At 40.0% G+C, this 144,179-nt stretch overlaps 1 protein-coding gene across 1 annotated transcript; it reads left to right on the top strand.

The window, feature by feature from the left end:
• Positions 1-33,054: 33,054 nt before the first annotated feature.
• On the top strand, positions 33,055-136,806 carry LOC130707013 (uncharacterized protein C1orf21-like). Its single transcript, XM_057539645.1, has 3 exons — positions 33,055-33,263; positions 52,798-52,892; positions 136,708-136,806. Exons 1-3 carry the CDS (start codon positions 33,170-33,172, stop codon positions 136,786-136,788), a joined length of 270 nt encoding a protein of 89 aa, XP_057395628.1. The 5' UTR covers positions 33,055-33,169; the 3' UTR covers positions 136,789-136,806.
• The last annotated feature ends 7,373 nt before the right edge of the window (positions 136,807-144,179 follow it).

Here is a 144,179-nt window from a genome sequence, read left to right as displayed (position 1 = left end):
GCCTTTCTTGTCCCTAAATTGCCTGTCTTTGGTGATAAGGATGTCTTGTACCCTCCTGGTAGAGGGAGGGTAGCTTTGACATGGGAGATTTATTTCCTGCTTTCAGGAGAACAGAGGAGGGTCAGAGTGTCCTTGCACTGACTGTTTCTTAAGTGACTTTAATTCAAAATAATCAATATGCCAAAGCAGCATATTATGGGGTGGCATATTCCGCTCCCCTTCACTGCTGATGTCCATGGTAGCATGTGGTACAGAGGGGACTTGAATTGTGCAGAAGCACGAGATAGGAGGGTTCTGGTGTGATGTTTTTCTTTTTCCCTTTCATCCTTTAACTGACCTAGCCTGTTTTTAAAAAAATTTATTTTATTGAAGTATAGTTGATTTACAATGTTGTGTTTAATTTCTGCTGTACAGCAAGGTGATTCAGTTACAGATATATGTATTTTCTTTTTCATATTCCTTTCCATTATGGTTTATCACAGGATACTGAATATAGTTCCCTGTGCCGTACAATAGGAGGACCTTGTTGTTTATCCATTCTATATATCAGTTGTTTGCATCTGATAATCACAAACTCCCAATCCATCCCTTCCCCAACCCCCGCCTTTCTTGGCAACCACAAGTCTGTTCTCTATGTCTGTGAGTCTGTTTCTAAGATAAGTTCATTTGTGTCGTATTTTAGATTCTACATATAAGTGATATCCTGTGGTATTTGTCTTTCTCTTTCTGACTTACTTCACTTAGTATGATAATCTCTAGATCCATCCATGTTGCTGCAAATAGCATAATTTCATTCTTTTCTATGGCTGAGTAGTAGTCCATTGTGTGTGTGTATATCATTTAGGTTGTGTCCATGTCTTGGCTATTGTGAATAGTGCTGCTATGAACATAGAGGTGCATGTGTATTTCTGAATTATAGTTTTGTCTGGATATATGCCCAGAAGTGGGATTGCTGGATCATATAGCACTTTTTTTTTTCTTAACAGTTATCCACATAGATTAATTTATTATCATTAATGGACTTCATTCATTTATCATTTCCATGCTGGGGTCTGTGCTGTGCACACAAAGATAAATCAGGCGTCATCACTACCTTCGGGAATTCACACTCTCTTGCCAGGAGTTGAGGTAGGTTGGTAGGACGTAGGGAACCCAACACATACATAGTTATAGACCAAGGTAATGGGACAGCAGCCAAAGCAGGTACGAGGCTCTCTGTTGGCCCTGGCTGGAGTGATCACAGAATCCTTCCATAAGGACAGGTGTTACACATCTGTGCATCCATTTGATTATACAGATATTCACTGAGCACGTCTCTGTGTCAGACACTGCCAAGTGCTGGGAGGGGATCTAAAGATGAATAAGAGTTGGTCCCTGCCTTCAGGATCTCACACCTGAGCAGATGTGAGTGGGAGCTGAGGAAGGGTGGGTGCACATAACTCATCAATGTCTTTACATGAGGCGGAGTGTGAGGGGTGGTGAGAGCAGTATGGCCGGGTGCTGTAGGGGTGACCGCAAGGAATAGGGATTCTGCTCGGGCAATGGATATGATGGCCTCTAAGTCGATGTTTGGAGGCTTGAGTAGAATTTTCATGTGGGAGATGGGGAAGGGCTTTCTGGGTTGAGGGAACAGCCTGGGCAAAGACATGGAGGCCAGAAACTTCACAGCACATTGAGGACTACTGGTGAGGACCAGCCTTGGTCATGAGCCCATTGGTCACCTGCCCATTTATGACAGCCAGTGCATGCCTGCAGCATGGACATGGGGTGGGGTCGGGACAGCCATAGAGTGAGAGAAGAGGCTAAGGAACTTGGCAGGAACTAAACCGTGGGGGCCTTGAATGCCATGCCAATCTCTTGGGCTCTGTTCTGTAAACACTGTTTTTTTTTGTTTTTTTGTTTTTCACACACACACACTGTATTTTATTTTTACAAGAGATAAATAAACTGTCACCAAGCATTGTACATGGATGACCACAGCAAAAGCAACAATGATTGCAGTTACCAAACATGAAACACACTCATATTATGTCATAATATTGACATTCAGTCCAGTAATCCTCCACTGTAACAGCTCCTTTACTTTGCAGTGAAAATTGATTTGTATATGTTTTGCCTCTGAGTCCTTGTGGGTTTTTTTTTTTTTTATTCAAACAGAAAGTCACAAAAATTATAATCATCCTCATCAGTTCACTCAGTCCCATGTAATTAACTTTTTTTTCATTTTGATCCTTTGTTAGCACTTTTATGAATTCATCAGTTTTCCATTAGAGTTCTGAAAATGCTTATTCATTCAGTTCAGCAGTACAGTCAGTTACCAGAAACCTGTACTTCTCAGAGTCGTTTCCATGAATTACTTGAAGATGAAACCCTTTTATAGGAACATTTTTGCAAAAGCATCAGAGTACACCCAGAACTATCTGTAAATGACAAAAGACTTAAAAATGACCATGGTTAAAGATTTGATGAAAGTTCATAATAATGCAATTGACAAGGAAATTTAGTTATTTCTGAGATATACATTTTAAAGTAATAACTAGAATTATGACTTATAACATTATACCAGAACAGATAAGATTTTTAGAAATTTCATGTAATGTCTGAAACATTTATATTAACATATTTCCATACAAATAACCCAAAGAAAGTTTAGTATTAGTTGTTTTTTTTGTTTGTTTGTTTTTTTATACTGCAGGTTCTTATTAGTCATCAATTTTATACACATCAGTGTATACATGTCAATCCCAATCACCCAATTCAGCACACCACCATCCCCACCCCACCACGGTTTTCCCCCCTTGGTGTCCATATGTTTGTTCTCTACATCTGTGTCTCAACTTCTGCCCTGCAAACAGGTTCATCTGTACCATTTTTCTAGGTTCCACATACATGCGTTAATATACGATATTTGTTTTTCTCTTTCTGACTTACTTCACTCTGTATGACAGTCTCTAGATACCTCCACGTCTCCACAAATGACTCAATTTCGTTCCTTTTTATGGCTGAGTAATATTCCATTGTATATATGTACCACTTCTTCTTTATCCATTCGTCTGTCGATGGGCATTTAGGTTTCTTCCATGACCTGGCTCTTGTAAATAGTGCTGCAATGAACATTGTGGTGCATGTGTCTTTTTGAATTATGGTTTTCTCTGGGTATATGCCCAGGAGTGGGATTGCTGGGTCATATGGTAGTTCTATTTTTAGATTTTAAAGGAACCTCCATACTGTTCTCCATAGTGGCTATATGAATTTACATTCCCACCGACAGTGCAAGAGGGTTCCCTTTTCTCCACACCCTCTCCAGCATTTCTTGTTTGTAGATTTTCTGATGATGCCCATTCTAACTGGTGTGAGGTGATACCTCATTGTAGTTTTGATTTGCATTTCTCTAATAATTAGCAATGTTGAGCAGCTTTTCATGTGCTTCTTGGCCATCTGTATGTCTTCTTTGGAGAAATGTCTATTTAGGTCTTCTGCTCATTTTTGGATTGGGTTGTTTGTTTCTTTAATATTGAGCTGCATAAGCTGTTTATATATTTTGGAGAGTAATCCTTTGTCCATTGATTTGTTTGCGAACATTTTCTCCCATTCTGAGGGTTGTCTTTTCGTCTTGTTTATGGTTTCCTTTGTTGTGAAATAGCTTTGAAGTGTCATTAGGTCCCATTTGTTTATTTGTGTTTTTATTTCCATTACTCTAGGAGGTGGATCAAAAAATATCTTGCTGTGATTTATGTCAAAGAGTGTTCTTCCTATGTTTTCCTCGAAGAGTTTTACAGTGTCTGGTCTTACATTTAGGTCTCAAACCCATTTTGAGTTTATTTTTGTGTATGGTGTTAGGGAGTGTTCTAATTTCATTCTTTTACATGTAGCTGTCCAGTTTTCCTAGCACCACTTATTGAAGAGACTGTCTTTTCTCCATTGTATATCTTTGCCTCCTTTGTCATAGATTAGTTGACCATAGGTGCATGGGTTTATCTCTGGGCTTTCTATCTTCTTCCATTGGATCTATGTTTCTGTTTTTATGCCAGTAGCATATTGTCTTCATTACTGTAGCTTTGTCGTATAGTCTGAAGTCAGGGAGTCTGATTCCTCCAGCTCCGTTTTTTTCCCTCAAGACTGCTTTGGCTATTCGGGGTCTTTTGTGTCTCCATACAAATGTTAAGATGATTTGTTCTAGTTCCGTAAAAATTGCCATTGGTAATTTGATAGGGATTGCATTAAATCTGTCTATTGCCTTGGGTAGTATAGTCATTTTCACAATATTGATTCTTCCAATCCAAGAACATGGTATATCTCTCCATCTGTTGGTATCATCTTTAATTTCTTTCATCAGTGTCTTATAGTTTTCTGCATACAGGTCTTTTGTCTCCCTAGGTAGGTTTATTCCTAGGTATTTTATTCTTTTTGTTGCAGTGGTAAAGGGGAGTGTTTCCATAATTTCTCTTTCAGATTTTTCATCATTAGTGTATAGGAATGCAAGAGATTTCTGTGCATTAATTTTGTATCCTGCAACTTTATCAAATTCATTGATTAGCACTAGTAGTTTTCTGGTGGCATCTTTAGGATTCTCGATGTATAGTATCATGTCATCTTCAAACAGTGACAGTTTTACTTCTTCTTTTCCAATTTGTATTCCTTTTATTTCTTTTTCTTCTCTGATTGCTGTGGCTAGGACTTCCAAAACTATGTTGAATAATAGTGGTGACAGTGATCATCCTTGTCTCATTCCTGATCTTAGAGGAAATGCTTTCAGGTTTTCACTGTTGAAAATGATGTTTGCTGTGGGTTTGTCGTATATGGCCTTTATTATGTTGAGGTAGGTTCCCTCTATGACCACTTTCTAGAGAGTTTTTATCATAACTGGGTGTTGAATTTTGTCAAAAGCTTTTTCTGCATCTATTGAGATGATCATATGGTTTTTATTCTTCAATTTGTTAATATGGTGTATCACATTGATTGATTTGTGTGTATTGAAGAATCCTTGCATCCCTGGGATAAATCCCACCTGATCGTGGTGTATGATCCTTTTAATGTGTTGTTGGATTCTGTTTGCTAATATTTTGTTGAGGATTTTTGCATCAATATTCATCATGATATTGGTCTGTAATTTTCTTTTTTTGTAGTATCTTTGTCTGGTTTTGGTATCAGGGTGATGGTAGCCTCATAGAATGAGTTTGGGAGTGTTCCTTCCTCTGCAATTTTTTGGAAGAGTTTGAGAAGATGGGTGTTAGCTCTTCTCTAAATGTTTGATAGAATTCACCTGTGAAGCCATCTGGTCCTGGACTTTTATTTGTTGGAAGATTTTTAATCACAGTTTCAATTTCATTACTTGTGATTGGTCTGTTCATATTTTCTATTTCTTCCTGGTTCAGTCTTGGCAGGTTGTGCATTTCTAAGAATTTGTCCAGTTCTTCCAGGTTGTCTATTTTATTGGCATAGAGTTGCTTGTAGTAATCTCTCATGATCCTTTGTATTTCTGCAGTGTCAGTTGTTACTTCTCCTTTTCCATTTCTAATTCTATTGATTTGAGTCTTCTCCCTTTTTTTCTTGATGAGACTGGCTAATGGTTTATCAATTTTGTTTATCTTCTCAAAGAACCAGCTTTTAGTTGTATTGATCTTTGCTCTCGTTTCCTTCATTTCTTTTTCATTTATTTCTGCTCTGATCTTTATGATTTCTTTCCTTCTGCTAACTTTGGGGTTTTTTTGTTCTTCTTTCTCTAATTGCTTTGGGTATAAGGTTAGGTTGTTTATTAGAGATGTTTCTTGTTTCTTAAGGTAGGATTGTATTGCTATAAACTTCCCTCTTAGAACTGCTTTTGCTGCATCCCATAGGTTTTGGGTCATCGTGTTTTCATTGTCATTTGTTTCTAGGTATTTTTTGATTTCCTCTTTGATTTCTTCAGTGATCTCTTGGTTATTAAGTAGTGTATTGTTTAGCCTCCATTTGTTTGTATTGTTTACAGATCTTTTCCTGTAATTGATATCTAGTCTCATAGCATTGTGGCCAGAAAAGATACTTGATATGATTGCAATTTTCTTAAATTTATCAAGGCTTGATTTGTGAACCAAGATATGATCTATCCTGGAGAATGTTCCATGAGCACTTGAGAAAAATGTGTATTCTGCTGTTTTTGGATGGAATGTCCTATAAATATCTATTAAGTTCATCTTGTTTAATGTACCATTTAAAGCTTGTGTTTCCTTATTTATTTTCATTTTGGATGATCTGTCCATTGGTGAAAGTGGGGTGTTAAAGTCCCCTACTATGATTGTGTTACTGTCGATTTCTCCTTTTATGGCTGTTAGTATTTGCCTTATGTATTGAGGTGCTCCTATGTTGGGTGCATAAATATTTACAATTGTTATATCTTCTTCTTGGATCGATCCCTTGATCATTATGTAGTGTCCTTCTTTGTCTCTTGTAATAGTCTTTATTTTAAAGTCTATTTTGTCTGATATGAGAATTGCTACTCCACCTTTCTTTTGATTTCCATTTGCATGGAATATCTTTTTCCATCCCCTCACTTTCAGTCTGTATGTGTCCCTAGGTCTGAAGTGGGTCTCTTGTAGACAGCGTATATACGGGTCTTGTTTTTGTATCCATTCAGCCAGTCGGTGTCTTTTGGTGGGAGCATTTAATCCATTTACATTTAAGGTAATTATCGATATGTATGTTCCTATTGCCATTTTCTTAATTGTTTTGGGTTTGTTATTGTAGGTGTTTTCCTTCTCTTGTGTTTCTTGCCTAGAGAAGTTCCTTTAGCATTTGTCGTAAAGCTGGTTTGGCGGTGCTGAACTCTCTCAGCTTTTGCTTGTCTGTAAAGGTTTTAATTTCTCCATCAAATCTAAATGAGATCCTTGCTGGATAGAGTAATCTTGGTTGTAGGTTTTTCTCTTTCATCACTTTAAATATGTCCTGCCACTCCCTTCTGGCTTGCAGAGTTTCTGCTGAAAGATCAGCTGTTAACCTTATGGGGATTCCCTTGTGTGTTTTTTGTTGTTTTTCTCTTGTCGTCTTAATATGTTTTCTTTGTATTTAATTTTTGATAGTTTGATTAATATGTGTCTGGCGTGTTTCTCCTCGGATTTATCCTGTATGGGACTCTCTGCACTTCCTGGACTTGATTCACTATTTTCTTTCCCATATTAAGGAAGTTTTCAACTATAATCTCTTCAAATATTTTCTCAGTCCCTTTCTTTTTCTCTTCTTCTTTTGGGACCCCTATAATTCGAATGTTGGTGCATTTAATGTTGTCCCAGAGGTCTCTGAGACTGTCCTCAGTTCTTTTCATTCTTTTTTCTTTATTCTGCTCTGCAGTAGTTATTTCCACTATTTTATCTTCCAGATCACTTATCCGTTCTTCTGCCTCAGTTATTCTGCTATTGATCCCTTCTAGGGTATTTTTAATTCCATTTATTATGTGTTCATCATTGCTTGTTTCCTCTTTAGTTCTTCTAGGTCCTTGTTAAATGTTTCTTGCATTTTCTCTATTCTATTTCCAAGATTTTGGATCATCTTTACTATCATTATTCTGAATTCTTTTTCAGGTAGATTGCCTATTTCCTCTTCATTTTTTAGGTCTGGTGGGTTTTTACCTTGCTCCTTCATCTGCTGTGTGTTTTTCTGTCTTCTCATTTTGCTTATCTTACTGTGTTTGGGGTCTCCTTTTCGCAGGGTGCAGGTTCGTAGTTCCCATTGTTTTTGGTGTCTTTCCCCAGTGGCTAAGGTTGGTTCAGTGGGTTGTGTAGGCTTCCTGGTGGAGAGGACTAGTGCTTGTGTTCTGGTGGATGAGGCTGGATCTTGTCTTTCTGGTGGGCAGGTCCACGTCTGGTGGTGTGTTTTGGGGTGTCTGTGGCCTTATGATTTTAGGCTGCCCCTCTGCTAATGAATGGGGCTGTGTTCCTGTCTTGCTAGTTGTTTGGCATAGGGTGTCCAGCACTGTAGCTTGCTGGTCGTTGAGTGAAGCTGGGTCTTCGTGTTGAGATGGAGATCTCTGGGAGCCTTTCGCTGCTTGATATTACATGGAGCTGGGAGGTCCCTTATGGACCAGTGTCCTCAAGTTGGCTCTCCCACCTCAGAGGCACAGCACTGACTCCTGGCTGGAGCACCAAGAGCCTTTCATCCACACGGCTCAGAATAAAAGTGAGGGGAAAAAAAGGACAGACAGAACCCTAGGACAAATGGTGAAAGCAAAGCTATACAGACAAAATCTCACACAGAAGCATACACATACACACTCACAAAAACAGGAAAAGGGGAAAACATAATCTATCTTGCTCCCAAAGTCCACCTCCTCAATTTGGGATGATTTGTTGTCTATTCAGGTATTCCACAGATTCAGGGTACATCAAGTTGATTGTGGAGATTTAATCCTCTGCTCCTGAGGCTGCTGGGAGTAATTTCTATTTCTCTTCTTTGTTCCCACACCTCCTGGGGTTCAGCTTTGGATTGGCCACCTCTACGTGTAGGTCGCCTGAGGGCGTCTGTTCTTTGCTCAGACAGGACGGGGTTAAAGGAACAGCTGATTCAGGGTCTCTGGCTCACTCAGGCCGGGGGGAGGGAGGGGTACGGAAGAGGGGCGAGCCTGCAGCGGCAGAGGCCGGCATGACGTTGCACCAGGCTGACGCGCGCCGTGCATTCTCCCGGGGAAGTTGTCCCTCGGTCGCAGGACCCTGGCAGTGGTGAGCTGCACAGGCTCCTGGCAGGGGAGCTGTGGATAGTGACCTGTGTTTGCTCACAGGGTTCTTGGTGGCTGCAGCAGCAGCCTTAGCATCTCATGCCCATTTCTGGGGTCCGCGCTGATAGCCGCGGCTCGCACCCGTCTCTGGAGTTCGTTTAGGTGGTGCTCTGAATCCCCTCTCCTCGCGCACCAGGAAACAAAGAGGGAAGAAAAAGTCTCTTGCCTCTTCGGCAGGTCCAGACTTTTTCCTGGACTCCCTCCCAGCTAGCTGTGGCACACTAGCCCCCTTCAGGTTGTGTTCACGCCACCAACCCCAGTCCTCTCCCTGCAATCCGAGCGAAGCCCAAGGCTCAGCTCCCAGCTCCCGCCCGCCCCGGCGGGTGAGCAGACAAGCCTCTTGGGCTGGTGAGTGCTGTTCGGCACCGATCCTACATGCAGGAATCTCTGCTTTGCCCTCCGCACCCCTGTTGCTGCACTCTCCTCCGAGGTCCGAAGCTTCCCCCTCCACCACCGACAGTCTTCGCCCGCGAAGGGGCTTCCTAGTGTGTGGAAACCTTTCCTCCTTCACAGCTCCCTCCCGCTGGTGCAGGTCCCGTACCTATTCTTTTGTCTCTTTTTTCTTTTTTTCTTTTGCCCTACCCAGGTACATGGGGAGTTTCTTGCCTTTTGGGAGGTCTGAGGTCTTCTGCCAGCGTTCAGTAGGTGTTCTATAGGAGCAGTTCCACGTGTAGATGTATTTCTGATGTATCTGTGGTGAGGAAGGTGATCTCCACGTCTTACTCTTCCGCCATCTTCTCCTCCACCTCTTGTTATTGTTATTGAGCTGTATGAGCTGTTTGTACATTTTGGAAATTAATCCCTTTTTGGTTGCATCATTTGAAAAATTTTTCCCATTCTGTAGGTTGTCTTTTCATTTTGTTTGTGGTTTCCTTTGCTGTACAAAAGCTTGTAATTTTGATTAGATCCCATTTGTTTACTTTTGCTTTTATTGCCTTGGGAGGCTGACTTAAGAATTAATTGGTACAATTTATGTCAGTTTATGTTTTGCCTATGTTCTCTTCTAGTTTTATGGTGTCATGTCTTTAAGTCTTTAAGCCGTTTTGAGTTTATTTTGTGTATGGTGTGAGGGTGTATTCTAACTTCATTGATTTACATGCAGCTGTCCAACTTTCCTAACACCACTTGCTAGTGATGGACTGTCTTTTCTCAACTGTATACTCTTGCCTTCTTTGTTGAATATTAATTGACCATAGGTGAGTGGTTTATTTCTGGGCTGTCTATTCTATTCCATTGATCCTTGTCTGTTTTTGTGCCAATACCATGCTGTTTTGATTACTGTAGCTTTGTAGTATTGTCTGAAGTCTGGGAAGGTTATGCCTCCAGCTTTGTTCTTTTTCCTCAGGATTTCTTTGCCAATTCTGGGTCTTTTATGATTTCATCTAAATTTTAGGACTATTTGTTCTAGTTCTGTGAAAAATGTCAAGGGTAATTTTATAGGGATTGCATTAAATGTGTAGATTGCTTTGGGTAGTATGGCCATTTTAACAATATTAATACTTCCAATCCAAGAGCATGAGATATCTTTCCATATCTTTGAATCATATTCAGTTTCCTTTATTAATATTCTATAGTTCTCAGCATATGTCTTTCATCTCCTTTGACCTAGACCATTTTTATTTTTAAGATCATAATGTTCATTTTGGAAATTTATCCAAACACAGATAGTTATAAATAAAGAAACAGGAATTGCCTATAATCCAGAGATAACCATTATTAATATTTTGGTTATTTAAAGTAGAATTCTTTGCTATGCTGATATCCATCACTATCCTCTCACCGTAAGTTCTTTTTCTTCATGAGCGCATTATCATATTTATTTACTACTTTATTTTCTATCTTCTTTACTATGTTTAGCCCACTGCTGCAAACCCCAGGCCCTATAATAATGACTGGCACATGGGAGGTGCTCAGTAAGTTTCTGTTGAATAAATGAGTCTCTTTTTATATATAGAACAGAGCTGAGGTCATACTTTACATACAGTTCTAAATTTTTATTCATTTAGCATTATATTTCATCATGCCACTGACTAGTTTAAAACCCTTCAGTGAAGGGTTTAAAACCCTTTCTCATTACCCTTAGAACAAAGCCTAAAATCCTTACTATATCCTGCAAGATGTTGGTCTTTGGAAAGACACACAATCCTTATCTTTGGAGCTACAGCATCTCAAATCCTCAGAATCCACATGGCCCAGCTCCAGGCTTTCCTCCCCATTTTCTCCCTTCCAGCCATGCTGGGCTCCTTATAATTTCCATCAACACACCATACCCTCTCTTGTCTTGGGGCATATTCGTTTTCTAGTGCTGCTGTAACAAAATTACACTGGGTGGCTTAACAACAGACATTATTTTCTCACAATTCTGGAGGCTAGAAGTCCGAGACCAAGGTGTCGGTAGGGTTCATTTCTTCCAAGGCCTTTCTTCTTGGCTTATAGATGGCTGTTTTCTTCATGTCTTCACATGGTCTTTCCTCATGCATATCTGTGTCCCAATCTCCCCATCTTATGAGGACACCAGACACTCTAATTACCTCATTTAACCTTAATTACCTACTTAAAGATCCTGTGTACAAATACAGTCACAGACTGACGTGTTTGGGATTAGAACTTCAACATAAGATTTTGGGGTACACGATTCAACCCATAACACAAGGCTTTGAACTAGTTGTTCCTTCTGTCTCTCCTCTTATTTGAGATCTCAGCTTAAATTTCACTTTTCAGACAACTTTTCCATGACAGCAACCAGGCTAGGTCCCCACTTTATATGCTCGCATAGTATCAGTATCATCCCCTTTTAAAACCCTCATCACGTTTGTAATTACTTGTTCCATGTCTGCCTTTTGGATTTGACTGTAAAATACATGAGAACAAGACTTGGAACTGTGTTGAACATCACACCTTCTTCCCAGAGCTTAGTTCAGTGCATGGTGAATAGGAAGGGCAATAAATCTTTGCTCAATTAATCCAAACTGAAGAGCATGCTCTTAGATATTAAAAACTTTTTATAAACATTGTTTTAATGAATGCACATTATTTTTATTGATGGGCCCTACTGTTCTTAATATTTACCCCATAGACATCTATATTATATCCAAATTTTTTCTCTTATTCACAATATTAGGATGGCAATCTGTATCTGTCCCTCTATTTCCTTAGATTCCTAGTAATAGATAAACTGAGTTAAAAGGAAATAAACCATTTTAAGGCTTTAATGTATACTGCTGAATTGATTTCTAAAAAGATTGAAAAAACTTAATACTTCTGTTAGCAGTAAAAATAAAAATAAGCACAAACTGATGAAAAGTATATGGAAAAGAGCTTGTTATATAAAATTTGGGTGAATATTTTATTGCCCAGTTTCTTGGAAAGGAATGTAAATCTGTGTTTTGTAGGTTTGGGGGAGAATTAGATTTCTGGATCTTGAATGAGGCACTCCTGTGTATGTATGGTGTCCGATATTTATTTTCACTACTCCCAGGGATGGAGATAATTTAACAACGCTCCCTTCAGGGTTAGAATACACATATGGGAGGGAGTAGTAAGGCGAGGGTGGGTGGGAATTCCTTCACCTTTGTGTTCAAGTCTAGCAGTCTGATTCTTCTATTTTTCAGTACCTCTAGTTTGAGTCTGGGGGTTCCCACTCTCCAATTATCAAAGTAGAAAAAGTGGATGATTGTCCTAGAATATGTGTAGGGAAATTTCCCTCAAAATAAATGCAAATAAAGTCATGTGGATTCAGTAGGTAGAGAAGTTGGTGGAAGTTGAGGTCATGCTCATCTGCATCTATTTTCTCAATGATATATATGTGGTGAGGTCATCACGTGAGTGACGGTAGGAGCATAGGATATTTGAAAGAAAGGTGGTGTGAAACTGTAGTCTCAGAGTGGGAAAATAAATTAGCTAGAGAAATGTGGTTGGAATTGCGGGAAGTACTGAATCTCATTTGAGATTTGTGTTCATGATTTAAAGTCAGGCCAGTCAGCACTGGTGGTGTGATTTCATCCAGTTCCAACAGCTACTTAAGTTTAGGTGAAAATCAGTGAGTAGTTAGGTTTAATAAGATTTAAAGTTTTGCCAAGTTTGTTCAAAAGAGGAAGAGACATTAATGGTGGGTAAATTGGTAAGTGAGGTCATGGGGAGGGGTGATGGATTCTGAGAAACGGGAAGAATCAGTGGATTGGAGGTCCTGAAGAACTATCCAAGTGAGTGGCCAAGACTGAGTTGAAAGTAATGATTAGAGACTGAGATCACAGGGCTTTAAAAATATTTACATATTTTATTAAATATTAATATTAATGTAATAAGACAATTGGGGCTGGAATTCTCGTAGCTTAAGACCTCAGGTAAGAAAGGACTAATGAACGGATTAGTCCTTCTGAAGGTAGCAGCTGTCTGGGACTGCCTTGAGAACTTCATCTACTCTACAGATGGAGGAAGCTGGACGGGAGAGTGGGGAAAGGGAGTTTAGGACAAGCTAGCTGGCAGTGTTTGTCAGATTGCCTCTCGACCCAAGGTCAGTGGCTTTTCCCAGAAACTGGGAAAAGATAAAGTAGGGGGTTCCTGTGTAGGATGTGCCTCCAGTTGCTGCAGAACTCCAGCACCAGCGTGGCGGTGGTGATGGTGGTGGGAGGGTAGCAGCCAGTCCCTTGGTGTTAAGTTCTTCTTCCTCTATTTAATGACTTTGGTTCTCTCCCTTAACCTGTGAGGAAGGTTTTCAATCTTTTCATTTTAAGAAACCCCATCCTACTATTACATCCAAAGTATTTTTTCAATATTACCTGCTGCTGCTATTTCTTAAGACAGTACCACTTCTTAGACAGCTGAGACTGAAACAAGGATAGAAATGCGCTCTAACACCATAGGACTTCTAAAGTTAGTTCTTTCTCCCACTATCATCTGGGATGATGAGTGCATTCTTATGGATTAAGAGAATCCCCAGGGTTCTATCAATCAATCAGTGGCCTCCCATTGACTACTTCACTGTAAAGCATGGATGGAAACTATAGACCTCCAGGCTTATTAGGGTAAGTTAAGAGCAAGGCTTTGAGAAGTATAAGCCTTCCTAGCAGGTAGATGCTGACACTAGTTTCAACCCTTAAATTACTTAGCTTCTCTTAGTAGATAGACCTCTTAAAGCTTGCTTTACCCAGAAAAGAGAAGCAACCTCCCCTTTGAAATCTTCCAAGAGATACTCCTGGATCCTTTAACTCTTCCTGAAATAGCGGTGCTTTGTCCTAGAGGAATGGAGGCATGCTGAGACTGGAATTAATGCCCAGAGAACCTGAGAATGGATGCTAACATTTCTAAACTTCAATCCCAGGTGGGGAGAAAGTGGTCAGGTGGGAAGGTAGGTAGTGGCTGAGCAAAAGGTGAGCAGAAACTGAAATGGGGGTGGAAGGAGGGGTGAGAAGGACTGAGAAAGGAAGGGAGAAGATGGCATACCGGAAGGAGCATAGGCTCTGGAAATAAACCAGGGCTCCCTTTCCATTGCCCAGGCACAAAATGTTGGACTTCGCGTAAGATGCTTAGAACTTGTTCAACTCTCAGTTTGCTGATCTTTAAAGAAAACAATTAATTATCAATAAATAATAGTGATTGATTATTATCAGATCTTTCAAGACATCTGTGTTCAGAAACCCTGGAACAGTACAGATGAAAAGCATAGTATCACAGTACCTGAAAGTGGCTGCTAAATGAAATGATCTCACTGGAATTAACAGGAAAGGTCAGTATTACTCTTGATGACAATATTAAAAGGACAAATGATTGATTGATTTTATTAAATATTAGTAAACTCAAAACAGAAACACGTTACCAGTATTGACACTGTGAATTACTAACTCCACTCTGAGGGTCCTAGTTGAGTTGTGGAACTGTTCAACATATGTCTGTGTGTCTATACTCTAAGCTGTTCCCCAAATTTACTCTCCTAGGGTAAAATGAAAATCAAAGGGAAGACAGTGGTGAAAAAAATTTAAAGATATCAAAGTATAAAGATATGCAAAGTGATGCTAAAAATTAAAACTAGACCAGCATATTTACATATTTTATTAATCTTTACAATCAGTCATTATAATCAAATACACAATTATATACAAGGATTATATACATTTTGCCCAGACTTTTACATCACAGTACATAGTTTCCCTTAGAAATATTGTATACATTTATCACCAAACAATAAAATCCAACAACAGTAGTGTTACAGCACCTGTTAGTACAGACATCTTTTTCATAAATTACATCATAAGAAAATATACGGCTGTAAATTGGGCTTTTAAAAATGTCTTTTATAAAATCTGAACATACAATATTTCATTCACAGAATGTTTTTTTTTTTCTATGTTCTGACTGAAGCCTTGTGCATAAAACGACCGGTTGGAATATTTATTAAATGCCCCCACCCCCGCCTCTACAATTATAAGCACTATTTGAATTACTGACGCTGAGCTTTCTTCATGATGAATTTGGCATGGAGTTTGGTGAGAGAACAAATGCTGGTTTTACTGTTATAAGGGCTGTGAGATGATGGTAATTTAAATTAATAAAATCTCAAGAGAGCATATTAGAGAAGTTAAAATCACAGAGTGCACAATTTTGTATTTTACCCTCTAACACTGTGAAGAAAAAGGGAAAAGTATAATGTTAAAAAAAAATTGTTCTGAAACAATTGTATTCTTGTTGGAAGCCTATTAAAAGTTAAAAAGAAAAAAGAAAACCTACCCAACAAAATATCCCATCCCAAACATATCTGGTAAATTACAATTCTTTCACATCTAAAACTTTATGGGAAAAGCACTGCAAATTAGGGTATATCATTTTAATGGACCTTCCTAAGCAGAAAAAACTATAACTATTTTTAGTAGGTAAACAAGTGAAGTTTTAAAACTTGAAAATACCTGAATTAAATACTTTCTCTAATATCTAACTTTTAACTTTCAGATAAAATCCTTACTTGATTCCGGGTTTGTAAACATTGTATAAATCCTTCTTAGTCAATCAATTTTATGGCTGTGGTGATCACTTCAGCTCTATCTCTATGCAGTCAACATCTAACTGAGGTAGACCAGATGTTTCTAAAATTCAGGGTTACATAGAATCCCCTGAATCTTTAGGAAGTAAATAAAATGCTATAAAGATTTTAAAACAAAACATTTTAAAAAAATGCCTAATGATGTTGAAATTTTTTAATGAAATAAAAAACAACTTTGTGGCAGTATGTCAATTAAGAATGGAGAGTCAATGACAATGTTGGAGTTTTGAAGCTGAACACTATACCTTCTTTTCCTAGCTAGGGAAAAATCACGTATAATTCCTTCTGGGTATTAAGTATAATTTGTTAAATTTTTTTCCTTTTGTTTCTTTTTTTTTTTTAAGGATTCATTTTTCTAAACAAGCCAGCAATTTGCTTCTAAACCACAATGAATGGCAACAACTCCCCCTAATGGCCAAAGAAAGGGTAAGTGGCAGTAAGCTGGCTTTTCCTTGTATGCCACAAGATCTCTGCTGGAAATAAAATGATGTTGCTTTGATAACTTAGACAATTTAGATTTAGACAACAATGGCTCTGAGATACAAAAAGAAAATCAAATCAATGTATATAAGGCTTCTGTAATCCAAGTCTTAAAGGAACATCTGCTCCTTTTCTCCAAGCCCCAGTCCTATAAATCAAGGCAAGTCAAGTAATTAAGCTTCAGCTATTTTGGCAGCTTTGCAACTAAGATGAACAAAGCACTATGTCTATCCTTCTGTATACTATATGTATTATAGTTCTATCTTCTTACACCAAATTTCACATGCAGAGAGACTAAAAAATATCCATTTTGGTGTCAGGTTTAATTAAGGGCCAATAAAGGTCTTGTATACTACTCTTTTTTCCCCCCTCAAAGTGAATTCTCTATTAGATTTATTACTCACTGACCCAATTAAGTTTAGCTGGAATTTTTGAAAGCAGCTATTTATCCCCTTCTAAAATAACAGTTTACCTGGGATCTAAGACATACTGTACATGAATATACATAACTACAATACAGCACTGCTGTTCTTTAACAGCTCCATATACACTTTAAGTTCATCAGTACCTCAAACACTGTGTTTTAAGAAAAAGGGTTGTTATATAATGTCATGGTACAGAAAAAAGAAATTAAGTCTCAAATATTCCTTTAGAACTGAGTCAGGTAAGTTTAAAAAAATAAATAAAATGAGTAAAGCCATGATTTCAATTACAGGGCTGTCTACAGATATCAACAACAAAGTTTTTAAAACTTAAATGTGGCCAGCAGCAGACTGCCACACACACACACACACACACACACACACTCACTCACTCACACAAAGGAAAAAAATTCTCAGTAAGCTATATGGCTATATGTTAGTTGCTACTGTGTTTTTTACACAGGTTACCATAGACTAATTTTCAAGTCCATATCAGAAGGAATATTTGTTTAAAAAAAAAGCAAACTTAAAAACCATGATTCAACAGAAAATGTGACAGACTCCTTAGGTGCAACTTTAGAAACTAGTTTCAAAGGAGGAAAAATAGTAGTTACTCCAGAATTTTTAGATCACTACCACAGTTTTATCATGGCTCCCTAAGATAGAAAAATGGAACAAAATGTATTCAGCTATTGGCAACATAGGCCTTGTGGCTCAAAATGCATTCTAAACATGGGATGGAGTAAGGCTGATGGCTAGAGGTAATCACCTCCAACGAAATGAACTGGAAAAGATTTATAATTTACCCTACAAAGATATAACTTTAAGTTCCATTTCAGAGTAGTCACAGCTTTCCTTACGGAAGGCCCAATGGCAAGTTCATATTGCAACATTATAGTTTCTCCCTTGCTCCATTTTTCAAAAGTATTAAGTAACCAATTTCCACGATATATGACCTTTTTACCTGGTCCCAATGATTAGTCTTTATGCAGAGAACTCACTGAGAAAGTACACTGGCTTCACCTTTGGTTTAAATGAAAAGGATGGATACTGTTAAAGAGGGGGAAAAAAAAATCAAGTCATCTTGATCATGTTACACAATGAAGCAAGTGAAAATGATGAGCAAAGACTGTTTTCACCATGAATGTATTTGCTTCATAACCACTTGGGTCACTTTTGAGTGTTTCTGTGAAGGCAGCATAACCAGAATGCCCAAAATACTCCTATGTGTTTTCCCCAAAGGGCCTCTAACCCCAAAACCAAGAAAACCGAGAGCTTCCTTCATTTAGAAAGCTGTACAAATTCGTATTGCCCACCTCACAGTTAACTGAATTTGTTTCTTATCTACCATCTAGAGAGTGCAGAAATCTGGTTCCTAGAAATGCCCAATAATCTTTTCCTGGCCTGAGATGCAGCAGGGTGGTGCAATGCTATCACCTGAGGGGGAAACTGTGAGTTTGCATTTTTGATGGGACAGTTATAAACAAGGTCAGTTCTAACACAGCATGTTCCAGATTCCTATGCTAACTAACTCTCCCAGTCAGAACGTGGTTGTTCATCACCATACTTAGAGCCTCCCATGAGAGAGCCTGCTTAGTATCAGGGTATCTATTATCCACAGTTTACCTTTTCTTTTGAAATACCTACCACCAGGTAGACTTTAGTGAGTCAGAGCTCATCCTTCTCCATCATTTCAAATGCTTCTATATCTTCATTCCAGTCTGCTAATATGGAGTCTATAGGTTGGACCTTTTTACCCCAGCTAACATTAGGATTGGAATCCTCCTCAGTTTCTGATTGTTCTTGAAGTTGGTTATCTAAATCTGTACATTCACCATCAAGACTTGTAGTCTCATGGTTTTCCGTGGGATTAGAATTCTGTTCAGAAGGAGAAATGCTTGCAGCATTGTCCGTATCTGCTGGAGACAAAGATTCTGGGTGAGAGTTTAGAGAACTTTCCTCAGGAGACTCCTGATCAACCAAATCAACCTCCTGAGAACTTGATGCAATCTGTTCAGCACTCTGATTCTGAGAATCATTTTCAGAGGATGGTTGTTCTTCATTTTCCATCTCAGGATCTGTATATGAAAGAAACAAACTTCATGCTACTTTCCCCACAAAACATGTACTATCACATTCTCAAAACCATACTGGTTTTGGTAATAAAACAAAAAAATAAAAGTTAAAGAAAATCATGTCAATGCAGAATGACTCTAATAACTAAAAAGACTGCCTTCAATGGGTATTAGTAAATGCCAAGAAATATACTAAACAATACTACTATTAAAATGCATATAAATTTGTATTATGTCTCAGATTTATTAAATATCTAAATTCAGGAAAGCCTGCACATGAGAACATATTAAATAGAATACATTTTATTTATTTAAATTAATTATTTATTTTAAAAATCTTTATTGGAGTATAATTGCTTTACGATGTTGTATTAGTTTCTGCTGTATAACAAAGTGAATCAGCTACACGTATACATATATCCCCATATCCCCTCCCTCTTGCATCTCCCTCCCACCCTCCTTATCCCACCCCTCCAGGTGGTCACAAAGCACCGAGCTGATCTCCCTGTGCTATGCAGCTGCTTCCCACTAGCTATCTGTTTTACATTTGGTAGTGTATATATGTCAATGCTACTCTCTCACTTTGTCTCAGCTTACACTTCCCCCTCCCTGTGTCCTCAAGTCCATTCTCTACAACTGCGTCTTTATAAATAGAATACATTTTAAACAGCACATGCCATTGCTGTACTTTAAGATAATATTCTTTGAAAAGTGAAATTCCCACTCAGTAAACCATGAAAATGCAGATAATACAAAACTTTGAATGATTCATGGATATCAATGTGATTGATCAAATACAATATTTTCATAAACACAAAACCAGATTATTTATAAAACTTCTATTTCATTATTGGAGATCTATGAATTCTAAGATATAATCATAAAATCCACTGGAAGGATGAAAAGCAGTTTAAACTTCTTGTAATGAATATATAATAAAACCACTAGAGGCATTTTATTTAGGGTTCCTACAAGAAAGTGCTTAAATATTAGCACCGACACCCACATGCTGCATTCTCCTCAGACTCTGCAGTCAGTTGGTAAAGATCTCCCGAGCGTCCACTGTGTGGCAGGCACTGTGTAAGGTGCTAGGGATAAAATGAGGTGAAAACAAACACCTGACCTGCCCTTCTGAATCTTATAGTCCAGCTGGGGAAAACAACGTTTAGGAATAATCACACAATAGAAAACCCCATGACACAAGTCATGGTGTTAGGAAAGAGTAAGGAGATTTGAGGGCTTCCTTCAGAAAGTGATACTTAACTGTGATATAAAAGATAATCAGAGTTAATTAGTCAAAGAAGAAAGGGAAGATGGACTTACTATAAAACCAGAAAATCTGAAGGAAAATACAGGCATACAGGGAGGTAGAGGAGGGTGTGTAGACATATACCCTGATTAGGTAGGATTACCTGACTAGGGAAGTTTAAGATAGTTCTTAGGTGGGGTTTGTCAGGGGGAAGGAGGGCAAGGAGGAGGAGTCCCCACACATTCTCTCAGCTGTGGAAAGGGTACATTTTAATTTGACATCAAGGCAAACTATGGTGGGGCCCAAAGAAGAGAAAGCAGTGTCGGGTTGCTTAGAGCTCATTTATGCTAGGCTACGCTAAGTTTGAGGGTGAAGGGAAAGAAGAACGTTCAACTTCGTTTCTAGATTGCATTAATCTAGTTTAGAAGAATAGGAAAAAGTGTAAAGCTATTTCTTCTAGTAATAAAGATTGTGATTTTGGCAAAAAATCACTCTAGGGTTAGATGTTATATAATATTATTTTGGAAATCTAGCTAATAAAATAGAATAAGAAAACAGAATAGTATAGGCTCCAATCAAGATGGCAGCGGCGAAGAACGTGGAACTCACCTCCTCCCACAAATACATCAAAAATACATCTACAAATGGAACAATTCTCACAGAACACCTACTGAACACTGGCAGAAGACCTCAAACACCTGAAAGGACAAGAAAGAGCTCTACGTAACCAGGTAGGACGAAGGGGGGAAAAAAAGAGGAAGTGGGACGGGACCTATGCCCCTGGGAGCGAGCTGAAAAGAGGAAAGGTTCCTGCACCCTGGGAAGCCCCCTCAGATCGGCTGGGACAGAAAGGCAGCTTCAGAGGTGCAGAGGAGAGTGCAACAACCAGTTTGTGGCAGGCAGGAGAGAGACCCGCACAGACCGTCGTACCGCTACCCTGCGCGCCCCAGCCCGAGCCGTGAGTCCGCTGGTACAGGCAGGGGCCGAGTACTGACACTGAGTTTAGAGGACAGACCTAGGGAGAGGGCTGCTGTTGGCTGTGCAGAGAGAGCCTGAAGGGGCTGGAGTGTGGTATGGCTACAGCCGGGGGTGTCTGCGGAAGCCCAGGCCTGCCACAGAACTGACGAGCCATTGTTAAGTGGGGCACAAAGGGCAGGGTGCCATGGCCGCCAGCCCCCGCCTGCACGGACCCCGGGACACCGCACACCAGCCACCGCCTCAGGGGCTCCAGACTCAGCAGATTCCGGCAACCCAGCTGCCGCCTCGGGCTCCCACCTGGGCAGGCTCAGGGGTCCCAGCCACCGCCTAGGCTGGCACCTGCACCAACCACCATCTCGGCAGGCCCCAGGAGCAGACGCCAGTGAACTGCCCATGCACAGAAGCAGGCCTGAAACCACAGCTGAGCCCCAGGGGCCGCGTGACTTAGGAAGCAGGGCTGCAATCTCTCCCTGCAGCTGTGTGAGCTGTGTATTTACACCTCCACTGCCGGCTTTGTAAACTCAGCATCTGCAGGACATCCGAGTAGACAACAGGTGCTCCCATGCTGGGATGGGTCTGGCCTTAGCAGCTGTGGGCTTTGCAGGCACGTGCACATGGGGGCTGGGCTGGGCCTGGCTTTGAGCTGCCTCCATAGCTCCCACAGCAGGTCCAGGTGTGCAACTACTACGGTCCTGGGACCCGGCTTTAGCAGATCTGTGCTGGTGGCCTTGTGAAAACAACACCTGAGGGACACCAGGGCTGATTGCCAGCATTCCCAAGGTTGAGACGGGGCTCAGGGCAGTATACTTTGTGAGCCCATACAATGGGTGACAGGTGACACAACAGAGCACACTCACTGGTGAACAGCTCTGGTAGAGGAATACTCAGTGGCTCCTCTCCCTGTAGGAACGCTCCAATCCCACCTACCTCAGACTGCAGCTCAGAAACGGATCTGGGGGCTTCTACTCCAACAGCTAGGGAACAGACCCAGCCCCTGACAGGGCAGTAACAACCACAGAGCAAAAGAGGAGGCCCCAGTCAATATCCAGTGCAGGCCCTGGTCACCACAACACCAGTCACACCTCCTATCAAGGGGATAATGGCCAGGATACACTGAGGAAAGAGGCAACAGGCATCCACACTAAAAACAGCCCTCACACCAAAAAATATTAAACCCACAGAGGCTATACAGGGATAGCCTCTCCCTACATAAAAACAGCCCTCCAAGACCACATAGATAATTGTTTCTCCTAAACTCATAGAGCAAGAGAAGTATAAGTAAAATGAAGAAGCAGAGGAACCACTCCCAATTAAAAGATCAAGAGAATTCCCCTGAAAGAACAAACAATGAAACAGGCCTCTTCAGTCTAATAGACATTGAGTTCAAAAAGGAGATAATGAAAATACTGAAGGAGTTAAGAAGGACTATTGATAGAAATGCAGATTACTATTACTAGAAACTATAAAAAGGAACCAAGAAAAATTAGAGAACTCATTCACTGAGACAAAAGCTGAGCTAAAGGCAATGAATAGCAGAAAAAATAATGCAGAAGAATGAATAAGTGATCTGGAAGAGAGAATAATGGAAATCAGCCAGTCAGAACAACAGAAAGCCACATGAAAAAAAAAAAATGGAAGCAATATAAGAATAAATAAAGCATGCCAATGTACACTTAGTAGGGATCCCAGAAGAGAGAGAAAACAGGATTGAAGATGTCTTTGAAGAAATTGTGGCTGAAAACTTCCCAAACCTAAAGAAGGGAACAGATATCCAGGTACAGGAAGCACAGAGGGTCCCAAACAAGATAAACCCAAACAGACCTACACCAAGACATATTATAATAAAAATGGCAAAAGTTAAAGAGAGGATTCTAAAGGCAGCAAGAGAAAAACAGAGTTAATTACAAGGGAACCCCCCATTAGGCTATATCAGTTGATTTCTCTACAGAAACATTGCAGGTCAGAAGGGAGTGGCAAGATACATTCAAAGTCCTAAAAGGGAAAAATGTGAAATGTAGGATACTCTGTCCAGCAAGATTATCAAATTTAAAATCAGAGAGAGAAAGAATTTCCCGGACAAGCAAAAACTAAAGGAATACAGCAATATTAAACCTATCCTAAAGGAAACATTGAAAGGTCTTCTCTAAATAGAAAAAAGGTTAGAATCTTTAGGAAAAAAATCATAAATGGAAAGTAAATCATTTAAATAAGCCAGTACACAGATTTTTTAAAATCATAATTAAAAAAATTTCTGTGAAAGCAAATATAACCACAATGAACAGCAAAAGGATGAACGTGAAGATGTAAAAGAGGACGTCAAAATCATAAAATGTGGGGGAGGAGAGTAAGAAAATGTAGATTTTTTTTTTTTTTCTAGAATGTGTTTGAGCCTACATGACTACCAGTCTAAAGCAAGCAGATATAGGAAGGGGAAATATACTTGAAAAACAGGGTAACTACAAATCAAAAACATACAACAGATTCACAAAAACCAAAACCAGATTTTATGAATCTATCACATACAATAGATTCATAAAACAAAAGAAAATCATCAGACCACAAAAGGAAAAACCGAAAGAAAAAGAAAGGGACAAAGAAGAAATATAAAATCAACAGGAAAACAAGGTTTAAAATGGTAATAAATACATATCTATCAATAATTACCTTAAATGTCAATGGACCAAATGCTCCAATCAAAAGAGACAGAGTGGCAGGTTAGATTAAAAAAAACAACGGCCTAAAATATGCTGCCTACAAGAGACCCACTTTAGAGCAAAGGACACACATAGATTGAAAATGAGGAGATGGAAAAAGATATTTCATGCAAACGGAAATGACAAGAAAGCAGGGGTCGCAATACTCTTTATCAGACAAAATAGACTTTAAAACAAAGGTTATAAAGAAAGATGAAGAAGGACACTATATAATGATAAAATGATCAATACAAGGAGAGGATATTACACTCATCAACACATATGCACCCAAAATAGCACCCAAATACATAAAATAAACACTAACAGACATAAAGGGAGAAACTGATGGGAATACAATAATAGTAGGAAACTTTAGCACCCCACTCACATCAATGAACAGATCTTTGAGACAGAAAATCAATAAGGCAACAGAGATCCTAAATAATACAATAGAACAGTTAGACTTAATTGATATTTTCAGGACATTACACCCCAAAAAAGCAGAATACACATTCTTTTCAAGTGCACATGGAACATTCTCTAAGATTGACCACATACTAGGCCACAAAACAAGCCTCAGAAAATTTAAGAGTATAAAAATTATTTCAAGTATCTTTACTGACCACAACAGCATGAAACTAGAAAACAATCACAAGAAAAGAAATGAGAAAAAACAATTACATGGAGACTAAACCACATGCTACTAAAAAACCAATGCGACAATGATGAAATAAAAAAAAAATTAAAAAATAAATTGATGCATTTCCCCAGTGGTCCAGTGGTAAAGAATCTGCCTTCCAATGCAGGGGATGTGGGTTCAACTCCTGGTCAGGGAACTAAGATCCCAAATGCCGTGGGGCAACTAAGCTGGGTGCCACAACTACTGAGCCCACGGGCCTCAACTAGAGAGGCTGTGTGCCGCAACTACAGAGCCCACACACTCTGGAGCCTGAGTGTCATAACTACAGAGAGAAAACCCACATGCCACAACTAGAGAGAAGACCGCGTGCCACAACTAGAGAGAAGCCCGTTTGCTGAAATGAAGATCCCACGTGCCTCAACTAAGACCTGACACAGCCAAAAATAAAAAATAAAATAAATACTTTGAGGTAAATGACAATGAAAACACAACCATACAAATAACATAGGATGTAGCAAAAGAAGCTCTTAGAGGGAAGTTCATAGTGATACAGGCCTTCTTTAAGAAACAAGAAAAGTCTCAAATAAACAACCTAACCCACCACCTAAAAGAATTAGAAAAAGAACAAACAAAACCTAAAGTCAACAGAAGGAAGGAGATAAGAAAGATCAGAGAGGAAATAAATAGAGATTAGAAAAAACAATAAAAAAATAATCAGGGAGGAATCAAGATGGCAGAGGAGTAGGACGTGGAGCTTACCTTCTGCCACAAATACATCAAAAACACATCTACAAGTGGAACGATTCACACAGAACATCTACTGAATGCTGGCAGAACTCAGACTTCCGAAAGGGCAAGAAAACCTCCACGTAAACAGGTGGGATGAAAGAAAAAAGAAAAACAAAAAGAGAGAAAGGAATCACGATGGGACTTGTGCCCCAGGGAGGGAGCTGTGAAGAAGGAAACCTTTCCCCACCCTGGGAAGGCCCCTCACCAGAGGGGAGATCAGCCTGGACAGAGGGGGTGCTTCGGAGACTCAGAGGAGAGTGCAGCAACCAGTTTGCAGAAGGCAAAACGGACAGAGACGTGCACAGATGGTTGGTACCACCACCCTACGTTCCCCAGCCTGAGATGCTCATCTGCTGGTATGGACAGGGGCTGGATGCTGAAGCTCTGGCTTTGGAGGTCAGACCCAGGGAGAGGACCAAGGGTTGGCTGCAGGAAGACAGCCTGAAGAGGATGGAGTGTGGCAGCTGAGGATGCATTTGGAAGAGGTCTGGGCCTGACAGAGAGGCAAGGCACCATTGTTGGGGGGCACACGAGAGGTATGGGACTGCCATAGGAGCTTCTTTCCGTGCGTGTGGGCTCTCAGGCAACAGGACGCCACCTACACGAGCTCCAGGTGCAAGCACGAGCCGCTGCCGCCATTGTGGGCTCCAGAGATGGGCATGGGCCATCGCCACAGCTAAAGAACCGGTGAGCAGGCACCAAGTGCTGCCCCAGCTGTCCCGGGAGTGTGCCAGCCACCTCCACCATTGGGAAACCTGCAAGCAGGCGCCATTCACTTTCCCTCCTGCCCCGGGACGTCGCCACTACTGGGAGACACAGCAGTGGGTGTGAAGCACTGACCCTGCTGTCCCAGGAGTGCACGGGCAGCTGCTGACACTAGGCGACCCAGGAGCAGGCGCCAGTTGCTGCCCCTGCTGTTCCAGGGGTGCGTGGGCCGCTGCGGCAGTTAGGGGACCCACGAGCAGACTGCAAGCACTTGCCCCCGCTGTTCTGGGCACTCACAGCCCACTGCCACTGCTGGGAGTCCCGCAGGTGGGCATGAATTGCTGCCCCCGCCATACAGGGAATGCACACAGGCCACCGCACCTAAACATCCCATATTCAGGGGATAACGGCCAGCACATGCTTAGGAAAGAAGCAGCAAGCATCCAAACTAAAAGCACCCCTTGATTCCGGACATGATGGTGGAGTAGAAGGACTTGAGCTCACCTCTTCTCATGAAAACACTAAAACCAAAACTAACTGCTCAACAACCATCAGCAAAAGACTGGAACCTACCAAAAAAGGTACATCCAAAGACAAAGAAGAAGCTACAATGAGATGGTAGGAGGAGCTTTTGCAATATAATCAAATCTCATAGTCACCAGGTGGGCAACCCACAAAACTGGAAAATCATTATATGGCAGAGGTACTCCCGCAGCAGTAAGTTCTGAGCCCCTCATCAGGCTCCCCAGCCTGGGGGGCTGGCATTGGGAGGTGGAGCCCCCAGAGCATTTGGCTTCAAAGCCCGGCAGGACTTGAGTGCAGGAGCTCCATAGGACTGGAGGAAACAGAGATTCCACTCTTGAGGGTGTACACAAGATTTCACGTGCACTAGGACCCAGCATAAACTGGTGACTCCATAGGAGCCAGGGCTAGACCTACATGAGGATCTTGGAGGGTCTACTGGGGAGGTGGGGGTTGGATGTGGCTCACTGTGGGGGCAAGGACACTGGTGGTGGAGGCTCCAGGGAATATTGATCGGCTGAGCTCTCCTGGAGGTCGCCATTTTGGTACTGAGACATGGCCCCACCCAACAACCTGCAGGCTCCAGTGGTGGAACGCCTAGGCCAAACAACCAGCAGGGGTGGAACACAGCTCCACCTATCAGCAGACAGGCTGCCTGAAATTGTACTGAGCTCACAGCCACCTCTACACACACCCCTTGACACGGCCCTGCCCACCAGAGGGACAAGACCCAGCTCCACCAACCAGTGGAGAGCCCAGTCCCTCCCACCAGGAAGCCTGCACAAGCCACTGGACCAACCTCACCCACCAGGGGACAGACACCAGAAGCAAGAGGAACTACAGTCCTGCAGCCTGTGGAAAGGAGACCACAAACACAGTAAGCTAGACAAAATGAGACCGCAGAGAAATATGTTTTAGACAGAGGAACAAGATAAAAACCCAGAAGAACAACTAAGTGAATTAGAGATAGTCAATCTACCTGAAAAAGAATACAGAGTAATGACAGTAAAGGTGGTCCAAGATCTCAGAAAAAGAATGGAAGCACAGACCAAGAAGATACAAGAAATGTTTAACAAAGACATAGAAGACTTAAAGAATAGAGATGAATAATACAATAACTGAAATGAAAAAATACACTAGAAGGAAACAATAGCAGAATAAATGAGGCAGAAGAACGAGTAAGTGTGCTGGAAGACACAGCAGTGGAAATCACTGCCGTGGAACAGAATAAAGAAAAAAGAATGAAAAGAAGTGACAACAGTCTAAGGGACCTCTGGGACAACATTAAACACACCAGCATTTGCATTATAGGGGTCCCAGAAGGAGAAGAGAGAGAGAAAGGACCTGACAAAATATTTGAAGAGATAATAGCTGAAAACTTCCTTAACATGAGAAAGGAAACATTCACTCAACTCCAGGAAGTGCAGAGAGTCATATAAAGTGATGAAAGCAAAGAACCTACAACCAAGAATACTCTACCCATCAAGGCTCTCGTTCAGATTTGATGGAGAAATCAAAAGCTTTACAGACAAGCAAAAGCTAAGAGAATTCATCACCAACAAACCAGCTCTACAACAAATCCTAAAGGAAGTTCTCTAAAAGCAGCAAGGGAAAAATAACAAATAACACCCAAGGGAATCCCCATAAGGTTAACAGCTGATCTTTCAGCAGAAACTCTTCAAGCCAGAAGGGAGTGGCAGAACATATTTAAAGTGATGAAAGGGAAGAACCTACAACCAAGATTACTCTACCCAGCAAGGATCTCGTTCAGATTCGAGGGAGAAATTAAAAGCTTTACAGACAAGCAAAAGCTAAGAGAATTCAGCACCACCAAACCAACTTTACAACAAATGCTAGAGGAACTTCTCTAGGCAGGAAACACAAGAGAAGGAAAAGACCTACAATAAGAAACCCAAAACAATTAAGAAAATGGTAATAGGAACATATATATCGATAATTACCTTAAATGTAAATGGATTAAATGGTCCAACCAAAAGATATAGATTGGCTGAATGGATACAAAAACAAGACCCATATATATGCTGTCTACAAGAGACCCACTTCAGATGTAGGGACACATGCAGACTGAGAATGAGGGGATGGAAAAAGATATTCCATGCAAATGGAAATCAAAAGAAAGCTGGAGTAGCAACTCTCATATCAGACAAAATAGACTTTAAAATAAAGACTATTACAAGAGACAAAGAAGGACACTACATAACGATCAAGGGATCAATCCAAGAAGAAGATATAACAATTGTAAATATTTATGCACCCAACATAGGAGCACCTCAGTACATAAGGCAAATGCTAACAGCCATAAAAGGGGAAATCGACAGTAACAAAATCATAATAGGGGACTTTAACACCCCACTTTCACTATGGACATCATCCAAAATGAAAGTAAATAAGGAAACACAAGCTTTAAATGATACATTAAACAAGATGGACTTAATTGATATTTATAGGACATTCCATCCCAAAACAACAGAACACACTTTCTTCTCAAGTGCTCATGGAACACTCTCCAAGATAGATCATATCTTGGGTCACAAATCAAGCCTTGGTAAACTCAAGAAAACTGAAATTGTATCAAGTATCTTTTCCAACCACAACGCTATGAGATCAGAAATGAATTACAGGGAAAACAAACGTAAAAAATACAAACACATGGAGGCTAAACAATACACTACTTAATAACCAAGAGATCACTGAAGAAATCAAAGAGGAAATCAGAAAATACCTAGAAATAAATGACAATGAAAACACGACGATCCAAAACCTATGGGATGCAGCAAAAGCAGTTCTAAGAGGGAAGAATATAGCAATACAATCCTACCTTAAACAAAAAACATCTCAAATAGACAACCTAACCTTATACCCAAAGCAATTAGAGAAAGAAGAACAAAAAAACCCCAAAGTTAGCAGAAGGAAAGAAATCATAAAGATCAGATCAGAAATAAATGAAAAAGAAATGAAGGAAACAATAGCAAAGATCAGTAAAACTATAAGCTGGTTCTTTGAGAAGATAAACAAAATTGATAAACCATTAGCCAGACTCATCAAGAAAAAAAGGGAGAAAACTCAAATCAATAGAATTAGAAATGAAAAAGGAGAAGTAACAACTGACGCTGCAGAAATACAAAGGATCACGACAGATTACTACAAGCAACTATATGCCAATAAAATGGATAACCTGGAAGAACTGGACAAATTCTTAGAAAAGCACAACCTTCTAAGACTGAACCAGGAAGAAACAGAAAATATAAATAGACCAATGTGATTGGTCTGAACTGAACTATGATTCAATTTCAACTGAAATTGAAACTGTGATTAAAAACCTTCCAACAAACAAAAGCCCAGGACCAGATGGCTTCACAGGCGAATTCTATCAAACATTTAGAGAAGAGCTAACACCTCTCCTTCTCAAACTCTTCCAAAATATAGCAGAGGGAGGAACACTCCCAAAATCATTCTACGAGACCACCATCACCGTGATACCAAAACCAGACAAAGATGTCACAAAGAAAGAAAAGTACAGGCCAATATCACTGATGAACGAACACAGATGCAAAAATCCTCAACAAAATACTAGCAAACAGAATCCATCAGCACATTAAAAGGATCATACACCATGATCAAGTGGGGTTATCCCAGGAATGCAACAATTCTTCAATATATGCAAATCAATCAATGTGATACACCATATTAACAAACTGAAGAATAAAACCCATATGATCATCTCAAAAGATGCAGAAAAAGCTTTCAACAAAATTCAACACCCATTTATGATAAAAACCCTCCAGAAACTAGGCATAGGGGGGACTTACCTCAACATAATAAAGGCCATATATGACAAACCCACAGCCAACATCATCCTCAATGGTGAAAAACTGAAACCATTCCCACTAAGATCAGGAACAAGACAAGGATGTCCACTCTCACCACTAGTGTTCAACATAGTTTTGGAAGTCCTAGCCATGGCAACCAGAGAAGAAAAAGAAATAAAAGGAATCCAAATTGGAAAAGAAGAAGTAAAACTGTCACTGTTTGCAGATGACATGATACTATACACAGAGAATCCTAAAGATGCTAACAGAAAACTACTAGAGCTAATCAATGAATTTGGTAAAGTAGCAGGAGACAAAATTAATGCACAGAAATCTCTTGCATTCCTATACACTAATGATGAATAATCTAAAAGTGAAATTAAGGAAACACTCCCATTTACCACTGCAACAAAAAGAATAAAATACCTAGGAATAAACCTACCTAAGGAGACAAAAGACCTGTATGCAGAAAACTATAAGACACTGATGAAAGAAATGAAAGATGATACCAACAGATGGAGAGATATACCATGTTCTTGGATTGGAAGAATCAACACTGTGAAAATGACTACACTACCCAAAGCAATCTACAGAGTCAATGCAATCCTTATCAAACTACCACTGGCATTTTTCACAGAACTAGAACAAAAAATTTCACAATTTGTATGGAAACACAAAAGACCCCGAATAGCCAAAGCAATCTTGAGAAAGAAAAACGGAGCTGGAGGAATCAGTCTCCCCGACTTCAGAGTATACTACAAAACTACAGTAATCAAGACAGTATGGTACTGGCACAAAAACAGAAATATAGATCAATGGAACAGGATAGAAAGCCCAGAGATAAACCCACACACATATGCTCACCTTATTTTTGATACAGGAGGCAAGAATATAAAATGGAGAAAAGACAGCCTCTTCAATAAGGGATGCTGGGAAAACTGGTCAGCTACATGTAAAGGAATGAAATTAGAACACTCCCTAACAGCATACACAAAAATAAACTCAAAATGGATTAAAGACCTAAATGTAAGGCCAGAGACGATCATACTCTTAGAGGAAAACATACACAGAACACTCTATGACATAAATCACAGCAATATCCTTTTTGACCCAGCTCCTAGAGAAATAGAAATAAAAACAAAAATAAACAAATGGGACCTAATGAAACAAAATCTTTTGCACAACAAAGGAAACCATAAACAAGACGGAAAGATGACCCTCAGAATGGGAGAAAATATTTGCGAACAAAGCAACTGACAAAGGATTAATCTCCAAAATATACAAGCAGCTCATGCAGCTCAATATCAAAAAAACAAACAACCCAATCCAGAAATGGGCAGAAGACCTAAATAGACATTTCTCCAAATTAGACATACAGATTGCCAACAAACAGATGAAAAGATGCTCAACATCACTAATCATTAGAGAAATGCAAAGCAAGACTACAATGAGGTATCACCTCACACCGGTCAGAATGGCCATCATCAAAAAATCTACAAACGGTAAATGCTGGAGAGGGTGTGGAGAAAAGGGAACCCTCCTGCACTGTTGGTGGGAATGTAAATGGATGCAGCCACTCTGGAGAACAGTATGGAGGTTCCTTAAAAAACTAAAAATAGAACTACCATATGACCCAGCAATCCCACTACTGGGCATATACCCTGAGAAAACCATAATTCAAAAAGATACATGGGGCTTCCCTGGTGGCACAGTGGTTAAGAATCCGCCTGCCAATGCAGGGGACATAGGTTCGAGCCCTGGTCCGGGAAGATCCCACATGCCGTGGAGCAACCAAGCCCATGCACCATAACTACTTAGCCTGTGCTCTAGAGACCGCGAGCCACAACTACTGAGCCCGCGTGCCACAACAACTGAAGCCTGCATGCCTAGAACCCGTGCTCTGCAACAAGAGAAGCCACCACGATGAGAAGTCCGTAAACCGCAACAAAGAGTAGCTCCTGCTCGGTGCAACTAGGGAAAGCCTGTGCACAGCAATGAAGACCCAATGCAGCCAAAAGTAAAATAAATTTATATAAAACAAACAAACAAGTAAAAAAAAAAAAAATTACATGTACCACAATCTTCATTGCAACACTATTTACAATAGCCAGGACATGGAAGCAACCTAAGTGCCCATCGACAGATGAATGGATAAAGAAGATGTGGCACATACATACAATGGAATATTACTCAGCCATAAAAATGAACGAGATTGAGTTATTTGTAATGAGGTGGATGAACCTAGAGTCTGTCATACAGAGTGAAGTAAGTCAGAAAGAGAAAAACAAATACCGTATGCTAACACACATATATGGAATCTAAAAAAAACTGTACTAGTGAACTTAGGGGCAGGACAGGAATAAAGATGCAGACATAGAGAATGGACTTGAGGACACGGGGAGTGGGAAGGTTAAGCTGGGACGAAGTGAGAGAGTGGCATGACATATATACACTACCAAATGTAAAATTGATAGCTAGTGGGAAGCAGCCGCATAGCATAGGGAGATCAACTCGGTGCTTTGTGACCACCTGGAGAGGTGGGATAGGGAGGGTGGGAGGGAGGCTCAAGATGAAGGGGATATGGGGATATGTGTATATATATAGCTGATTCATTTTGTCATACAGCAGAAACTAACACAACATTGTAAAGCAATTATATTCCAATAAAGATTAAAAAAAAAAAAAAGTCCAGCCATGTGTTGTGCAGGGCACAGGCCTTCTGACCTTGCTTTTCAGGCAGGGGTCAGATGAGAATGACCGGTGCTGCATTTCCTTCTTCAGCGCCTGGTCGCACCCCAGTCCAGTGGGGTCGGGCGGGAATCACCACGGAGACTGAGACACTGGCTTCGTGTCCCACATTCTGATCTAGCGCTCTCTTCTTGCAGGTGTGCACATTTTGACCGACTCAGCAAGAAGGTGGATTTTCCTTGTGTCTAAAGAGAAAAAAATGTCCCCGTGTCTGTAGAGATGCTTTGCAGTTCAGCCCGGCTGAAGCTGACCGAATGAGACTATGGGCTGTGCCTCTGCGAAGCATGTTGCCACTGTTCAAAATGAAGAGGAAGCCCAGAAAGGGAAGAACTACCAGAATGGAGACGTGTTTGGTGGTAAGTGCCATTGAATTTCATCCTTGGCCCCTCCATCCAGGCCTTTCACGTGAACAATTGCAGTGTTCCTGTGTTCTGTTTGCTGAGGGGCGGGGCGGGGTGCAGGGGTGATGGGGGTGTGTGGGTAGAGGGCTGATGAGAGATGATAAAAATCAAGGCAGATCTTTTACATTGGACAGTTTTCATCATAATTTATACCTAGAAGACTTTGAGGAGGATCATGGAGGTTTTATGCAGAGCTCACATTTAAATCAAGCTTTGAAGAACTAGTAGGACATAAACAGGTGCATGGGACAGTGGCCGCAGGGTGTCCCGGTCCAGAACTGTAGGACTGAACACATGGAGGTCCAAAAACGGGCAAGGATTTATAATGGAGGGAATGACGTGTTTTTTGGAGTTTATTATAAGTTTATAAGGAATTACTCTTTCTGTGAATTAGAAATTCTCGGTTTCAAAAACACAATTACAGTGAACTTAGAAATCGTCTTTTAACCATCCTGTGATGATTCATAGTGACTTGAGAATATCTAGTGCAGAGGTCACAAACTGCCAACCCATGGCCACATCTGGTTTACAAATATATTTTCTTTGGCCCCCAGAGAATTTTAAAATAAAAAAGCAAGGCGACCTTTAAAAATCAGGATGTTTCACACAAAACCCCAAATTTCTTGAGAAGGTCTGACAACACTGATTTTCCATTTCCTGAGGCAACAGTTGCTGGAATGGGGTAGCAGTTGCCGGTTCAGTCAGAGTATGGCCTCCGGTAAACGGTTGAGCCCTCCCCGTGAACGCACATCAGGCCCAGTTCACTCACTGACGTTCCATGCCTGGCCACTTACAGCCTTTTGAGTTTGCCTAATCTTGAGTTTGTCCTTTGGAAGATCAATGATTACCCTGATGCAGGGTGGCTATGGGTTTGTACAAAATTCCAGTTAGTCCAGGCAGATGAAGCTGTTTTTGCTAATTATTTTAACAATAATACCCAAGACTTGACATTTTCATGGTACTTTTATTCATAAAAGCACCTCTACATCTCTTATTCGATAAAGAACCTCATTGTAATGATGTTTACATGTAAACAACTCAAGTTGCACTATTCAGTCTCTGTCAAGGAATTCCACTGCGTTTCAACCTCTAGCTTTTGATCCGTTGCAATGGTTGTTTCAGTCCCCTGGGGAAGAATTGGGAACAATGTGGAAGGGGTAATGCTCTGTTACAAGTGGGCTCATGTATATGGAGGGAGGAAGATTTCATTTTAGTTTGTTTTAAGGAGATGTATTTGTTGCCTGGAACAAATTTGCTTCTAGTGGTCACTACCGATAGAAACAAGAACTGTGGAGAAGAGTGACATATGAGCGTCTTAATAAAGTAGAATCCAGCTCTTTGAAACCACACCTTCTGGGAAGACAGCTAATGGGAACTAGAGTCATTACTGTTACTCTCAAACACTTAACTTTTAAGAGGAAATAATCTAGTATCAGGAATTTGTTTAAATTAAACTTCTATGTGAGGTTCTGTGTCATTGTCATTTTTGTAATTAGAGCTACCACTTACGGAGCCTTCACCATATGTCAGGCACCGAGAAGCATTTACATTCATTTTCATGTTGAATTTTCACAACAATCCTGTGAAATCTCTGCCATCTTAATTTTACAGATTTGGAAGCTGGGGCACAGTGTGACTAACTGGTCCAAAGTTACTCAGCTACTAAGTGATAGAATCAGATGTCTCAGACTCCAAAGTCCACATTTCTTTCTCAATGTCATTTCCTGCTGCCTCCCATCCGTCACTCATTCTTTAATGCGAGAAAGTATTGACTGGCCGGTACACGATGTGTCAGACCCTTTGCTAAATGCCATGGAGGATACAGAGATTAACCTTGCTTTCTAGGACTTCGTAAGAGGATGAAGAAGTGTTATGAGGCAGAATAAGCCAAATACCAGAAAAGGAAAAGACATACACATCATGATAAGAGTTAGAGGGTTGAGAGACTGCCTTAAAAGGTGGGATCAGAGCAGATTTCTTATAGAGGTGACAGCTGACCCTGGCCCTAAAGCACTGGAGAATCTAAACCTGTCGGATGAAGGGTGTAGGAAGGAACTAGATGAGGAAAGGCTAGACGTGATGTGACCCATATTCAAGAATTACAAGTAATCCAGTTCGAATGGAATATAAAATATACGTGAGAGGGAATTGGGTACGAAACTAAGTTAGGGTTAAATTATGGAGAATGTGGAATACCAAATTACAATCTGTAGAAAGGTAACCTTAGATTTGTAAGAGCAAAAATTCAGTGATATTCAGTATATTGTATTAATATTTTGCTTGGCAATGAGGCCATCTAACCATTCATTTGCTAATATGGTTACAACTTTTATAGCTAGGAAGACTTTCTGTTGTTCTAAAGTACCATGTGTAGTTTGCAAATGTTAGCATCTAATAAAGGAGGCTTGTATTAGTTAACTATTGCTGGGTAGTAGACAGCCTCAAGATCTTAGTGGCATTCAGCAATAATCATGTCTTTCTTGATCACGAGTTGCTTGGTCAGCTGGAGTGGCTCTGCTCCATGTCCCTCTCAGCTTCCTCCTGGGACCAGTGAGCCAAGGGGGAGGGTATGCTCTTCTTTTGCAAAAGGGTAAAAGTACAAGTGATACACATGATGCCTCTTAAGCTTAGGCTTAGACCTGGCACCCACACTGTCACTTGCACCCACGCTTTACTAGCCGAATCAAGTCACGTGAACAGGCTCAAAGACAAGGGGCAGAGAAGTCCATCTGACCACAGCACATTCATGGCAAGGGTATGGATGTAGAGAAGGGTCAAGAATCGGGGCTAATAATTCAGTCTGCCCCATGCCTGGGCAGTCATTGCTGTCTGTGTGGCTCTGTGTCATAAAGTGCGCTCAAGGCCTCTGCCAGCTTCTCTTCACCCTCCTGGTACTCACACTGAAGTTTCATTCACTCCAGCATTCGTCATCTTGTTACTCTTTCTTACATCAGCATTTGCAGGTTTGTGGCACTGTGTTACGTAAAGCAGGAATACAGGGAGGGAGAGAGCTTCATGTACCAGTCAAGGGAGAGAGTTCTCCTAGCCCTACAGGGTTCTGGGAGTAGAATTGTCAGAATCCATTGTGAACATCAGTACCAGTATGCTAGATGTTACTGAATGCTAGAGTTTGAATATGACAAGAGAAGGTCCTGTCTGTTTCTCCACTTGAATTAGTTTGCAAGCAGAAGTCTACAGAATCCCAATAGAATCACAGATGGTCACAGATGAATGGTAGATCTGGCTCACTTTTAGCCATTTGATATCTTTTGTCACCCATTGTTTCAGTGATCTATTATCACATAGCAAAGGACTCCAAACTTAGCAGCACTGATTTATGATTTTTCCCAATTCTGTGGGGTGTCTAGGGTTCATCTGCTGGGTTTTTTTTTTTTTTTTTTTTTTTTTTTTTGCCTGGGCTCAGCCATGCAGCTGCATTCAGCTGGGAGCTCAGCTGGGCTCGACTGACCATGATGGCTTCAGACCTCTCTTTCCATCTGGGTAGTCAAATTTTCATGTGACAGCTAGCTTCCAAGAGAGGAAGTAGAAGCTTCCAGGCCTCTTAAGACCTGGGTTTGAAAGTACAAGAATGTTGTTTGTGCCGTGTTCTGTTGAGCAAAGCAAGTCACAAGACCAACCCAGAGTCAGGGGAGCACAAAGGCTCTCCGTCTGTTGAGTGTGTGCCTATAGGGAGGGGAAGACCTGTTGGGAGCTGTCCTTGGAGATGGGTTACCACACCCATTGACAGAGGCAATGAGAACTCATGACTGGATTGTATTCCAACCTGGACAGTTGTATGCTGCTTTCTAAATCACGCCTCTCTTTTCCACCGAATAAAATGGCCTCATTCACTTTTTAAAAGCTTAATGCTTGAAAGATGTTATTACCCCATGTTGCTGAAGAGTTGACCAAGTCTGTGAAAGGTGGCATATTCGGGGACAGCTCTGAAGTATATGTCTCTGAGTGTGTGTACACACACACATTCGATCCTTTTCCTAAAAGTGTTAATTTAATTTCATAGCTTCTAAGGACGTGCTGGGGAGCGTTGATAAGCAGTGTGTTTTTACAAATAGTAGTTTCCATTTATATGAAGCATTTTGGTCTCTGTGATATTTTGGTTATTTAGGAGATGGTACCGAAAGCTCAGCTTCCCTGTACACCGGTGCTGAATTGAATCTCAGAGACATATTTTTGGGTGAAGTAGAAAAGGATAGCTTTATTACTTTGCCAGGCAAAGGGGGACACAGTGGGCTCCTGCCTCGAAAAACTATGTGTCCCCACTTGGAGAGGATAGTGAGAAGTTTTATTGGAATGGTTCATGATGGGCATGATGAGCTTGTGGACATTCTTCTGACGGGTTGGTGGTGAGGTAAGTAGGAGTCAACATCATCAACCTTCAGGTTCCAACTGGTCTGGGGTCTACATGCTTGTGGGTAGCGTACCGTCATTAACTTCTCCCACCTGGAAGGGGTTTCAGTATCTGCAAAACAGCTCAAAGATATTGTTGTCTGTATCCCTTGATGGGGAACCAGGACCTTGCCCCAAGGCTGCACTGTTGTTTCTCTTGACTGTTTGTTTCTCCCTGGTCTCGCATCCCCTCCCTTCCCTAATTAACAACTGCTTGAGTCTGCCCACTGGGACTCAGGGAAGGTCATGGAGGCTGAATGAAGGCTCCTTCCTGTAATCAAAGAAATGGGGGACACAGAAGGGCTTTGTGCCCAGGAGCCCCAGCCCAGGGCCCTGCTCGGTATCAGAGACCTACCACTCCAAATGTGTGGGACAGAATTGCTATAGAATATTCCACCACTGAGGATTAACTGACAGATGGGCATCTTGACTCCTAGATTTCATAGACTTCAGGAGATCATTGACAAGGAACTTTATCACTGACGTTCACCTATAGACTTTCTTTCACTTTAAGTATAGAAGCATAAAAAGTTTCAGCTCTAAAGTTGTGTCTCATTTCTGTGGCCCTTTCAGAAGTAAAAGCCGGGCCAGAAAGCTCCATCTCCAGATTGGAATTTTCTTTCCCTCAGTGGTTAGGGCAGATGTGAAAAGTGATCAGCAGATCTGCTGAGGTCATTCAGAGGACAACTGAGCAGATTGCCAAGACCAGCTTGCATAAAGTAAGTGACCAACAGGCTCAAGTTATCAGGAACTAGTAAGGCAAGTTCGAAGAAAAGCCGGGTGCTCACTGGATTTCTTTCAACCATCATTCACTTAGACTATTAAAGTAGGTGCACAGAACAGATTCAGGCCTTATTAGGGAAATTTTCATATCAAACCTGAGATCATTATCTCTTCTGCAGCCCATCCCCAAGGGGGGAAACTCTTCAGTTATATTGACTTTCCTATTTGCGTGAAGGTCACCATCATTCTTCCAGTAATGTAGGCTTTAATCTTGCAAAGGCTTTAAACTTGAGGCCTTTGTCTCTTCCAGTTCCCAGACCTGTGAATCTCACTCTCTCCTCGCATCACTTTTCCTACCACCAGCATAGTTTAGGTTGTTATAGTGCATAACCCAGAATCACGCAGTGTCCTCTGAACTGATGCTCCATTAGCCCTCTTTGTTGTTTGTTTGCTTCTTTGCTTTTGTTTTCAACTCTCCTTTTTTTTGCACCCTTGCAGAGGGTAGCAAGTTTTTCTAAAGTACTCCTCTGTCCGTGTTAATCCTCCTGCACTCAGTTCTTAGACAGTCAAATCCTAAATCCTTAGTGAACATTCAAGACCTCTGACGATGGCTCTTACCCTCTTACCCACCTTGGCAGCCTTGTTTCATACTCTGTCCCTCATGTTTCCCTGTTCTTCAGCCAGAGGGACAGCTCACCCTGTGACCACTTTGCACGCCTGTGTCCTCCAGGTCCAATACACCGTGACCTCTGCTTGGCATGGGCCCTTTCTCCTGCTTTCATCTCTTTAAATCCTGCTCTTTTCCCAAACTTGCATAAAGCTTTCCTAATACCTTCAGAAAGAATCTCTTTCCTGCCATCCCAGAGTACATTTTTACATACTTATGTATTTGGTTTATTTGCTTATATGTTTAATCTCATTATTTGTGTGTGTGTGTGTTCTCTGTCTTATGAGCTGCAAAAAGGCCCTGGAGGAAGGGACTGTTTGACCTTGAGAGGACGCAGGCTTCCAGGAGCCAGGGCCTGACCATGCCAGCTCCCCTATGATGAGGTGGCCTTGACTGACTAAGGACCAAGACGGTCCTCTTTTTTTTTTTTTTTTTTTTTTAAATTTCCCTCCATCTTTTTTTTTTTTAGAACATTTATTTTTTAATTTTATTTGTTTATTTATTTTTGGCTGTGTTGGGTCTTCATTTCTGTGTGAGGGCTTTCTCTAGTTGTGGCGAGCGGGGTCCACACTTCATCACGGTGCGCAGGCCTCTCACTATCGTGGCCTCTCTTGTTGCGGAGCACAGGCTCCAGATGCGCAGGCTCAGTAGTTGTGGCTCACGGGCCTAGTTGCTCCACGGCATGTGGGATCTTCCCAGACCAGGGCTCGAACCCGTGTCCCCTGCATTGGCAGACAGGTTCTCAACCACTGCGCCACCAGGGAAGCCCCAAGATGGTCCTCTTGTTTGTACGTGTTCCCTTAAGTGGAAGTGCTTAGATTATTAGAGTAAATTCTTCTGGAATGATGGTGTATAAAAGAGGAGCGGTAAAGCAAGAATTTGGCTGCTTTCTTTCACTTGGGCTCTATATTGCTGTGTGGCTTCAGTTCTGATCTGGTCCTTGGCTACATAAATGGAGAACATGTAACGGGTGTGTGTGGGTGTGTGTGTGTGTGTGTGTGTGTGTGAGAGATGGTGTTATGCCAATCTGTTACCCATCTAAAAGTACTATAGGAAAAAACAAATACTATAGGGACCAACTTCACCGGTTATGGTGAAGATTAAATGAGAAAATAGATTTATACAGAAATTCAAAGCAGTTGGAAGCAAAGTAATAATTCACTGTTTCTTCCTGTAATAATTTCTGGTTGTGCAAAGTGAAGAATTAATTAAAGATGAATTAATCTGTGTTTGTGAGATAGTAGCAGAGAGTATAATGCTTAACTCTGTGCCATCCAGTACAGTAGCCACTGGCCACGTGTGACTATTAAGCACGTGAAATAAGGCTAATCCTAATTGAGATGTGCTGTAAGTGTGAATTACACACGCCATTTTGAGGACTTACTATGATAAAAAAGTATAAAATAGCTCACTAATTTTCTATTGATTACATGTTGAAAGGATAATATTTTGGATATATTGAGTTAAATAAAGTATATTATCAAAATTAATTTCCCTGGTTTCTTTTTACTTATTTAATGTCGCTGCTGGAAATGTTTCAAGTACTTACATAACTCACATTACATTTCTATTGGATAGTGCTAGTTTAAGTCACTAGAAGGTAGTGTTGGTGTTAACAGTTTCCTTCCCTTTCAAGTTTCAGTTTTGGAGTTTACTTATTATTGACTCGAAGGGGAAGGGGGTTCGGCTGAGGCAGCAGCCCTCATTTTCTGCTTTGGCTCTCCAGGTGGGAGGTGCACGCAGGTGGAGAGCACAGGACAACGAGTGAGACAGAGATTGGGAGCCAGCCTGGCAGAGGAGGTAGAGCAGACTCTAACTTGCTCACCTCTCAATGCTAATTAGTGGAAGTCTTTAGCTGCCTCCCCTGTAGCTTTCCTGCTGGCCTCCAGAAGCTTCTTTTGACTTCTGAAGTTATTTCCCAAAGGTCAGAGAGGACATCTTCCCCTCCCCCCCTTTTTTTTTTTTTCAGTGAGTTGGTAAAGAACCTTAAAAGAGAAGTGTTTGATGGGTGTGTGATAGAGCTGGGTCACAGTCATAAAAGTTGAAAAATATTGAAGTCAAGATGAGTGAGGAACCTGGCCCTGGGTTTAGTCTTTGAAGATTCTACAAGGTCTTGAGCTGAGCCTCAGAAAGGTCTTAAAGGCTTTTAGTGCACGTGGGGCTAATGAAATGATAGAAGTCAGCCCACCTTGGCCCTGAGTTTCCATCTCACACTTCCGAAGGGAAAGTGCTTAGGCCAGTGTTTGACTCAGAAGGTCTCACAGTATCTTAGTTTCATTTTCTGCTTTTAGATCGTTCCTGGGCCATTCTGATAGGTGCTTATCACTTTGACAGGAAAGAGGAGACAGGCCCAAACCGTGAGCACATAAGGCAGTGATTGTGAGTTCCCTCCTACCAGCTGGGTTTCTTCCAGCTTCCCCCCTTCCTGTGTTGTCTTTGACAAAGAACCTCATCAGTGCCTGGGTTTCCTTGTCTACAGTATAGAGATAATAATGGTATCCACCACTCAGAGTTGTGTGGAGGATCAAACCACGGAAAGCACTTAGAAAGATGCCAGGTGTAATTAGCAGTTGAGCATGAGTTGTAAATAGGAGTAGACTGGCCCAGCCTCTTCACTTTGGCCCCTTGCCCACCTCAAAACAGACCGCACTGGAATGCCACGTGATGCAGAATTTAATCTAGCTGAGGTAGAGTCAGTCTGAATTTCTGTTTGGAAAAATTTTCTATGACAGAAAGTCTCGAAATGCGCTATACTTTCTATATTTAAAGAAAAAAAAAATCCAAGTGCTGTTTTTCCTTCCCTTGCCAACGGTACCATGAGCCTGTTCTTTTAATTTTATATACAGAGGTAAGCCGAAAAGTAGGACCATCTGTCACTTATTGCTACAAGGCAGCCTGACTGCAAGATGAGGGACCCTCCGAGTTCTCAGATGCCATCGACGGGGATGTGCTGGCAGGGCCCTCGGTGGTGTCACTTCAGTTTTATGTCTTGAGGGTTTCCTTCAATTGCTCCCTTGCCCCTCTAGGTGCCTGGTCTTCTCTGTAGCTGCCTGGAACCCTTCCTCAGGCAGAAAATGAGACTGAATTTTGGCCCTGGAGAAGGCAGCAGAGATGCTGCTGGGTGCCTCCCGGTGTCCTGGTACCATCCAGCGGAAGGCACAGAGGACTGGAGCTGTGGGCAAGGCTTGTTCTCTGCTGGGGGAAGTTCTAAAAAAGTGACTCAGCCGCAAGAGAGAGGGTGGGAGGGTTTCTGTACCCATAGCACTTCTCCTCAGGGTTATTTTCTCATGAATGACGTCAAAGAATTCAGAAATTCAAAACAATGTCCTCTTCCTGGAATCCTGGCTGATGTGGCAGAGAGGACCTGTTTTGCCATCAGCACCTGCCAGGTAGCCCTTACCTAGCAGCACCTACCTGGTAGCAACCACCTGCAGTGCACACCTGGCCACACCTGTCTGGTGCTTAGACCTCATTTAGGCCCCAGCTCTCTACAGAGAAGCGCAGTACCTACCTTCTGCACCTGGAGCCTTAAATGTGGCTGTTTCCTTTGCCCCTGAATTGTTAGTTGGCGTCAGAAGCACAGACTCACACTTTACAGTTTATAAGGCCTTTTCACGAGCAGTTACAATCCCCACTTGATACAAAAGGAAACTGAAGAGCCCCACCAGTTCACTTAACTAAAAAAGTGGGACTGTGCCTAGAATTAAGGATGCAGACTCTTGACGAAGGGTGATTCCACTCTCCGGAATAAGATATCTGTCTTTGTCATTAAATCCGAACCCACTGCCAAGGCAGGGGACACGGGTTCGTGCCCTGGTCCGGGAAGATCCCCCATGCCGCAGAGCAGCTCAGCCCGTGCAGCACAACTACTGAGCTTGAGCTCTAGAGCCCATGAGCCACAACTACTGAAGCCCGCACGCCTAGACAACTAGAGAAAGCCCACGCACAGCAACAAAGACCCAACGCAGCCAAAAATAATTAAAAAACAAAACAAAACAAAACAAAAAATCCAAACCCACTTTTGCTAGGAGTGTTTACGAAGCAGTTGTTAACTGGCTGCCCGAGTTCAGCCTCAGCCTTTTTTTTTTTTTTTTTTACATGAGGATGTTGCAAGACTCTAATGTGGTAGTTAGGGCTATTTTCAGTGGACCTGAAGTTCACTCTCATGGTAAATGCACAGGCCTGGAATCTGCCTAATTGGTTTCAAAGCCTGCCTCGGCTACTCACTAACATGTAGTCTTGACAAATTACTGAGGCTCTCCTTGCCTCAGTTTCCCCATCTGTATAGTATGGAGAATGCAGTACTAGTACTTACTGCCTTCAGAGGACTTCAATGTATCAATGAATGGAAAGCCCTTAGATTAGGACCTGCCACATGATATGCACTGAGTGAAGCCCATTTATTTATTTATTTATTCATTCATTTATTCATTCATTTATTTTTAGCATTTTATAAATTAATATCTGGATGCATTGGGTCTTCGTTGCTACGTGCAGGCTTTCTCTAGTTGCGGTGAGCGGGGGCTACTCTTCGTTGCAGTGCGCAGGCTTCTCATGGTGGTGGCTTCTCTTCTTGTGGAGCATGGGCTCTAGGCAGGCGGGCTTCAGTAGTTGTGGCATTGCAGGCTCAGTAGTTGTGGCTCACGGGCTCTAGAGCACAGGCTCAGTAGTCGTGGCACATGGGCTTAGTTGCTCCGCGGTATGTGGGATCTTCCCAGGCCAGGGCTCGAACCTTAGTCCCCTGAATTGGCAGGCGGATTCTTTTTTTTTTTTTAATGTATTTATTTTGTATTTATTTTATTTTTGTCTGTGTTGGGTCTTCGTTGCTGCAAGCGGGCTTTCTCTGGTTGCGGCGAGCGGGGGCTACTCTTCCTTGCCGTGCTTGGGCTTCTCATTGCGGTGGTTTCTCTTGTTGCAGAGCATAGGCTTTAGGCATGTGGGCTTGAGAAGTTGTGGCACACGGGCTTAGTTGCTCCGTGGCATGTGGGATCTTCCCGGACCAGGGCTCGAACCCGTGTCCCCTGCATTGGCAGGCAGATTCTTAACCACTGCGCCACCAGGGAAGCCCCAAGCCCATTTATTATTGTCATCATCATCTGGCCCTAGTTTCCCGTGACTCTGCTGGGGGAAAAGCATAACCAGTCTACTGCAGATGTGGCATCCTCCAAACTCTAAAAGTTTATTGATTGTCTACATAACACTTAGCTCTTTATTTTGTATTTTAGAATATTTGTGTCCCTATGATTTGTTCTTTGTTTGGACCTAGACCAGCTTATGTTCTGTGTAAAATGTGTGTATGTGTCTTTAAATCAAAAGACTAAAGTATATGATTTAAGAGTGGTGAATATAATATTATGCCTTATCACTATAAAAGTTTGGTTTGAAAAATAGTACCAACATAGAAGTTAGCAAACATATTTTCATTTATCAAACATTAATTTGTGTGTGTGTTGTGTTTTTGTATATGGTGTGATCCAGCATTTTCCTAGTCTTGGGTTTATCATGTACAGTGAGGATGTTTATGGAAGGAAGGACACTTCTTTGTGAAGCACTGTGGAGAGGCCAAGAGGCAACAGACACAGATTGTAATGGTATAAATGCATTCATAGCTAACTGAAGTAAAAAGATGCACAAATTAGATACTATTTCAATTCATGTTTTATTCTTTATTCATATTCAACTCTATTTTATTCTTTAAAATAGGAATCATTTTATAGAACTTATATGAAGTTATAGTCATAAGTATAATATTAAAAATTGAATTTCTAATTCATCCCTTCATACTAGAGTTTTCCAGATGAATCTAAAGGTTGAATTGTAAAATATGAAACCATAAAAGTACTATAAAAAAATGGATGTTTTTGGCCGAACCGCGCCCCCTGCCCCAATGTCGCCGAGCTGGGAAGGGCGGACGGGGTCTCCGGGCGGGCCTGACCCACGCCGAGGCCTGGGCGAGATGGGAGGGCCCGGGCCCGGCGCTGCTCGCGACCCTCCCCGCCCCCCGCCCCCAGGGCGCGCGCCCCCTCCCGTACCTCGCCCGTAGCCCAGCCGCTGGCGCAGCGCGCGGCCCTGGCGCACCAGGCTCAGGTGCACGTACGTGAGCCACGCGGCGCAGGGAGACGCCAGAGACCTCGCGCGCTCTCCACGCTCACCCCAAGGAAAGCCCGTGTGCACGCGGAGGTGGCAGCCGCCTGCAGCCAGGAAGAGGGTCTCACCAGAAGCCGGCCACACTGGCTCCCTGATCTCGGACTTCCAGCCTCCAGGGCTGCGAGGAAACAAATGTTTGTTTACGAACGCGCTCTCGGAACGGGATTCTTTCGTGTGGAGCAGACTTACTGTGTGGGTGTGAAGGATGAAGACAATAGAGGTAAAAGGCCCTTTTCATCACACCATGTCCAGGGTACATACTATCAACGAAACTTATGACTGTTGACGCTGGCTGTGATCACCGGGCCGAGGCATGCTTGTCCGGCTTCTCTGCTGTAAAATTACTCCCCCTCCCCCTTCCATCCTGTGCCTTTGGGGAGGAGGTCCCCATGCACAGCCTGCATTTAAGGGTGGGGGGAGTCTGGCTCTCCTCACTGTGGGGTGGAGTGTTCACAGAATTTATTTGGAATTCTCAGCATGGGAGATTTGCCTCTTCTCCTCCATTTATTAATTTGTTCAATCACTTATGTCAGTGTGATCACATGGATACGTATTTTATGCTTTGGGTTATGGTACACTATTACTTTGTTGATTTTGTCCCTCAAATTGTTCCAGCTTTGGCTGCTGGGAACTCTGTCAGTTGGCTCCTGTGTCCCTTTGACACACCCTATCTTTGTGTTTTCTGTTTTGTTTTTTTGAGCACCTCCTTACCTTCCGGCTACAAGATGCTCCAGGCTCATCCAGTATATTTCTATTTCCAGTCCTAGGGTCAGCCTTTTCTTCAAGGGATTCTGGTTCCTTCCTTTTGTTAGAGAATGGTCTTAGAAACCCAGATCTGGGAGATAGATGTGTTCATTGCTGCTGGGGTCTTGTTTCTTTGTGCCCTCTCAGCAGACAAAGCACAGAAATATATGTGCGTGCCAACCTTGCATACACACACATGTTACAAATATTCCTGTGTGTAACCACCTGTCTCTACATTAAACGAACGTGAGTTCTCACTGACGTCTCCAACCAGCATCTGTTATCCACGGATCATTCTCCCCTTGGTCGCCTGTAACCTCCCACTCCTCCGGGGTGAGACTCCCGGCCCCCAACATCCGTGTACTTTCCTGTTCAATCCCAGCGCACGTGTACAGCAGGGACACGGTTGTTAACCCATGCCCCATGGGAAACAACTTCACCACTAGAGCCCAGTGCTGTGTGCACGTCCCTTGCCTTCAGGCCTACAGACCCCACTCGTTTCCAGAGTGACTGAGGTCAGCACCTTTCGTCCGGCCCCTCCTTGAGGGAGTTTCACACACTGTAAGGCAGGTATGTTCTCCTGTCACAGTCTGCATTCCTTCCTGGGGTTATTTGTTTTCTTATCACTGAGTTTTAAGAGTTCCTTGTTTATTTTGGACACAATCCTATATTGAATATATATTTTGGAAATATTTTCTCCTAATCTATGGCTTGTCTTTTCATTGTCTTTACAGTATATTCAGCAGAGCAGAATTTTAAAATTTTAATAAAGTCCAACTAATCAATTTTTTTCTTTCAGGGGCTGTGCTTATGTTGTTGTAGCTAAAAAATCATCACCAAATCCAAGCCCACCTAGATTTTCTCTTATGTTATCTTCTGGAAGATTTATAGTTTTGGTCTATGATAAATTTTTAGTTAGTTCTTGTGGAAAGTATAAGATCTGTGTCTAGAGTCATTTTTTTGCTTATAGATATCTGCTTGTTCCAGGAAGTTTGTTGAGAAGACTGTCTTTCTCCATTGTATTGCCTTTGCTCATTTACCAAAGATCTGTTGACTATATTTGTATGGATCTATTTCTGGACTCTCTGTTCTGTTCCGTTGATCTATTTATCTCATCTTTTGCCAAAACCAGGCTGTCTTAATTACTGTAGCTTTGTAATAAGTCACATAGTATCAGTCCTCCAACTTTGTCATTCCTTTCAGTATGATGTTGGCTATTCTGGATTTTTGCCTTTTCATATAATCTTTAGAATCAGTTTGTCAATATCAACAAAATAACTTGCTGGGATTTTGACTGGGATTGCATTGAATCTATAGGTCAAGTTGGGAAGAAATGACATCTTAACAATATTGAGTTCCTGTCAGTGAACATGCAATATCTCTCCCCTTATTTAGATCTTTGATTTCATTCATCAACGTTTTGTAGTTTTCCTTATGTGGATCCTGTACATATGGTTTTTTTTTTAGATTTATACCTAAGTATTTAATTTTCTAGGGTGCTAATGTAAATGGTACTGTGCTCTGAATGTCAAATTTCCATTGTTCAATGTAAAATAGATAGCTAGTGGGAAGCAGTCGCATAGCACAGGGAGATCAGCTGGGTGCTTTGTGACCAGCTAGAAGGGTGGGATAGGGAGGGTGGGAGGGAGGGAGACGCAAGAAGGAAGAGATATGGGGATATATGTATATGTATAACTGATTCACTTTGTTATAAAGCAGAAACTAACACACCATTGTAAAGCAATTATACTCCAATAAAAATGTTAAAAAAAAGGATGTTTTTATAATCTTAGGTTGCAAAATGTCTTCATAATGCCACAAAACCCAACACCCTAAAAGAAATAGTTGACTACATAAAATGTTTAAATCTCTGCATGGCAACAAACACACCACCCGCCATGAACTAAGTTAAAAGACAAATGTCAAAGTGAGTGAGAGTAATGTCTGTAACACAAATAGGGTTAAAATGACTAGTATAAAAAGACTAAAATCTATTAAAAACATTTCCTTAAAATCTATAAGGAAAGAACTAATAACTCCAATTGAAAAATGGATGAAATTTGTGACCGGCAATTGACAAAGAAAAAATTTAAAAGGTCAATAAACATACAGAAAGATATTCAACTTCTTAGCAATCAAACAAACCACACCAAAACCCAAAGCAAAACAAAACATGTGTCACCACTCAAATTGGCAGGAACAGGCATCTGTCTCATGCTGTAACTGGGAATGTCAAACCAGAACAATTTTTCTGGGGCACCAAATGGTAATATATAATATGTAAAATTTAAATGAGCGCAGCCTTTGCCCCAGCAGCCCCACTTCTAGGAATTTATCATAAGGAGATCATTGGGTAAGCATGCAAACGGGTATGCTCAAGGTTCTTTCTCACTGATGAGACATATATCGAATGCAGCCATTAAGGATTAAGGTACTCCATTTATTGAGATGGAAAGAGGTCTATAACATGTTGGTAAAGGGTTTTACACAGCATATCTTGTTTGTAAATTTTATATGTTTAAAATACATGTAAAATTCTGTGCAAGTTCATAAAAGAAATGTTTGGAAGGCTGTTTACCAAAGCGTTAACAATGGCAAGGTCTCTATTGTGGAGGTTCAGGTGATTCTTAATTTCTTTTCTTGTATTTTCCTGTATGATTTAACTCTTTTGTGGTTAACATTTATCATTAATACAGCCATTGATTTTGGTAAATATAATTTTATGTTCCCATCTTCTGAAGGCCTTCAGTTGTGCTTTCAGGGTAATGTGAACTCTGTCCCACAGCAGAGAGCTCTGTCTATCACTGGAAATAGCCCCAGGGCAACAGGGATTGAACTGATGGTCTTGTTTGTCCAGGTAAATAGATGGAGTCTGATCAGTGGTGCTTGTTGGTTTCATTTAAAACTTAGCAGTTCGTTCAGTCCACGAGACGCTTAGCATCTCACGTGGCTTAGACACGGTGCGAGGCACTGAGGCTATAAAGATGGATTAAATCTGGTCCCTGTCTTTTAGGAACTGACAATGATGCAACAGATGGGCATCTCAACAAAAAATGTCAGTGTCCTTTGATGATAATGCAAAAGGGTCTCTTATCTTAGGAGTAGGAAAAGACTCATAAAGAGGATGATTGCAATTCTACTCCAGTAAAGATGTTAAAAAAAAAAAAAAAGAGGATGATTAAGGCCTCAGCTGAGTCTTAAAAGATGAAAAACAGACAAAGGAACAGAGATGTGGCAGGAGTTTCAGGCTGAGAGACAGTGAAAAGGCTCAGAGGTACATTATGCATCAAGCATGTCAAGGGGAGACTGGGAAGCTTTACCAAACCAGTGGGGAAATAACTTTAGAAAATTTCATATTAGGGCAAGTATTTTAATATTTGGAAATTTTACACTGTAATTTTTTTTTCAGAACACCAAAAAGCTCACACAGACAGTATAGGAATCATAATTATGGTACCTGGAAATTGGCTGAGCATTTATTTATTTTTTAAAATTTATTTATTTAATTTATTTTTAGCTGCATTGGGTCTTCATTGCTGAACGCGGGCTTTCTCTAGTTGCGGCGAGCGGGGGCTACTCTTCGTTGCAGTGCGTGGGCTTCTCATTCTAGTGGCTTCTCTTGTTGCGGAGCACGGGCTGTAGGTGCACGGGCTTCAGTAGTTGTGGCACACGGGCTCTAGAGCACAGGCTCAGTAGTTGTGGTGCACAGGCTTAGTTACTGCGCTGCATGTGGGCTCTTCCCAGACCAGGGCTTGAACCCGTGTCCCCTGCATTGGCAGGCAGATTTTTAACCACCATGCCACCAGGGAAGCCCTGGCCGAGCATTTAGAAAACACTGGACAGATAGTGTAGGAGATTTCGATACTAATTCCTTAAGCTATTTAAATGATCAGCCTCATCTCAGGTTAGATAATTACAGACCTTGAAATACTAATGCCAGTGCATGGTTTTGCATACATGTTGAGACTGTATTATCATTAAAGCATCATCGAACCAGCCAAGGCAAAGTATGATGGTGTGGTATTTGTCCCATGCAGGCATCAGAACATGACAGTTATTTATTATTGCACACTGGTGATGTCTCCAAAGTTGATTTTATATGCATCATATGTCACGTGTAAATTCTTCACATCTGGTGAAATAAGAAAGACAAGTTACTGCCTTGAGAGGCATGTAGGAAGTTGTGGCACGTGAGCCCTGAGTCTTTGCCCAGATTTTAGAGGGGAGGATTGGGACAGAGTAGGAGATAGCAATAGCAGGTCCATCTCCGTGGGACAGAGCAGAAGTAGTCTATCATTCATTCACCCACCAGGCCTTCCTGAGCTTTCATCTGTGAAATATTTCCAGTTGAGTAGTTTGTGATCATAAATCGGTGTCGCAGTTTAATTGTGTTTCTGATAACACATTCTAAACAGTGAGGAAAATTGCTTCATCCAATTAAGTACTCCTAAGGTAATAATCCTCATTCAGTGGTTGTTGATAGACCAGTTACAAGGTTAGAATGGCTCCAATTGAATCAGTGTTTATAAACAGGCCCTGTGTGCTCGTGGGTGGTGGATACACAGGAAATAAAATCAAGTGACCTGCTCTCAAAGAGTTTACCTTATTTTAGAAAAGACACCATTTATGCATGGGAAATATTCAGCAGGAAATAGAGACTTGAAAATATGTAACAAAGTGCTACATTGAGTGTCTGTTGGCACAGAATATCCTTGGGTACCATGGGTAATGGGAAAAATTAATGTAGGCCTGCATTGGGGTAGAGAGAAGAGTGAAATGTGATGGGAAAATAAAGACATTTCCCTTCTAGAGAAAGATCTAGCCACTCTTCAGTAAACCGTTATTATTTCATGATCATTGACTCTGAACTCCTTGAAGATAATGCTTATAATTTAATCATACACCGCTCTTACCTAACATAACATAATGTCCGATATTTAAGTTATTCAATAATAATGAACTGATATTAATGATAGCTATTATTTACCGGGGGCTGTTAATGCCCACTTATAGGTGAGGGGATGGAGATGGTGAGAAGTTAAGCAACTTCCCTAAGTTTACACAGGTAATATGTTAACCTAGGGAACTTGGCTGTGTCTGGTTTCAGAACTTAAGTGAACAAATGTGTGCTTTAGGAAGGGGAAGCAAGGAAGGCATTCTGTTAGGCATAGGAAGAGATTTTAAAAAATATACAAGATACAGTTCCTCTGTTCCAGGAACTTTCAATCTAATGGAACAACAAAGCCATGGATCACCTACCTCTTCCTTTCTCAACCTGGCTGTCTGTCCATCAAGCACTGATTGCTGGAGCCCTGATACATGCAGGGCCCTTTGGTCCTGGCCCTCACCCTGTGATCTGATGGCAGCCCTCTGGCCCAGTCCCCTCAGTGGCATCTTCACTGCCATGGATCATCCCATGACAGTGAACTGCAGGGCTCTGAAGGACGAGCACACAGATGTGACGTACCATGCTTTACTACCTTGAATTGTCAGATGGAAAAAACAATTGGCTCAGCTGTGAACATGGAGTCTTTATTCAGATATATGCAAATGTATTACTTTCATAAGGATGATAATTTTGAGAAACATTGGAACAGCATAATTACTTGAAGAAATATTACTGTAACAAACATCTTTGCGGGTAGCGTGTTAAGGGATAGTATGAGGAAGCCTGAAACTATATAGGAAATGGTATTGTAAATAGTAAGGCAAGAAATATATAAGCATATAGTCATTGTAGCAAATTAACCACAGGCAGTAAGAAAATATATTGCAACTTCCTAGTGATAGACATCTGTCTATTAGGTAGCCTTTTATAGACATTATTCCATGTCATATGCTAGGCAATCATCAGTTTGTTGGTTGATGAAATTTTCTAATTCCATAATGTCTGTGATTTTTCCTATACACTGGACTAAAGATGACTCAAAGTCACACCTGTTTTTGACCTTAGTGTGCCCAAGTCATTTCCTATTGACAGAAATCTGGTGAAAATGTCATCATTGTCATCACCAAACCTCTACCCTGGAGAGGAGCTTTAATTGCAAGTTTTCCCAAGTTTGTCCTATGATGTATTTTGATACTGGAATTTGTTGTACTCTCTCTCTGGCTGTTGCAAAGTCCAGGTCCCGTCCATGGCCCACTATACTCTCCTGCCTTGAGTGATAGATATACCTGCCAATTAGAGCCGTGTGATATTATGGCTCTTCATGTGTGTGACTTTACAGAGAGATTAAAGTCTGTATGTATCATATGAAATCGTTGCAGACTGTTCCACATTTAATATGGGGATCACCAACAGGAAAATTTCAATTTCCAATTGTTTATATCTATTTGTTGGTCAGTTAAGCTCTTTAGTCTTACTTTGTTTTTCCAAAAGAAAGAAATTCAGGTGTGAACGTACTGCATAACGTTGCTGCCACAGGCATTTTGAACTCGTATTCTCAAGGAGAAAAATCTCCTTAAACCATTATGTGATATGCCCTAATGCGTATAAATTCCAAATAGGCTTTAGATATGGAATAACCTCTGTTTCTGCTGCCACCACCTGCTGTCTGTGAAAGGACCAGGCAGTGCCACTTTCATTAGCTGCCTTCGTGATGCTGAGCTTTTCCCAGTAGACAGAGGAGAGCGCCTCATAAAAAGAGGCTGGTTAAGCTTCTTCCAGATTTTTTCAAATGAACCACATAGAAAGGCCGCAGGGAAAAGGCTCTAACAAATTATGCTGTTGGGCTTTCTTACTGACACTTTTCTCCCATTGTGAAAAAAGTTATAAAATGTCTTTTCTTTTTTGGCACTCAGATGAGTATAGGATCAAACCGGTGGAAGAGGTCAAATACATGAAAAATGGGGCAGAAGAGGAGCAAAAAATAGCAGCCAGGAACCAAGAAAACTTGGTAAGCATTGAATTTCTTGTATAACAATGAATTTTGGTGACAGCATTATAATAAAATCTGCACTGCATGTTTAAACTGCAGCTTACACACTGGCACGAGATTTCTTGAAAATGCCGTTGCTATTTATAGCTTGCCTGGAAGCTGTACCAGTACTCCTGTATCCTGTTTGTTTTTGAACAAGCTCTTCTTTAATCTTCATAGAGAATGTTTCAGGGGAAAGGTAGCAAAATTATTAGTATTTCAAAATGGTTAAATTTAAAGGAAAAAGCATAAAGTAGGAATGAGTTTTATGGGGGGGGGGGGGACCATTACCTTTTTTTCTTTTTCTCTGCATCCTTTAACTCGTGTCCAGATCATAGTGAATGGCTAAGTTTCATTATTCTCGATATGTAGTGTTGTTAAGGAAGTTGCCTTTCAAAGGAAAATAAGGTACTTTGAAGGTAGGTCCTTATCAAATTTGTACTTCACATTCACACTGTTAAGGTATTGTGGGTTTTGAGTTAACAGTGAGAATTCTAATGATCTGAAACAGATAGTTAGGAACGTCTTTCTCTAATACAAATCAATCTACATGTTCCACCTTAATATTCCATCCCTTAAACAAACCTTTAGTAAATTATCATATTAGCTGGTTTCTTAAGAGATTACAGATTGTTAAGAATATGCATTTATTCAGTTATGTTGGAGCAGAATTGTTTTTCTCTTTTATTTTGGGATTAATTGCTTGCTATTTTTTTCATGTTTGAGTGAATGTATTTTTTAAGAAGTTTGCAATGTCATAAAATATTTTCACTTGACTTAAACTCCTTTTTCCGTTATGTGCTTTGTTTTTGTTTTTCTGATTTCTGCGGCAGCAGAGGGAGTCGGCAGAATATTCACCAGTGCTCATGAGTATTTAAGGCTGTCATTTTTCCATGATACACTAATGAACATAACAGGCTCACTCTTTTTCCTCTATTCTTTTCTGAACATATGATCTACAACTTGAAAAACTCAAGTATCAACAACTGAGTATTTTAGATCATTTTAAAGGAGTGAAAAATACTCTGATAAAATTTTGCTTTATAAATGGGATTTGGATTTTAAGGTATCCCTCAAGTCACAGAGGTTCATCATACCTGTGGTATATTTTAACATCAATACTTAAATCCAGAAAAGGTAGCTATGACTAAATAGTGAAGTTAATATTATCAGACTTTTTACATGAATTTTTTTTTTTGCTTTGAATAGATAAATAGAAGATCTGAGTAGTCGAAACATCAGTAGTCAGTTTTCTACTGTATTTTATTGAATAAAGTTTGTCCTTGCTTGATATAATTTCATCTTAAGTTATGAATCTCATCTTTAGTAATAGTATTTCCATTGGAGGCTAAAGAGACATTGGTGACCCGTCCGCTGGTGGCTCTTTCTTAGATGTAACTACTAGCATCCATCTCTACTTCCCATGCTTGCATCTCTGAAATCCTAAGGAAAGCAATGACTTTTATCTTACAGCTTGTGAGTTTTTCCTCATTGTTGCTCTCATCATATTTAGGGCCAGTACGACTTTTTTCCTTCTCTCTCAGTTTCATAGTCTATCAGCTCCTTGGTGCTAGTATATTCTTTTTCAGCACTGTGGTCAGAATTGGCGCTAGTGCTTTTCCATGCAGACTGAATGGAGATTCAAAAAGAGAGCAATTCTGGCCTATTTACTCATAGATTATCTATGTCAACCCCACACCCCTTTACTCTGCCAGCAAATTAGAGTCCAGGCCACCGAGAGGAGTTTTCAAGTATATGAAGACTTCCAAGGAGAATGGGGACTAAATGGTTATTTTTGGTTCTGAGATTTCTAGACTGCGTTCCAAAATTAAATGATTTTCAGTTATTTGGAAGTATGTTACCTTTGTCACCTCCATTTGGGGGGATGCATAACCAAGTACTGACCATGCATACCGTTGGAGAAAACAGCCTCCTAAATTTGAAGCTTACATTGGAAGGTGGATGAGATAGACTTAACAATTCTTTATTTTTACGTCCATTAAAATAATCTGAGAGTCAAGATGTTCTCATGTTTCAAAGAATGATTTTAAGATGTAGCTTGAAGTAGTTTTTAAAAGATTTTTTTTTTTACCCAAACTGTTGAAATTAAGAGGGTTGGCAAACATAACCAAGGCATATGGCATGATGGTGACAACCATGGGTTTTTGGAGGCAGAAACTGCCTGGATTCAGATCTCAGCTCTGCCACTTACTCATTGCAGGATCAAGTTACTTCACTTCTCTAAACCTCCCGCCCATCCATTGGGGAAAAAGACAGTGCTTCATGGTGCTCTTGGGAGGATTACACGAGGCGATTGTTATAAAACTTTGAGTGCAGTGCCTGGTACGTGATAAGCACCTAATAAGAGTTAGGCATTATCACATAAAACGAAAGGAAAGAATAATGAACGTTAGAGTCAGTGTTCCTTTTCTTTTTCTTTTATGTTAATTGGTGAGAGAGATTTAAGTGACTCTTTTAGGTTAATGCCAGTGTTACATCTGTTTTGAAAAATCTTGCTCTGGAACCATGAAATTACTTAAACAAGTATGTTTTGAGTACCTGTTATGCACAAGGCCCTTACTTGTGTTGAGAGACACAGTGTACTTAAAGTCAAGGAGCTTACAGTAAAGTTGAGGGAACTGTTCAGGTCAACCAGTAGCTTACTGGGTGCCTCTGTGTACAAGGCTCTGTCCCAAACTCTGCAGATAAACACAAAAATAAGGAAACCACTGACTCTTACCACAAGGCGCTTGTATTGCAGTAAACAAGGTAAGTGCCAAATGACTATAAATAAAGCAGGGTTAGACAAATCAAACAAGATTGATTCCAAGAAGACAACACAAAGAGCTGCCGATATCAAAGAAGGCAGATATCTTGTCTGTTGTGGCATCAGGACCTACTTGATGAAAGAGCTGGTGTTTACAATGAGCCTCAAAGGATAGAATGAGGGAGAGTGCCCCAGGCTGAAGTAACAGAGATGGAAAACACAAATCGTATTTAATAAAAAGCACATGGTCCTGTTTGATTGGGGAGCGGGAGGGGTCAGGAGAAGGCATCAGTAGGAGAACAGCGGGAAATTAGAGGCAAAACGTAGATGGGGTCATACACAGAGCTTTGATGTCTAGCTGAGAGGTCCAAAATCAATTCAGTGGATTAATGGGAGCCTTTGAAGTTTTTAAGCAAGGGATTGTCAGAATGAGATGATGATTCAGGAAAGTTTATGTGGAATCAGCAGGTGTAATACGGAGTAGTATGGGGAGCCTGGGTGGGAGATCATTCATAATAGTTTTTGCAAGAGATAGTGAACTTGAACCAAGGCAGTGGCAGGGAGAATAGAAAAGGTGTAGGCAAGGTTGCAATAGAAGCAACAAGATTTGACAGCTTATTATAGGTATTAAAGGAAGACAGAGGAGTCAGGAGATAATGGTAATAACAAGACTGTGACACCTGGAAAGATGACCGGTAGTGGTGAGAATAAATAGTGACCTCAATGAAAAGATAAAATCACTAAGAAGGCTGTGTTTGATGAAAATACAAAGTGTTCATTCATTCATTCATTATTCATTACTCATTCTTGCCCACCCTTAAAAGATCAAATGTGGTCCACAAGAGAAGAAGTGAAGCATCCATCACATGACAATGTAATAACTGCAGTAACAGAACACCTGTACTGTCAGGGCCTTAGGCTCTGTGCTTTGGGGTATGCAGAGGCACATAATGTAAATCTCATCACCCTAGTGGGCTCACTTTCTGGTAGCACATAGAAGGCATGTGACCTAAATGACCACAACTCAAGGTACATTGCGAATGTAGCGGTTGCTTTTGAGCAAGCAAAGCTTTAGGAACTTGCAGACTATCCATGCGAAGGAGTCTAGCAAAGTCCACATCTATGAGTGTGTGGCGCTGGTTACCTGGGACATGCTAGGTGTTCGGTATATTTTTGTTTGCTTGAATGTGGATGGAGGAATGTATGAATAAGAGAAGTTGGACCTCGAGGTCCAACTATTACTTTGTACCTAGTAGTTGCTCAATAGTATTTAGATGTCCAGTCACTTGGGACATCTAAATACTATTCACCACAGTTTCTGTGGGTGGAAGAGATTGTGCTGGTTTTCTGTGGCTGATGATGAGTCATTTATATGTCAACCATTTATGTACTCAGTACAAACATGTGCATTCATCCAATTTTTACCACTGTTGGACATCCATGTATTTCACTTTACTTCTCTCAGACTTTAATTCCTTCTTCAGGAAGGTAGTATAAAGTAGTAGCATTGGCTTTGGAGATTATATATAATTATATATCAATATGGATCCCAGGTTATTTCTAGCTTTATAATTTTGGTCAAATATCTGAAACTTCTGAACTTCAAGTTCCTCATCTGGAATCTGGGAATTATAAAATTATTGAAGTAGTAGAAGAAAACATAGGAGAATATGTTTAGAATCTTAGCAAAGCAGGGGAGGCTTTCTTAAGACATAGAAAGCAAAAGCTATGAAGAAAGAAAAATATTGGGACTTCCCTGGTGGCGCAGCGGTTAAGAATCCACCTGCCAATGCAGGGGACACGGGTTCAAGCCCTGGTCCAGGAAGATCCCACATGCCGCGGAGCAGCTAAGCCCATGCGCCAGAACTACTGAGCCTGCGCTCTAGAGCCCACGAGCCACAACTCCTGAGCCCATGTGCCACTACTACTGAAGCCCACACCCTAGAGCCCGTGCTCCGCAACAAGGGAAGCCACCACAATGAGAAGCCCGCGCACCGCAACAAAAAGTAGTCTCCACTCACCGCAACTAGAGAAAGCTCGCACTCAGCAACGAAGACCCAATGCAGCCAAAAATAAATAAATAAATTAAATTTATTTAAAAAAGAAAGAAAAATAGTTTATTTCATTAGATCAAAATTAAGTACTTCTGCAAGACAGAATAACTACAGAAAAGTAGTTGATAGGCAACATCCTGGGAGAAAATATTTATGACATAAAAGACAAAGGATTAGTACTGGGATTTCTAAAGAACACTTGTAAATAATTAAGAAAAGGCTAATCCACCAGAAAAATAGGTAAATGAAATGAACAGATGGTTCACAGTAGAGGATATTGGGTAATAAGCATATGAAAAGATGTTCCACATCACTAGTACAGTGGCTACTCTCTTACCCAACCTGCTGTGTTAGAAGACTCTCACAAACCCCTCTGAAAGATGCTGACTTCAGTCCAGGGTGGGCTCACAGAATGGCTGGTGGCCTACTCTCTAGAATACCCCTGTGCTTTTGCTGTCTCAGTTAAATGTGTGTTTTCCAAGCGCCAGTACGATGGTTTCCAAACCTGCTTATGCTGGTTGAATGTCATTGTAATTATGTAATTTAGTTAGGTAATATGTAAACCGATGAAACACAGGTGTGGAAAGAGAGCTGTTTTTGTGAAAATTAAATTAAATGCTTTGGAAAATCTTGATGAAGGCAGTTACTAAAAACTTGCGGTTAAATTCAATTAAATTCTGCACTCAGATTATTTCACAAGGCTTTTACGTTCTCACTTAGATGTACATTATAAGGGTGTGGTTAATGCAGAAAGTATATGTAGAGCCCCAGTCAGTGATCCCTTACTTGAGAAGCCTTGTTCCTGTGTCAAAAGATGGGAGGGGGAATGCACATCTATGTATTTTAAAATAAATAATACGCTTAATGTACATATACATTTTTTATGTTGCCCTACTTTAACTCACTTTATCATTTAATTACCAGTCCAGATGGTGTTGCCTAACACAACTTTTATGGTAATCAGGGAAATGCATATTAAAACATGATTCCTTAGCTTGGCAAAAATTTGAAGATTGATAATATCAGAGTTTGGCATGGTCATAGGAAAATATGTCTTTACATACTAGTGGTACCTATCTTGGAGGACAATGTAGCAGTATCTATGAAAATTTAAACATGCGCTCAGCATCACCCAGCACTTCCATATCTTGATATCCACCCAAGCAGCTGCCCTTGTGAATGAGAAAGCTTGCACAAGACTTTCACTACAGCATCGTTTCTATAAGTGAAAAATCAAAAATAACCTGCATGCTTGTCGCTAGGAGAATGCTACAGCTGTAGTACACTAGACAGCAATTGAAAAGAATGAGTTAGAGTTTATGAACTGTCAGGGAGAAATGCAAATTGTAGATTGGATATGTATAGTATGATACCATTTAAGGTTTTTTAGTGAAACAAAACAGCAACACCCTACATGTGCTATGAGTACTCATAAATGTTCAGGGATCCATAGAAAAACCCGGATGGATGTGTCCCGAACTACTGAGAGTGGGCACCTGAGTTAATGGGGGACATAAGTGTGCCATGACTCAGTTTCCTCCTCTGCAAAATGGGGATAATAACTGAACCCACTTTAGCAGGAATTTGTGAAAATTAAAAAGATATTCCTGTAAACTCTTAGCACGGTTTCTGGCATAGAAAATGCAGATGTTGGCTATTGTCAACAGTGGAGTTGGATTGGGTGGGAAGGATGAGAAAGGATCGGGTGTGGTGGTTAGGGGATTTTTATCCTTATAAAAAATATTTTTAAAATTTAATATTTTTAATTTTTTAAGGAAAATATGAGTATATTATTTGTGTGATTTAAAATTTATTTTTAAAGGCGACAATAATAACAAAACTCCAGTAACTACTTGCATACCTGGGGATCTGTAATGTTAAGTAGGATTGTCATTTTCTCATTATCTTAAATACCCTCAGTTTTCCACCATTCTCTGATATCTGATTAACAGCAGGCAAGCTCAAGGAGCTCAAGGAAGCTCAAGGATCATCCAGCTTCATTTTATGTAGGTTAATACTTTTGCATATAAATAATTTAAGGGTAAATTACTCCAGTCTTGGCACTATTCAGTCCCCTTCCCTCTCCAAAGACAAATAAACGACCTAGTTTTGAAGTGCTCCTCTCACTACACGCTAAGACATTGTCATTTTTTCCTTGATTAACATTTGTCATTCTTAAGCTGTCCTCCCTTAGGAGTTAATGAATCATTTGACGCTGGTTTTTTGTTTTGGGGGGTTTTTGGGTTTGAGTTTGGGGTTTTGTATGTATTTCCTAGATTTACACGTATTATAATAGTTTTTGACTCACTATTTCCAGATATCTTTGTATAAATGAGAAGGCACTTTTCTATCAAATGAGACATATCATGGTTGGGTGAGCTTTTGATTTTAGTATTATCCATAGAGTTGAAGACTGAGTTGAAACATGCTTGTCTGACTCACCAATTCCTGAGTACAATCAAGTGACAAGACATAGAGCATTCTAATGGGCTTTAGTGGAAAAGGAGAATGAATCAAGCTCTAGGTACGCCCTCTTCCCACCTGTTGAGTTTGTGGGAGCTCCCAAACCTATCTCCGGTACATTACATTTCCAGTAAATGTCAGGACATCCAGTTGGAGAAATGAAGACTTAGAGATTAGGAGACAGCTTTGATAAGAGGAAAATTTCCAGCAACCTACCAGAGCTCTCTTTGGAGCAGCGGCATTCAGCTGGTGAAAACTGGGAAGTGGCTCTGACCCACGGAATGCGCTGTGGTTGAAGCAGTCGCCTGGAGGGGGCTAATGTTCTCCAAAGCATTGGATTGATTGACAGCCTGAAACAAACCAGAGAACAGTCTGCAATTTCACTCTGTACCTGTAGGTCAGTAGGAAAGCTAAGTGCTCAAGACCACAGTCGCCATATCACTCTTTCTCGAGTATGCCGGTGAGGAACAAGTCATGTGAATGAACATTGTAAACTTTGACTCAATAATGTTTATTATGCTAAGATTTATAATTGCCATCTAGATGTTCTCTAATGAGGAACCCTCTAAGAGTCGATTTAAACTCTTCTTTTTAACAGATACGACCATGTTTACTTATCCTATGACTCTGCAGAGCAGCTAATCTAATAGCAAACTGACTTTTCGGTTTAAAGGTTGTTCTTGGTGATCTTAGGAGTGACTGTTTATCTTTGAGTGCTCATCTCACATGGAAGGTCAAGTAATTATTTTTGGAAACCAGATAATGCAAAAGACCGTGACATTGAATTGTCCCAGTTTCCCAAGTCATTTATACATTCCTAGCACTCTTGAGAATAAGGTAAAATAAACTGACAAGGGTAAAGCTGATATTACAGACAAAGGGTCAAGCTCTACAAAGCACCTCCTTTCCCCTCCCCTCCCTCCTTCAAGGTGCAGGTTGGATGTGAGCTCAGGCTGGGGCTGGAATGAATTGTGGAGGTGGAAAGAAGTGGGATTTGGACTTGAAGGAGTTACTTCCTGGGTTGCGGACATTCTAGAAGGTTGAGGGTTCCCAAACCAAAGTGAAGGTAGGGGGTGAAGATGCTCCCGAGAGCATCTGTTTTAGACGAGAGAAACCTCTTCCTAGAGCAGCTTCATAAACATCACTTAAGCCCAAGACTCATCCCCAGGATTCCCTGCTTTTAACTCAGTGGTCTCATTCTCATTTCCTGTTCTCGCATGCATAGGACATGGGCACCAGCCTCGGGTTCTTCCAGATACTTAGAGAAACAGCATAAGGATCTCAGACACGATCTACCTGACCAGAACCTTTTAGTTTCTGAGGAGAAAAACAGCTCATGTGAGCTTTAGTTCTGGCAGCATCGTTCTCTTTTGTTTGTTGCGGCACAGACGGAACAGGAGGGAAGAATTCTGTCTCTTCACTGATCTTGGAAAACATTCTTTATCCAACTAGTATTTTTGTGTTACTTGAGCCAGGCACATTCAGGGTATTACAGATTCTCCTGGCACTGTGGTAGTTTATTTTAGAGAAGAACAGGAGTAGAGTTTAATTCACTAAGAAGGAGGGATTTGTTGAATCAACCGTCTAAATTTTAAGTGTTGAACAGAAGCAGAGTTCCTAATTCAGGAACAGAATGTTATGAGAATAAAAGAATACCCACAAAGTGCTTTGTAAACATAAAGTCCAACACAAATTATAGTGGTTATTGTTGTCACTAGTTAAAAGGACACTTAGATTCGTTTCTGAGGTTAGTTGCTATTTCATGGTGGAAACAAAGTTAAGGAACAGCATTCTTCTGGTTCTAAGTAAGAGTTAATACCTAGTCCCCTCGAAGAAAGACTTATATCATCATAGCACACTTCATTCTCTCACGGAGAAAGGGCAATAGTAAAGTGTACACAGGTTCCCCCCGCTATCCGAAAGTAGTGTTCCTAGGAAACTTCCTGTAACCTGGAATGGTGCAAAGTGAAGAAGCAATTACCTTCGGACACATCTTGCTAACGGATGCACAAAATAAATGGAGGTAAAGCACAGACACCCACAGCCACAGTTCACAGGTACAGCAGTGTCATGCTGAGATCCTGAGTGTAGTTTCTGGGGAAGGAGCATGGTAGTGCCACTCTCACTGCTGGGGGAATGCACTGCCTTTATAATGGCTCCTGCAAAACAAACGCTGCATGCTATTTTCGCTTTTTGTCTTTTTTCCTAAAAGCAAAAATCCTCTTCACATTTCTTTCGGTTAGCGAAAACAGGCACTCATTCTTTTGTAAAAGCAAAGTGGTGTAAAGCAAACTTTGAAAAAGCAGGGGATACCTGTACCCAACAGATACAGAAATCAATGAATCGAAGGTGGTTTTTGGAGCAACTACTATAATCATCCCAAAAGCTAGGCATAGCAGAACATGACTGAAACCCTATTTCAAATAGCTTTTTCTCTTTTCCATACTAATACACTGACACGACCTTATGCAGGTGAACACGGTGTTAGGGTCCTGGTACAGCATCTCTCTTTTTTTCATAACTATTTTTTAAGTTGACGTATAGTTAATTTGCAATGTTGTGTTAGTTTCAGGTATACAGCAAAGTGATTCAGTTATACATGCATGTATATATATTTTTTCAGATTCTTTTCCATTATAAGTTATTACAAGATATTGAATATAGTTCCCTGTGCTATACAGTAGGTCTTTGTTGTTTATTTTGTAAATAGTAGTTTTTATATGTTAATCCCAAATTCCTGATTTATCTCTCTCCTCCCCTTTCCCCTTTGGTAACCATAAGTTTGTCTTCCATGTCTGTAAATCTATTTCTGTTTTATAAATAAGTTCATTTGTGGAATTTAGATTCCACATATAAGTGCTATCATATGATATTTGTCTTTTTCTGTCTGACTACTTCACTTAATATGGTAATCTCTAGGTCCATCCATGTTGCAGCAAATGGCATTGTTTCCTTCTTTTTTATGGCTGAGTGATAGTCCATTGTGTGTGTTGGGGGGGGTGGTATACACACCACATCTTCTTTTTATCCATTCATCTGTTGAGGGACATTTAGGTTGCTTCCATGTCTTGGCTATTGTAAACTGTGCTGCTGTGAGCATTGGGGTACATGTATCTTTTTGAATTATAGTTTTCTCCGGATGCATGCCCAGAAGTGGATTGCAGGATCATGTGATAAGTCTATTTTTAGTTTTTTACAGTATATCTCTTGAATAAATTCCTATTTCAATGTACTCAGTTCTCACTGTCAGCTAGGTATTGTCTGGGTGCTGACGGAAAAAAAGGATTAACGAGGCACCAATGTAACTCAGGAAACTCAAGGGGCCAGAGATACATACACAGGAAGTCTCCAGTAGAGGCCCTAATGAAGTCTTTTGGGAGAATGGGAATGGAATGGTGGACCCTGATTGGGAGATCTGAGGAGATTCACAGAGAGCTAGCACTGCAGCAGGGCCTTGAACGAAAGGAGTTTGCATTGGCAGATGAGGAGGGGAAAGGGATTTCGAGCAGGAGGAGTAGTGGGAGCCAAGCACAGAGACGTGACATGAATAGTGAGTGGATGGGGAGGCTGAGGGAGCACATTGTGAAGTGTTTATTGGGTAGTTAGTGTGTTTCAGCTGTTTTTTTTTTTTTTTTTCCAAGCCAGCACATTAATTTCTGGTATACAGATAGCCACATTCTCTAGCCAGTTTGCAGCTACAGAATAAATAGAACAGATCTCTGCTCATCTAATTAAAAGATTGAGGGTGTTGATAATGACTTCCCTTTTCCCAGCATTGTTGCAAAATGTGATTGCTTTTAAATATGGCTTCCTTGGATGCAAAGTGTTTTCTAAAAGTTGCTGAACATAGTTACTCTTGATCTCCTCTGCCCTGTGAAGCATAGCTTCTTATTTATCCTCCAAAACCTTCCCTGTTTAACTTCGGGAAGTACAGCAAACACAAACCTTATATTTAAAATTATACCTTATATTTAAATATTAAGGTATCAGGTATACCTTATACCTTATATTTAAAATTTTGGCCTCTTCTCCAAGAACCATACCATGATATTTAAATAGACAATGGAAAGAAGCCCTCTTCAAACCTTGATTCTGTTTGATCCACATGGTCATTTTAGATACTGGATTTATTTGTCTCGCTGTTTTAGCCTGGGTATTTTTTACCCAAGTGGCCCAGATACAACAGTGGAGTGGGGGAAATGAGTGACAAGTGAGAGGGCCACCTAAGGCTCACCACTGATTAAGAGTATCTAGAACAATAATACAGTCATGTGCCTTTTCTGCAGGTTGTTCGTATTTCTCTCTTATCTCCCCTGTGATGCTAAAAATAAAACCAAAGCATATAAGTTTCACTCATCGATTGGCAAACTCAGTGAGGTAGCTTTACCCAAAATTAATAATTTAGGCCCTGGAGGTGAGAACATCAAAAACTGTGGTAATGTTTCCAAGAGTCTGGTCTTTGAGTAGTGTCTCTTCTTATAGACTTTATTTGTGAGTAATTAATACTTAGTATTAACAGAGGTGTAGTACTCAACAGCCTCATGATTTGTTTCTAAAAGGTTATTGGTAATTTTGACAATGGATTCTATACCTGCCATTCAGAAAAGATAGAAATAAATAACCAGGCGTAAAAAATTCATACATCTTCTTTGAAGGGGGGGGATGTATTATTTAGCTTGTAAACATTATAATAGATACATGAAGATGCCATTGTAACTGCCTGCTTCACGTTCACAATAGATCTAATTTATTTACTCTGTATGATAATAGGTGCCAAAGTTCCTCCTTCTTTAAAAATTAAAACAACTGGTAATGACAGATATATTGTCTAAAACTTAATAAGCTGGCTTCATTTTTTTGTTCGTGTCAGAGTGTGATGTTATACTGCAGATTTTCCTTTACTGACAAAACTTCTCCTCATAAATAGATTATTTGAGGGCTTGCTTGATTGGAGGCAAACCTTTTTTTTTTTTTTTTTTTTTTTTCAATACGTTATGGATTTGTACAGTTGAGGGCACTTAGACCAGAAACAAGACAGGAATCTGGTGACTAGAACTGGAAGATGAGGTTTAAAGGTTGGTCTCTGAAACAAGGCAGAAGAAAGACAAGTGTCACATGATACCACTTATATGTGGAATCTAAAAACATGATACAAATGAACTTATTTACAGAACAGAAAAAGACTCACAGACATAGAAAACAAACTTATGGTTACCAAGGGGGAAAAGGGGAGGAGGGATAAATTAGGATTTGGGATTAAAATATACACACTACTATATATAAAATAGATAAACAATTCAAGGACCTACTGTATAGCACAGGGAACTATTAATATATTCGATATCTTATAATAACCTATAATAGAAAAGAATCTAAAAAAGAATGTGTGTGTGTGTATATATATATATATATATATATACACACACACACACACATATCACTGAATCACTTAGCTGTATACCTGAAACTAAGAGGTTTTATAAATTTAAAAATAAATAAAAATAACAGAACAGAACGTTCCTTATTAGAAGTCGAGTTCAGGCACACTGACAGGAATCTGGGTCTCCCAAATGCTGACCAGGGTTCCATTACTTCTCCTGAGTCTGAGATACACAGAGCCTGAAACAAATGTCAGGGAACACCAGCTGTAGGCAAAGAACGGAGAATCTCTTTATAGTGAAATGCTTCACAGTCTGTGTGATGCCTTAACAGTCACAGTGTGTAAGCTCATATCAGAGAATCCCTGCTGGCCAGGAGCTGGTGGTCTAGTGAAACAAGATAAGCAACACGGAGCCATTGGATTTGGTTTACTCCTGTTACTCTCTTACTTAATTGTACTTTTTAAATTAATTTTTCCCTGTTTATAAATGTACTGCTTGCTTGAATTACTTCAAAACATCCTGGGAAAATATGAAAGTGAGTAAAAAATAAATAAAATTGGTCATAAATCCCATCACAGCTGTTTATGTTTTATGCCTAAATACATAGAAATATAATCTTTTTCTGAACAGAAGTGGACCTGAATTTCTTACAGAGCTATGTATGGTATTTCTTACCATATGTCCAACAGCCATACTTCTAGGATATTGAAAAACTGTGATCCCACAAACATCTTCATGTGAGTGTTGATAGTAGCTTTATTCACAATCACCAAAAAACTGGAAGCATGTAAGATGTCCTTCACTGGTGAATGAACAAACTATATACAATGGGGTATGATTTAGTGATAAAAAGAAATGAGCTACTAAGCCATGAAAAAACATAGATGAGTCTTAAGTGTACATTGCTCAGTGAAAGAATATAGTCAAAAAGGTACAATACATACGATATGATTCTATTTATATGACATCTGAAAAAGGCAAAACCATCCAGATGGTAAACAGATAAGTGGTTTCCAAGGGTTTGTGGGAAGAGGAGGGCTGAATAGGAGAAACACAGGGAATTTTTAGGGGAGTGAAACTATTCTGTATGAGACTGTAATGGTAGATACGTGACACTATGCATTTGTTAAAATGCACTATGCATTTGTTAAAATGAATAGAACTTTACAACAAAGAGAGTGAACTTTCATGTTTGTAAATTAAAAAAAAAAAAAATTTAGGAGGTCAGGGGATCCCAAGATGGCATGTAGACTGACAAAAGAATCTAACAGTATTACAAGTATATGAAATAACCTCACTGAAGAGGGTGACCTAAGTAACTTTGGAAATGATGGATGGAGACTGTAAAAGTAAAAGAAACTTTACGTAAGCACTGTACTCTTTTTTGCAGTGGCGCTAAGAGTTAACAATTCTGAAAACACTGTAATTAATGAATTTGTGGATGCTGGATGGTGGTGGCAGGTTTCTCACTGTTGGAGTGTGAGGTTAGACACACACGAGCGGTGGCTAGAAGCATCTGGTGGCAGTGGTTTAGAGTTGGTGATATCAGTGTGAATTAATGTTTAGCCAAATATAGATATAGATGGATGCATGTAGAAATATTGATAGATATGTGTAAACACGTGTAAACATATACACACATGTATGGGCATGCATATATTTATATACATGTATGTACATGCGTTGATACCTATATTTGTAGTATATGTATGCACAGGTGTAGATATGCATGTACACACACACACCACTTTCTTGCTCTCTCAGCTGAGACGACCTAGAGTCAGTGACACTCCAGTAGCAACAAACATACCCAGCACCCGGATCTTGTTTCTAGTACCATTCTCCAAAAAAAGGAACCAAGACTTTTTGGACAAATGGCTGATTATAGGGCTGGGGAATATGTAAGATGATCCTAGAGTATTTTGTAGTGCCCAAATTAGGAAGTGCTAACAATATATACACACAATGATGGGGTATGTCACAGGGACACAGGAGCCAACTGAAAGAGCTCCGAGCCGTCAAAGCTGAAAGAATTGAAGCAACAGAATTAATCATACAGTATTAGATTGTGCTATAAATATGGAATAGCGCACAATGCATTTACTTTATACAAATTATAAAAATAAATACCCATGGGTCCATACCGATACACATAAATGATTGAATAAATAGAGAAGAATTGATAAATCTCCTATGCAGAATAATTCCAAATCATTTATGTATTACTCTACCCTCAAGGAGGCAGAGTATAACTTCCCACTTCTTAAGTATGGGCTGTGCTCAGTGACTTCCTTAGAGAGAGTACATTGTGAATATGGGGCAAGAAAGGTAACGTTACAGTGGAGAAAACTGACAAACACTACCCCAGCCAGGTGATCAGAATTAACAGTGACAGTGTTAAGTTTATGTTGATAGCATGTACCCTTGTTATGATGTGATGAGAATGACCTCTGTGGTCTTCCTCCCCAAAACCCATGACCTCAGTATAATCATGAGAAAAAAATTAGACAAATCCCAATTGAGGGACAGTCTACAAAATACCTTGCCAGTACTCCTCAAAACTTTCAGGGTCATCAAAACCAAAAAGAAATCTGAGAAACTGTCACAGTCAAGAGGAGCCTAAGGAGACATGACAACTAAATGTAATGTAGTGTCCTGGATGTGCTCCTGGAACAGGAAAAGGACACTAAGTAAAAACTATGGAAATCTGAATATCGTTTCAATGTTTGGTTCATTAATTGTGACAAATGAACCATCCTAATCTAAGATTTTGCCATGGATGTAAGGTATATGGGAACTCTTTACTATTCTCACAACTTCTCTGTAAATGTTAAACCATTCTAAATTATAAAATTTAAGTATAAAATAATGGGCCTGTCCTATACACACTATGAATATACTGTTTGAATATGCCATAATTTAACTAATATTTAGAGAACAATTTTTTTTTATTTTTTGAATTTTATTTTTTTTTTACAGCAGGTTTTTATTAGTTATCTATTTTATTTATATTAGTGTATACATGTCAATCCCAGTCTCCGAATTCATCACACCACCATCACCCCTCCCCCCACTTTCCCCTGCTGGTGTCCATACATTTGTTCTCTGCATCTGTGTCTCTATTTCTGCCTTGCAAACCGGTTCATCTGTACCATTTTTCTAGATTCCAAATATATGCGTTAATATACGATATTTGTTTTTCTCTTTCTGACTTACTTCACTCTGCATGACAGTCTCTAGGTCCATCCACGTCTCTACAAATGACCCAGTTTTGTTCCTTTTTATGACTGAGTAATATTTCATGTATATATGTACCACATCTTCTTTATCCATTTGTCTGTCAATGGGCATTTAGGTCGCTTCCATGACCTAACTATTGTAAATAGTGCTGCAGTGAACATGGGGGTGCATGTGTCTTTTTGAATTATGGTTTTCTTGGGGTATATGCCCAGTTGTGGGATTGCTGCATCATAGGGTAACTCTATTTTTAGTTTTTTAAGGAACCTCCATACTGTTCTCCATAGTGGCTGTATCAATTTATATTCCCACCAACAGTGCAAGAGGGTTCCCTTTTCTCCACACCCTCTCCAGCATTTGTTGTTTGTAGATTTTCTGATGATGCCCATTCTAACTGGTGTGAGGTGATACCTCATTGTAGTTTCGATTTGCATTTCTCTAATAATTAGTGATGTTGAGCAGCTTTTCATGTGCTACTTGGCCATCTGCATGTCTTCTTTGGAGAAATGTCTATTTAGGTCTTCTGCCAGTTTTGTGATTAGGTTGTTTGTTTTTTTAATAATGAGCTGCATAAGCTGTTTATATATTTTGGAGATTAATCCTTTGTCCATTGATTCGTTAGCAAATATTTTCTCTCATTCTGAGGGTTGTCTTTTCGTCTTGTTTATGGTTTCCTTTGCTGTGCAAAAGCTTTTAAGTTTCATTAGCTCCCATTTGTTTATTTTGTTTTTTATTTCCATTACTCTAGGAGGTGGATCAAAAAAGATCTTGCTGTGATTTATGTCAAAGAATGTTCTTCCTATGTTTTCCTCTAAGGGTTTTAGAGTGTCTGGTCTTACATTTAGGTCTCTAATCCATTTTGAGTTTATTTTTGTGTATGGTGTTAGGGAGTGTTCTAATTCATTCTTTTACATGTAGCTGTCCAGTTTTCCCAGCACCACTTATTGAAGAGACTGTCTTTTCTCCATTGTATATCCTTGCCTCCTTTGTCATAGATTAATTGACCATATGTGCGTGGGTTTATCTCTGGGCTTTCTATCCTGTTCCATTAATCTGTATTTCTGTTTTTGTGCCAGTACCATATTGCCTTGATTACTGCAGCTTTGTACTATAGTCTGAAGTCTGGGAGTCTGACTCCTCCAGCTCGGTTTTTTTCCCTCATGATTGCTTTGGCTATTTGGGGTCTTTTGTGTCTCCATACAAATTTTAAGATTTTTTGTTCTAGTTCTGTAAAAACAAATGTCATGCTAATTTGATAGGGATTGCACTGAATCTGTAGATTGCTTTGGGTAGTATAGTCATTTTCACAATATTCATTCTTCCAGTCCAGGAACATGGTATAGCCTTCCATCTGGTCCTGGACTTTTGTTGGAAGATTTTTAATCACAGTTTCAATTTCATTACTTCTGATTGGTCTGTTCATATTTTCTATTTCTTCCTGGTTCAGCCTTGGAAGGTTATACCTTTCTAAGAATTTGTCCATTTCTTCCAGGTTGTCCATTTTATTGGCATAGAGTTGCTTGTAGTAGCCTCTTAGGATGCTTTGTATTTCTTCGGTGTCCGTTTTAATGTCTCCTTTTTCATTTCTTTTTTTTCTTTTTGTTAAATTTTTTTTTTAAATTTTTTGGCTGCGTTGGGTCTTCGTTGCTGTGCGTGGGTTTTCTCTAGTTGTGGCGAGCAGGGGCTACTCTTTGCAGTGTCCATTGTTACTTCCTTTTAATTTCTAAATTTATTTGTTTGAGTCCTCTCCCTCTTTTTCTTGATGAGTCTGGCTAAAGGTTTATCAATTTTGTTTTATCTTCTCAAAAAACAGCTTTTAGTTTTATTGATCTTTGCTACTGTTTTCTTTGTTTCTATTTCATTTATTTCTGTTCTGATCTTTATGATTTCTTTCCTTCTACTAACTTTGGGTTGTTTGTTCTTCTTTCTCTAGTTCCTTGAGGTGTAAGTTTAGATTGTTTATTTGAGATTTTTCTTGTTTCTGAGGTAGGATTGTATCGCTATAAACTTCCCTCTTAGAACTGCTTTTGCTGCACCCCATAGGTTTTGGATCATGGTGTTTTCATTGTCATTTGTCTCCAGGTATATTTTTGATTTCATCTTGGATTTCTTCAGTGATCTCTTGGTTATTTAGTAACGTATTGTTTAGCCTCCATGTGTTTGTGTTTTTTACGTCTTTTTCCCTGTAATTTATTTCTAATCTCATAGGGTTGTACTCAGAAAAGATGCTTGATATGGTTTCAGTTTTCTTAAATATACTGAGGCTTGATTTGTGACCCAAGATGTGATCTATCCTGACCCAAGATGTGATCTATCCTGGAGAATGTTCCGTGTGCACGTGAGAAGGAAGTGTAATCTGCTGTTTTCAGACAGAAGGTCCTATAAATATCAATTAAATCTCTCTGGTCTATTGTGTCACTTAAGGCTTGTGTTTCCTTATTACTTTTCTGTCTGGATGATCTGTCCATTGGTGTAAGTGAGGTGGTAAATTCCCCATTATTATTGCATTACTGTTGATTTCCTCTTTTATAGCTGTTAGCATTTGCCTTTTTTATTGAGGAGCTCCTGTGTTGGGTGCATATATACTTATAATTGTTATATGTTCTTCTTGGATTGATTCCTTGATCATTATTTAGTGTCCTTCCTTGTCTCTTGTAACATTCTTTATTTTAAAGTCTATTTTATCTGATATGAGTATTGCTACTCCAGCTTTCTTTTGATTTCCATTTGCATGGAATATCTTTTTCCATCCCCTCACTTTCAGTCTGTATGAATCCCTAGGTCTGAAGTGGGTTGCTTGTAGGCAGCATATATATGAGTCTTGTTTTTGTGTCCATTCAGTGAGCCTGTGTCTTTTGGTTGGAGCATTTAATCCATTCACATTTAAGGTAATTATCGATATGTATGTTCCTATTACCATTTTCTTAATTGTTTGGGGATTGTTTTTGTGGTCTTTTTCTTCTCTTGTGCTTCCCGCCTAAAGAAGTTCCTTTAGCATTTGTTGTAAAGCTGGTTTGGTGGTGCTGAATTCTCTTAGCTTTTGCTTGTCTGTAAGACTTTTGATTTCTTCATCGAATCTGAATGAGATTCTTGCCGGGTAGAGTAATCTTGGTTGTTGCTTCTTCCCTTTAATCACTTTAAATATATTCTGCCACTGCCTTCTGGCTTGTAGAGTTTCTGCTGAGAAATCAGCTGTTAACCTTATGGGGGTGCCCTTGTATGTTATTTGTCATTTTTCCCTTTTTGCTTTTAATAATTTTTCTTTGTCTTTAATTTTTGTCAGTTTGATTACTGTGTGTCTTGGCATGTTTCTCCTTGGGTTTATCCTGCCTGGGACTCTCTGCACTTCCTGGACTTGGGTGGCTATTTCCTTTCTCATGTTAGGGAAGTTTTCAACTATAATCTCTTCAAATATCTTCTCGGGTCCTTTCTCTCTCTTCTACTTCTGGGACCTCTATAATGCAAATGTTCGTGCATTTGTATTATGTTTATTGTTGTCACAGAGGTCTCTTAGGCTGTCTTCATTTGTTTTCATTCTTTTTTTTTTTATTCTGTTCTGTGGCAGTGAATTCCACCATTCTGTCTTCCAGGTCACTTCTCTGTTCTTCTGCCTCAGTTATTCTGCTATTGATTCCTTCTGGTGTATTTTTCATTTCAGTTATTGTATTGTTCATTTCTGTTTGTTTGTTCTTTAATTCTTCTAGGTGTTTGTTAAACATTTCTTGCATCTTCTTGATCTTTGACTGCATTCTTTTTCTGAGGTCCTGGGCCATCTTCACTATCATCATTCTGAATTCTTTTTCTAGAAGGTTTCCTATCTCCACTTTGTTTAGTTGTTTTTCTGGGGTTGTATCTTGTTCCTTCATCTGGTTCATAGTCCTCTACCTTTTCATTTTGTCTATCTGTGAATGTGGTTTTCGCTCCGCAGGCTGCAGGATTGTAATTCTTCTTGCTTCTTCTGTCTGCCCTCTGGTGGATGAGGCTATCTAAGAGGCTTGTGCAAGCTTCCTGATGGGAGGGACTGGTGGTGGGTAGGGCTGGGTGTTACTCTGTTGTGCAGAGCTCAGTGAAACTTTAATCCGCTTGTCTGCTGATGGTTGGGGCTGAGTTCCCTCCCTGTTGGTTGTTTGACCTGAGGTGACCCAGCAGTGGAGCCTATAGGCCGTTTGGTGGTGCTAATGCAGACTCCAGGGGGCCTCACACCAAGGAGTACTTCCCAGAACTTCTTCTGCCAGTGTCCTTGTCCCCGCAGTGAGCCACAGCCACACCCCGTCTCTTCAGGAGACCCTGCAACACTAGCAGGTAGGTCTGGTTCAGTCTCCTATGGGGTCATTGCTCCTTCCGCCTGGGTCCTGATGCACCCACTACTTTGTGTGTGCCCTCCAAGAATGGAATCTCTGTTTCCCCCAGTCCTGTCAAAGTCTTGCAATCAAATCCCTCTAGCCTTCATAGTCTGATTCTCTGGAATTCCTCCTCCCAGTGCCGGACCCCCAGGTTGGGAGGCCTGACGTGGGGCTCAGAACCTTCAGTGGGTGGACTTCTGTGGTACAAGTGTTCTCTAGTTTGTGAGTCACCCACCCAGCGGTTATGGGATTTGATTTTATTATGATTGCTCCCCTTCTACTGTTTCATTGCAGCTTCTGCTTTGTCTTTGGATGTAGGGTATCTTTTTTTGGTAGGTTCCCGTGTCTTCCTGTCGATGATTGTTCAGCAGTTAGTTGTGGTTCCGGTGCTCTCGTCTGAACAATTTTTCATAATACTTTGTATCTCCTGTCATTCCCTTAGCATAAATCCCCATGTATAGGATGACTGAGACAAAGAGATTTTTTTGTATATGTATTCCAAATTACCCTCTCTCCAAAAACAATCTTTTACCAACTTATCTTCCCATCACCAAAGTATGAGTGTCCGTTTCTCTTGACCCTTTACCACATGGGGAACTTTATAACTTTTAGTTGGTGCTACCCTGTATCTTTTTGTTTTGATTTGCTTTTTTCTGGTTACTAATGAGTTTACACTTTTAAAAATGTGTTTATAACTTAGAATGTAAGGTCCACAAGGATGAGATCCTATTTGTTTTATTCAGGACCTAGTATTAATACTAATAATACTAATAAACATTTAATGAATGAGTCATATTTCTTATATTTCATTTTTGCTGGAATTGAAGGTTTTCCTTTCATTGGACCCTAGGGGTAAAAAGGCAGGAGAAAAAAGTTTGTTAATTCTATTCTCACACGTGAATATGAAACTATAAAACTGAATATCTTCATGAGGAATTCCTAAGTAATGGCCTCCTTGGATCTTATTCAGATAAGTTGGCCCATCCTTTATTATGCTGCATTTGAGTTTTACCCAAGATCCTGGCTATTGCAATAAGAACATTGCATAAGATGGGAACAATCGTGACCTTTGGGGAATCATGACATTATGTGAAATTAATCCCAGATTAAAATATTCTTGTAGAATCAGTCATCCACCCATTCATCTGTACCTCTTTCCAATCAATTAGGATACAGAACTGGGATAGCAGTATTTTTTAAACAGGTTTGAAATATTCAGCAGTTATTCCAATGGTGCTGAATTAAACGTATAAATATGGTTAGGCAACATCGCTTCCCTGACTGCTGAGAGATTTACGTCATTCAATAGGTTTCATACTCCTGAAGAAGAGCGCCCTTACCCAGTGTTGTGCACTGAAAGCATCAAAACTTATGTGATTCCTGCTTTAACCTCAGGATGATGAGATAACTGAACTGAGATGAAACTCCTTGAACTGGATATTATTGGTCTTACTTTGTCATAGAAAATATGCTCAAAAGTTACTTTTAAGGTATCTCTCAGTTTGGGGAGTACATTGACATTACCTGCTAACAATAACAGTATTTTCTGAGTTGGAGCAATGCTGAATTTTTTTACTCCTTAAATAGTTCTGCATCTAAGTTTCTGTAGTACAGTGGTATTTTACTTTGTTTTAAGGCAAAGATACATGTACCTGCAGAGATGAATGGAAAAAAAGAGCTTTTATTTTAAACTTAACATTAGCTATTAACACCTCCTTTGTTTTATTTTTGTATAAATTTTGGTTATTATAATAATTATTTTCATGCCATTGGTTTCCATGGAAAATTAACTTCCAGTTGTAACATCTTAATTTGTCATCAAATTTTCTTAAAATTTATGCAGTGTACTCTTCAGTGTGTGGTTGGATCATAAGCTTCCAGTTTTATCTGTTTTAATTTTACCCCTTTGTTTCATGACATCTTTCTTTTCCATCATTTGATTTTGTGTTTTTTTTTTTAAACCAAGAAATCATATCAGCATTAAGAAAGATTGGATTATGGTTCTGATTGTATAAGCAGAAGCCATATCAGTGTTGTGACATACACAGGAATTTTGTGATCAGATCATGAAATGCATCTAAAGAATCCACAAGAGAAGTTTGCTTGTGTCAACTGACCAAAAAAAAAAAAAAAATTATGGGGGCAGGGTATCTCTGGGTTACAGGGTTATGGAAGATTCTTCTTTTTTAAAAATTCCTTTCTGCATTTAAAATGTTTTCCTCCTTAATGAACATTTATTACTTTTACAACTCAGGGAAAGGAAATTATACAAAGAGCATTTAAAACACAAGGATTTATAGCAGAAGAACAACATTCATGCTACCACAAATATTAGTTGCTTTTTTTCTGGAAATGCACATCTCTGTGAGAGGAGGGAAAAGGACCATTCACCCAATTTCCATCTCAGTTGAGAACCAGTGGAAACTTCATTCTGCTATAGGTGGTGTGGTAAATGAATGAATGCAGCCCTATAACTTTTCAGGGCTTTGCAAACTAGGAAGGTAAGAACAGTTTGTCCATGTGGACAAATTGCTTTGCTTTTTAGGAATTCTTTAAAAGATACAATGAAAGTAATGTTGTGAAACTATTCCCATTATTTAGCAAAGTGGCAATAATTTAAAATTTTTATTGTTGGAGTTCATGAAAGAAAACTTGAGTTAACCAAATTGCCCAGGGTTTAGAGTATATCGATCAAGCACCATCATTCCTTTATTCCTGCCTTGTTATTGAAAGTTTTTTGAAATATATTTTATTTGCCCTCTTTTTGTTAGTAAGTACAGGATTTTGAGTATTAGTAAATTTTTCTTTCATGATTCACTATCTTGCCCTGGCCTTAAGGTTGTTGTTAAAAACACCAAAAACTGAACAATATATTCAGAGGCTGAGGAGATTTGGCTAAATCTGTGCTAGCCTTCTGACATCCCCTAGAAAAGAGTTTATTTTTTATCTAAACATTATCTTCTCTTATACTTAACCTACAAGTATTTTTGTAGTATCCTTCTGTTTCCAAAATTTTATTTTTTTACTTTAGAATCATTAGTGCTGAGTTGTCTCTTATCAGCTCAGGTGGAATTTGGCAGGTAATACAAACATAGATCAGGTTATTGGCATCCTGAAGTTGTTCAGGGACTAAATTGTGTTTGATTACTGCTTTAAAAAAATGAGAATTGTTTGGCAGCCTTATGGTAAACTAACTCCAAATATATCTAATCATTTTGCTGTGAACCCACTGTGTTTAAGAATATTCACATAGGTACATTTTCATAGTCTCTCAATTCTTTAAAGGAATAACCCTCAACAGGAGAATTTGCTTAGCTACCATGGCAGGGATGTATGATATTTTAATATATCCCCCCAAATATCTACTCCCAGTTGCTTAAAAGAAATAGTTGCTTCACCCCATAGAAGAAAACCAATACCACCACTGTTCTGATTATCTATTATTGTTGCATCAGAAACCACTGAAAAATGTAGTGCTGTAAAATAGCAAGTTATTATCTCATGGTTCTGTGGAGCAACTGGGTTTAGCTAGACAGTTCCTGCTTAGGGTCCCTCACGCACTTGCATTTAGTTGTTGGCTGGGGTTGCAGTCATCCTAAGGCTCAACTGGGCTTCGTCACAGGGCTGGCAATGGATGTTGGCCATGAGGTTCAGCTGGGGCCATTGACAAGTACCTATATGTGACTTTTCCACATGGCTTGGGCTTCTCACAGCATGGTGGTCTGAGGGTAATCATGCTTCTCACCAGATAACTGGCTTCCCAGAGGCAGCGGCCCTTCTTCCAATTCTATTTGTCAGAGCAGTCACAGAGCCTGCCCAGATTCAAGGGGGTGAAATTATAGGCTCTGCCTCTTGATGGGGGAGTGGCAAGGTTATATTGCAGAGCACAGGGCATGGGAGATACTATAGCAGCCGTCTTTGGGAACTGCCATCTGCTACAACCACCAACCTGTTCAGGTGTTTCCATGGGTAGGGACCACTTTATGAGAAAAGCCTTGTGGGAAATCCCACTGACTTCAGAAACCTGATTGTGTCCTTGGATCTACTTTCTATTTTAAAAGAAAAGCTGACAGACACATCTACCTCATGCTTGGGTCCTGAGCAAAACACCTCTATAAGTACCAGATACCCCAAAGGCTAAATGTATCTAATTACATCGTTCCTAAGTCTTCTCAGATATAAGATGACATCTAAACAAGCCTAAGAAAAGCAATCTTCGGCATCAAACCTAGCCAGGCTACTTTCTAACGGGATGACCTTACTCAGACTGCATGAACCTTGGTCTCTCATCTGCAAAGTAGGAATAATGATTTCCCCAGGTTGATTTGAGGAATTAGGTGATTTTTGTAAAACACCTAGTATACTGCAGCACATAGTAAGTACTTAACGGAAGATAGCTGTTTTCCTCTTATCTCTATTTTCCTGATTTCTGTGTGCTTCATATGCCCTCAAAACCAGCTCCTAGAGAGTTCCAGGCACTTCAGTGTTTACTAACTTAGGTTTTACTATTTTGTTGAACATCACCCATAGAATTTTTTAGTGAAGTTTTCTAATTAATTTCAATTTCAGGTCTTTGAACTTATAAGTATAGTATCAAAATCAACATTAAGAATTTTTTACTTTCCTAAAAACGTTGCCAATGTGGTGCTTGATGTTGGATCATTGTGTTTAAAGTGGAAGATCTCCATTTTAGTCCTAATGACTAATTTTCAAGTTTAAATTAGCTCATGTTATTGGAATTTAAGAAAGAACAAAGAAAGTGAATTTATAATGGGTGTTTAACTAGAATTTGTCATCAGTCATAATGAGGAAAAACTGTGTAGCTCTAGGCAGCTCTCTTGTCTCAAGAGTCTGCTAATTAGCTAAATGTTTGGCATATCTCAGTAACCCTAGTAGCCTGTATAATTAAAATTAGCTTTGAACGCACTGTATCCCACATCATGTTTTCCTTTTTGAAGGCATCTTCTTCAACTGGGAGCTTTCTAATAATAGTTCCTCAGCCCTGAACTGATTTCAGGATAAGGAGGGAACATGTCCACCAAGTGAATCTTTTTATTTTGTGTGTTTTTAAAGAAGGTTCAAGTGGGAAGCATTTTTTAGAGAAGAAAATAAATCCTTTATGGGGGTTAGAGCGTGCAGTGATTTCCCAATCATTGAAGAGAGTACAGAAAGATTCAATATAGATGGACAAGTAGTTTGTCCTTTTTATTTCATTTAACTTTTTCACAAAATTTTAGGAATATCATGAAATTGAAGATTTTTTTAAAAATCTGGCACTGGTATAATAGAGCATGCTACAGGTTGAACTATCTTGTCAAGACTGTAAGGAAAGAAAATGTCTCAACCCCATTCATTCAATCAGTCACTCGACAAATATTCCTTAGTCAGTTACATGACAGTTACTGTCGTTGGATTTGGAGATTATGAGGAATACCCACATTTCTGTCCTTGAGGAGCTTACTGTCTAGAAGGAGAAGGTAAGCCAGTGAGCATGCAGTTTCCAAGCAGCAGGCTAACAGGCCTAATGAGTAAACCCATGGTACCATGCGCACTGAACCCAAACTTACTACATCTGGGAAGCCTTCTTGATAGAGAGGTCCCTTTTATATTCTCATTTAGCTAAACTACCTTCAGCATCAAAGCTCTGTGAAAAAGAGTACTGAGAAATATGGGCTCTTGATTCTCCATCCTTTGTACATAGCAAATGGTGCTTTGATGTTACAGGTGATTCTTGGGAATATCCTCTGCGCCGGAGGTGTGTGTTAATTCAGCAAGTGGTTGTTCGGTCCTTGTCATGTTCTGGGAATTGTGCTGAAAGCCAGAAATACAGTGTATACCAAATTGTATAAAACATGGTCTTAGCCTTTGTGAAAGTCATAATTTGTAAGAAACAAGCTGGTAAAAAATGTAGAAACAATATGGTACATGGTGACTTACAAGCATAAATTTCTAACTGAAAGAGCAGCAGATAAGGGAACAGTTAACTGTGCCTCTGGAGGTCCGGGAAGGTGGGGCCTTGAGGGATGAATAGGAGTTTTGAGGAAGACCAGGTGAGGAACAGTAGGAGCAGAGGCTAGGGGCTTAAAAGGTCTTGGTGTCAACTCAGAACTCTCCCAGATCTGGAGTGAGGTAGGTGTGGCCAGGTTCAGGGTCTGAAAGACTGTGTACACCATTCTAACAAAATGGAACAAACTGTCACATAGTGACGAAGCCTCTGAACTCCCACAGACCCATGTTCAAATCTTTGCTCTCTCGCTCACGAGCATGTTACGTAACCTCTCTGAGCCTGAATATCCTGAGGACACACTTACAGTACCTACCTAGGGGACTGTTCTAAGGGTTATAGAAGACAATGCAAGGAAGGCACTGAGCACAACACATTCCGCATTAGCAGACACTCAGTCAATGTTAGCAGTTGCTCTTACTGCTGGATTTGATCCCATGGACATCGGAAAGTTAGTGAAAGTTATTGTTCTCTTGCTATTGTCACTGTGGATTACTGAACCTCTTTTTTTTTTAATTTTCTTTCTTTCTTTCTTTCTTTATTTATTCATGGCTGCATTGGGTCTTTGTTTCTGTGCGAGGGCTTTCTCTAGCTGCGGCAAGCGGGGGCCACTCTTCACCGCGGTGCGTGGGCCTCTCACCATCGCGGCCTCTCTTGTTGCGGAGCACAGGCTCCAGACGCGCAGGCTCAGTAATTGTGGCTCACGGGCCTAGTCGCTCCGCGGCATGTGGGATCCTCCCAGACCAGGGCTCGAACCCGTGTCCCCAGCATTGGCAGGCAGATTCCCCAACCACTGCGCCACCAGGGAAGCCCCTGAACCTCTTTCTGCTTCATCTTAAAATGTTGTTTTGATGATTTTAAAAGGTAATATTTGTCAAGTGCTTAGAACAGTGCCAGGATCATAGTAAGTGCTATGTAAGTGTTTATCACATAATTTAATCTGCTAAGGGACAGAACTATGGTTTTCTCATTTTATAGGTGAGTAAACTAATTTCAGGGAAGTTAAACTTCTTGCCTAAGGTAGTACAGCTAATAAAGTGTGGAACCTGTGTTTCATATTATAGCAGTTGCATCTTAAAATTTGATTTAAAAAGATGTAAAGGCTGACCATCACAACACGTTTTTTAATTTTGTGAATTCTTGTCAGGTGCTTTCTGTCTTCGCTCAGGTACAAGTAATAGTTTTTTTTTTTTTTTACAGAGCGGGAGTCAAAGCCAGCATGTAACTTTGCATTACAGTTTTTTCTTAGCATCATATCATTTTCCATTTTCCTTTATAGTCATCGTGTTAAATTTTAATGGATGTGTAAAAGTACTTCAAATTGATTTTCCTTAGCTTTTATCCTGCTGTTGGGTATTAGTCTATTTCCTGTTTTTCATTATTATATGGTACCTGATGCCACTGTAAGCATATCCCTAAATACAGCCATTTTCTTCTGTTGATTTATTTCCTTACATAAGTTTCCAGGGGTGGGATCATTGGGTTGACCATTATGAATAGTTTTATTGTTTTTGACATACATAACCTGGTGCCTTCCACCAGCAGTGAATGGAGACTGCCAATTCCAACACCGAGATAAAGGGACAGAATTGATAGCCTCTCTAGCAATGAGTGTTTCATTTTTTTAAACTCTTGCTAATTTAGTTAAGAATAAAAATGATACCCCAAGGCCAGTTTATTCTTTTGCATGTTTTGATTATTTTTATTTTTTGAAATGGATTGTCACCTAATTTGTAATGCCCTCTTTTATGCCATCTTCTCTTACCTTCTTTTTCAACGTCTAATTACTTTTTCAAGCCTCCATATATGTATCTCTTTTATCTATTTCTGATTGACTGACCCAATTTTCTGCAGCACTGATTTTAATATTTATGCAATGATGATCTTATTGCTTCTGTCATGGAGTGAGTGCATTCTGCTGTTCCTGTTTCTTTATAGGGATGTTTCTTTTTCTTTCCCTGAGAATGAATAACAGCTGTTCCCTGAAAATTTCTCGCGTGGCGTGCAAGACTTATTTCAGGGGGGTGATAATTGCTTCTAAGACTTTTCTTGTTTTTCATTTTTTTTCTGGGTACATAGCTTTCTCATTAGGGCCAGATTTTTTCTTTTTTTTCTGTTTTCTTATACTTCCTCTTCAATTTTTGGAGTGTTTACTCTAAGGAAGCTAATTTTAAATTTCATTTCTACCTGTTCGGGGGTTGGGATCAGGTCTGTCAGAGGTGCTCTTTCTTTCTCCATTATCCCATTTGCTATTCAGTAAGCAGCGTTGCAATTCTAGTTGAGCCTGTAGACCAGACCATTTGAAGGGTCTCTTTTCATCTTGTTCCAGCCATGTGGTTGTTGCCAATATGTATCTCCTGAAACAGGCTGATGGAGCATTTTTAAAATGTGCCATTAATGTGGTAGATTAAAAATAAAAATTTTCTTCTGAAGTTTTTCAGTTCTTACTACTCCTTGTATTTAGCTGTATATATTTGATTTATTTATGCATTCAGTTAGTTAACTTTTCAGAAAATTTCCTGTAGGTGTTTTTGCTTTTTAAAATTTACACCAGGAAAGCTTTTCCTTCCCATTCTGATTTTTTGCAAAGACAAGAATTGGGCATTAGATAATGATACAGGCTAGAGTGCGTGTGGCATAGTAGCACTCGTTTGGAGCCAGAGGAGAATGGTTGTGGATTCTGATCACACTTAACTACCTGTGTGACCTTGGCAATTTAAAAAATATTTCTGAGCCTCAGGTTTTTTCACCTGTAAAACAGTAAAAAATCATACCCACCTTACAAGCTTGTTAGGAAGATTAAATATGGAAAGCACCTAACAGGTTGCCTGGCACAGGGCATGTTTCCAATAAATGATTGCTGCTGTTTTTAGTAGTATCATGACGTTTAAAGTGGCGAGAAAGCAGTCAGTGCCGTGATTATGTAGATGTGACTCGAAGGGTAGGAGAGCTATGACTCCAGATTCACAGTTAAAGGGTGGAGGTTGCTCTTATAGAAAAAACAAAACAAACCAACAAAAACCCCACTGGACCAAGAGTCATAAAAAGGAAATTCTGCCAGTATCTCTCCGTCTGTGTTCTTGGTGAAGTGACTTCACTTTTGGGGCTGTGTCTTCATGCATAAAATGAAGGGGTCCAATGGCTTTGTGTTGCTCTCAGGTTCTGACCTGAGGAGGGGTTGACCCCCCCTGCCTCTCTGGGCTCCTCCCCACCACACACACTTTGGCCGAGCTCCTTCTCACCTGGAGCCTGCAGTCCTGCAGTTCCCACCCCTGATTGCTTTCTCTCCCACTTCCCCTGAGCAGCTCCACCTACCCTTGTCTCAGCCCTGAGGTCCTTGCCTCAGGAAAGCATCCTCTTACCCCTCCACCATCCTTCCTTGCTCCCCACAGATTTCCCTGTACCGCTTGGAACCCTGTACCGCTCTTTTGTAATGTTTACCACAATGGTAAATAAAGTTACTTGCGTAATATTTGCTGTAGGCCACCTCTGGTTGTTAATGGCTGTTTCCCCAGTACCTCACTTACTGCCTAGCATTTTATAAGTGCTAAAAAAATATTGGTAGGATGAATGAATGGATAAACGAATAAACATAATCTTTAACATAATGCTAAAAGAGGCATAGTCTTTGATTTTTAATACTTTCTGTAGATCCAAGACTTAGCCAGGTTGGATGCGAGGGAAGAATGAATGCTTCATAAACAATTTTAAAAATAAATTGGTTAAGAATCCGCCTGCCAGTGCAGGGGACACGAGTTTGAGCCCTGGTCCGGGAAGATCCCACATGCCGTGGAGCAACTAAGCCCGTGCACCACAACTACTGAGCCTGCGCTCTAGAGCCTGCGAGCCGCAACTACTGAAGCCCGCGTGCCTAGAGCCCGTGCTCCGCAACAAGAGAAGCCACCGCAATGAGAAGCCCACGCACCTCAAGGAAGAGCAGCCCCTGCTCGCCGCAACTAGAGAAAGCCCACGCGCAGCAACGAAGACCCAATGCAGCCAAAAATAAATAAATTAATTAATTTTTAAAAATGTTCTAATGTTTTATTTGGAGCTGTTGGTTCTTTCACATAAGAAAAATGCAAAATTAATTTCTATTTCAGTCCTCATTTCCAGTAAGAAGTGACCAGCTCTGCTATACCCTGTCAAATTGGGAAGTGAGGGGTGCTTGGTGGTGGTTCATGGTGGAGCCTTTTCTTCTGTATTTGGTGCATGTCTTGGCCTTGGAGGTGCATCTGTTCCTTTGCTGTATCCAGACCTGCCCTCAGACCATGACACTCAGACCCATGGGGACTGAATTAGTTATAGAGTGAGTACACCTGAGACTAGGTGAGATCTGTCTGGGGGAGAACCTGCCAGAGCAGTCCTGATCTCCATATTTTCTTTGAATCCCTAATACCTGCTACCTTGCCTGGTCCACAGTAACCACTCTGAAGAGGATTGTTGAGTGAAAAGTACTTGTTTCCTTTTCTTTCCCGTCTATGGATAATGATGCCTTTCATTTACATCTCATTCTATAGTTTATAGAGTGCTTTCACAGCCACCAGCTCATTGGAACCTTGCACGCTGTGAGGAAGGTACGGCAGGTATTTTCATCTCCATTCTAAACTGATTTTAAAAAGGAAAAGGAAATCTCAGAGGAGGAGTATTCCTTGCCAACTGTTGCCTGAGAGTTACTTTGTGTTTTTTTTTTTTAGAATGAGGTGGGATTTATATTTTAATTTTATAACTGTAAACTGCCTAGAGTTAAGGAGCTGAAAATCAAAAAATCTCTGCCTTCTAATTCCTAGGGTAAAGACATCCATTGCCTCTCATGCAACTTTTCTGCTCCATAGATTTTTTGCTTCTTTCTCTCAACGTAAAAGATGGGATAAAGAGACACTATTATAAATTATGATTTCTTTTACACATTTAGGGGTTTTTCTCATTTTAATGATTTAGACTCTATAGTTTAGGACCCTTTCTGTTCCTTTTATTGCCAAGTATCTGTTGATTCAGCAAGCATATATTGAACATCTTCTATGTGCCGAGAACTGTACCAGATGTTTGGAGTCAAATTAGGATATGATTCCTCTCTTTGAGTTGCTCACAACTTAGCAGGGGGTGCAGATACATAAATAATTAAAATACAGTTAAACCAGTGATATTGTAGAGGTAGGAAAAACTAGGAGAGAGGCCAAGCAAAAAGATAACTTCTCAGAGAAAAAAATGGGGGGGGGCAGAGGGGATCACCCCAGGCAGAAAGTACAGAAGGATGGGTCCCTGATGTGGAGAATAGTCCAAGGTACTTGTGGCAAAGAGGAGCAATGGGGGACATTAGGGCTTGAGAGGCAGGATGGGTAGATTTGAAGGTTTTAATGATGGTAAAGCTCAGGCATTCTCTAGGTAACAGGGAGCACTTGATATTTTTTAAAGCAGGTATGTGACATCAGATTTTTAAAAAATAACTGATATTAACATGTTCCCTTCTAGCAATTCTGAGTTCCAAATTAGAGATTTTGAGAGCAAGAAGTGAAGTGAAGCAAAAAGCAATGATTTGTTGTGGGAAAGTGAGCCCCACTTAACACTAGCTGTCATTTCTGCTAGCAGCGAAAATGACTCAGGACAGCTGTGTGGGAGCTCGGAAAGAGGAGTGGATAAAATCGAACCAAATGGCTTTGGCTGGTCCCCTGAGGTCTTAGTTGTGATGTTAGGACTCACTATCAGCCATCCAAACACAAGGACAACTAAGTAGAACCTAAAAGAAATGTTTCTAAAGTATATTCCAAAGGAGAAAAAGAATTCTCATTTTCCATAAACTATCCAAAGCTTAAACCAACAAGGTCAGATGTTTTTGCTCTTTGAAACAGTTCCCAGTTGTTTCGCAACTCTACAGCATCAGATGCTCAAACCACGTCAAACAGCATAATTCCTGTTGAGTGGCACTTTAAAACAGCAAATGAGGATGTCAAAGAAATGGTGAATTGAGAACCATTTTTTCCTCCTTTCTTATGAAAAAGTTAACTGAAAGCAAGTGTGGTTCAATGGGTGGACTTCATTTTAGGTAATTAAGTTTGTGGTTTCTTGTATGTGTACTAAAAGCTGGGTGCTGACACCATCAGAGCCAAATTCAAATTCCATCTGAAGCCTTACTATCCCTTCTCAGAAAGAAGAACAAATACAATACAACGCACTGATTGTGTTCCAGTAGACTTTGGGAAATGTATTTCGAGAATATCTTCCAAGAGTTTGACTGCTTCCTCAATCTTCAGAATTTCCCATTAGCTTTGAACCCTGGCAATCTACATTGAATTAAATAATTTCTATTAATAGGACATGTTGATTATCCTAGGAAACTTGAAGTGATGTAGTTATTAGCATTAAGTTCTGTTGTTCCCTCTGCTGAATATGACGTTAAATCATTAAAAAAGAAATTGTAAGAAATTTTACTCTCATGGCCATTAACATGAGAGATGAGTCATTTTCCATCATTTTAATGTACAGTTGACGGGATAGCTGTATGGCCATGGACACCTCTTTTAGTCTCTCTGGCCTCAGTTTCTTCATCAGAAAACAGGAGATTTGAACCAGTTGACATGGAAATGGTTGACATTTTATTATAAACATGTATTTCTCTTACATATAGTCCTTGCATACACACTCCAGGGCTGTCATGGAAGCTTCATAGTTTCAGAGACTCAGAGTCCTTCTCTCCTGTTGCTGTGCTATGTTCAACACACAGCTTCCATTTGGTGGTTAAAAGTGCTGCCCTAGCTCCTGCCGTCATGTCCACATACCAGCCAGTGAGAAGAGAGAAAGGGCCAAGGGGAAGACACATCCATTCCTTCAAAGGCATGATCTGAAAGGCGTGATCTAGCTTCCACTCAGACAGCCAGCTAGTCATGTGGTCACAGCTAGCTGTGAGAGGTGTCAGGTGGCTGTCCGGTCATGTAGTTGTCATCTATACTGCTCCGTATAGGAGGAGGGGGGCAGATGTCTGAGGACAACTAGCGGTCTCCTGGCATGACATCTGAGGTCCTTTCCAGTTTTAAAATAAATGATAACAAGTTGCAAGTTCCAGGTCTAATTTCTCATCTGCCTGTGAAAAAAATTCAGACCATGTCTGTTTCCTGCAAGTACCTGTTTGAAAGTGCTGGTAACAGAAGAGGCAGGCGGAGAAAAGCCCAGCAGAGGGTGACATTGTAAAGCCCGTGGAGAGTAGCCCGATGGAGCACATTCTCTGTATGAGAAAAACTGATTACTTGAAAACAAATAAGAAATGTATTTGTTCCTCTCTCTACTTCCCTTATCACTCAACAAGAAACAAATTAACTGAGACCTTAATTTCTTCTTACTACTTTCATATCCAAGTTTTGTTTCCAGTTAGAAGGGAGAATCAAGTTAGTTTCTGTTGGATACAAATTACTGATTTCCTCCTTTGCCCAGCCCAGGATATGGCTGGATAGAGCAAGGGGGCATTGTAAAGGCAGATGTGTTATGGCTGATGTTTGAATTAGCTACAGCTGCATGTTTAACCTTTAAAAGTAAAAGGATCCTGCAGAACTCCTTTTAACAGTGTGTATGTTTACCACTGGGGATGTTTGCTAAATCTCCTCCTTCTGAGTCCATGGGGCACTTCTTTGCCCATGGGACCATGGGACTTGCTTTTCCCAAGGGAATATGAGTGGAGATGATACATGTCACATTTAAGGGAAAACCTTAAGAGCCAGTGTAGAATTCTACATACTCCATTCTGCCTGCCATGGCGACCGACAAAGTTCTTGCCTACTGGTCACTTTGCCTCTGCATCCCTGAGTGAGGACATGACATGGTGACATGGAACAGCTCCCTTGCTGACCTGTGATGGGCACGTAGCATGAATAAGAAAGAAACCTTGTTTATAAGCCACTGAGTTTGGGGGATGTTTGTTACCACAGCATAACCCCCTGGCTGATACAAATAGAAACTAAAAAATGCCCCACCTATGATGGGGGTGGGGGACAGTTACTACTCTATTCATGAAAGTGAAATCATTAAACCAAAACCCATTATTGTTAATAAGTGCCAAAGAAATCCAGTGTATAATGCACACATCTTTCTGTTCCTTCTAAAAGCTTTTACCCAAATACTAATAACTAGTGCTCAAATTATTAAGTCAATTTAGTTGTCTTTTCATAGTAGTTAGTAACAATATTTTAAGTAAATGCCAATTCCTAAACTCTCATCTTAACATAATTTTTAGGATATATGATATACCAAGGTTTTAAAAGAAATTGACAGACAGTGTATCCTTGAGTCTGGCAGTTTTCAGTATTTTGAGTTATAGAAACTTGTAATCTAGTTTTGGAAACGTTTTTTATGCTATAAAGTTCTGTTTGTAGTTCTGAGGCCCTGTAACTTGGAGCAGAAATGGTGACTTCTTGATCCGTGACCTGTGAATGGTAGTGCCATGAACAACATAAATGCCATCATACCAGTTTTTCCCCCAAATATTTAGCATTTTTTAACCATCTAAAACAAGTATAAAAGTATACTTGTAAATTTTCAAATAACTTTTAAAAAATTATTTTATTTGAAAGCCAACTCCAAAAACAAATAATAATAGCTAACATTCATTGCATCCTTACTATCCACCAGGTATTCTAAGTGATTCCACGAATTCTCTCTTTAAATCTTCATAACAATCCTCTTATACATGAGAAAATTGAGGCACAGAAAAACTAAGAAATTTACTGAAGCCCATGTAGTTGCCAGTGAAGGAATTGGTTTGAACCCATGTCATGTGGCCCCCTGAAGCTCCCTTTATACCCACAGTGCCTCCTCGGGGGGCGGGAGTGTTGGGGATCCCCAAAGTCCTCCTGTCTATTGTTGATTTTGCCCAACTGTGTAAGTAGCAGTGCAAATGAAATATTGATTACACTTCTTTCCTCATTTTCCAATTACAACCAGTATGTGATCACCATGCCCCACCTCCCAGAAATACTAGTTTTATTTGTTTGGGTTTTGTTTATTTAAGTAAAGGTCTCTAAAGGGCTTACTTATAGCATCATCCTAAGTGAATATGCTTCCATTGTCATTAGAATAAGCCTTGGCCTGGTGATCTGCTGTGCATCTGGCCGGCTCTTCTCATCTCAGCAGGTAGAATCATGACTTCACTTCCGTAGGTCCTAGACTAGGACATTTACAGGTGGCCTATCTGGATATCTTCAGGTGACAGAATAAGGATATAAATCTTGTGCTCAGACCCTAGCAAAAATGATAGGAAGAAAATATCAGATCCTTAAATATTTACTTAGGGATCTCATTGTGGTCCCCAGATGATGCTGCAGATCGAGAGCCTAAATTGCTCAGAGCGTTCTCCAGTTAAAACTTTAAAAGCAGGGCCCTGGATTCCTTCTTTTGCGTGATAAGCATAGCAGACTTGGCAGTCCAGATGGGAAGTGCTTGATCTTGGTTGGCTTTTTGAGAAAGGTGTGTCAAGGAGTGTGTCTCCACTTAATGATCTGGAAGCCAGCGGGTGTCACAGGCTGCTGTGCAGAGTTACTGAGTCAGAACTGTCTGAGCTTGAGTGGGAAGGTGACAGCATTCCACGTGGCTTCTGGCAAGCGTGGCGTGTCCACGTGGCCAGCTATCCTTTTACAATCTCTTGTGCAGAAATTGCTGAATTTGCTAAAGTTGAATGTTCTGGGGGAAAAGGAATGAGGGTGATTAATTGCCTGAACTGTACTCTTGTTTTTGGTTTCAGGCAAATTCCTCCTCCGTACAGGGTGCAGTCATCCTTAGCTTGTCAGCACGTTATTGTCACAACATGTTGGGAGACTTATCAGCTTAGCCACTTACAGCTAGACCAGTGATGGAGTGAAAACCCCATCCCTTCGGCATGATTTCACCTGCAGATCTCACCAGATGTGGGGATCCTGCGGTATAGTACAGCACAGGGCGATTCATATAGTAATGCTAATAGCAAATACTGTGAGCCGGGCCCAGTTCTAGACACTTTACATGCCTTAACTCATTTCTTACTAATAACAACCTATAGAGAAGATTCTTTTAATATCTCTACTTTACAGATAAAGGAATTTTAAGTACTTAGGGAACTTGCCTGGGGTCATGCAACCAGTAAAAGTTGGACCTGGATTCACACCCCGACAGTCTGGCTCTAGGAGCTGAAATGACCCAATCACAGTTCACAGCAGTGTTCACTAGAGGATGGTAAAGTACAGGATCAATAGTGATGCAGAGGAAGGAAGGAAGTATTTTAGCAGAACATGTTACTTGTTATCAGCAGAAGGTTATAGATTTACCGGACAAGCAGGTCAGAATCCTGAGCTGCCATTGGATGAGACAGTTTCATGTAGGAGAATCTTTTATCCCCTCTATATGCAGAGTTAGTGGAGTTTGTGGGTATAATAACAGAGAGTTGTTACGTAACAGAGAGTTACACATAAGCTCTAATGAGCTTACACATAGGTAGGTCCTTAGAAAATCTCTACAGAGTACGTGTGTGTGGATCAGGTAGCAATGACGAGACAGGAGTGGTGGTCTTCGTGTTTGCCTGAGGATGCAGCAGACCTCTGGGGAGAAGGAGTAATGTCCACTGTAATGGACCCCGAGGTCCTGCAGAGCTCAGAGGCTGCCGGCCTCCATGGCCACAGCATCCTGAGGGAGGAAAGAAAGAGTTGCAGTTCCATGGCCTTACCTGAAACTCTCTTAGACTGTGAACAGGGAAGAATGCTTTAAGGATGACACTATGTAGTATGACTGGAACGTTCTCCCACCCAAACCATGGAGGACTGAGAGCATGGCATCCACCTTACTGTGGGAGCCGAAGACAAGGGCCGAGGATCACTGAAAGAGCAAGGTCCCATCGGGCGGTGGCCCAGATGCACCACTGCTGGGGAGGTAGCCCTCCCTCACCTCAGGAAGGACAGACCTGAGTGCTGACAGAGGGGGTGGTGGATGGGGAGGTATGGCTGGAGCTGGTCACAGGAGCCCACAGCCATGGCAGGAGCACCTAGGCTGACCCGGGTCAGGGCCAGCTGGGGCAGGGGCTGCCCATTAGAGGTGACTGCGGAGCAGGGCAGGGCAGCAAGGAGACCTGAGTGCCCTAATACCCGCCCCGGGTTTCCCTGCCAGGAAAACTGAGAGGAGTCCTGGGGGGTCCCAGAGCCTCTCCTGAGAGGAGGCCATGTTTTTACTCACATCCTTGGGTTTTCCTTCCTCAGACCAGTGTAGCCTGGGAAGCAACAATGATAATCAAATTATATTGTCACTTACTTGTCATGTACTAAGTGAGAAGTCAACTGGTTGGTTTAATAACCATTCAGGGCCTTCTGAGTTGCTCATTTATGTGTTTAAAGTGATCATTTGATATCATCTGCAACCAATTTGTCTTGGTTTTTGGCTCTAGACACCTGGATATTTTGGCTCTAGACATACTGTACCAGGGAAATTCTAGCTTTCTAGAATTTCCCTAGTACAATATGTCCACTGTATTGTTACAAGAAGTAGATTTTTTTTTTCTAAAAATGTTTTTTATGACCTCTGGCAGTAGAAACAGATAGATATATTTAATAATTTGGTGAAATGTCATCAAGAATATCGTTTATTTTTAAAAATAACTAAATATGTATTTGTCTTCATTATTTTGAAACTCCAAGTTTGCTGGTGGTGGAAGACCTGTAGTGATTTCACATGCTTTTCTCTCGTAAGGAGGATTATTTTTGCTACTCTCAAGCATCACTGACTTCTAGTCCTCTTTATAGTTTTTTGTAAAAGATAAGAGGTTTTCCCAGAACCATTTATTCTTCCCAGGAATTGAAGCCAAATAAGGAATTAGTTGAGTTCATATTTGGTTTGAGACTATTACGATGTTTCCTTTAAGTAGTTTTGGAAAATACAGATACATTTGATCCCCATCACTCACTCTCTTTTTGTTTTTAAACTTCTGGTTCAGCAACATTAAAGGGAATTAATATTTGGATTTAGATCACTTCTGATTTAAGGCTGATAGCTTTAAGGTTCAAGGTCACGCCTCTTATTGAAATCACTTAATGTTCTGTGCATTTTTGAGAAAGCAGTCAAAACGAGATGTTGACTTCTACTGCCAGACTCAAACTTCAGTGGTTATTTCCTTTATAAAATTAATCATTTAATAGAAATTTTAAATGATAAGATAGTGGCTTAGAGCTTGAGGCATGGTGGCTTGCTCTGTCATTTTTTAAGAAATCATTTAGAACTCTGCAGTGCACCTTTTCCTTTTCATTTCTGATGATGCATGGTATGTGTCCAAAAGAAATTTGAAATTCAGGAAACAAATCAAAGCAACCAGATGCCATTTTTCACCCATTAATCTAGCAAAATTGCTTTAGTTTGACCATATCTGGTGCTGCTGAGGTTTGAAGAAACCAACACTCTTGTGCTTTGTTGGCAGATTATAAATTGCTACTACTCTTTGATAGACAATTCGGCAATGTCTTTCAGATTTTTGAATGCATGTACCTTTTTTCTAAGTAGTCCACTGCTAGGACTTTACTGTATGTGGTGTATTAGTCATCTGTTACTGCATAACGAATTACCACAAATCTTAGCAGCTTAAAACAACAAACATCTATTAGCTCACACAGTTTCTGAGTTCAGGAATTGGGGGCAGTTTAGCTGTGTGGTTCTGGTTCAAGGTCTCTCATGACATTTCCATCAAACTGTTGGCAGGGGCTGCAGTCACCCCAGGGCTCGCCTGGGGCCGAGAGTTCTTCTCCAAGCTCACTCTCCTGGTTGTTGGAGGCCTCAGTTCCTCATCACATGGGCCTCCCTGCAGGCTACCTGAGTGTCTTCATACCGTGGGTGCTGGCTTCCCCCAGAACGAACCAAGAGAAACAGAGCGAGCATGTGAAAGAAGCCCAAGAGGGAAGGCACAGTCTTTTATAACCTAATCTTGGAAGTGACATACCATCATTTCTGCCGTAGACTCTGGGTCACATAGAACAACACTGGTACAGTGTGGGAGGGGACAATGCAAGGTGTGAAAACCAGGAGGTGGAGATTCTCGGGGGCCCCCTTGGAGGCTGCCAACCACATGCGACTACTTTGAAACAAACAAAAACTAGAACTATATCACCAGCCTGAATGGTCGTCTCTATGTTACGTAAATTACAATATACATCATACTGTGGGATGTGTTGCAGCTGTTAAACAAAGGAAAAAGATCTCTGTGCGTAGCTATAAAAATCTTTAAAATATGCTATTAGGTAAAGAAAGAATTCACGTAGAGGAAGCTATATAGGATGATATATTTTATATGAATGTTTTAAAAGTATGGATGTGATCTGGCAGAGCATACATTTTTTTTCTAGAATGAGAAACTGTTACTGGTGATGGACCTTTCATCTTTTTCCTTCTCTCCATTTTCCTTATGAGTAATTTTTTAAAAATTTGGAACTGGGGCACAGATGTCTGCCCTAACACTGCTGTTGTCCTGCCCCTTTACCATCAGCGCCTCAGCCCTGCCCCACACTGATCTTTCTTTTCCAAGTCCCTGAGGACTGCAGGAGTTGCTGGGCTGGGACTGTTCCTACACTGGCCTCAGCTGTTCATTTGTAGCCCGTTTTCCTGTGGCGCACAGACTGGGTGACACGGGGACGCTTTCTGCCTCAGTGTCTTCAGCCAACTGGGCAAGAATTTTTGTTTGGACAAGTTTTGCAAGTTCCAAGATGCCTGGTCTACCTGGAATCTCATGAATCATTGGGTTTTTGTCTCACTGAGGTTTCCTCCCAGCTGGCTATCCTGCCTTAAAACTCCTTTTCTTCGGAGGCAGGCTCTTGAGGCACGACTGGCCTGACTCTGCTTTCTTCTAGAAGCAGCATGTTTCTTTCTAGCCCTGGGGTGAAATGCTCCAATGAAAATTCTGCTTTCAGTTGTGAAGTTATGAACTCAGTCTTTTGGTCTGCCAGCTTCTGCTTCTTAATACCCTTCGAATCCTCATTTATTCAGTAGGAGTAAGTCAGTTTGCTAGGTACTTCCATTGTGCCCAGAGTCTGGTTATTTCTTCCATTAAAGCATCTCCATGGCTCTCCTTTTTATTAATTCATTCCACAAATATGCAGTTAGCCTCGACTCTATGCCAGGACACTGTGTTAGGGACTGGAGAGAGAATCGTAAGCAAAAAAGCCCTGTCCCCTCCCCGAACCGACCTTACTGTCTAGTGGGAGTGACCGATACTACCGAATTAAGCATACAGATCAAAGGCTACAGACTGAGAAGTGCTATGAATGAAAAGCCCAGTTGCATATGTCAAGCAGGCAGACTTGCAGAGCCAATGACAGGATATACAGTGTCTTTGTGCAAGTTAGAAAAAGCCATCCCCTGTCTGTGGACAAATTAAAAGGCAGCTCCTTCAGGTATATGCAAGCGTATAGGCACAGAGTTTGGCAACAGATGGAGCCTATTTCTAGTTTATACAAAGGAATCATTTTTCCCAGGCGCATGTAGCCCAGTACCAGGGCATGTGACGTGGCCAGGAGAGCAGCCTTCCCCTCGCCCACCTTTATCAGGAGCCCTTATTTCGAACACAGTCTGCCCAACCAAAGGGGAGCTGGCTGATCTGGAGGACTGGGTAAGGCCTAAAGGCTAAGTTAACCAGACAAAGGGGAGGGGGGCGGAGTGATGAGGAAGACAATTCAGAGCCTTCCAGGCAGAGAAGACTGCATGCTAAGGCCCCCGAAGTAGAAGAGAGCCTAGGATATTCCCGGAACAGAGACTAGAGGAGAGTGAGCGGAAGGGGCGGCTGAGCTGAAGCCGGAGCAGCCAGAAAGGCCACACCACGCAGGGCAGGGTCTTCCTGGACCAGTAGGAGGCCCAGAGTGCCGATGGCCTCAAATGCCAAGCTAGGAAATTTGAACTGGAGTATCATTTTTTTATTTGCAGAGGGTCTGAATTATTCTGCCTCCTTTTTGTCTTTAAGTATAATCATTCTTTGCTTGTGTAAGTTTGTGTTTATGATCCTCCTTCCTTGCCAATTAAATGCACATAAATCCTTCTTTCTCTCTTAAAGAACTGCAAATGGCATGCATGCTCAAGGCAAGTTCTTGGGCTTGCTGCTGGGCACATGGTTTCTGAGAACCACAAGGAGGAAATCGAAGGAAATCATAAGGAAAGTCTGTGCCTTCCCCCATGACCAGCTCCCACACACATATACACACATGCACACAACCACAGGAATGTTCTCTGCCACGTACCAAGTCGAAAAAATAAAGCCAAATGTGTTTGTCTATTTTACTCTGGCAGCATTTCAGGTATTTAAATTTTTAGATAACATCTTAAATTAATTTAACTTGAATATGTTAAGTGAACATATCCTATCAGTTATGAGGAGAACAATCAAAATGAATATGCTGTTCTCTAGGAAGGTGGTGTGGGTGAATATCAGACATTATTTGGTATTCACGACCATCTGAAATGTTGACCTCGGGTGTCAGAATGTGCAGCTGCAAGGCAGGCGAATCAGGTGATTGGAAACAGATACCGGTCCCCTGCTGCCTCATCAGCACCCACTCCACTGCCTCCTGCCCCTCGTAACCACTGCTGGAGGTTGCTACAGCCCTGTGAAGGCCATTACTCTCTGCTGGGCCTCACCTCCCTCCTCCTCCCTCCTCCTCCAGGTACCCTAATAGGGTGTGCTTCCCAAAGACCTGCTGACACCTCCTGGTGGTGATACCTCAGCTGCACACTGTGAAGGAGAGAGTCGGCGGGTACCAGACACTGGTCAGGCAGGACAGTAAAGGTGCCTTTCGGAAGGGTAGTAACTCATATCTCCCATCTCCAACACACACACACCAGACACACACACACACACACACACACACACACACACACACACAGACACCCATGTACATGCACAAGCCCACACTAGTCGGGAAGGGGAGGCTGGTTACCTTGGCCCTGAAAGAAGTGGGCCAGCAACCTATACTGCCTGACCCTGCTCAATGTTCTGGTGGGAGCGTTCATTTGTTTGACTCACCCTCACAGTTTCATTGTAGGTGTCTTCATGCTGTATACACGGAATCTACGATGAGTACTTAACCAGTTCCTAAGGGTCTGTAGACAGAATTCCGGAAGTCTATCACATGATTGAGGGAAACAAATTAACATCTTTATTTTCACTAACCTCTGACGAAAACTTAGATTTCTGATTAGGACAAATAGGTAGGGTACCTTCCTTTGGAGAAGGAAATAAGGTGTCTAGGAAAACAACACAGTAATTATGAATGTAGGCAACAAACCAGTAGCACTACCTATGACTTTTCAATAATCGAAATCAGACGTTTTCATAGTACATTGAAGTTATTGTAGATATTATTATTTGTTAAAGTCGTTGAAATATTAATGCTCATCACTGCTTCGAAATTACCATAGTTATCAGATCCTATAGTGTATCTTCTATTAATAAAGAATGTATTTGCTATATCACATATTTTTTTCCTAAAAATATTTTGATAACTCTATTTTGTTATAATTTTTGTCCTTTATAGCCCCATGTGTTTATTTTAAGAATGTTAGAACACAATTCCAAGAAAAGGTACATTGGCTTTACCAGACTGCCACAGGGGTCCATGGCACAAAAAGGTTCTGAACCCTGTGTGGTGGAAAGCCCTTGAGCTCCAGGCTCAAATGCTGCTCAGTCCCCTAGCTGTGTAACCTTAGAATAGTAACTTCTGAGCCTCAGTTTCATTATCTGCAAAATGGTTTAATAATAGTGATGATGTAGGTAAAGTAGGTGAAAATCTCAGGTAAGGAAAGGACTTATTCTTTTCCCTCTAGTTATATACTGAAAAGTGTGAGGCCTTGTTTAGAGTACTCTGCTTTTAAATTGATAAAGTAGAATCACTAAGAAATCACTTAAAATCCTCAAATCTGTTTTCTTTGCCTTTTGTTTTCTCTGTTAACAGCAGTGTTTTAAAATATTAATAAATCTGTATTTAAATATATGTATTAAATATATAAAGTCAGGGAAAGTATCATATATACTAACATTTATACCTTTTTAGTTGTTGCATTTTAAAATATTTTAGTCTCTCGTTTTCTGTTAAGGAAATAACATTGGATTGCCTACCCATTCTCTGCATGTAAGATAATATCTTTGTCGGCCTTTTTGTTTGATTGCTTTTGTGATGTGTAAAAATTCAGGTGTGGAACAGCAGGGACGGTACCGCCAACTAGGCAGTTCTGGGACATTCCTGGCAGGTGTTTTTTCCCTAGTCCATCACTTTTCTTTCTAATGAAAAATTTATCAGTAAAGTCCCCAAATTATTCTGTTTATTTTATGTATTCATACAGTGCTAATTTTAGATAAGTATATACGTCACCAAAAAACCTAATTATATATAGAAAGTGCCTTTAGAATGATAGTTAAAAAGCAATATGTAATAGTTGATTGGAGATGTTAATGGTTATTTTTCCTTAATGTACCAGTAACTATTGTATGTTGTTGGGTAAAAACAAATGGTGTAAATAGATGTTTAAATATCAAAAAGATTTAAATATCAAGGAAAGCATTTTGTGCTAGATCAGATTGTAAGGCCTGTTAACGCCTATTTTTAAAAACCTTTTGAAAGGAAAGTACATTAATTTGTTTTAATTTTGTTGACTACCCAATTTTCTTCACCCAATTTTTAAAAAAGAGGCAAATTGTAATGCTGCCCACAGCACATTTGCTACCTAAATGTCTCTTAGCTACCTTCTGGATTTAATCTGCAGGACTGATGAGCAGAATTTGTGGCAGTAAACCTGGCCGTCCAGAAGTCAAGTTTCTTCTAGTTTTGTAAAGATGGACTTATTGGACTTGGTTAAACCATAACTGGCTGTTGAGAGCTTGAGATAGTCTAGTCAGTGACATGAGGAAAGACAAGGACATGTATTTTTTTAATAGATTTTTTCAGCTCTATTGACGTATATTTGATGTGTCTATACTTAGGTATACAAGGTGATTTAATCTGTGTATACATTGTGAAATACCACAGTCAAGTTAATTAATACATCCATCACCTCACAGTTACTTTTTTTTTTTTTGTAGTGAGAACACTTAAGAACTACTCTCTTAGCAAATTTCGAGTATACAATACTCTATTGTATAGTAGTATTCACTATAGTCGCCATGCTGAACAGTAGATCCCCACAACTTGTTCATCTTATAACTGAGAGTTTGTCCCCTTGACCAACATCTCCCCATTACCGCCACCCCACAGCCCCCCACAAAAGATATATTCTGATAACCCAAATAATTCTGGACAGGGTAGCTATGAAAAATTTTAAAAGAGCAACAAAAAGGAACTTGGTATCTCAAATATCAAAACATATAATAAATCTGCAATAATTAAAACAATGTACTGCAGGCATAAGAATCAATGCAACAGAATAAATAGCCCTGAAATACACAGAAAGACACACACACACACACACACACACACACGTTGATGATCACTTGGAACACAGCAAACCAGTAGGGGAAGAAATGGATTATTCAGCAAACCACATACCAGAATACACTCCAGAGAACTAGAGAATTATGTGGGGTTTAAAAAAAATTTTTTTTAAATCTAGGAGAAAAAAATAGGTGACTATTTAACCAATACTGGGATGGGGACGGATTCTGAAATGTAAGAGCAGTGGAAGAAACCACAAGTGAAAGAATTACTTTATTTCACCATGTTTCATTAAAGATATAATAGTTATGAGTGTGAGGAACTAAACCAAGAATACCACAAGTAAATGGAGGGTTTACTAGAAAGGGATCTTGGGTTAATCCACAGGGAAGGACAGTGATTGGTCTGGGCCTTCCCGAGGCTAAGACAGAGAAGCTACTCTAGAAGGACCAGGAATCTGAGCACTGGACCCGGGCTCAGTTACACAACCAATGTCTGCTTCTTTCTGGCTAACTCTTCCACCCTGGACCAGCTATTCCAACCAAGGCCAGCAGGAGGGAGGGCCCACTGCCTTCTCTGGACAGGAGCATTCTCTTCTCTGAGAAGAGAATGTGAGTTGGACAGAAAAGGGCTCAGAGCAGGGCAGGGATGATTCATGCCTAATATATGCACATTTGAAGCTCCTTAGAACAAAAAATACAGTAAATGTTTAAAAGATAAATACCAGCCAGTTTTTAAAAAAAAAATTTGCAACAAATATTACCCCCAAAAAGATTTAATATCTTTAACATAGAAAGGGGTTTTGTCAGATAATAGGGATATCCTGAACAATCCAGTTTTTCAAATGGGCAGAGGACATGAATAGACAGTTTACAAAAAAAGAAAAAAAAAAGAGAGGAAAAGAAAATAGTATACATGGAAAAAGAAGATTAACCTTATTAGTAGCAAAAAAAAAAAAGCAGGGGAGCAGATTTAAGAAAACAATAAGATACATTTCTTGGTCTAGGAAATTGACATTTTTTTATGCCTTTTCTTTTGGTGTTTTTAAAATCATGCTGTCAGTTCTGGCAAGGGTAGAGTGGGCTAGACACTCATATCCTTCCACTGAGGGTGTAAATTGTTACAATCTTTCCAGATGAAAATATTTTAAGCCCTGAAGATAGGTGCTCATGTTCAGATTGATCAAATAATTCTTAGAAAAAGGCTGTCAAAGATGTGTATAAAGATAGCTATTGTAGCATTATGTGTAATGGTAGAAATCTGGAAGTAACCTAAATCCCCAATATTACCTAATGGTTACTTAATAGTTTATCCATATAATGAAATAAATGAAATAGTGTAAGCCATTAAAAATCATTTGTTCAAAGAATGTTATTTACATAATTCCAATTTTGTAGATAAACAGAAGAGAGAAAAAAACAGAAACAAAGAGATGTAAAACTAACAAAGAAAATATTCCAAATTGTTAAGGCACTTGATAGGACAAGTTATTTATTTCCTACAATGAAAATGTTACTTTGGTTATCAGAAAAACAACAGCAATGATGTATTTGATATTTGTATCAAAAGTAAAATAGACGTTTTTATCATTTGGCCTAGAGAAGGGACATACCTGTTCAGGAGAGTTGTTTCCATATATTCCTAGCGTATTAGTTTAAAAGGATTAAATTAGCGAATCCATCTCTAAAGATCTAGGTCCATGCCTGGTACTCATCATAGTACTTAGTAAATGTCCACTGTACATTCAGATCTCAAATCTCTATTCATACATGTGCAGAGAGCCCAAAGCCTGCTGTGTATATCTCCTTGATTGTTCATGCAATTTGGATGTGACGTTTCACAGGTACCAGGATGAAGGAAGATGTATTTTATTATTTTAGGTTAGGAAAGAACAGTTAGCTTTAAAAATAAATCCAAGAGAAATAAACTAATTCCATTTTTTTTTTCTTGAGAATGACTGCTGGATTTCTATTAATAATCCTAGGCTCAGTAGTTATTTCACAGTCTGTCTTTAAATAAATTTTTATTTTAAAAAACTATTGATAGTTTAGAATTCACAAAAGTTACATCCTGCTGTTTATTCTTAAATCAAAACAAGTCAGTGCCCGTTTACTGTTTGCCTAGCTCTGTGCTACACACTCTAAAGGCGCTATCTTATCCTCACAATCCTATGTTTATGGTTTTTACTCCTCTTTTCAGAAATAGAGGTTTCAAAGTCAAGTTAATAAGTGATGGCTTTGAACCTGTCTGCTTAACCGGGCTATCATGCGTCATTCATTCATTCATTTATTCACTCATCCAATGAATAAAAACACATCAATTCAAGGAAGTCTGTGTATAGCAAAGATTTTTAAACTTTATGGTCCACTTCCTTTGTATCATAATTTATAAAATAAAATCTAAGTATAATAAAAATTAAGAACAGTCCCTTAATAATTTCTTGTAACTTAAATTGGCCTATAATAGATTGTTTAAATTGTGATGGTTGGAAATGGACACAAAAATGGAAGCTTTTTTATTGCTTACTGTAAATTCAAAAGTGTATGTATGTGTGTGTGTCTAAGAACAACCTACACATTTTTTCTAATTCTGGAGACCTCGACCTCTAGTTAAAGAGTAGTCTTCTCCAACCCCCCACTCTCGATAATCCTGTTGTATTTTCTTCTTACTACCTCTCACCACCTGACTTGATATTATCCGTGTGTTTGCTCATTTGCATTGCCCCTTGCTTCACTACAATGAAAGTTCTATTAGAGCACCAGGTTTTTGTCTTTTTTTTTTCCCGTGCTTGCTCCGAGCTACTCGGTTCCATTTATGCAGAATGAATGAATGAATGAATAGATGGATGAATGAATTTCTCTGCCTCTATCTGCTATGTTGGAGAGAGGACTCCCCCCACCCCTGACATTTTGAGGTTTCTAAGCTGTACCAGGGCTTTCCAGGAGATGCCTGATGGGTGACTTTTCCCAACACTACCACGTGGCACCACTGTTCCCCCTGCCCCTCACTCTGCTCTGACTTCCTGTGGGACCCGCTGCTGGAGCCCTAAGCCCAGGAAGCCATCGGTGCCAGGCAAAGCCCCCATGAGCTGCTGCTTCCTGCCACCTACACAGCCCCTCAGGGCCCAGGCGGAGGGACTGATGTCCACAGCCAGAGGCTGCTTCTTTCGTTATGGAAGAATCCTCACCAAAGTCCACCATTCCGTGGACCTGTGCTATTGAGTCTTCTCTGCTGGTGTGGGAGTGAGCACACACACATTCACACCCACATGCAGAGACACCTGTTACCTTCCTATCCCAAAGTTCTGGACCAGAGCTACCTTGTGCTCCTGAATTCTTCTCAGGTTCTGGTGAAACCTCCCTTTCTATTTTTATCCCTAGGGCAGGGATCGGGACGAAGGGGAGAGATTATTGTGAGGTGGGGTGGGAGGCTTGACTCAATCAGAAGTCCTGAGTGAGGAAAAATTCATCACAGCTCCACTTCCACACTGAGGCATTAGGGAACAAGCCTCCGGCAGGAAAAATAACTTCCGTGCAGGCCACGTGGTACCTCCTGCAGATTGTCATGTGTGGAACAGCCCGCTGGCCCTCCAGGCCGGCTGGATACAGTGGACCCCTGAGATGAATTCACTTTAGCCCCGGCTAGGACGGCTGCTAGAGGGAGATAAAGCTTAGCTGCTTCCTTTCTGCTTCATTTTGGACTGTACTCTAGAAAGATATGTAAGAAATGGTATCCTCATTAGTAATTGCCCACTCCACTCCTTCACTCCCCAACACACACACACACACACACACACACACACACACACACACAGACATTCACAGTGTTCACCATAGTATATATTCTCACGGAGTTTTATTTGGCTTCTTGGACAAATAAACCAAGGCAGGTGAGAGCTGGATAAGCCGTGGGGTAGGTCAGCCACAGTGGTAGGATTTGAGTCTCCCGACCTAAGAAAAGGAACGTGCAGTGCCTGTTGACAGGCATGACCTTGTTCCATGCATGCTTCTTGCAACTTAAAGCATATCCAGAAACCTGTTCTAGCTTCCAGCGCAGAGAGTCACAGAGCCTCTGCTAGTAAAGGAGGCTTTGTTCTAAGAAGGCTGGTGCCTCTCATGGATCTGGGCAGAAGAGAGGGCAAGGGGCTTCTGCCAGATGCTAGGCCAACCCAAAGAAAGGGAATCGGGGGTCTGCCCCCTATTTATTTAAAAAAAACAAGAAAGAAGGAACCTTCCACCATCACCACCACTGTGACCACTGCTCACTATTTTTTCAGGTTTGTGTACCCATATAATGCTTTTAACTGGAAAAGGCTATTATGTTTTATTTTTAAACAATTTAGTATGTTGAAGAAGATGAAGGAAGGGAAAACAGAACCAGCCTTAGAAATCCTGGAATAGTGACAGGGCCCAACAGGACCAGACCTTTCCTATGGGGAAAAAAACCATACTCCATGCTTTGTAAAAACATGGTCCTTACTATTAAGGAGGATGGCTATAATATTAGAAAGGAAGAGATGAATGGAAGACTGTCTTGGCTTAGAAAATCCATTTCTATTTTTTGTTCAACTGTGTCACTGTGATAAAAGTGGCCTGAGCATCACAAGACTTGCTAACCTTTTGTCATCTTCCCTCCCACTCTGTTCCCGAAAATGTTAGTGTTTTTTTTCTATCAGCCTTTCTCTTGCTTCAAACAGTAGTTTCTCCTCATAGACAAACATGACATCAGTTTATGAATTATCACTGATTTTTTTTTTTTGCATGTACGTGAGCTGCCCTCTGTTCCCATCTTTGCACTATCCAATTGGAACTCTTAACCAAATGCCTTGGCCTCCTGACTCTCAAGTATATCAGTTTGGGGGTCATGAATTGATCCATTATTGTTCTTATAGTATTGAGTTAGCCTAAGAAGCCCCATTTGCAACATCATTCCCGTGCAGTTTTAATCTCCACTTACGAAGTATTTAGATTAATTCTGGTGCTCATTGATTATATGTTAGTTTGGATTATTTTTAAGTAATTTTGTTTTAACTTTGAAAAACCACCACCAGTAGCTTGGCAGTACTACCACAGAATGTTCTGAGTGAGGAGCTTTGTTTTCAATAACCCCGCTGTGATTTGGGTACAGCCATTCGCTCATGAAGTGGGGAATTGCAGTGGAACTTCACCAACGTGCAGTTGTCCTAAAAGGACATCGGGATAAGCCCCTGTTTGTTAAATGAATTCAGGCGTAGGTCTATATATAAAATCTAACACATGTCCTGCTTTATCCGCTTGGTTTTCGGAATGCTAAGAGCTAAGGGCCTCTGGCTGCAGTGCCCAGGTCCAGCTTTCTCAGGGCCAGGCCATTCCAGCCCATTTCCTGTCTCCTCTTCCTTCCCTTCTCACTAATTCATGAGCAGTCATTAAAGTGGAAGCTTAGCTTACAGTGTTCACCTTAGCTTTCTGTTTTCCTCTTCAGCTACCACTTCACATCTTCCCCAACACTCACCAATAAGAAACTTTCAGCACGTGTGTCACAGAACATACAATCTTTAACGTTCATCAATAAATGATTTCTGTGGCCCTGATTTGTGTGAATAACAACTGCTAATTTCACTCAGGCTCACTGAACATTTGATCTTGGCAAGGTGACAAGTTGTAGATTTTTTCTTTTATTTCCTGGGGTAGTCACTAGGATTTTTTTTTTAACATCCATTTTCTATGCCAGGAATTCCAAAGTCAAAATATACGTAAACCATTAGGTTGTAAACAGAAGCATCTAGCTGGAAGACAGTCTGAGGTCAAGTGTAACCATCCACTGCAGTACAGGGACCTCTCTCCAGTACCCCCAACACAGGGTCCTTTGGTAGCCAACTGCCACCCCTGTGAGGGGAGAAAACTCGCAGTCACCAGGCTGTGCACTCTGGTTGTTGGGTTGTCAGGTGCTTTGTGTGAGCTGAGGCCAGGATCTTAAGCTCTCTGTTTCTTCATATGAAATGGTGACTGTAATAAGAGCAGTTATTTCCCCATGGAATTGTTGAGTGTGTTAAATCAATTAACACACATAAAACCTGTGGACAGTGCCTGGCAAGAGCTCAGTGCACGATCACTGCTCGTGGGTAATGCTGCCTCTGTAGGGGGAACCCTGGAGTAGCAGGGAGAGGAGGGATGAGAGTCGGTCTGACCTGTTAGAGCTCAGACTCGGCCAGTACCTAGCTCTGTGAACATGCTTAATTATTTTCTGAGCTTGGATTTCCTTCTGTGTAACATGTGGATAAGGAGTCCCTGGTATGCACTTGATGTAGCAGGCAGTCAGTCAAATGCCAAGTGCTTTAAAGGGTTAGCGAGAATTCATGTAAGTTGCCCGATACAGGGTAGACATGCGTTAAACAATCATGATTCGTCACATTTCCTGCTTAGTTGAAGAGGCCAAAAAAGAAGGTTCTGTTTGCTTTGCCTTAGGAGACAGTATAGCACTGTGCTTGTCACATTAGTGCCTAATAGATATTGGAGTATTTTGCTCAAAGGAGTAAATAAAGGAGAATAAAGATGAAATTGAAGAGTAATTCAGGTTTGGAGCTGCTAAGAACCGAAGAAAGGATGTGAAAGATTTTTGCAAACCTAGAAATGAAAAACCTGTTACATTAACCTGTTAGAATGTATAAGATTCTCTGATGTGTATAAGCTCAGAGTTTCTAGTAATATTTCTCTTCAATGATAGCAAAACTACACTGGTTCATGCGAGCCAAAAGAAAAGGCAGATTAGTATACTTTTAAGGAAGTTCAGGCTTCTTCCTTTCAAGTATTATAGTAACCCCCCTTTCTGGAGAATCCAGCTGAAAGAGTCTTTGTTAGGTGTCTTTTCTGCAGGTAAAGGAGATCCTAGCTGGTGCAACCAACCTCTTCCCCACCATCAACTCCAGACACCCCAGACCAACGAGTCATGACCTCCAGAATCCTCCAGAATCCTCAGGTATCCGCTGTGATACCTGGTTCACCACCTCTAAAAGGAGCCAGTCCCTGGCAAAGATGCCGCCATGACATTAATTCTTCTCTTTACCTTGAATGATCTGTTGATAGTAGATTAAAGAGATGGTGACTAAGGGCAGCTTTTACATTGCCTGTTTTAATGAATAAACGGGAATTATTTTTAATTAGCGCTTCAGTTGTCTATGTAAACGATGCCCTCTGATGTGCTTAAGGGCCTTTTGAAAACCGCTTATTTCCTTAATTTTGTTAAGCATTGCTTGTTTGCAATGCTATTTGTGTTCTCTATGAGAAATCTTTTAAGTAGAGATCATTTCCAGCCTTTGTGGACTAATCCAATTTTAGTGGAGATCATCTTGACAAGAACATTTACCATATTTAGAATACCTTGCAGGGCAGTGGGTTTGCCTAGTCCAAGGGGAGTCTACCAGTGCAGAACAAGAAGGCACTTTCATGTAATTCACAGCTGGCTTCATCTCCCAACCCTCTGCTCTCCTCAAAGACACATGAGTGTGCCCCCCAATTTCCATGGCTGCAGGGGTAGGGAGTGCAGATCCCTGGTAAACCTTGCCAAACCACCTTGCCTGATAAAATCAGGCAGATGTTACCCAGGTGACAGCATACATTCAATGACAAGATGAAGCCACGGTTTGGCATTTGGGGATGAATAGATGTGAGTTAGTTATAGGACATAATCAGATCACTTGTCTTAGCCCCAACATCATATTCAAAATGTTTTCTCTCCTAAATTCTGGAAATTGCTCCCTGAGAAGTAACTTCTGGATCCAAAAGTCCGATGTTGCCTATTAATAGATATATTTTTGGAATGTTTTTAAATATGACACTTTGGGTATTTCCCCCAGTTTCTTTTTTTAAAAAATCACCCTAGAATCAGTTTTCACCCACTAAAAGTCTTTTTGAGTTTTCTTTTTTTAGTCTATATTCCAGAATAGTAGCTTCAGAGTTGCCAACTGAAAACGGACCTGTGTGTTGTGTATGCTGCTGGAAGCTATTTCCAAACACAAACTAAATAGTTTTAAAATACTAGTACATGGAGTATCTCATGGGGTTTTGTGTCTAGCAGGAAAAACCACTTGGCCTCAGTGCTCTAAAATCTGTCAAGTCTTCTGATCAGGAGCAGTAATTATCTTGAGAACCGAAAGAAAAAAAATTACATTTGTCTTAGTAATTTCCAAGAAGGTAAATAAATGGTCCTTTTAGCAAAATGGTGTTAGGCTGTTCACTGCCAACTTTAAACTGCAGTGATAGAGTAATAGCTCTCCCTGCACTGTAGGAATGCTCCCATCAACTTGGATAAACTCCATAGGAACTAGCCCACATTTCTGTCCATACAATTTGTCCATCAGCAAGTGTTCATTGGGTTCCTTTTGCCTAGCACTGCTCTAGCAGCTGCATAAAATATCAGAACAATTCATTTACTCCATAAGGGAGAGTGATGTGCTGGAGTTAATAGATAATTGTTATTCATTCAAAAAAATTTAAACATCCACTACTAAAATTATTTTGTGTAGAACTAGGCACAAGTCTAGAATAAATAATGTTTTAGACCACAATTGAAAGTTCAGAGAAGGATATCTATTTATACAAATGCTTAATTCCTAATTGTGTGGCCTTTGGGGGTGGTTCTGCATGCTCTTTGGCCTTTTATGTGTTTAACTACATCACAGTTTCTATTTTAGACTGAGCTCATGTGGCCAAAATTGTATCAGTTCAGCACAAGCACTGCTGTGCTTGCTAACCTTCCTAATCTTGTGTATTTCCTGCATTATGATTTAGTTAACAAGTATTTAGCTAATTTAGCTTAATTGTGGAGCAAGGTAGTTAGAACTAAGATTTCCTGATTACTAGTGTTTTGGTTCCACTAATTTGATCTTGTGCTTCCTTTAGCTCACAGATTCCATTAACTACCCCAAGACACAAGTCTTTACACTGTAGGTAATGCTCTAGAGACATTTCCACCTTCTTTAGGTTTAACACCTACATCTCATTATCTTTTAAATGAGTTCTTGGACATACAAGTGGAAAAGAAAATAATGCGTGATTAATGCTTCTGCCATGAATAAGAGCTAACTGTACATATAAAGAATATAACTTATTTTAAAACTTCTTCTGCAGTGAAATATTGTGTTGGTTAACAGTTACCAGGCTGAGGTTAAACAGACTTTAATTAAAAATTACAAGCCCAGGGGCTTCCCTGGTGGCGCAGTGGTTGAGAATCTGCCTGCTAATGCAGGAGACACGGGTTCGAGCCCTGGTCTGGGAAGATCCCACATGCCACGGAGCAGCTGGGCCCGTGAGCCACAGCTGCTGAGCCTGCGCGTCTGGAGCCTGTGCCCCGCAACGGGAGGGGCCGCGATAGTGAAAGGCCCGCGCACCGCGATGAAGAGCGGTCCCCGCACCGCGATGAAGAGTGGCCCCCACTTGCCGCAACTAGAGAAAGCCCTCGCACGAACCGAAGACCCAGCACAGCCAAAAATAAATAAATAAATAAATAAATAATTAAAAAAAAAAAAAATTACAAGCCCATAGCACTACTGCATGCAAATCTAAGAACACCAAATGGACGCAAACCCTAAACTTGTTCAGCAGCAGCCCCTAGCATATATAATTTCAGGCTGTCAGTCTAGGAAGCAAATTCTACTTCTCATGTCCTATCTAAAAAGTATGTTTTTTATACATGTCTAGTTATAGTGGCACATTCTTCACATTATTCCTGAATTGAATGTCTGAAGGTAACTGTAAACAGAGGATAGTGTAATCTAGTAGAATAATTTCTTGTGCAAATATTTTCAAAATGATTTTACTTTAACTGTGGCTGTCTTCTATTCATTGTCTCTGCTTTGGTTGACTGATTTAAAGAGATTTTTGTTTTCTTTTAGAGTCAGTCATCTAGGAAAGAGGAAAAGCATAGCTGGGGGAGGTTCCTAAAGCAGATCGTGGAAATCCACAAGGTAGACGTAGTATGTTTACCTGCCTTTGGTAAGTGTTAAGAACACAGCCTCTGGAGCCAGGCTCTCTGAGTTTTGTGATCTTGGGCAGGCTCCTTAACTGCTCCATGACTTAGTTTCCTCCTCTGTAAAATGGGTTAATAGTAATAGTACCTGTCTCAGGGAGCTGCCACAGTTAATACAAACACTTTAGAAACCTAGCTCCTAATGAGTGCTCAGTGATGATCGACAGTCATTGTTATCATTATTTCACCATGAATGTTTGGATGTGGTCATGATCTACAGTTTGGGCCCTGACATCAGAAAGACCTGAATTCAAACCCTCTGAGAGACCTTGGGCAAGTTGCTGAAACTCAGTTCATCACCTCTAAATGGGCATAATAATAACAACTACTTCGTAGAGTTGTCGAATTAGACAATGTATGCAAGGCGCCTAGATTAGACTAGGTAGGACAGGTGGATCATAGCTGTTACCTTTTATTTCCTTCTGAAACACTGATAAAGCAACAGTTAAAGAACTCTACAGAATAGCAATAATCCTCTATGACTAAGAACAGGAAAGAATATCAACATTCTATAAGCTGGAAAGCAGAGAGAGTGGAAACTAACTTAGCAAACCCAAGAAAGCCAGTTACACTGTAGAATGAGCAAAAGGCTGAGGAATTGCTAGCAGAGATATCTCTGGAAATGGAGGGGAAAGTGGGGCTGAAAACAAGAGGACTCATTGAAAGTCAGTGTAAAAAGCAGACTCCCAGGTCCCCTTCTACATTCCTTCCAGCCGGGCTCTATTGAGGGCTAGGATGCCAAAATGAAATCAGGGCTTTTAAGTGAAAGTCTGCCTTCTGAATGCCAAGGTCCTTGGTTGTCTTCCCGTATCTGGCTCCCAGAGTGCTGGCAAGGAGGTTGAGACTCTCCAAGATGAGATGAGATGCGCCTTCTCTGGGATCCCTACCAGCCCAAGTGCATAGATCCAAGTACGCTGCCCTTGGAGGTTATTGAGCTAAAAAGCCCTGTCGTATCCCTGAAGCCCACAGTCCACATGCCCAGCCTGTGTGCACGGGGCTTCCAGTCGGCTGACTAGCGTCCCACGCTTCACTGGGACAGAGAGTCAGGGATCCCAGACCACAGTCCCCCGAGGGTGCATCGTAGTGGGGTGTACATGAGGCAGATCATTTGCTTGTGCCATTCAGGCCTCTTAGGTATGTTTGTTTAGGTTTTAGGATCCGTTCATTGCTTCAATCCTAGCATGTTCCAAGCGTACCCCTGGATTTGTCCTCAGGTATACCTCATACCTAGCTGGCACTCAGTGAATGTCAGCTGGCATCGTTACTCATTCAGCCATCACAGGACAGAGCAAGTCACCTTCCACTTGTTTCACCTACTTCCAGAATTAGAAGATGTGATTTGAACATTCAGCTGCTTTTATAACTCTGCCACTTGTGGAAGTTCCGCAGCAGAGAGGAAGAAACCCTGGATTAAAGGACAGGTTTTTAATTCTGCCACTAATAGTATGACCTTCGCGAAATCCTCTGATCTCTCTAGACCATGGTTACCACCAATGTAAAGGGGACAGATTAGACCATCTTTAGACGTGGCTTCCTTGCTCCCAAATACCCCACAATATCAGGACAAAAAGTGTTTCAGAACAAGTCTTTGAGGCTGACCTGGTTACTTTTCAGAAGTGTACGTGCATACTACTATAATTATAAAAAAATGTATCTGTAGTAATAAATAACTTTAAATCATGAAGATAGAAAATAGTAAAAACTGATCCAATATCTACCATGTTCCAGATGCTTGCATTATCATATTTAATCTCATTTCATGGGATACTAGTGCTTTATGAAAGACATTCTGTTACCCCATTTTGCAGAGAAAGTAACTGAGGCTCTAAGATTTTTTTTTTTTTTTTTAACATTTTGCCTACCTCCTGCTTTCATTTCATACCAAAGTGGATTATCACAGACATTGCAGTTAAGGGGGGAAGGTGTATATCTGCTAGCATCTATGCGTGTACATACATGTGCAGGTAAATGCTTGGGGTTGCTGTGTGCCAGGTGGTTGACGTTCATCATCTTGTTTTTACTTTTGGGTTTATTTATTTATTTATTTATTTATGGCTGTGTTGCGTCTTCGTTTCTGTGCGAGGGCTTTCTCTAGTTGCGGCAAGCGGGGGCCACTCTTCATCGCGGTGCGCGGACTTCTCACTATCACGGCCTCTCTTGTTGCGGAGCACAGGCTCCAGACGCGCAGGCTCAGTAGTTGTGGCTCACGGGCCCAGTTGCTCCACGGCATGTGGGATCTTCCCAGATCAGGGCTCGAACCCGTGTCCCCTGCATTGGCAGGCAGACTCTCAACCACTGCGCCACCAGGGAAGCCCCTCTAAGAATTTTTACGTACAGAATTTACAGACAGTACGTGGCACAGTCTGGATTTTGAAGATCTGGCCACATCTAGAGGCCCAGTTCTCCAAACCTCACCATGCACCTCTTTTCTGAACTCTGTTTGGTGCTTCCCCAGTAAGATCATTACACTCATTCTAGTTCCTTCTCAACTGCTGTCAGTTTTTAATCTGGCTTTATTGCCTTTCCCTGGAAAGTTATATGTTTCCCCCTAAAGTTGATTGGCATTGGAGTCATAAACAAACCGAGACCTACAGGCCTTTCACAAAGTTAGTTTGGTCTGAGTTCTCAAAGTCCAAGGGCATTTAAAATGTTCTGCCTGTGTGTGGGACTTCCCTGGTGGTACAGTGGTTAAGACTCCTCACTTCCACTGCAGGGGGCGCAGATTCGATCCCTTGTCGGGGAACTGAGATCCCCCAATCTGCCCTGTGTGGCCAAAAAAAAAAAATGTTCTGCATGTGTGAAATAACACAATGTTAAAATTTCTGCATAGCTGAACTTCTATAGGATGTGTAGTTTTTCCCAGTGCGGCCAAACTTGCAGATCATTGTTCTTCAGTGGATTATGTGACATACCAATTGCCCTTTGAGATTGCAGAGTATATAGACGTACAAGGAAATATTTTAACAGATCTTTGTACATAAATCTGTTTTCTGTTTAATGTTGATTTTAAAGTGTATAAAAATAAGGAGAGAACATAAAATAGATTTGATGAAGCAAACAGGAAAATCTTTTAAAGAAGTTTGGGGGTGGCTGGAGGTGAGAACTCCCTCCAAACTTGGCTGTGCAATTTTTTCAATTGGGTAAAAGATACTTAAAGTTTGCTATTTTAAGCATTTTTAAGTGGACAGTTCAGTGGCATTAAATACACTCATATTTTTGTGCAACCATCACCATCATCTATTTCCAGAACTTTTTTCATTTCGCAAAACCGAAACTCTGTACCCGTTAAACACTTAACTCCCCATTCTCCCCTCCCCCTAGCCCCTGGCAACAACCCTATGCTTTCTGTCTGCATGAATTTGACTACTCTAGTTTGCTGTGCATTTTTGTAGAAGGTCTTACATGCCATGATCAGTATTATAATTAAGAGAGTAACAGCTGACGTGTATTACTGTTGTTACCCAAAAGGTTTATGGTGAAAATATTTCAAAGGTATTTAGAGTGAAATGACGTATGTTAAGCTCTCAGTGAGAAGGATCTCACTGCCATCAGTGCAGGAAGAGGTTGTATGCTGTGGAGAGGGCCATGGCATTGTCCTAGGAAAGCCAAGAATTTAGGTCCTCTTAACCCAATTTTTAAAAAGCAGCATGATGACACTCCAGTCTGGTCCATCTAAAACATTCCCCTGGATTGTGGTTTCCTCTTGACCACATATAAAGTGTATTTATTTCAGGGGGAAAAATACACACACACACACACACACATGCATACACACACACAGTGCTGGTAAACCAGGTCTCTGGGTGAAAAAAGTCCTGATTTATACCATTTGTGAATTTCCATAGTGTAAATACTCCCACAAAGGCTGATTTCAAACCACCAGCAGTTCACTCACAGAATTCCTGAATATTTAACAGTTGGCACTCCCCAGTAAGAGCCAGCTCCAGCATACCACTGGATATGTGTATTATTTGGCCAGCATAAATAACCATTTTTAAAAATTTAAATTTGAATGCCTTTGGACAGGCACTCACTGATGACTGTTGTTACCAGTTGTACCTGCTCCCTTTATTCCCTCTTGTTTACTCAGGGCCTCCATCCCTTCTTGTTACTTGCCTGGCCTTGACTTGCTTTGGTCTGGGAGGTGCAGATGCTGTTTTCTCAGTCACGGCCGTGGGAGGATTGCCAGGGTTCTTGCCTGTGTCTTTAAAATTGTATGTGCCTTCCAGGCCTGTGTCTCATCTTTAGGTATTAGAACATAAAGGGGAAGTTTGAGATTGTGTGAGCTACTCTTACTCCCACCCTCTTTAATTCATATAGATTTGGCTTTTTTAAGGATGTGAAATAATTATTGAAAAATGTCTATGCAGTGTTCTTATCCCCTTTCAGCCAATAACACTCTGACCTTGGGCAACTTATAAAATATCTGTTCAGGGCTTCCGTGGTGGCACAGTGGTTGAGAATCTGCCTGCCAATGCAGGGGACACGGGTTCGAGCCCTGGTCCGGGAAGATCCCACATGCCGCGGAGCAACTAAGCCCGTGAGCCACAATTACTGAGCCTGCGCGTCTGGAGCCTGTGCTCCGCAAAAAGAGAGGCCGCGACAGTGAGAGGCCCGCGCACCGCGATGAAGAGTGGCCCCCGCTCGCCACAACTAGAGAAAGCCCTCGCACAGAAACGAAGACCCAACACAGCCAAAAAAATAAAATAAATAAATAAAATATCTGTTCACATTTGAGATTTTATGTCAGTATCCCATAAAGTCTTTAATGCAGGAAACCTTGGATTTTGGTAAAAGATATCCTTTAAATCGCCTTCACGTGGTGTTTCCACAGTGCTGTGGTATATGCCAGGATACAAACAGGGTTGTTTGTTTTGTTCTTTAAATTATCCTTCAGAAAAGTGATGCCACCTTGTATTTGAGTCACGTGGTACAGGGCTTTCTTGTTGTTTTAAACACGAAGTTTGAGAGAGACATATTAGCCTAAAACACTTAACTTTATTAGTTAGGGATCACTTTAGATGCTTTTAGAGATCTTCTGACAGAATCAGTTTTGCTTCTAAGTGAGGAAAAAATCACTGTGTCATTGTAAACAACCTTTTAACAGTTATTTTGAAAGAACCATGCAATAAGTGGTGAACAATGTGGAGGTCACCACTCCTAAATGTTTATTTATGGCTTGGAATTAAATTTCCAAGGCCACAGCATACAAAAATTCAAAATGCATTTTATTTCAAACAAATTAGAAGAGAAGATGGAAACATTAGAAGACTCAAAAAGTTAGTGACTCTGATTGTGAAAGCACTGATGTCTGATGCACCTGAAAAGTTTAAATTAATTCCTGAGATATTAGTGTGAAAAAAGTAGTATTTCTAAATTAATATGATTTTTTACACAGTATGTGATTTTACATATTATGTGTAGCCGAATTAATAAATTATATATTACAGTTAGTCACCTGAAGGTTCCAACCACATACCTAAAAGATTATAAATTTAAGCTTCCAAGACACATTTCTGAGGATATTTTATTTGGAAAAACGGGGATCACCTTGTATTTAGGCCTGTGTTGTTCATTAAAGCTCTTAAACATGTATTTTAACATATTTTTCTCCCGTTGCCAGTTACCTTTTTTTCCCTAATACTCAGATAGGAAAAGATTTTCACCTAAATAAGAGGCAAAGAATGAGGGAACAAGCAAACTGGCTCTTAAGACTTATTTGTGGGACTTCCCTGGTAGTCCAGGGGTTAAGACTCTGCGCTTCCACTGCAAGGGGCGCGAGTTCGATCCCTGGTTGGGGAACTAAGATCCCGCATGCGGCGCGGCCAAAAAAAAAAAAAGAAAAAAAAATTTTTTTTTTTTTTAAAGACTTATTTGCCTAGGAGGATCTAGAGAGTAAGAAGAATGTAGAAAATAGATCGAACACTCAGAAACCATTTTACATAAGGTAGACTTAGTAAACTGAGGCTTATTGCACCATTAATAAACCCTAATTTGAAAGCCTCCTAATTAAAGAACCTCAGAGAGATAAGAAATGACAGCAGCTGGGGACATAGGTCACTTCTTCTTACCTTGTCTCCCCAGCTTGGTGGCAGGCTGCCAAAGGGGACCCAGTCGCATCATGGTCCCACATCAATAGCAAGTGCTCAGCTCTGATGTCTGATGGGAATGGACGCCCAAGTTGAGGGCAAATGTGGAGAAAGATCAAAATGAGAGCTTCTCTAGAAGGCTTCCAAAAGACTGAGAAGATAAGCAAATAAAGACAGTCATGGTCAAACACATTCCTTTAAAGCATCTCAGGATCAATTCTATTTGTGACATTTAGAATGAAGATATTTCTAGCGGCACGTTTCTCCAAAAGGAGAGAAAAAAAAAAGGATGTGCTTATTACTCTTTATTGCCCTAAGTACCATATTTCAGTTTTAAAGAGCTTTTTCAATCCAGATGCTAGCTGCAACCAATCATTCTTTTCCTAGCTCTGGGCTAAAAGTACGTCAATAATGGAACAACACCAGCTTTGATTATTGACAGTCAAGTCTGTGTCTAAAAATCTAGTGACTGTGTCCACATTGTAAAATAATCGTACCATGGCAGAACTAATGCTTGTAGTAGCAAGACAGCCTGGAGGTACTATTGAAACAACGACTTCCCCTCATTTCCTCTGACTTCTGGTGGGAAGAGGTTACAGAAGGGTAAAGGAGAGAGTGTACGGGCTGGGAGCTAAATTTAGAATTAGCCAGGATTCATCATAGAAGTAAAGGAAAAGATGATAAATGAAAAAAAGAAATCAGTTCTTTTCCACCAATCAGAAACTTAAAACACCTGTGTGTGAAAACATAAAAAGATTTTTTTTAAGCATACTTTAAAAAAATCATAATACATGCAAGAGAGAATTTCTATATTTTATAAATATGTATAGTAATAGAAAAGGAATTCATACAAAGAGTTCATAGGCAAAAGAGTAAAAGATATTGTGGTCTCAATTGCTTCTCTTCCCCCAGCAAGCCCCCTGACTCCTGCTAAGAGACCCCACCCCGCTTTCCTAGTGGTCGGCACCTGATGAAAGGCAGGCTCAGCAGTGTTTCCTTGGGATCCTTGTAACTGGAGCTAACAGGGGTCCCTCTTGCCTGTTGGGTCACAGAGTTGGAAGGATTGAATCTGGGGTTGCCATAGGGTCTTTCTTTTTTTTAATTTTTATTGGAGTATAGTTGATTTACAATGCTGTGTTAGTTTCTGCCGTACAGCAAAGTGAATCAGGTATACATATACATATATCTACTCTTTTTTAGATTCTTTTCTCATATAGGTCATTACAGAGTGCCATAGGGTCTTGAAAAATGAAACCAAGGTGATAAGCAAAGATGAGAGCCAGGGAGAGAGGGAGCATTGCTTGACCACCTAGATCCCTTTCGGTCTGAGGTCAGATTCACTCCTGTGAAGTAAGCCAGTAAATTCTGGGCCTTCAGACAGGTGTTCTGTCCGTCTGTAGTGCTTCTCTGCCATCCCTCTGACACAGATGTGACCCCGCTCTCACCTGCCTTGCTCCTGCATGAATGTCTGTTAGGATCCACATGGATAGACTATGTGTAATAAGTAAAGGATTTATCTAAAAAATAATTGCATTCTAATATATACCCATTCAGAAAGACAGCATTGTCTCCTAATTTATTCTGATTCTTTAGGACATCTAGGAACAGGCCCTCAAGCTTCAGTTTCATTCCCTTCTAGAAAAATGCACCACTGCCCAGACCATTTCTGCGTTAACAGACGTGTCAGCTTTCCGTTGCTTGCCCAAAAAGATACCTTTACTTGAAATGTCAACCCACCCATTATGCATTTGTAGCAAGAAAGTAAAAGCACTTGTTTATATCCATATTTCACCCTTTTAATCAGTAACCCTAAACCTCCTTTATTTCCCATTTAGTCACCACCATTTCCTACTGTCAGCTAAGCCAAAAATCTGGCTGTTATCTTTCACTATACTTTTCCTCTTCCGTCTCCTGTATACACTCAATTAACCTCAAGTCTTTTCTATTCTTTTTTTTTTTTTATTGCATTTTTTATTTATTTATTTTTAAAGTTTTTTATATTTATTTTTGGCTGTGTTGGGTCTTTGTTTATGTGCAAGGGCTTTCTCTAGTTGAGGCAAGTGGGGGCCACTCTTCATCGTGGTGCGTGGGCCTCTCACTATCGTGGCGTCTCTTGTTGCGGAGCACAGGCTCCAGACGTGCAGGCTCAGTAACTGTGGCTCACGGGCCTAGTTGCTCCGCGGCATGTGGGATCTTCCCAGACAAGGGCTCGAACCCATGTACCCTGCATTGGCAGGCAGATTCTCAACCACTGCGCCACCAGGGAAGCCCTTTTCTATTCTTATATTATCATTTTGCATTTGGAGTTTTTTCTCAGATATTTGCAGTTGCTTCCTGAGGGCAGGGATCTCATCGGTCTTCTCTTGTTGTTACCCTCAAAGCCTAGCAAGGTGCCTAGTACATAGTGGACACTCAGTAATTTTCTTGATAACTCTCACGTCTGTTCCCTTGTCTCTAATTCCCAGAGTAATTAGCCATCTTATCAATACAAGCTAGCATTTGGTATGCACTTCCTGTACAACAGGCAACCCAGTGAAGTAGGTGCAACTTTTATCCCCATTTCATAAGTGAGGAAACTGAAGCACAGAGGTTACATAATCTGCTCAAGGTGACACGAGTAGAAAGTGAAGAGGAAGACTGACTGCAGAACCCATACTCTTGTTATCTGCTATGCTGTCTCCTCTTGTCTTGCTAGCTTCTCAGAGAATCTCTTCTGACTTACAGGGACAGCTTCCTGACAAGCTCTCTGATCCCATCTTTTTTTCAAGTGGAGTATAGTTGATTTACAGTATTATATTAGTTTCAGGTGTATGACATAGTGATTCAATATTTTTATAGATTATACTCCATGTCAAGCTATTATAAAATATCGGCTATATTCCCTGTGCTGTACATTATACCCTTGTATCTTATTTTATACCTAGTAGTTTGTACCTCTTAATCCCCTTCCCCTATTTTCCCCCTCCCCCCCGAGCCCTCTCTGATTCCATCTTTAAAACGCAATTCTGACATGACAGAAGCTTCATAAACTCCTGCAGTAGTTCTACCTTATGTCAAAGGAAAATCTAAATGCCCAACGTGAACCATTCATGGGCCAGCCCCTGCCCACCTCACCACCTTGTCTTTCACACAGCCTCCTGGCACCCCATGCTCTCTGTGGCTCTACCGGACTCCATACAACTATGCATGCCTGGTTCTCTTCTCTCCCTGCCAGGTATACATTCTTCAAGACCCAATCCTGCCTCTCCGTCTCCAGGAAGCTTCCCTGATCTCCTCCTCTGGGTTGTGTCATTGCAAGTGCTTCCACCACACATACTTGTATCTTCTTTTTAACTTCTATTTTTTTTTAAATGTATGTTGACTTTGTTTTTAGTAGGTGAAGATCATACCTTTGATTCCCTAGTACAGCCTGGCACATAAGTACCATTAAATAGTGATTTCGTGAAGAATGGGCCATTGGGTTTCTCTACTATAGTTTTCTACTAGTATTTTTTAATACATGTTTCTGTCCCTGTTTGACTTTTCATTGTGAGTCATGAACCTGGGTTTTGATATTTGATTTGCATATGGGATGGGTATGAATCTTTGGGGCCACGGGGGACAGTGGTAGGCTGCTTAATACCTCCCCACAAAGATGTCTACATCCTAATCCATGGAACCTGTAAATATATTACCTTCATGGGAAAAGAGATTAAATTAAGGATCTTGACCTGGAAAAATTATTTTGAATTATTTGAGTAGGCCCAATATAATCACAAGGATCCTTATAAGAGTAAGGCAGGAGTGTCAGAGTTAGAAAAAGAAGGTGTAAGAAGCAGAGGTCATAGAGGAGAGACGATGCTTCACTGCTGCTTTGAAGACGGAGGAAGGGACCATGAGCCAAGGAATGTAGGTGAAGTCTAGAAGCTGGAAAAGGAAAGGAAACAGGTTGTTTCCTAGAGCCTCAGAAGGAAGGCAGCTCTGTGAACTGTTTTTAGACTCTTGCCCTCCAGAAGTGTAAGATCATAAATTTGTGCTCTTTTAAGCCACTAAATTTGTGTTCATTTTCTACAGCAGCAATAGGAAATTAATACACCAGATTTTCTGGACGCTGACATATTTGGAATGAAAGAGAGTTGTGGGTATGTCCAGCTAGATCAGGAAGGCTGGAGTCTGATTTTTGGCTGGCTTAGCACAGTGAATGCAAGAAAAAAGATCATGCCCTTAGGAAAAACTGGATCATTTAAGTTTTTGGTTTTTGCTTTGACATTTACAGTTTCTCAACTTAGGAAAACCTGTAAGATTTTGGTTTACCACAGGAAAAGTTTAGCAATTCTGAACAAATGATGGCTTTTTATTTGTTAAAATATTAAAGGCATGATGGATGATACAGTTCTTTGTTCTAATATTTTGTTAACTTTGATTTTGATTCTTCTGCCTGTGTTTTTACCTACCAGAAAAATCTAACATAAAGCATGTTTATTATGGGCTAGTCAGCTCTTAAATGCAATCTTTTAGGGACCATAATCCATTGATAGTTGGATTCTTAAAATCTTTGGTCTTCTTATTATGGATCACAATGATTATGATTCACATTCCTATGTGTTTTGTTTGATTTGATGGTTGGAGAGGAGAAGTGAAAAATGGAAAAATCAAGAGGTGTGTAGGTGTGGGTGTCGGTGCAGTTTTCTGAGTGGGGAATAAACCACAGATTTTTGTCTCTATTCTGTCTTACTGTGTCCAGGTGGCATTTAACATAATTTATTAATGTCAGCTAACCAACTAGTTTCAGCTTTGTTTTGAAATCTAAACTCTACGTGGCATTTTGGCCCAATTTAAACTTTCAATAATTAAGTGTTTTCCATGTTTAGTACAAATAAGATACTTGATGGATTTACACATGAGACTGTTCAGAAAGGAAGATCACAATGGTTAATGTTAAGTAGTTCTTGATTAAGAAAATATACTTTTTTTAAAAATTAGCATTATGGTCATCTTTAGGGCTATTTGTAAATATTCCAGTTCGGCTCCTTCTAAGCATGTAGTAGGATTGTACTTTTCCAGTCTCTTGACTAGTGTGGTCCTGTGACATGCTTTGGCTGAGTAAATATGAGCACTTAACCTTGCTCAACTCTATCCTCCCCTCCCCTGCCATGGTGATTATGAGAGCACATGTAGACATGTGGCCTCCAATGGCCTGAGTCCCTGAGTGATTAGGATGAGCAGAGCTCTCCTGCCAGCCTGTACTGGACATGTAGCAGGTGTAAGACATAAACTTGTATATTATTAAACTACTGATATCAGGGGTTGTTTTTCACTGCAGCATAACCAACCCTGTCCTAACTTTTTGGCACCTTGGCCAAAAATTGAATATAGTTCTTCCAAATTAGAAAAACCTGGAGATACATCATCTTGTTGAAAACATCCTTAACTTATAATTCTCAGTGTGATTTATAACATTATAGCTTGTTTCTTTTATTTTTTTTCACAAGTCACACACACACACTGTATTTTATTTTCACAAGAGATAAATAGACTGACACCAAGCATTGTAAATGGATGACCACAACAAAAGCAAGAATGATTGCAATTACCAAACACAAAACACACTCATACTACGTCATAATATTGACATTCAGTCCAGTAATCCTCCACTGTAACAGCTCCTTTACTTTGCAGTGAAAACTGATTTGTATATTTTTTGCCTCTGAGTCCTTGTGGGATTTTTTTTTTATTCAAACAGAAAGTCACAAATATTATAATCACCCTCATCAGTTCACTCAGTTCCGTGTAATTATTTTTTTCATCTTGATCTTTTGTTAGCACTTTTATGAATTCATCAGTTTTCCATTAGAGTTCTGAAAATGCTTATCCATTCAGTTCAGCAGTATAGTCAGTTACCAGAAACCTGTACTTGTCAGAGTCTTTTCCATGAATTCCTTGAAGATGAAACCCTTATAGGAACATATTTGCAAAAGCATCAGAGTACACCCACAACTGTCTGTAAATGACAAAAGACTTAAAAATGACCACGGTTAAAGATTTGATGAAAGTTCATAACAATGTAATTGACAAGGAAATTTAGTTATTTCTGAGATATACATTTTAAAGTAATAACTAGAATTATGACTTATAACATTATACCAGAACATATAAGATTTTTAGAAATTTCATGTAATGTCTGAAACATTTATATTAACATATTTCCATACAAATAACCCAAAGAAAGTTTAGTATTAGTTGTTTTTTTTGTTTGTTTTTTTATACTGCAGGTTCTTATTAGTCATCAATTTTATACACATCAGTGTATACATGTCAATCCCAATCGCCCAATTCAGCACACCACCATCCCCACCCCACCACGGTTTTACCCCCGTGGTGTCCATACGTTTGTTGTCTACATCTGTGTCTCAACTTCTGCCCTGCAAACCGGTTCATCTGTACCATTTTTCTAGGTTCCACATACATGTGTTAATATACAATATTTGTTTCTCTCTTTCTGACTTACTTCACTCTGTATGACAGTCTCTACATCCATCCATGTCTCAACAAATGACTCAGTTTCATTCCTTTTTATGGCTGAGTAATATTCCATTGTATATATGTACCACAACTTCTTTATCCATTCGTCTGTCGATGGGCATTTAGGTTGCTTCCATGACCTGGCTATTGTAAATAGTGCTGCAATGAACATTGGGGTGCGTGTGTCTTTTTGAATTACGGTTTTCTCTGGGTATATGCCCAGTAGTGGGATTGCTGGATCATATGGTAATTCTATTTTTAGTTTTTTAAGGAACCTCCATACTGTTCTCCATAGTGGCTGTATCAATTTACATTCCCACCAAGACTGCAAGAGGGTTCCCTTTTCTCCGCACCCTCTCCAGCATTTGTTGTTTGTAGATTTTCTGATGATGCCCATTCTAACTGGTGTGAGGTGATACCTCATTGTAGTTTTGATTTGCATTTCTCTAATAATTAATGATGTTGAGCAGGTTTTCATATGCTTCTTGGCCATCTGTATGTCTTCTTTGGAGAAATGTCTATTTAGGTCTTCTGCCCATTTTTGGATTGGGTTGTTCGTTTTTTTGTTATTGAGCTGCATGAGCTGCTTGTAAATCTTGGAGATTAATCCTTTGTCAGTTGCTTCATTTGCAAATATTTTCTCCCATTCTGATGGTTGTCTTTTGGTCTTGTTTATGGTTTCCTTTGCTGTGCAAAAGCTTTTACGTTTCATTAGGTCCCATTTGTTTATTTGTGTTCTTATTTCCATTTCTCTGGGAGCTGGGTCAAAAAGAATCTTGCTGTGATGTATGTCATAGAGTGTTCTGCCTATGTTTTCCTCTAAGAGTTTGATAGTGTCTGGCCTTACACTTAGGTCTTTAATCCATTTTGAGTTTATTTTTGTGCATGGTGTCAGGAAGTGTTCTAATTTCATACTTTTACATGTATCTGTCCAATTTTCCCAGCACCACTTATTGAAGAGGCTGTCTTTTCTCCACTGTATATGCTTGCCTCCTTTATCAAAGAGAAGGTGACCATATGTGTGTGGGTTTATCTCTGGGCTTTCTATCCTGTTCCATTGATCTATATTTCTGTTTTTGTGGCACTACCAAACTGTCTTGATTACTGTAGCTTTGTAATATAGTCTGAAGTCAGGGACCCTGATTCCCCCAGCTCCATTTTTTGTTCTCAAGATTGCTTTGGCTATTCGGGGTCTTTTGTGTTTCCATACAAATTGTGAAATTTTTTGTTCTAGTTCTGTGAAAAATGCCAGTGGTAGTTTGATAGGGATTGCATTGACTCTGTAGATTGCTTTGGGTAGTAGAGTCATTTTCACAATGTTGATTCTTCCAATCCAGGAACATGGTATATCTCTCCATCTATTTGTATCATCTTTAATTTCTTTCATCAGTGTCTTATAATTTTCTGCATACAGGTCTTTTGTCTCCTTAGGTAGGTTTATTCCTAGATATTTTATTCTTTTTGTTGCAATGGTAAACGGGAGTGTTTTCTTAATTTCACTTTCAGATTTTTCGTCATTAGTGTATAGAAATGCAAGAGATTTCTGTGCATTAATTTTGTATCCTGCTACTTTACCAAATTCATTGATTAGCTCTAGGAGTTTTCTGGTAGCATCTTTAGGATTCTCTATGTATAGTATCATGTCATCTGCAAATAGTGACAGCTTTACTTCTTCTTTTCCGATTTGGATTCCTTTTATTTCTTTGTCTTCTCTGATTGCTGTGGCTAACACTTCCCAAACTATGTTGAATAATAGTGGTGAGAGTGGGCAACCTTGTCTTGTTCCTGATCTTAGTGGAAATGGTTTCAGTTTTTCACCATTGAGGACAATGTTGGCTGTGGGTTTGTCATATATGGCCTTTATTATGTTGAGGAAAGTTCCCTCTATGCCTACTTTCTGCAGGGCTTTTATCATAAATGGGTGTTGAATTTTGTCGAAAGCTTTCTCTGCATCTGTTGAGATGATCATATGGTTTTTCTCCTTCAATTTGTTAATATGGTGTATCACATTGATTGATCTGTGTATATTGAAGAATCCTTGCATTCCTGGGATAAACCCCACTTGGTCATGGTGTTTGGTCCTTTTAATGCGCTGTTGGATTCTGTTTGCTAGTATTTTGTTGAGGATTTTTGCATCTATGTTCATCAGTCATATTGGCCTGTAGTTTTCTTTCTTTGTGACATCTTTGTCTGGTTTTGGTATCAGGGTGATGGTGGCCTCGTGGAATGAGTTTGGGAGTGTTCCTCCCTCTGCAATATTTTGGAAAAGTTTGAGAAGGATAGGTGTTAGCTCTTCTCTAAATGTTTGATAGAATTCCCCTGTGAAGCCATCTGGTCCTGGGCTTTTGTTTGTTGGAAGGTTTTTAATCACAGTTTCAATTTCAGTGCTTGTGATTGGTCTGTTCATATTTTCTGTTTCTTCCTGGTTCAGTCTCGGCAGTTTGTGCATTTCTAAGAATCTGTCCATTTCTTCCAGGTTGTCCATTTTATTGGCATAGAGTTGCTTGTAGTAATCTCTCATGATCTTTTGTATTTCTGCAGTGTCAGTGGTTACTTCTCCTTTTTCATTTCTAATTCTATTGATTTGAGTCTTCTCCCTTTTTCTCTTGATGAGTCTGGCTAATGGTTTATCAATTTTGTTTATCTTCTCAAAGAACCAGCTTTTAGTTTCATTGATTTTTGCTATTGTTTCCTTCATTTCTTTTTCATTTATTTCTGACCTGATCTTTATGATTTCTTTCCTTCTGCTGGCTTTGGGGTTTTTTTGTTCTTCTTTCTCTAACTGCTTTAGGTGCAAGGTTAGGTTGTTTATTCGAGATGTTTCCTGTTTCTTGAGGTAGGCTTGTATTGCTATAAACTTCCCTCTTAGCACTGCTTTTGCTGCGTCCCATAGGTTTTGGGTCGTCGTATCTCCATTGTCATTTGTTTCTAGGTATTTTTTGATTTCCCCTTTGATTTCTTCAGTGATCTCTTGGTTATTAAGTAGTGTATTGTTTAGCCTCCATGTGTTTGTATTTCTTACAGATTTTTTCCTGTAATTGATATCTAGTCTCATAGCGTTGTGGTCAGAAAAGATACTTGATACGATTTCAATTTTCTTAAATTTACCAAGGCTTGATTTGTGACCCAAGATATGATCTATCCTGGAGAATGTTCCTGAGCACTTGAGAAAAATGTGTATTCTGTTGTTTTTGGGTGGAATGTCCTATAAATATCAATTAAGTCCATCTTGTTTAATGTATCATTTAAAGCTTGTGTTTCCTTATTTATTTTCATTTTGGATGATCTGTCCATTGGTGAAAGTGGGGTGTTAAAGTCCGCTACTATGATTGTGTTACTGTCGATTTCCCCTTTTATGGCTGGTAGTGTTTGCCTTATGTATTGAGGTGCTCCTATGTTGGGTGCATAAATATTTACAGTTGTTATATCTTCTTCTTGGATCGATCCCTTGATCATTATGTAGTGTCCTTCTTTGTCTCTTGTAATAGTCTTTATTTTAAAGTCTATTTTGTCTGATATGAAAATTGCTACTCCATCTTTCTTTTGATTTCCATTTTCATGGAATATCTTTTTCCATCCCCTCACTTTCAGTCTGTATGTGTCTCTAGGTCTGAAGTGGGTCTCTTGTAGACAGGATATATATGGGTCTTGTTTTTGTATCCATTCAGCCAGTCTGTCTTTTGGTGGGAGCATTTAATCCATTTACATTCAAGGTAATTATCGATATGTATGTTCCTATTCCCATTTTCTTAAATGTTTTGGGTTTGTTATTGTAGGTGTTTTCCTTCTCTTGTGTTTCTTGCCTAGAGAAGTTCCTTTAGCATTTGTTGTAAAGCTGGTTTGGTGGTGCTGAACTCTCTCAGCTTTTGCTTGTCTGTAAATGTTTTAATTTCTCCATCACATCTGAATGAGATTCTTGCTGGGTAGAGTAATCTTGGTTATAGGTTTTTCTCCTTCATCACTTTAAGTATATCCTGCCACTCTCTTCTGGCTTGCAGAGTTTCTGCTGAAAGATCAGATGTTCACCTTATGGGGATTCCCTTGTGTGTTATTTGTTGTTTTTCCCTTGCTGCATTTAATATGTTTTCCTTATATTTAATTTTTGACAGTTTGATTAATATGTGTCTTGGCGTGTTTCTCCTTGGGTTTATCCTGTATGGGACTCTCTGTGCTTCCAGGACTTGATTAACTATTTCCTTTCCCATATTAGGGAAGTTTTCAATTATAATCTCTTCAAATATTTTCTCACTCTCTTTCTTTTTCTCTTCTTCTTCTGGGACCCCTATAATTCGAATTTGGTGCGTTTAATGTTGTCCCAGAGGTCTCTGAGACTGTTGTCAGTTCTTTTCATTCTTTTTTCTTTATCCTGCTCTGCAGTAGTTATTTCCACCATTTTATCTTCCAGGTCACTTATCCTTTCTTCTGCCTCAGTTATTCTGCTATTGATCCCATCTAGAGTATTTTTAATTTCATTTATTGTGTTTTTCATCGTTGCTTGGTTCCTCTTTAGTTCTTCTACGTCCTTGTTAAATGTTTCTTGCATTTTGTCTATTCTATTTCCAAGATTTTGGATCATCCTTACTATCATTATTCTGAATTCTTTTTCAGGTAGACTACCTATTTCCTCTTCATTTGTTAGGTCTGGTGTGTTTTGAGCCTGCTCCTTCATCTGCTGTGTGTTTTTCTGTCGTCTCATTTTGCTTATCTTACTGTGTTTGGGGTCTCCTTTTCACAGGCTGCAGGTTCGTAGTTCCCGTTGTTTTTGGTATCTGTCCCCAGTGGCTAAGGTTGGTTCAGTGGGTTGTGTAGGCTTCCTAGTGGAGGGAACTAGTGCCTGAGTTCTGGTGGATGAGGCTGGATCTTGTCTTTCTGGTGGGCACGTCCACGTCTGGTGGTGTGTTTTGGGGTGTCTGTGGCCTTATTATGATTTTAGGCAGCCTCTCTGCTAATGGATGGGGCTGTGTTCCTGTCTTCCTAGTTGTTTGGCATAGGGTGTCCAGCACTGTAGCTTGCTGGTCGTTGAGTGAAGCTGGCTCTTGATGTTGACATGGAGATCTCTGAGAGATTTTTGCCGTTTGGTATTACATGGAGCTGGGAGGTCTCTTGTGGACCAGTGTCCTGAAGTTGGCTCTCCCACCTCAGAGGCACAGTCCTGATGCCTGGCTGGAGCACCAAGAGCCTTTCGTCCACACGACGCGGCCGCTCCGCTGGGCTCCGGGCCGGGCTCGTCGCGAGGGCTGCGCCGAGGAGAAGACGAAGGGATGATGGGAGCGAAAGAAACTCCAAGCTCCGATTCTGGCGGGCTCCTCGGCCTGTCCAAGCTTCCAACGCCGTCGCCGCTGCCTCGGGCTTTATATCGTTTATTTTTGTTTTTATTTCCATTTCTCTAGGAGGTGGATCAAAAAAGATCTTGCTGTGATATATGTCAAAGAGTGTTCTTCCTATGTTTTCCTCTAAGAGTTTTATAGTGTCCGGTCTTACATTTAGGTCTTGAATCCATTTTGAGTTTATTTTTGTGTATGGTGTTAGGGAGTGTTCTAATTTCATTCTTTTACATGTAGCTGTCCAGTTTTCCCAGCACCACTTATTGAAGAGACTGTCTTTTCTCCACTGTATATCTTTGCCTCCTTTGTCATAGATTAGTTGACCATAGGTGCGTGGGTTTATCTCTGGGCTTTCTATCTTGTTCCATTGATCTATGTTTCTGTTTTTGTGCCAGTAGCATATTGTCTTGATTGCTGTAGCTTTGTAGTGTAGCCTGAAGTCAGGGAGTCTGATTCCTCCAGCTCCGTTTTTTTCCTCTCAAGACTGCTTTGGCTATTCGAGGTCTTTTGTGTCTCCATACAAATTTTAAGATGATTTGTTCTAGTTCTGTAAAAAATGCCACTGGTAATTTGATAGGGATTGCATTGAATTTGTAGATTGCTTTGGGTAATATAATCATTTTCACAATATTGATTCTTCCAATCCAAGAACATGGTATATCTCTCCATCAGTTGGTATCATCTTTAATTTCTTTCATCAGTGTCTTATAATTTTCTGCATACAGGTCTTTTGTTTCACTAGGTAGGTTTATTCCTAGGTATTTTATTCTTTTTGTTGCAATGGTAAATGGGAGTGTTTCCATAATTTCTCTTTCAGATTTTTCATCATTAGTGTATAGGGATGCAAGAGATTTCTGTGCATTAATTTTGTATCCTGCAACTTTACGAAATTCATTGATTAGCTCTAGTAGTTTTCTGGTGGCATTTTTAGGATTCTCTAAGTATAGTATCATGTCATCTGCAAACAGTGACAGTTTTACTTCTTCTTTTCCAATTTGTATTCCTTTTATTTCTTTTTCTTCTCTGATTGCTGTGGCTAGGACTTCCAAAACTGTGTTGAATAATAGTGGTGAGAGTGGACATCCTTGTCTCATTCCTGATCTTAGAGGAAATGCTTTCAGTTTTTCACCATTGAGAATGATGTTTGCTGTGGATTTGTCGTATATGGCCTTTATTATGTTGAGGTAGTTTCCCTCTATGCCCACTTTCTGGGGAGTTTTTATCATAAATGGGTGTTGAATTTTGTCAAAAGTTTTTTCTGCATCTATTGAGATGATCATATGGTTTTTATTCTTCAATTTGTTAATATGGTGTATCACATTGAAAGATTTGCGTATATTGAAGAATCCTTGCATCCCTGGGATAAATCCCACTTGATCGTGGTGTATGATCCTTTTAATGTGTTCTTGGATTCTGTATGCTAGTATTTTATTGAGGATTTTTGCATCTATATTCATGAGTGATATTGGTCTATAATTTTCTTGTTTTGTAGTATCTTTTTCTGGTTTTAGTATCAGGGTGATGGTGGCCTCATAGAATGAGTTTGGGAGTGTTCCTTCCTCTGCAATCTTTTGGAAGAGTTTGAGAAGGATGGGTGTTAGCTCTTCTCTAAATGTTGGATAGAATTCACCTATGAAGCCATCTCGTCCTGGACTTGTCTTTGTTGGAAGATCTTTAATCACAATTTCAATTTCAGTGCTTGTGATTGGTCTGTTCATATTTTCTGTTTCTTCCTGGTTCAGTCTTGGAAGGTTATACCTTTCTAAGAATTTGTCCATTTCTTCCAGGTTGTTCACTTTATTGGCATAGAGTTGCTTATAATAGTCTCATAGGATGCTTTTTATTTCTGTGGTGTCTGTTGTAACTTCTCCTTTTTCATATCTAATTTTATTGATTTGAGTCCTCTCCCTCTTTTTCTTGATGAGTCTGGCTAATGGTTTATCAATTTTGTTTACCTTCTCAAAGAACCAGCTTTTAGTTTTATTGATCTTTGCTCTTGTTTTCTTTGTTTCTATTTCATTTATTTCTGCTCTGATCTTTATGATCTCTTTCCTTCTGCTAACTTTGAGTTTTGTTTGTTCTTCTTTCTGTAGTTCCTTTAGGTGTAACGTTAGATTGTTTACTTGAGATTTTTCTTGTTTCTTGAGGTAGGCTTGTATAGCTATAAACTTCCCTCTTAGAACTGCTTTTGCTGCATCCCATAGGTTTTGGATCATCGTGTTTTCATCGTCATTTGTCTCTAGGTATTTTTTGATTTCCTCTTTGATTTCTTCAGTGATCTCTTGGTTATTTAGTAATGTATTGTTTAGCCTCCATGTGTTTGTGTTTTTTACATTTTTTTCCCTGTAATTGATTTCTAATCTCATAGCGTTGTGGTCAGAAAAGATGCTTGATAGGATTTCAATTTTCTTAAATTTACTGAGGCTTGATTTGTGACCCAAGATGTGATCTATCCTGGAGAATGTTCCATGAGCACTTGAGAAGAAAGTGTAATCTGCTGTTTTTGGATGGAATGTCCTATAAATATCAAATAAATCTATCTAGTCTATTGTGTCATTTAAAGCTTGTGTTTCCTTATTTATTTTCATTTTGGACGATCTGTCCATTGGTGTAAGTGAGGTGTTAAAGTCCCCCACTATTATTGTGTTACTGTCGATTTCCTATTTTATAGCTGTTAGCAGTTGCCTTATGTATTGAGGTGCTCCTATGTTGGGTGCATATATATTTATAATTGTTATATCTTCTTCTTGGATTGATCCCTTGATCATTATGTAGTGTCCTTCCTTGTCTCTTGTAACATTCTTTATTTTAAAGTCTATTTTATCTGATATGAGTATAGCTCCTCCAGCTTTCTTTTGATTTCCATTTGCATGGAATATCTTTTTCCATCCCCTCACTTTCAGTCTGCATATGTCCCTAGGTCTGAAGTGGGTCTCTTGTAGACAGCATATATATGGGTCTTGTTTTTGTATCCATTCAGCAAGCCTGTGTCTTTTGGTTGGAGCATTTAATCCATTCACATTTAAGGTAATTATCGATATGTATATTCCTATGAGCATTTTCTTAATTGTTTTGGGTTTGTTTTTGTAGATCCTTTTCTTCTCTTGTGTTTCCCACTAAGAGAAGTTCCTTTAGCATTTGTTGTAGAGCTGGTTTGGTGGTGCTGAATTCTTTTAGCTGTTGCTTGTCTGTAAAGCTTTTGATTTCTCCATCGAATCGGAATGAGATTCTTGCCAGGTAGAGTAATCTTGGTTGTATGTTCTTCCCTTTCATCACTTTAGGCATATCATGCCACTCCCTTCTGGCTCGTAGAGTTTCTGCTGAGAAATCAGCTGTTAACCTTATGGGAGTTCCCTTGTATGTTATTTGTCGTTTTTACCTTGGTGCTTTCAGTAATTTTTCTTTGTCTTTAATTTTTGCCACTTTGATTACTATGTGTCTCGGTGTGTTTCTCCTTGGGTTTATCCTGTATGGGACTCGCTGCGCTTCCTGGACTTGGGTGGCTATTTCCTTTCCCATGTTAGGGAAGTTTTCGACTATAATCTCTTCAAATATTTTCTCTGGTCCTTTCTCTCTCTCTTCTCCTTCTGGGACCCCTATAATGCGAATGTTGTTGCATTTAATGTTGTCCCAGAGGTCTCTTAGGCTGTCTTCATTTCTTTTCATTCTTTTTTCTTTATTCTGTTCCGCAGCAGTGAATTCCATCATTCTGTCTTCCAGGTCACTTATCTGTTTTTCTGACTTAGTTATTCTGCTATTGATTCCTTCTAGTGTAGTTTTCATTTCATTTATTGTATTGTTCATCTCTGTTTGTTTGTTCTTTAATTCTTCTAGGTCTTTGTTAAACATTTCTTGCATCTTCTCGATCTTTGCCTCCATTCTTTTTCCGCGGTCCTGGATCATCTTCACTATCATTATTCTGAATTCTTTTTCTGGAAGGTTGCCTATCTCCACTTTATTTAGGTGTTTTTCTGGGGTTTTATCTTGTTCCTTTATCTGGTACATAGCCCTCTGCCTTTTCATCTTGTCTATCTTTCTGTGAATGATAGATATTCTGTGAATGATAGTTTCTTTTAATTCCTGACATAGTAACTTAGAGACTTGGTTCTAGGTTTGTTGGTAAACAATGAAATCTGTTCTGAGCAATTTCTTAAAACTCTGTTTGCTTTTTAAAGATTATTTTAAATATTTCCAGTCTACCTTGTGAAACAACTATGTGAATAATATTTGGTGCTTTAAAACTGATTTGCTCCACTTAACATTTACTTGATATAGAATGAGGTACATGGTTATATTTTAATTTATAGAAAGAATTTCCATAAAGCTGAGACTTTCCATGCCAATTTCATCACTACTAAATAATGCTAACAAATTACTAATAATTCTAATGATCTCCATGGACAGGTAATTATAATTACATTGACCTCACGTAATTATGATAACGGTGGGCCCAAGTCAACAGTTGCATTGCGTAGCTTGGGCCTTGCCATTTGCTATCATCCAGAAATTCTGGTAGAATAAATGTCACTCAGCTAATCACCATCACTCAGAAGAGAGAGGATACTATTCCTTTATAGTTGAAGGAGGTGGTGTCCTACTCGTGTTAATACTTCTTAGGAAATCACACAAATTTGTAAAACATAAAATGAGATTGTTTTCTCAGAGAGTATATCGTATGGGACACTCCCCAGAAGCTGGAATGATTACTCATTATTTATGTTATAGCTGAACATGTTCTTACTTTTAAATGTGTGTGTACCCCCCAAAAATCTCCTAATTCTAGTTGAAGTATTTACCTTTTCTAGTTTTCAGGTACTTTCTGAAATGCAGTGGTTAAAATGCACACACACACAGAGTCTTTGTATAGAGGGGAACCCACTGAGAGTTCTTACTTAGTGCTTTTGTATCTTTTATCTGTGTCGGCCCCTCATTAGCAGTCCCAGAAGCTAGTACTCCAACTCCCACTGTTTTTCTCTAGGCCTCCAGCTTCCTCCATCCATCTGGCCCCTGAGATTTCTTTGTAAGACAGAACTTCCTGCCATTGGGCACAGAAAAAAGAAAATGAAATTCCTCCTCACACTTCCAACCCAGACCAACTCTGGGAACCTCCCAGGACCCAGACTCAGTGGGACAACACAGGCAAAGAAGTGATAGGAGGAAAGAAGCTCCTTCACTCAACAACAGGGAGTGGGGTACTTTCTTCAACTCCCTGAATGCGTTGTGTTGCTTCCTTCAGAATTAAGGAGCTGAAGTTCAAGAAGACTTTCTAAAGAAGCTGTCAGTTTTTCTCGGTATTCTGACTTTCCCTTTGGGAGATGACCCTCGAGATTGGAAGCAGCAGAATAAATATATTTCGGTTTGACTGTCTTCAACATGAGAGAAGCTAAGAAGAGAATGATAAGTTTACTCTAGACACTGACGAGTGTGTTCTGTTCATAAAGAAATAAAATTCCAAGCAAAGGAGAAGTTGTTTGATTTGCTGTTTAAATACACCTGTCACTACCTGACATTAGTTTGCAAACATTTTTGAGAAGTGGATGCTTTTTTCCAGCATCATTTGAAAACCCCTGAATGTACAGTTCAAGGGATTGCTGCTCTGAGAGGCCTTGCTATTGACCCCGGAGGCAGCTCTGCAGAACACCAGGGCTCAGTTTGAAAACTGCTCTGTGGAAGACCAAGAGGGAGAATTCTAAGCACAAAGGTACCTTTCTTCTGAAATAAAAGTCCTCAAACTTTTTTGAGTTAAGAGTCACCTAGGACTCTTGTTTAAAATGCAGATTCCTGGGCACAATCCCAGAGTCTGACACTTAGGCGGTATTGTGTAGGGCCTTGGAATCTGTATTTTAACAAGCATCCTAGATGATTGTGATACCAATATGGATGGATCATAAAAACACAGCTCTACAAACTGCCTGCTGAGGGCCCTTTCAATGGCTTCATCTTAATCCCACTTGGTCCCAGTTTATTTTAGGTACTTATTTTATGAGTGTCAAATGTCATTAAAATAGTTTTTTCTTGCCAAGGGAAATAATATCTTAGATACCTCTTCCGTCATCTCCCAGTTTAATTCTCTGTTCCTATTCCTGGAGCACCCCAAATGTGGCATGGCTCTCAGCCCTCCCTGTTGGATCTGCTCCATCAGAGACTCCCATCAGTCTCATCCTTCCTCTGGCCTTTCTTGGTTTTGTTTGTTTGCTTGTTGTTTCTTTTTTTAAAGACAGGTCTCAAAAAAAATAAAGACTAAAAATAAAGACAGGTCTCTTTAAACTTCTCCTTCCCCAACAAACAAACCCAAAGCAGAAGTTAATTGGTGTTTGTAAGCAAATATAAAACTGACTTCTTTTTTTTTTTTTTTTAAAGTATTTATTTATTTATTTATTTATTTATTTATTTATGGCTGTGTTGGGTCTTCGTTTCTGTGCGAGGGCTTTCTCTAGTTGTGGCAAGCGGGGGCCACTCTTCATCGCGGTGCGCGGGCCTCTCACTATCGTGGCCTCTCTTGTTGCGGAGCACAGGCTCCAGATGCGCAGGCTCAGTAATTGTGGCTCACGGGCCTAGTTGCTCCGTGGCATGTGGGATCCTCCCAGACCAGGGCTCGAACCCGTGTCCCCTGCATTGGCAGGCGGATTCTCAACCACTGCGCCACCAGGGAAGCCCAAAACTGACTTCTTGATGTAAATACAGCGAACCAGTAAGCGTATAAATGCTCCCATGTAGCAAGGTGCTAGATGTTCTGATAGAAAGACATATAAGAACAAATCCAAATAAATAAAATTTGTAAAATAAATAAAGCCCACAATGCGACACCCACTTGAATGACTGTAATTGAAGAGACAATACCAAGTGTTGGCAGGGAGGTAGAGAAACTGGAACCATCATGCACTGCTGGTGGGAATGTAAAATGACAGCCACTTTGGAAAACAGTTTGGTGACATCTTAAATAGTCAAATATAAACTTCTCATATAATCTAGCAGTTCCACTCCTTAGAGTCTACCCAAGAGAAATGAAAATGTATGTTCACACAAAGACTTGTATATAATTGTTCATAGCAGCATTATTCATAATAGCCACAAACTGGAAACAGTCCATATGTTCATCAAGTTATGCATGGATAAACAAAATACAGTATATCCATACATTGGAATATTATCTAGCAATTAAAATAAATGAAACACTGAAATATGCTGAAGTATAGATGAACCTCGAAAACATTATGCTAAGTGAAAAATGCCAGATGCAAAAGGCTATATATTGTATGATTCCATTTAGGTGAATCTAGACAAAGCAAATTTGTAGAGACAGAAAGCAGATCTGTGGTTGCCGGGGACTACAGATGAGAACAAATGGGTATGACGAAACTTTTGGGGCTGATCTAACTGTTCTAAAACTGGATTGTGGTGATAATTGCACAGCTTTATAAATTTACTAAAATCATTTATAATGGGGGAATTGTATGGAATATAGATTTTATCACAATAAGGCAGTTAAATATTTTTTCTTAAAGCGTATACCACAATTAAATAATTGAAAGTTCTTTTCTATGCAAAAGAAATAGAAAGACCCTATGTATAGTTCAGGTGTGGCCTGCAGACCCCTGGAGGTTCCTGAGATATTCTCAGGGAGTCTTCAAGGTCATTTTCCTAATAATAAAGAAGCTATTTGCCTTTTTCAAGGCAGATAGCTGTTGACATTTGTACTGATGGGGCAAAAGCAATGGTGGGTAAAACGGCCTGTGCCTTAGCACAAATCCAGGCATTGGCACCACACCTTATTAGTAATCATAGTAGTACTATTATTAGTAGTACTAATAGTAGTTATTATTAGTAGTCACCACCACCAAGCATAGTGGAAGAATATATTCTATTTTCACTTAAGAATGCCCTTGATGGGGACTTCCCTGGTGGTGCAGTGGTTAAGAATCTGCCTGCCAGTGCATGGGACACGGGTTCAATCCCTGGTCCAGGAAGATCCCACATGGCACGGAGCAACTAAGCCTGTGTGCCACAACTACTGAGCTTGTGCTCTACACCCCGCGAGCCACAGCTACTGAAGCCCGTGCGCCACAACTACTGAGCCTGTGCTCTAGAGCCTGCGAGCCACAACTACTGAAGTCCACATGCCCTAGAGCCCGTGCTCCGCAACAAGAGAAGCCACCGCAATGAGGAGCCCGCTCGCCACAACTAAAGAAAGCCCGTGGGCAGCAACGAACACCCAACGCAACTATAAATAAATAAAATTGATTCTTAAAAAAAAAAGAATGCCCTTAATGAAGTAGTAGAAATTATTGAATTTTTTAACTCTTAGGCCTTAGATGCATATCTTTTTATTTTTGAATAAGATCGTTATCTCAAGGAAAAGCACTTCTGCAGTTGATTGAGTTGCAAGCTGAACTTGCAGCTGTTTTTTGTGGGACACCATCTCTACTGTAAAAAAAAGTGCCTGACAGACAAATTATGGATATTCAGACTTGGGTATTTGGCAAACAGTTTCTCAAAAATGACCGAAGAGAGCCCGTTATTCCAAAGAAAACAGTTGTCCGTGTTTGTTGCTGGTCATAAAATTCGAATGTTAAACCAAAATTAGAATCTTGGAAAACTCGTATCCACCACCATGAGCTTGACACCTTTTGTCAAGACTTTTCTCATGAGGGACTTCCCTGGCGGTCCAGTGGTTAAGACTCTGCACTTCCAATGCAGGGGGCACGGGTTCGATCCCTGGTTGGGGAACTAAGATCCCGCATGCTGCGCAGTGCAGCCAAAAATTAAAATTAAAATTAAAAAGAAAGATTTTTCTCATGAGATTGATGCTGATTTTAACAAATGTGATTTTTTTCATATTGTGTGATGAAATGTATCAAAATTTGCAGAATATAGGTAAGAAGTCTTGATAGTAAAAACTTTGAGGACTGCTGGCCTAGTGGCTAATAGCATGAACTCTGGGGCCATTCTGCATGGATTCAAATCCCAACGCTATTACTTATTACTTGTAGAATCCCAGTAAGTGTTTCGCCTCTCCATGCCTCAGCTTCCTCATTTATAAAATGGGGAAAATAATGATACCTATCTCAGAGAGGTATGTGGGCATAAAAGTAAATTAATATATATATACTTGTGAACATTAAAATGAGTTGATATATGCAACCAGTTAGAATAACATGTGGTGAATTGTTACTGATCTTGATGAGTGGTAATTTGTAAAAACAAATACATTATAAGTACAAAATAGATAGAAATCTCTATGTAGTTATATATATATTTGTAACCAGGAAATCTCCAGCTGCTTCCTCCCCATCCCCCATGCCCTCACCCCCCACCTCTGCCTCACCTTGGGTACTCTCACTTCCTGGAAGGGCACGTCTGTGCCTGATGTCCTAAAGTGTCCTCCCCATCTACTGAGTCTCTGTTTGGGGCGGTTCCTTCTTTTTTAGCAACCACACAATGTGTTTTTAAGGAAGGTTTGTTGAGACAGTATAGTTATGAAGGGTATAGTTTAATAAATTGAATAGAAACAGAATACAAGTATATGTCTTTGCATTCTTTGAATTAGAAGTCTCTTTCCTGCCTTAGCAATATTTAAAATTATGATGCATCATTTAAGTTCAAAGAGTTTAGGAAATTACATGAATAGAGAAAAAGTATAAGGTTCTGTCACATCAAATACATCCATTTTCAGTGCTTAGTCCAAGCACACATAAAGTTTAAGGGAGAAAATGACTCATTTGGAGGGAACCTACATCTTCAGTCCTGCAGAGAGACTACAGTTGAGCTATTTTTATCTATGTTTAGAAAAGTTAATTATGTGCTGACATCATTTATTTGTTCTACCAATATTCGATGAGTGCCTCCCATGGAGTGCCAGGCCCCTAGCCAGGCACTGTGGTCCCAGTTGTAAAGAAGGGATGTGGGTCCCGCCCTCCTGGACTTAGTGCATTAAAGTTTACTAATTGTTCTCCCACCTTCTTTGTAAAAAAATAAGGTAGTTCATCTGTTGTTCACTGACTACATCAGCAGAGGGAACAGTATATATTTTATACTTTTTAAATGTTCATGAAAACATTCTCGAGTTTAGTGTGAGGTAAAGAAGGTAAGCTAGACTGCAAAAGAACTGTAATGATTGTTTCTTCTCCTGGAAGGTCACAAACAAAATTACCTTCTATTTTGGAGGACTGACGTTGTACAGATATGCTCATGTTTGATGGTAAATAGCAAACAACCAGGCATGTAAGTCGTTGCAGTTTCACTGATTTACATGGCTTCTGCTATCCTAGGAGAAATAACGAGCTCTTGAAAGAGCTCATTTGGGGACCATCTGTTTATGTGCCATCCCACATCACTCTGCCTGTGGTGAGAATGGTGGGTCGGCCCACAGGACTTTTTATTCCTTGCCCCTGCCTACCCCAGGTCTTTAATTATTGCCACACCTCAGGTTGCTTGAGTGTATATAGTCACCTGTTAAGTAGGTTTAGAATAGTCCTTCCTTTCATTTTCGGGGGTATATTTAGAGAGCAAATTTTAAAGCACCTTAAATATTTTTTTAAAGATAATGTAAAAACACAAAGCAGTAGTATTATTGAGACAGTGTGCTTACTGATGTACTTGTATTTTAAGATTTGAGAGTATTTCTTTCCTATGCGGCTGGTTTACTGGAAATAAGAAATCAGATCAAGCTAAAAGCCAAAGAAGTATTTCTGGAATACAGGCTACTATTGAGTTTCATTAATTTAATTGAATTCAATCTCAATATTCATTATACATGGAAAATATTAGCTATTTTTAGTCACGTTCTTGTCCCTGTCGCTGCTAGGGCCTTATGCAAACTTCATGTGTCAGTAACTGCAATTGTCTTTCACAAATAAAATGCACAAAGTCACTTAACCTGGGCAAGCAAACAATGGCTGTGGTTGTACTACTGCTGTTCTTTTTCACTAGAATCTTCTGTTCTTTGATTCTCTTACTGTTTTCAGTAACTCCACCTAAAAATCAAATATTACTCACACGTTATTTTCTAAAAGGAGCCATAGCTGTTATAAAAGTTAATTCCTCTTTTCATGACAATGTTCCCTGTTAAAATATTTGGCAGTTCTACTTGTAATGTGTGACATCTTTGTAAGGACTTTTGTCCTTCCCAACCTCAGAGGCTCCCAAACAAATCTAACATTTTGTTGATGAAAATTTATGCTCTTGTTTAATTGCTGATTCTCATCTTGTCTTTTACATGTGTGGTTTATGTGTTTCAGGAAAAAAGTGCCAGTTCAAATGTAAGACTTAAAACTAATAAAGAGATTCCGGGATTAGTTCATCAACCTAGAGCAAAGTAAGTTCTAGTTCCTATTTTCCTATATTGTTTTTAAAGCTAAAAATGTTTTTAGAGTGAGCTCCATTTTGCCTGCCAGATAACCAAGATTTATGATAAAGCCTCAGTAATTGAGACAGTGTGATTTAGTCTAATGGAACAAAATAGAGAGACCCAAAACAGACCCACAATATATGACAGAGCTGACACTTCACATCAGTTAGAAGAAAATGAAGGGGAATATCTGTATAACCATGGGGTAGGGAAAAACTTTGAATAGGTCACAAAGGATGCAGATCTTAAGAAAAATGATTAATTTTTGTGACTACATTAAAATTAAGAACTTCTGTTTATCAAAATATACTATAGGAGAGTAAAAGGCCACAAAATGATGGAATATATTTATAATACGTATAATTAACAGTAGTTGGGTTTCCAGAATATATCAAGTAATTCTATGAATCAATAAGTAAAAGACAGAACTCATAGAAAAGCAGGCTAAAGACATAAATAACCACTTGACTGAAGAGGAAACATGAATAGCTAATGCATATGCAAAAAATACCATTTCACACCACAAGACTGGCAAAAATTTAGAAGTCTAATGATACTAAAATGTTTACCAGAATGTAGGGATATAAACTGGTACAGTTACTTTGGAAAACAACTCCACTCTCAGGTGTATACGCTAGAGAAACTTGTGCATGTGTGCCAGCAGGCATATTTTGAAATGTCCATAGCAGCACTGTTTACGTGAGCTCTTAAAGCTCTTGAAGATATGGGACTTCCCTGGCAGTCCAGTGGTTAAGACTCCACGCTTCCATTGCATAGGGCATGGGTTCCACCCCTGGTCGGGGAACTAAGATCCTGCGTGCCTCATGGTGGTGACATGGCCCAAAAAAAAAAAAAAAAGCTCTTGGAAATAAAACCCGAATGTCCATCAGACATGTAATGGATAACAAAAATGTGGTATATTCTTATGATGGGAATGCTACATATCAGTGAAAATGAATGACCAATAGCTACCCAGATCAAGATAGAGGAATCTCATGAAATGTAGGGTTGTACCAGTAAGGTAAGTGGTAGTACCTGCCTATGTACAGTTTCATGCATATAAAGTGCAAAAGCAGGCAGAGCTAAGCCATATATTATATATATGTACATGGTAAAACAATAAAGGCAAGCAAGGAAATGAAAAGGCCTTAAATTCAGAATAGTGGTTCTTTGTACTGGATAGAAGACAATGGGACCAGAGGTTCTATCTCTTAATCTGAGTGGTGGTTACGTGCGTGTTCCTTTAATTATTATTATTTGAAAATGTACAAATAACATTATATGTTTCCTTTTCTATGTGTTAAGTATTTCACAATTAAAATGCTAAAGAGAATAATGAGTAGTTTCTGTATTGTTCTAAAACTGAGTCTACCTTGGTGATAAAATGCACTTGTGTGACTTTGAAGCTACCTGCCCTTTCTTCAAAGAAGCTGTAATCCCAGAGGCTGCAAATCTCTTTTGTGTTGTTCTGCCTAAATATGAACAAATTCCCTAAGGGTGCTGATCACACGAGTACATCTGACACAGTCACCACCATCCCCAAATAAATTTAACTTTGACATATATGTAAATCAATATCGTAAGTGGAAAAAGTTGTGTTCTCTGGTTCTTCCCAGGAGGTTGAGACAAAAATAACGTAATCACTTTAACCTGGCTGAGTGTCTGGAATTGCTGCAGCCATGACCACTGTGATATGGTGGTTAGGACTCTTCAGGGGGTGGTGAATGAACTCAGGGATTGAATTTTTTACTTCCAAAGAAAACTGGACATTTTAAAATCCATTTATCATTTACAGTGTCAGTATAATGGGACAACCGATTTTTTTCACCCTCAGGTAAATGTCATGCTATAATCACAACCTACCTAATCCACTTCACTTGTAATCACTTTTATCTACACTAATTTTATCTGCCTCTGGGGACAACAGATACCTGATAACACTACCAAATCATCTTTTCATCCAAGCCATTAGATATATGCTCCTTTTAAATGCTTCTAGAAAACGACTCTATTGAGAATTTCTTTTTTCCTTTAAAGCAAATACTTATTTAACTTTGACACATGGAAATAGCATGCTTTGCAGACTGGCATGTGCTGAAGCTTTCAGAGAAGTTGATTAAATTGGCTCATGTGTTTACATTAAAATTATGAAGAAAATCCCCTGTTTTACACACAGCATAATGCTAGTGTGTGTGTGTGTGTGTGTGCGTGTGTGTGTGTGTATTTTAAACTGTGAGTCAGATCATTGGGTTTCCGGAATTCAACTAAGAAATTTTTCTGGAGGGCTAAGAGAAGGGTTTTACTTTTTCTACTTGTTGACATAATATAAGATCCAGGAAATTATTATTTATTATGCAACTGTATAAAATAAGATGAGGCTTTTTTCCCAATGAGCGGAAGGACAATCCCATACCTGATAATGGCAGATTTATTAATAATAAGGGCAGATAATGCTCACACCTTCATTTGATGCACCACGTAGAGCACATTCTTACTGACTTTGTAATCTCAGGCCAGTGACCTTATGTCTGTGAGCTTCAGTTTTCTCCAAGAAAAATGGAGGTGAAAAATCCTGTCTTATAGGACTGGGGCTTAAATGAAATAATGTATGCCCAGTTCTTATCACAGTGTCTGACACTTGGTAAGAACACCTTAACAATTAGAAACAACCCCAAATGCCCTTTGACAGGAAATCGGATAGATGAACTACACTGTATTCACACAGTGGAATATTAGAAGTTAAAATGAATGCACTGCAGCAATGCCCAACGCTGGATGGACCCTAGCAATATAGCACTAGAACAAAGAATAAGTCCTGAAACATTACACAGAGCATAATGCACTCTATAAAGTTAAAAACAACTAAAGTAAATCATCTGCTTTTTGAGCACATAGAGAGAAGCTATGTAAAAGGAAAGTGGGGGCATGATGGTTCCCTTGAGTTGGGAAAAACACACATGGGTGGGACGTAAGTAACCTCTAGGTTGTTGTTAAGATCGCCACTTTGTAGATGGAACTTGACCTCAACATAATAAAGGCCATATATGACAAACCCACAGGCAACATCGTTCTCAGTGGTGAAAAACTGAAACCATTTCCTCTAAAATCAGGAACAAGACAAGGTTGCCCACTCTCACCACTATTATTCAACATAGTTTGGGAAGTTTTAGCCACAGCAATCAGAGAAGAAAAAGAAATAAAAGGAATCTAAATCGGAAAAGAAGAAGTAAAGCTGTCACTGTTTGCAGATGACATGATACTATACATTGAGAATCCTAAAGATGCTACCCGAAAACTACTAGAGCTAATCAATGAATTTGGTAAAGTAGTAGGATACAAAATTAATGCATGGAAATCTCTTGCATTCCTATACACTAATGATGACAAATCTGAAAGAGAAATTAAGGAAACACTCCCATTTACCATTGCAACAAAAAGAATAAAATACCTAGGAATAAACCAAAGGAGACAAAAGACCTGTATGCAGAAAACTATAAGACACTGATGAAAGAAATTAAAGATGATACCAACAAATGGAGAGATATACCATGTTCTTGGATTGGAAGAATCAACATTGTGAAAATGACTCTACTACCCAAAGCAATCGACAGATTCAGTGCAATCCCTATCAAACTACCAATGGCATTTTTCACAGAACTAGAACAAAAAATTTCACAATTTGTATGGAAACACAAAAGACCCCGAATAGCCAAAGCAATCTTGAGAACAAAAAATGGAGCTGGGGGAATCAGGGTCCCTGACTTCAGACTATATTACAAAGCTACAGTCATCAAGACAGTATGGTACTGGCACAAAAACAGAAATATAGATCAATGGAACAGGATAGAAAGCCCAGAGGTAAACCCACACACATATGGTCACCTTATCTTTGATAAAGGAGGCAAGAATATACAATGGAGAAAAGACAGCCTCTTCAATAAGTGGTGCTGGGAAAACTGGATAGCTACATGTAAAAGAATGAAATTAGAACACCTCCTAGCACCATACACAAAAATAAACTCAAAATGGATTAAAGACTTAAATGTAAGGCCAGACACTATAAAAACTCTTAGAGGAAAACATAGGCAGAACACTCTATGACATAAATCACAGCAAGATCCTTTTTGACCCACCTCCTAGAGAAATGGAAATAAAAACAAAAATAAACAAATGGGACCTAATGAAACTTAAAAGCTTTTGCACAACAAAGGAAAACATAAACAAGACGAAAAGACAACCCTCAGAATGGGAGAAAATATTTGCAAATGAAGCAACTGACAAAGGATTAATCTCCAAAATTTATGAGCAGCTCATGCAGCTCAGTATCAAAAAAAAACAAACAACCCAATCCAAAAATGGGCAGAAGACCTAAACAGACATTTCTCCAAAGAAGATATACAGATTGCCAACAAACACATGAAAGGATGCTCAACATCACTAATCATTAGAGAAATGCAAATCAAAACTACAATGAGGTATCACCTCACACCAGTCAGAATGGCCGTCATCAAAAAATCTACAAACAATAAATGCTGGAGAGGGTGTGGAGAAAAGGGAGCCCTCTTGCACTGTTGGTGGGAATGTAAGTTGATACAGCCACTATGGAGAACAGTATGGAGGTTCCTTAAAAAACTAAAAATAGAACTACCATACGACCCAGCGATCCCACTACTGGACATATACCCTGAGAAAACCATAATTCAAAAAGAGTCATGTACCACAATGTTCACTGCAGCTCTATTTACAATAGCCAGGACATGGAAGCAACCTAAGTGTCCATCAACAGATGAATGGATAAAGAAGATGTGGCACATATATACAATGGAATATTACTCAGCCATAAGAAGAAACGAAATTGAGTTATTTGTAGTGAGGTGGATGGACCTAGAGTCTGTCATACAGAGTGAAGTAAATCAGAAAGAGAAAAACAAATACCATATGCTAACACATATATATGGAATCTAAAAAAAAAAAGGTCATGAAGAACCTAGGGGAAGACGGGAATAAAGACGCAGACCTACTAGAGAATGGACTTGAGGACACGGGGAGGGGGAAGGGTAAGCTGGGACGAAGTGAGAGTGGCATGGACATATATACACTACCGAATGTAAAATAGGTAGCTAGTGGGAAGCAGCTGCATAGCACAGGGAGATCAGCTCGGTGCTTTGTGACCACCTAGAGGGGTGGGATAGGGAGGGTGCAAGGGAGATGCAAGAGGGAGGAGATATGGGGATATATGTACACGTATAGCTGATTCACTTTGTTATAAAGCAGAAACTAACACACCATTGTAAAGCAATTATACTCCAATAAAGATGTTAAAAAATAAATAAATAAATAAAAATCGCAGCTTTGGTTTTTTGTTTTGGTTTCATGGGTGCTTATTATACTATTATTTTAAAAAATAACTAAATAAAAGTGAGCCATGAACTACTAGCCAGGGTGTGTCCTGCTGTGAGGATTAGGATTACGCCACTTCCCTGAGGTACAATTGAAAAATAGTAATGATGATCATGAAGAAATAACTGTGTTTAGGCTAAGATTTGTCAGGAGTAATGGAATTTCATTTTTGCAGGTGAAGTGTTTGGGAATTAAGACCTTGCCTTCTTATACTTTCACAGCTTAGCTGTTCATTGTTTGGAAGCTTCTTTTTTTAAGTCACTTAAAATGGGAGCCGTGTATCTTTCAGCTCTAGAGCTCATTTTGTCCATCTTTCCTTCGTTTGATTACTTGTCATTAAGATTCAATAGTATCATCACCCTAGTCTCAGGAAACTGACAAGTCACAGAAAGAAGAGGCTCTGACGGCAGGGTTAACTCACAAGAGCTTTGCCGGGACCAGCTGGGAGCCACAAGAATGCTCCAGGGTACAAATGGAGGATAATCTATAAAAATATTGAGTCACTATGTTGTACACCCGAAACTAATATAATATTGCAAATCAACTATATCTCAATAAAAAAGAAATGTTCCAGGGAAGCGTTGTGTTTTCCAAGGTGGACTTTTAGTAATTAGAGAGAAATAGGAATAGCCGGAATTGTTAAGCTGCGGTAGTTAAATCCCAACCTACAGGCTTTTATAAAAGATTTTTAGATCTAATTAATCTTAGCATCAAGCATTCATACTTTATAAACTAAATGAGAAACAATCCAATTATCCCTTCCTAAATCTTGAAGAAAGACAGTAAAGCCAGCCCAGCATGCTTCTCCGTCTTCTCCCCTCACTCACAATCATCAACTTGTCCATCAGAAGGAGTTTAAGAATCAAGTTGTTACCTACGGACTGTTTCTCATAGTGCGGTGTGTACCCTGGAAGGTAAGAACTATTATTAATGCCACTGTGTTGATAGTTTCCACGTGAGAGGAGGACATCCCTATTTACCTAGGCGGGAGTCAGTCGGTAGGGGGTAATTGACTTCATCAGAGTGAAAGTTCTATCTCTGTCCCTATGGAAGAGATTTAGGGCTTCTCTCTGAAAGGAACGCATGAAGAATAGCAGAGTAGGCCCCACGCTTACTGTCTGGTTACACCATCTCTAAGACAACACACAGGTAACGAGGATCTCCGTGGTGGGTGTTTGCTCCACCTGGCAGGGTCTGCTGCACCTCTAGGGATAACGGAGTTTATCTGAAAGAGCTCAGTTAGTGCATCGGGGTTTGAGAATACAAAAGTCACCCTTCCATTCAAGGTCCTTTCCCTCCTGTCCGTGAATCCTCTCTGCTCTCCTTACCTTCTTAGTTTTGTCCTCACTAACCACGTCCGTCTCATTAAGTATGCCGTTAAATAGCAAAGAACAGGTAAACACACAGGGCGAGGGCTACTCAGACATGCCTCCTCACTTACTCTCACGTTCCAGTGGATTTCAGTTCCAAAGAGGTGCATTTGCTGTCACCAGTACAGGAGATATTCAGGTCAAGTTCTCGGCTCGTTTGCTGCCAGCCCACACCTATACAGTCAGCTGAATACTATGCTGATGCTGACAGCCTGTGTGAAGTACACATTTTAATGTAATAACTAGGATATATTTTCTTGTTACGGTTACACACAGGGTTGAAATATGCCATGTACTGCTTGCCTGTGCTTTTTGTTTTAATCACAAGGCAAAAACTGGGCACACACCTGCCAGTAACACCACTATAAATAACGTGTACGTTGAAAGGAAATTGCGTTCCTTAAATCATAGGAACTGGTAGACTATTATGAAACACATTTGCAGGATTACTGTAATGACATTTATCCTTAGTGTGACTTCAGAGTACTTCAGTGGAAAAGTCTGCAAGAAATAAATAACTGCCCCAAAGTTTAGGGACTCAGCATTTTTCATCTGTAAACAAGTGTATAGTTTCCATAGTGTATTTAAGCAC

The sequence above is a fragment of the Balaenoptera acutorostrata genome, unplaced genomic scaffold (assembly GCF_949987535.1).
Source record: "Balaenoptera acutorostrata unplaced genomic scaffold, mBalAcu1.1 scaffold_553, whole genome shotgun sequence".
Taxonomy (NCBI): domain Eukaryota; kingdom Metazoa; phylum Chordata; class Mammalia; order Artiodactyla; family Balaenopteridae; genus Balaenoptera; species Balaenoptera acutorostrata.
The sequence above is the reverse complement of the archived record's forward strand: the minus strand, read 5'-3'. Positions and strand labels throughout refer to the sequence as shown.

Coding starts and splice junctions, on each gene's coding strand:
- LOC130707013 (XM_057539645.1), top strand. CDS start 33,170: ATGGGCTGTGCCTCTGCGAAGCATGTTGCCACTGTTCAAAATGAAGAG. Junction 33,264..52,797: donor GAATGGAGACGTGTTTGGTG/GTAAGTGCCATT, acceptor TTTGGCACTCAG/ATGAGTATAGGATCAAACCG. Junction 52,893..136,707: donor CCAGGAACCAAGAAAACTTG/GTAAGCATTGAA, acceptor TATGTGTTTCAG/GAAAAAAGTGCCAGTTCAAA.